Source organism: Acomys russatus, chromosome 24 (assembly GCF_903995435.1).
Source record: "Acomys russatus chromosome 24, mAcoRus1.1, whole genome shotgun sequence".
Lineage (NCBI taxonomy): Eukaryota > Metazoa > Chordata > Mammalia > Rodentia > Muridae > Acomys > Acomys russatus.
The window spans coordinates 60,021,779-60,161,805 of NC_067160.1; the positions used below are offsets into that span (position 1 = coordinate 60,021,779).

The 140,027-nt window shown below is 54.1% G+C and overlaps 1 protein-coding gene across 4 annotated transcripts; it reads left to right on the forward strand.

The window, feature by feature from the left end:
* Positions 1-6,009: 6,009 nt before the first annotated feature.
* Rxra (retinoid X receptor alpha) lies at positions 6,010-89,839 on the forward strand. Of its 4 annotated transcripts, none has more exons than XM_051166866.1 (11): positions 6,010-6,090; positions 67,331-67,596; positions 70,855-71,005; positions 71,566-71,745; positions 78,686-78,855; positions 81,857-81,922; positions 82,355-82,484; positions 84,221-84,353; positions 86,142-86,233; positions 87,602-87,707; positions 89,430-89,839. In XM_051166866.1, the coding sequence occupies exons 2-11, from the start codon at positions 67,387-67,389 to the stop codon at positions 89,575-89,577; spliced, it is 1,386 nt and encodes a 461-aa protein (XP_051022823.1). In that variant the 5' UTR covers positions 6,010-6,090; positions 67,331-67,386; the 3' UTR covers positions 89,578-89,839. The 4 variants fall into 4 exon arrangements, with proteins under 4 accessions (XP_051022823.1, XP_051022822.1, XP_051022824.1 ...); XM_051166865.1 differs by lacking the exon at positions 6,010-6,090 and adding an exon at positions 6,864-6,998; XM_051166867.1 differs by lacking the exon at positions 6,010-6,090 and adding an exon at positions 65,437-65,470.
* The last annotated feature ends 50,188 nt before the right edge of the window (positions 89,840-140,027 follow it).

Genomic DNA, 140,027 nt, shown 5'->3' on the forward strand with positions numbered 1-140,027 from the left:
TGCATGCCCAGGTGAGGAGGGCTGATTGTCAAGATGCACAGGCCAGGCAGAGCCGGGCTCTTTCCCTTCTGCTGTTGTGGAGGGGGAAGCGGGACCTTGGCCTTCCTTCTTGACTGGTCATAGCCTTCCAGCTGTTAAAGCCATAAAACAAGAAGCTGAGATGTTAGAATTCCTTCTAGATCTGTTACTACAGCCTAGGTACTAAATCAGGTGGCTCAGAGACAAGTGTGAACTACTCAAGGTCTGGGGTCCCCAGGCAGCTTCAACCAGAGCATGACCCTTCTACCTAATTCCTGCTTTCCACGCTAAGGACATTCATATAAGGTGCTGGTTGCTGAGCCCCGGCACAGCCCACAGGGCCAAGGCAGTTTCCCTCTTACATCTATCTCTTTGCCTTTTCTGGGCCTCCATCACCCTGAGGGTAGAGCTCCAACAGACTGCGGAAGAAACTGAAAAACTCCTGAAGCCTAGGGGTGTCCTTCCCAAGGGAAGCCCCAATTCAGGACAGTAGGAACCTTTAAGTCTTGAGTATTTATTGAGTGTAGGGGCCTCATGGGAGCCCACCCCCATGTGACTGCTTCAAAGTAGGAGGCTGGGAATAGAAGGGGCAGGTGTCCTGGGGGCCAGACTCAACCAGGTAGGGTGTGGTGAGGGGCAATACTTGTGGCTTAAGAGCAGTGCTGCTTCTCAGTGATGCTTTGGCCACTACAGACCTGTCTTGGGGTAATGGAGTTGTTGTGTTTTCCTTTGTTTTGGGGAGGCTTGGAGGCCTGTGGCTAAGCTCTCAAGCCCCACTGGCTGCAGGCATCTGTGTGGGCTCTTCTGGGTGACCTCATTTCCAGGACAGCCCCTTCTTGTATCTCGGTTCAGAAGAGGCTCTCTTCGGGGGAAGGGGACCCTTATTAGAGGGACAAACAAAGGCCAATTGTCACCACGAGCTAGTAATTCATCAGCTTAGGGACCGGGCTTCTCTAGGGGTTGTACTGTCTTGCCTTCTGGGACTCAAGATGGGGGGCTGAATGGGGGCCCAGGGTGAGGTAGGATGGGGTAAATCCACCCCCTCTTAGAGACTGTCTCAGCGCAGGCCACTGGCTGCTGTCCAAAGCAAACCCCCTAAAGTCTTCCTGAGTAAATGAGCCTTTGTCTCAGAGGGACCTAGATCTTGAGTGAGGGGTGGTGGTGGGGGTGGGTGGGAGCGCTGTGTACGACTGCACCGATAGATAAACTGAGGCTGCAGAGTAGAAAGCCTTTTTTGGGGGGCGGGGGTCCAAGTGGAGAAGGACTGTGATATAAATAGGGATTGGCAATGCCTGCCTCAAGCCCCTTCCAAACAATGCCCCTGTGTTCCTCCATTACTCTTCTGAGTGCTGGGATGTTGTCCTGTAGGGAACATAGAGACCTATGGACTGCACGTCTGCCCACAGTGAATTTAAAAAGATGGATTTCTCTCTCTCTCTCTCTCTCTCTCTCTCTCTCTCTCTCTCTCTCTCTCTCTCTCTCTCTGTGTGTGTGTGTGTGTGTGTACAGGTGTGGGTATATTGGCAAGTGGGTGGGGCCAGCAGACTGTTGTGGGTGCCACATGGAAGTTGGGCCTTCAGGTAAAATGTGGAGTGGCTAGTGAAGGTGAGGTGTGGGGCAGCCGTCTGAGGAGGGGTGGGAGTGGGTAGGGCTGGTGTGTGGGAGGAGGATGACTCAGGGAGGGAGGGAGAGGGCAGGCCTGGTGAGTTTTGCTAGGAGTCTGGACTTCATCCCCAGGGCAAAGGGAACTGGAAAGGGGGTTAAAGCTGGGCAAACTGGGTGGGGGTGGGAGTACTGCTTGCTCTGTGCTGGGCAGAGGTTGGCAGCAGGCTGACCAGTAGGAGGTAGAGTGTGGGTCTTCAGGGTCTTCATTCTCAAGGCCTGCAACTGGTCCTGGACCTCCAAAGGGGATGGCAGCTTCCCAGGGCTGAGCTGCAGCCTGGAGCCTGGCCAGGACTCCACTCCTGGGCCACATGATCCAAACGCTGGCTAGATGATGTGTGCTGGGGTGTGTCTTTGCCTCATTCGTTGGCTGGAGGGCTGGGCAAGGGACGGCAGCACTTTAAGTACAGTTTCTCCTGCTGCAAGCCCTGAGGAGGAGCGCCCAGCAAAGTCCAGGGTTACTTTACCCATTCTTCAATGCAAAAATGACGCCTCTTTATGGCGCTATCAATAACCGCTCGCCTCTCCTGCTGCCGCAGTGGCCACATACATAATATTTAAACCACATTGGTGGATGACAGAGATGGACGGATATTTTTAATCCCAACAGACTATTATGGTTCATATCATGTCTGTCAAATAAATATTATGAATTATTTCCCGTTATCTTTATGGGGGCAAGTTGGCGACATCAGGGGATTGGGCAAGGAGGCTTTTCTCTGAATATTTATCCAGTTCGTATGTATATGTATGTGAACAGGAAATTTATGGCGCAATTGTCGATAATATATGCCCCAATAAAACACATTATCTCCTCGCTTGATGGGCTTCATGTGGAGAGGGGAAGGGTGCAGGTGGTGGGGAGAACACGCTGCCTGGATTCAGGTGAGGTTAGGATGCCTCCCAGGCAGAGACTCTCCCTTGGCGTTCTTAGCTCCTGGGATGTGTCCATCTACTGCCCATGGTCACCATTTCATTTCAGGCCAAAGAGTCCTCTGTGGTTCATTGATCTGTCCTCCTACCTTATAGAGAAAGAGAATGAAGTTCCCAGAGGGTCTTTGTCCAAGGGCTACAGTAGAGTTGGCGGTTTGGGCTTCTTGTCCGGGTTCCTCCCCGGACACCCTGTTTTGCAAGTTCATCAGCTGTCTTTTCTCTCTGGTCTCCAGTTTTACCTGCCATCTCCTGCCCTGTCTGTCTGACCCCACACTCTGTGGGAAGGCAGGTGCCACAGTTCCCTGGATGTAGCTGTGAAGGCTGGCAGCCTTCTGGGGGGTGCTTTTTGGGAAATCTGGCCACTGGCTGGAGCCCATGGTGCTGTGTCTGCTGTGGGACCCAGAGTCTAGGACTTTGCTACCCCAGCCTCAGCAATGGCTCTACTTATGGGATAGGGAGCAGGGTCTTTCCGTGTTGAAAAGGCACTAGAGGAGATGGGCTGCAGACATGGCACCTGGAAACACAAGCATCCTCTTCTCGGTGCTCCCTCCACTCTTCCCCAGCACCCCTGGAACTGCTTAACATAGCCTTGGGTTTGGATTCTCTGGAGGCCCCTGAAGCTCACAGGTTCTTGCTCAGAGCTGCCCCTCCAATCCTGGTCGTCCCCCCCCCCCCCAGGTTCTAAGTGTAAGCATTCCTTACTTGCCGCGCCCCCACCCTCATGCTTCTGCACTGCTGGTGACAGACATAAGGGCCCTTCTAGGTCTAAAGACATTTTTTTTTTCTCGGAAGGCCCTGACCCAGAGGTACCACTGTCCTTTGTGGCCACCAATCAAGGCAGACAGGAGTCAAGGGGTGGGGGGGTGCTTTTACCTTCTGGAGAGACAGGCACAGACAGAGAGGCAGTTGAGTCTGGACCCTCTTACTAATCACAGCTCCATTCAGCCTTGCCTCTCTGACCTTCGACTACCTTCATCCAGTTTGGCCCACTGTTACTCCAAACTGAGCCACAGGGGAGGGGACCAAGGGACTCCGTAGGTTGGGGTAGTGGAGTTCAGGGGTGGGCCTGGCAGAGTGTTAACTAAGTTACAGGATACCTCGTTCAGGGCTCAGCACCCGAGCCAGCTACCCCTAGTGCAGGATCAGAACTTCCTGCTCAAGAATATTCCACTGGGAATGGAATGGGGACAGCCCACTCCCCTTCGAGTCCCAAGACCTGCTGGGCCCCAGCTGTCTGCCTGATATAGCCTCGGGGTGCCTAACAACACCGAACTTTAAAAACTGCATTCACTAGGTGATGCCTAGACTGTTTACAAGGCTGAGCCGAGGCAGGACGAGAAAAGGGCTAAGGTACCTTAAAAACCATCCTTCTGGGAGTTAAGAAAAAGAAAACCCAGTTGAATGGACAGCTCTCAGATTTTAGGCATGAGCAGAGGAATATTACCATAGAGGGTTTTGGCTGCTGAAGGACATGGCATAGGGCTAGGGTGGCTTTCCCATGGCCAGCTTGGTCCTCTTGGACTCTGGGACAACCACTGTCTCAGGCAGTTTTGTGTGGGTTCACTCACACCCAAGAGGCCATGTTGAGGCGAAATCAGAACATAGTGGCCATCAAAATAACAAACAGCCTGCTCGTGTTTGCGTCTCAGAACACTGAAACCTGCCTGCCTAGGCCTCTCTGTCTCCCAGCACTTGTTTACAGCTTTCCACAGCAAGCTGTAGGCTGGGGGAGAGCTGGGCTGGGGAGGGAGCTGGATACCAAGGAATCAGGCTGTCCACTGTCAGGAGGTGACCTCAATTGCCATGGCCAGCTTTGGGGACCTTCAGGCTAAGCTTTCCCGCTGACCGTTGTGTTGTGGTCTGATGGCCAGGCTGGCTTACAGCTTTCCCCACTTCCAGGCCACTGCCGTGCCAGCCCTTCTACCTGGGTGTGTCATCCTGACTCGACCAGACAAACATGTCCTTTCTTCATGGCATAGCTCAAGGACCAGTCATGAGGAAGTCACCAGAGCCCATGGTGGCTGGGCCCCTGTTCCTCTGTCCCTGCTGATGGTGCTTTGGTTCTGCCTGCACTGCTCTATGCTGAACTATAGCTTCTGTCGTCACAGTGTAGACACTCTTGCCTGTGAGTCTTCCCTAACTTGTGACAAAACTGCCACCTGCCAGGGCCTCCTCCTGGCTCAATAGTCTCTATATTGCTTGGTTTGTGGTTTCAGTGACCCACTACTAGGAGGGTGGGATTGCCTGCACTTTACAGGGCAAGAGCAGAGTGGCCTGGCTAGGCAATTGTACAGTTGGCAGGCAGAGCTGGGGTCTGGCCCTGTCTTGCCCATCTTGCCCATGCCTTCCCTGAGAACCCAGGATCACAGGTCTTCGGGATGGGTTCTGCCGGTGTTCGTTGATAGAACGAATGGCTCACAATATTGGAGATGGGATTCCGTTAGTTTCTCTATGCACCCGCACACACCCTTCCTCATCCTCTCTGTTCTGAGACTCAGGGTGGGCAGGCTGTCTGCAGCCCAGATCCCACTGGCCATGGCCACCTCTACCCTGTGGAGGGTAGCCCAGGAGGTCTTAGCTCTGATGTGATACCACCTCCTTAAGGTAAGGCTCGCTCTCGACACAGGGAATTAGTTCTCCCAACTCATTCCTACCAGAGAATTCTCAAAATAGCCCTGTCAAGGAAAGAGCCTGAGGCTTTTCCCCCTGGTCAAGTGGGCCCAATGGAGCTGTGCTGTCTTATGCAGGCGCTACCACAAGTTGTGTGCCACACTAAGGGAACCGCCCAGGTGATGAGGCAGGCCTGGGAAAGGGGCCTAGTTTGTAGCACAACACAGACCGTTTAGCACCCTCACTTTCTTCTTTTTCCCTCCTGCCCTGTATGGGCAGGTTTCCCAGATTCCACAGGAGGACCAGGGATGGCCTTCCTCTGGAACAGGTCTGTGGTCCTGGGAATGCTGCTAAGAAGCATCGTTAAGGGGGTCCCTCTTTACAGAGGAGAGAAAGCGCAGTCCACGAGTGCGGCCTTTTTGTGTTGAGGGGAAGTGCTCTTTGGGTAGCACCCATTCTGTGCAGCCTCTGGACTTTGGTAAGCCCCTCTGCCAGGGCCTCCACGCTGGATGTTGGTCTGGCAGGCACCAGCTGGGAGTGGAGGGAGGCGGGGACTGCCGGTTGCCTGGCTTGGCGCAGGGGCACAGTGCTCTTAGGAAGGCTGGCTTGGCTCCGCTCAGGTAGCTCACACCCAAATCCGAATTCCAGCTGCACAAGACAGCAGGCGGGTTGCGGAGGAGGCCCAGGCTCTCCCTGGGTAGGAGTGTTTCCTTTCGTTTTTAAACAAACAAATCATGAATTTAAAAGTCAGGGCAGGGAGCTGCCCAAGGTATAAAAATAGCCTGGGGCCACGGGCGATGTCCGAAGTGGGCAGCAGCGCCTTTCCAGCCCTGCGCCTCGGAGGAGGGCGGCAGCCGTCGGGTTAACGTGGGTACCCGGAACAGCACCCCTCCCTCGCCCCCAAGCCAGTCTGCCCTGCGGTCAGACACCGTGGTCCTCTTCGGGCCTCCCGCGTGTTAGGGGGTTGGGGACTGGGGCGTCCGAAGGACAGCATCCCCCTACCCAGCTGCCTGACTCTAGCTCACCACCCCTCCCGGGCCTCAGTTTCCCTATGTATCCACCGGGGTGCGCAGGGCCTTGGCTCTCCTACAGGGAGCCCTGCCGAACTAGGGTCCTCGCGCGGCCACCGCCGGCCTCTTTGTGTGTCCGCGCAGACAATGGGCCGGCCGCTGAGCTCTCCTCCCGGCCCGGCTCTCCTCCTCCTCCTCTTCCACCGCGGGCCGCGGGGTTTTTGGGCAGCCGGGGAGGGAAGGCTGCTTCAGCCCGCCGCCCCGCCCTCCTCCCACGCCGCCGCCCTACGGCTCCTGGGAACCCCTAGCAGACGCAAACTTGCAAGTTTGCAGGGCGCTCACAACTCGGGGCCTGGCGGACAGCGCGGGCGGCGGCGGCGGCGGCGGCGGCAGCGGCGGGCGGGGCGCGCACCGGTTGCGGGCGGGGCGAGTGGCGGCGGCGGCGCTGCGCCGAGTCCGCGCCCGTCGCGGGCCCCCCGCCGCTCCCCCCGCTGCAGGCCGGGCCGGAGCGGGTCGCGGGCGCGCGGCGGAGGCGCGCGCGGGGCGCGCGCAGGCACAAGTAGTTTACATTGTTGGGCGACTTTTGCAACAACTCGCCGCGCCGCGGCCTCCGCGCGCCGCCGCCGCCGCTGCCGCCGCCGGCTCCCCGCCGCCCGGGCCCGGGCCGGCCGCGCCGGGGGCCGCTGCGCTGTCGCCCTGCTGCTCCGCCGCCGGCCGGGCATGAGTTAGTCGCAGACATGGACACCAAACATTTCCTGCCGCTCGGTGAGTGCCGGCCGCGGCGGCGCGGGCGAGGGAGGGGGCCGGGGCCGGCGGGGCGGGGGCGCGTGCGCAGCGCGCGCGGGGGGTCCGGCCGGGCCCGCTGGGCCCCGCGCGGTGGTGGTACCGAGAGTTAGCGCGCAGGGGTCGTGGAGGCGAGTGGGCACGGGGCAACTTTTCCCGGGCCCCGGCGCGCGGCGGGAGAGGGCGAGGGTGCCGGGCCTCTGACTTGCTGGGGAGCCGGAGTGGGCGGCCGGGCTGGCGCGAGCGGCAGGTTCGTTCGGGACGTAGAGAGGGTCCCTCACGGTGCGCCTCGCGCGTCCTCGGACCTCCGGGGCGCCCAGCCCTAGCCGCCCAGGAACCCGGCCACGCCGGAGGAGCAACTTCTGCGCTCGCTGGAGAGCTCCGGGCCTCCCTGGCACTGGGATGGGGACGACGCGCTGGGCTCCGGGAGGCCACTGCTCTTCCCGGCTCGTCGGGCTGCCGTTTGGAGAAGGCCGCTGGCCCCTGGGTGTCTGTTCGCCCAGGACGGAGTCTGCGATCTTGCCGTTCCCCGACAGCCGACCAAACCTAGGTGGGCACGGTCACTTAGGGGCCCCTGATTAGAATCATTAAATCCAGAACTGGGGCCCCATGCTCTGGCACCCCTGGTTGTTCTTATTGGTATTTAGGGGGAGGATAACCCATAAGCAGAGGAGTCCAGTTTTCTCGTCCTGCAACCCTCCCGCCAGCAGCTCTCAGACCCAGACAGCCTGCCAACTCCAGTAGAACCAAGCAGGGTTGGAGACCCCCCCCCCCCATTGCTCGCTCTCTCTGGGGTTTTCGGAGCCAGAGGGAAGCTGTGTAGGGAGACTTTATAAATGAGCTCCGGGAAGGATATTAATTTGGTGGTGAGGACAGCAGCCAGGCTGTCAGGCTGGTGGTGAAGAATTTGTGCTGAATGGAAATCAGGACAGCTGATTATGGACGGAGCTCAGCGATGACCATTGCCGGCCTGCCCACCCCGTGAGGGTTGGGGTGCCATTTGGGTCCACTGAGGAGTGATTAGAACCCAGCTTCGTTGCTGGGACCTTTGGTGATTTGGGGAGGTGGCATCCCCCCTTTGCCCCCCTTAGCCCCAGGTCTGCTGCAAAGTGACTGCGGTAAAGTGTTCCAAGTTTGTCAAAGCTTCAGATCCAACAACCTTGTGAGTAGTGATAGACCATGGGGGGCGGTCACCTGAGCTTGGAGGTCTCACTCCCAGGCTGTAAACTCCTGTCGGTGTTGCAGTTAAGAAAGTGGCTGGGAGAGGCTCACACTTAGAGGCGGATTTGGCATTAGAACCCCCTGCTGAAGTCGGCCGGCCGACAAGAAGGCTTTGTTACTGTGGCTTGTTGCTCTGGGGCCTGGTGTGGTGTTGGTGAAGACACCTTTCTCCTCCACCCAAGCCTACATGTGCACACAGAGTTCGGCCCTTCAGGACAGGAATGCTTTCCTCAGTCTCAGGCCTGGAACATGGCTAAGGCCTGGCAATACTTTGGCTAGGTCTTGAGATGGGAACAACACCCCAGGAGAGACAGAGCCCCTTCTAGAAGTTGACACAGACAGAACTGGCCATGAGGTTGCAGTGGCTGGGCCTGAGTCTACATGAGGAGGAGTTGTGTCTTAGAGCTGCAGTCCCCCCACCTCCCCCCACCCCCAGGAGACCTAGAGTCTTGGGTTCACAGAGTGATGATAGCTCCGGGACCAACTTGCAGCCTCCCAGGCAGCCCATGCCCTAGGGCTGGGTGGTGAGTCCTGGGCTCTGATTACACTTTATTTTTTACTAAGCTTGTGACCAGCTCTGAAGTCCAGTGCAGTTGAAGGTCCATTTAAGCTGCTACTTGCCTAAGCCTTTTTGTCAACACTGCCTAATCCCTCTTGGGGGCTGAGTGTCAGAGGCTCTAGCTCATCCAGGGTCCCCACTGCCTGCTTGGGTCTGACTTGAAGTAGCTAGGAAAGTTTGGCCATATTTTCTTCACTACCCTGCCACTTTTGGGGTGTGGGATCGAGGGCTCTTCCCAGCATGCACTGTGTAGGTTTTGGTGGTCCAGGTAGCCTCCAAGCCTTGATCAGTATGGGACAGATCTGGGAAGGAAGGGAGGTTGGGGAATTTGCCCCAGGCAACCCCTGTTTCCTGGCCTTGCTGCCCAGGGCTGGCCTTCCTTTATGCTGGTTGGCCCGGGGATTGGGGTAAGGGCTGCCTTCAGCCTGGATGATGGGAAGGCTGAGCCTGCAGAGTCCAAAGGTCTCAAGTCTGCCTTGACCCTCTCAGCTGTTAGTGGCCCATTTGTTTGTGAGGGTAACAGGTTTCTAGAAGCAGGGCTCTAGGCTTCCAACCAATCCTCTTGTGTGGTACTTGGGGACCTGGTGAGCTTGAGGCCTGTGTGAGGGGGCTTTTCAGTAACATCAGAGCCCTTGTGACCCAAAATAGAGCACATTCCGGGCGTCCCGAAATAACAGGGTCACATGACTCTCAGGAGGCTGGGCTTGGAGTCCAGCTTGGGCCTGACGAGGCAGTTCATGGTTAGGCCCCTGGGCTGCCTACTGATTTGGGCATTTGTTTTTAGGAAACCCTGGAGGGGACTCTGTTATCGACTGAGGAAGTGTTAGGGTGAGAAAAGTAACCCCCCTCATGGTGGTCTGGCTGTGGTGGTGGCCTTACCTGCTTGTGTTCTTTGGGCTGGCACTGACTATTGTGCTGGGCACCAGCATTTGTCTCAGATGTGGGCTCAGAAAGCTAAGCCCACAGGAAGGACTCAGCAAGTATGAGAAGCTTTGCACACAGCTCAGGTCTGCACTGCTCAGACACACTGGGGTGTGTGGGGTGCAGAGTTGAGCCTGCAGCTTGATCACATGGGGCAGCTGCCGTGGGCTGGCTCCCAGGTCTGCCAAGGCCCAGGCGGCTCTTCCAGCTGGGCATGTCCTTCAGGGTTGGGGCTAGGTACACTTCCTCAGGGAGGCCCCTCTAGTGGCCTGCTAGTGGCCAGTACCATCCATAGTGCCCCTGCCCTGCAAGCTGACTGTAGGAGTGGGGACCCCCACCCCATTCTCACACCTTCCTCTATAAAGGATGAGGTCCAGAGGGATTGTCATTCTGTGGTCACCGTAGGGGAGCTCAGGCCTGTGTCTCTCCACCCAAGGGCTTGCTCTGCATATCAGAGAGGCTCTATTGTCCACATGTGTGGACAAAATCAAGCTGCATAGAAGGTGGTTTGAGAGAGTCTTGGGCCCACTAGTCAGTGAGGTCTAGTAGTATGGGGTCTTGCTATGTTGGAGCATGTGGGAGCATGTTTGTGCCAGGGTCTCCATGGTGAGTGAGGCCTGGCTCTGCAGAGAATTGGGCTGGTGGTCCTGGCTCAGCTAGCTGAAGACGTAGGCCTAAAACCTTGTGGGTGCCCTAGGGCCAGGACAAGCCAAGACCTGCCTTCCGTCCCTGCTCCTTAGACCTAAAGCTTATGAGCCTGGCAGGGCCTAGAGGTATCAGATTGGCTACTGGATTTTCATGGGGACTGGCCATTAGCCAGGCCCTGGATGAGGGCTGGTGTCCCGGCTCTCAAGACTGTAGGTATCTGGATTGTGGCCAAGAGTGTGTCTCCAAGAGTGTGTCCGTTTGGGTCTCACCTTCCAAACCTTTGTCTCAATGATGTTTTTAAAAGAAATTTAAAAATTACATTTGCTTCTGTGCATATGTATGCGCACATGTGGTGTGTGTGTGTACATACAGGCACATGTGCCACAGCATTTGTATGGAGGTCAGAGGACAACTTTTGGCAGTTGCTCCTCTGCTTTCACCATCATGTAGGTTTCAGCGATCGAACTCAGTCCATGGTAGCAAGCACCTTATCTGCTAAGCTTTTCAAAACAGGCTGGTTTCAGTGCTGGGGAAGGGTTGGGGTCATTGGACTGTCTGCATGCCCATGGGCTTAAGGCATGTTCTTGTTCTTTCTTCCCATTCTGACTCTTCTCCATGGCCTTGCTCTCTCTCACAGCCGCAGAGGTCCCTCATGGACAGATGCAGCTGGACAGTTGATACTAGCCACCTGCATCTGTAAAATGGACACATTCCTTGTTTTTAAAGGCTGATGGACATGTAGCCTGTTTTGTCCTAGACTGGTTGGGTGTTTACAGAGCTCTTTTTGTGGGGCGTGATTCCCTCTTTCCCAAGGCGAGGCCTGTATCTCCAGGATGTCTCTGGGCCTCTTTGCCTGGAGTCAAGATAGGGCCCGGTTACCAGTGTTGAGCCCATACTATCCTGAGAATCCCCAGTGCCACTGGGTGTGGGAGCAGAGGTGAAAAGTGGGCATCTAGGCAACACAGCTGCAACCCTTGGCTGGGTGTCCGCTGCCAAGGTTTCCCTAGACAGACCCCAGCTGCTGCGTGACTCTCCCTAAGGCTCAACGAGCCTGGTGGAGTGAAGGACTGCGCGTGAGCACACCCACCCGAGCCTGGTGCGAGATGTTCTGAGCAGTCGTGCCCCAGCGCCTCACAGACAGGGAAATTGCACCCTAGAGTTACAAAGCAATTGTCTAGCTCAGCAGATGAATGAGCGTGAAACGGAGCAGAAAGCAGCTAAATAAAATTGGCCCAGGAGGTGTGGGGAGCGGCCTGGGTGTGCACAGACACACGCACCCCCCCCCCCCACTTACCTGGTGCTGCCTTCCACCCCACCATGAGGCTGCAGGCCCAGTGCTGTGGGCCTCCCAGGGCCTCCTAAACTTCACCTGGATCTGTGGGTCTGGCCGCTTCTCACAACCTCATGTTTTTAAAATCTCTCCTGACCTGTTCAGGACCTGCCCACCTGGAGAGGGTGCTAACACGTATCCATTGGGTGCCTGCTGTGTCCTGGCACTTAATTCAGGACCTCATGGATGACCCAGGGGCAGCCTTAGTGATGGGAAACCCCGTGGTAGGGTCTGTTTGCCTTGGCACTTCAGTGTAATGGCTCTGTGTGGTTCTCTGCTCTGTAAATTGATTTCCCAGACAGGCCCAGCCCTGATCTTCAGCTGGGCCAAAACTTGTTCTTGAACTCACACAGGTCCTGTGCCGTCAGCACCTCAAGAAGCTGCCTACAAGAACGGGGTCCAAGCCCAGTCTGGCTCCCTAGGAGCTCTGCTTCCATCCCTAGGCTGAGTAGCTGTTTTGTCTTTTGTTTGTTTGTTTGTTCTTGGCTCTTTTGGGACAGGGTTTCTCTGTATAACAGCCCTTGCTGTCCTAGCCTCGAACTCACAGAGATCCACTTGCCTCTGCCTCTCAAATGCTGTGATTAAAGGTATGTGCTACTGCGCTTGGCTCAATGTTTTGCCTTTTGGCAGGCAGATCTGAGGTCTCATGGTGATGGCTCTGGACCTTTGACCCTGGGAGGCTTCTCCTCTTTCCTCAAGACTCATTGGAGAATGGAGACTCCTTGATTGCCAAGCTGAGAGCATCTTGGGATGCTGGGAGAAGTTACCAAGCTCCACTGGGCTACTGAAGGTTGGAGGTGGGAGACAGCAAGTGGTACCTTTTAGCTGAAGACCCAGTGGCTTGGCTACTCTGTCTCACTCTGCCAGATCCATGGGGGGGTGGTGGTGATCAGAAGAGTGCAGCCCCCACTTAGTCCCCAGGGCAGGGCATGGACTTGCTTTTGTCTGGAGCCCTTGTCTAGAATATGCATTCATGCAAGTATGCATGCACACATGTGCACTGTGGCCTGGGCTTTAGGAATCTAGCAGCATTGTGTTGAGTTCTTCCTAAGGAGGCCTCCATTCCATGCAGTTAGGGTGTACCTGCTGGGCACAGCCCATGCTGGCAGAGGAGGGGGTGCATGACAAGGATAGCCTGACCAGAGGCCGAAAGGCAGGCCTGGGTGCTTGCAAGAGTCACGGTGATAGGTGGAGCTGGCCTAGGCCCCCTGTGTATGCAGTGGTGGGTTGGAGTCAGTGGGGGGGGGGGGGGGTAAGGAGGACGTGTCTCCTGTCTGGCTGTAGAGCTTCTGATGGGCCCCTCCTCACAATATCCAGGCTGAGGAAGGGGCTCCTACAGACTTCCTGGAGGCTTAGGCTGACCTCTGGATTGGCCTGTAGAGTCTCCTCATTTTCTGGCTCGTGGCCTTGCTTTTGAGGATCGAGGAGAGGACTCCGCTTCTTGCCTGCTCCTTGTAGTTTACCCTCTTCTTGCACTTACACCTTTGGCCTGTCCTTGGGGGCAGTCCCTTAACACATTGGCTGATGTATCATAAGACCTGGGGCTTGTAGTGTCAGGGTCTCCCAGAAAGGTGACGGAGCAGGTCATTGGTCATAAATTTATGCCCTGGTCTGGGAGGACAGGCAGGCGCAGTGTATCTGATGGTGCTAGGGACCACGTTGGCTTTGGGAGAGCCTGCTCTGTGGGGGCCCTGAGGACCATGGAGAAGAAAAAGCTTCTGGACTTGGCACTGGGACACTGGGGCCTCATGGGGAAGAGGTCAGCACTGAGACTCTGTCTACATGTGTGTAGCTAGGGCTCTTCCTTGCCCAGACTCAAGTTTGTCCTTCATGGTGACCAGCCTGGTTCCAGAGCCAAGTTCTGTCAGATGGGCTACAGACTCAAAGAAACTAGAAGCCCAATGTCTTATCTCCCATGGAGACCAGATCCTGCTCTAGCCTCCCTGGACCTCTGCTGGCCCATTGGTCAGACCCAAGTTTTTCAGACAGCATCTTGGAGCCCAGGGCTAGTGCTGATGACTGTCAGCAGAGGGTGTAGCATCCTGAGCGAAAAGGAAGGGGAGCATGCTGGGCTGGGTCTAGGCTAGGCTCTTTCTCTCCCCCTCCTGTCTGTCGGTCTGGCGTGTGTGCATGTGTGCGTGTGCGTGTGTGTGTGTGTGTGCGTTTGTGCGTGTGCGTGCATGTGTGTGCGCGTGCGTGCATGCTTGCGTGTGTGCGTGTGTAAATCCTGCAGTGCCTGTGGATAGGCCCTGCGGAGTTCAAAGCCACTGGGTGTGCGCGGGCTGTAATGAGGTTACTGATTCAACCGGCTTCCTGGTGCTTCAGCCCAGAGTGCAGGGAGGCTGGGAAGCCCCGTGAGGGATCTAAGTATCCCATAATTGACCAATTTAGCTTAAGTGTCCATGCTGGCCCGGGGCAGAGGTCAGGCGGTGACAGTCCAGGTGGCTGGAGTGGCTGCTTGCAGCCTCAGAACGTGCCGCTGCCTGGTTTGTCCAGGCCCTCTGAAGTGGAGCCCTAGGCAGCCCTCAGGAGCTTGATGGCCACCCCTCCCCATTGTCTGTTGGCTAGCTAGCGTCCCACACAGGCTACCCACTGCCCTCTGTGCTTAGGGTGGCATCAGGCTGTCTGGGTTTCAGTGCGTCTCTGCCTGTTGTCAGTCAGCTTCCCTACAGGGGCTGTAGGGATTCCAGGGCTGCCAGGTGGAGTGCATGCTTAGGTCGTGTGGCTCCCGAGTGGCCGGCTTCGATCCTGTATTTCTTTCTGAGAGTTCCTGTAGGGGAGGGCCAAACATGTGTTGCCTAACTTGAGCTGGTGGAATTGACCTCTGGCTTTGCTTGTGCTTGGAAGATGCCCAGTGCTCTGGAAAGGGGCTGGCAGGGCCACATAACCTCATTCTTTGGAAAGCTAAGGTCTGGCGTCCAGATGCTTCACCAGACAGGTGCTCCCCAGACAGCGTTGGGTACCACGCAGCGTGTGCCATCGACAGCATAAGCCATTCCTTCAGCTCCATGTCATCATGGGTGGGCCGTGAGGTAAGACAAAGAGGTGGGGCTCTGTACTGAAGGCCTCTTTTAGGGCCCTGGGTAGAGAGTCCTCCCTTCAGACTTCTGGGGTCTGTTGCATGCCCCCTTTTCACTTAGCTGTACAGAATGGTCTTTTAGAGATGTTGCAACTGCTCTTGTTTTTGTTTGTTTGTTTGTTTTGAGGGGGAAGTCCTCTTGAGCCTCTGGTTCTGCCCTGTCCAGGTCCTCTCTGTACAGCCGTCTGTGTCCCTAAGCCGCTCATGCATGAGAACGTGGTCGTGCGCTCTCTCTCCTGGACCCTGAGGCCTCTGCCTTTCCCTCCTGGTTCCTTTGCTTTGTTCTTCTAGGTTGGTGGCCATTAAGTCATATGGCACAGCTGGGGACCATCTCTTCAGGAATGACTAGCTGAGGGAGCCAAGAATCAGATTGGGGTATCGCTGAGACCCCAGGAAGCCATGGGTTCTTAGCCAGCGATTGGTGGTGGGACAGGGCATGGCTCTGGATTTGTTTGTTTGTTTGTTTGTTTGTTTTGGTTTTTCGACACAGGGTCTCTCTATGTAGCCTTGGCTGTCCTAGACTCGCTTTGTAGACCAGGCTGGCCTCGAACTCACAGCGATTCATCTGCCTCTGCCTCCCGAGTGCTGGGATTAAAGGCATGGCTCTGGATTTGAACTGGAAACATCAGAGAAGACATTAGAGGGTAAAGAACATGCGTTGCAAATACTGTGATTCCTAAGAAAGGGTGGAGGAAGGGCAGGGGCGTGAGGCCTGCAGATGAGTGAGTCAACTCCTTGTCAGTCTAAATTTGGACCAGCTTTCTCTCCTGGATTCTGACCTCCCCTACCTAGAGCTTTTCATGCCTTTCCATTGTTCCAAGTTTACCCCAGTATGACCTACATCTGGGGTCAGGTGGCTCTGTAGTGGCTCCTGACCCACCAGCTACCTCTCACCCCCTTTTCTCCCACTTGGCTTCTTTGTAATACTTACTGGTACTAGACTGCTCTGTGTGGTGAGTGAGTGCTGCGTCTTGGTCTAGGGCTACGGGGGCCACCACAGGCAAATTCATCTTTAGTGGCGTCACCTTTAAGGTGCCTGGGGAATTGGAGTGCTTCATGGAGGTGTTGTAGTTAGGTTTTGAATCACAGTTCACAGGTTTTCTAGATAGGCTGTGGACTTAAATCAGACCTTTCCCAGGGAGACAGGGGACCCCCAGCTGAGGGTCTAGGGATGAGATGCCCAGGCCGGCATGAGCATAGGGCTTCCCCTGAAGGGTTCCAGAAAGATCCAGCTGCCTACTTCTCTGGCTTGCCTCCTGCTAGCTGGGTCACAGGTGTGTGCCGTGGGAACCATGTCAGTGTGTGTGTGGATGAGTGGGTGTGTGGCTGGCTAATGTGGGAATGATTAACTCTGTGTGGAGCTGAGGCTGAGCCCAGGCTTGGTGTGGGTGTGGTGGCTGCAAAGCCCCCCTGAGCTGTTCCCCTGGTGGCCCACTGTAGGTCATTGCTCACTGGAGGGTGCTAGCTTTGGGCTAAGTTTCCCTGTCAGGCCCATTCTGAACAATAAGGCTCCCCTCCAGTCAGTCAATCTCCACATCTCTGGTCCATTTCCATTTCTGTTCCCAGGGGCATTTTTGGTGTCATCTGCCCAGGAGACTACAAGAAGTACTAGCCCTGTCCCTCCTTGCTGGCTGGAGGACCAGATTGAGACCAGAGTCCAGGGGAGGTGGCAGAGCTGCCCCCACCCTCCCTGCTTTGGACTTTCTGCCTGGGATCAAGGTTGAGGAGAGTTGAGAGGTGGGGACCTTAGTCACTGGGTACCAGGGCCAGAGCTCTCCCCCCACCCCTCTCTGTCTCTGTCTCTCTGTCTCTCTCCATGATTTCAGGGCACCTGCCACCACTTTGATGTTAGGACCTTGGGGACCTGACCTAGAAAGGCTGGGTCTCCAGGCCCTGCAGCTTCTTCAGGGCTGCTTCTCAGTGTCCGCTGCATGTCCTTTCTGATTCTGGGTGTGTAACTCTCTTCCTCAGTTGGTTTCCTTGGTGGCAGGCAGGCAGGATGGACACCTGGTTTTGGCAGAGGCAGGAAGCACACGCTTGTGCTGCCCTTCAGGATCCTTACAATTTATGACAGAATTGGACTCAGCCCTTTTCCGAGGGCCCAGTACCTGAGTCTTTCTGCATGGGCTGGCTCTGCACACCACGTTTTTCAGGCAAGGTGGCTCCTGGGCTGTTTGCTGCAGAGTTCCCAGTGCTATGTGCCATAAACACTGTAGTATGTTTACGGAATGAATTAATGCCTCTGCAGAACCCCTACCTCAGAATTAACATGGTGTCTTCCCTGGCTTCTGGGGCAGACGACTTTGGTGTTGCCATTCCCGAATCTGACGGCAGTGTGCTGTCCCCTGTGGTGATGAGCTTTAAGACTTCTCGGTGTCCCCTGGCTCTGACCTCGAGCAGTTTTGTGTTTCTGACCACAGCTTGAGTGGGTGCAGTTTCAGAACTTCAATCCCAAAGAGAAATCAGATGGGCTGGTTTCTTGTAGCTTGGCCTACCGAGTGATGATCTTATAAGGGGTTAAGGAGCTGAGCCAGGGCTGTTAGTACCCAGCCATGGAGGACCTCCGTGGGGTGCACACACAAGGCTTTCCTGTAGCTGTCGTGCAGGCACATGGTTGCCTGGCAAAGTTTGGGGTTCTGGCAGGATGTAGAGAAATGCAGGGTAGGAGACCATGTGCTTAGGAGGAGCTTTGGAGAGGCCAGTGAGTGGCCAGCTGTGTGGTCACAGACATGTCTAAGGCATTGACCAGGAAGAGCAGGGTGTGGGGTCAGGTCTAAGTGAGTGAGGACAGAGGGCCAGAGGTAGGTCATAGGACACTGGGGTCTGAATGCTTTGCATCTCTTAGGAGGTAGAGCCTGTGGAGGTGGCATGTGGTGAAGGCTCTGCTCCTATACAAGAGGCAGGTGCCAAGGCAGGTAGTAGCAGGCGGAGTTGGTTACTAAGCAAGAAGTAGGGAAGGCCCAGGGCAGGGCTGAGGAGAGAGTAGGTCCCTTCCAGCTGTCTAGAGGATGCTGCTGGAGTCAGATTTGGATGGACTCTGTCTTGATGGCTCTGTATAGTACAGGCTAAGCCCCACTAGCAGGGTGGTCCCCAGGTCTGGCACAAGTAAGAAGGGAGGAGGTGGTCCTGGCTTTGTCTTGGGGAACTGAGGGGTGCCTGGACCCCTGTGGTTCTGGCTACTTGGCCCTGACAGCACTGCCTGTGGGTTTTGGACTGCTCGAGAAGGTTGACTGCCCTGGACGGGGCGTGTGCACGATGATATAGCCTACAGAGAGCTTGGTGCCTCAGGATGCCCTCTTTAGCTGCATGCTTTTCCAGCATCTGATGACCCCTGTGAGGAGGGCTGGCCTGCTCCATGCCTCACTGGTATCCATGATGCCTCTCTGGTCTGGGAGGCAAAGCTGCAGGCACTGGCACATTCCCTGGCTGGCCTGGCCAGTGTTATCTGCAAGGCCTTTCTGGGCAGGTGCTTGTGGGTGTAGCTAGTCAGGTATCTGGCCCAGTTGGCTCATCTGACTCTCCGTACCTGATATGTTGTGGTTTGTAAGGGAGGATTTTGTAGTAGCGGGACCTTCTTGTGCCAGATGTAATCTTGTCCACCTGGCGGCAGGACCCGAAGGCTGCTTCTGGCTTATGGGTCAGACCCCAGCCCAGCTGACACATTTGATTCCTCTGACCTAGGCTGACACCTTCCAGGTCGTAGAGTCACGGGACAGGTCATTGTGCCACCCTTGGAAACTCACTGGTGGATGATGTGTACTCTTTGGACCTCCAGCTTTCGAAGCTGTAGCCAGCAAGCTGGCTTTGGCGTGCTGATGACATGGCCACCCTGTCCTCGGTGGCTTGGGAACTTATTTCCTCATGGATGGTTATTGTGTCTCCTGTCCTGGTTGCTGGACACATGGTCACTCAGCACTCACAGGGTGGCTGCTGGGCACACGTGGCCCTGGACATGCCTGATAAGCTGTGAAGTCATTATCAGAGGGGGCTGTGCAGTCCCCATGTTTGGCCTTGCATGGTGGAGATACTGCGGGGCTCTGCACCTGTTGGGACTCATGGGTAAAGTGGTGTGGGAGCTAGTCTGGGGGGGGAGGCTCTCTCTTCCCAGAGCTCGGGTTCCACCAGGACTCCTGGAATGGCTTCTCTCCCCAGACCCCTCCTCTCCTCCTGGCTGCTGGCCTGCTGGCTATCTCCTCCCTCCCTTAGGTTTCCCTGGCTGCCTTCCTGAGAACAACACTGTGATTGTTGTCGCCATAGCCATCCGCCTCCTACTGTGGCCTCCTCACTTGGTGTAGGAACCTGGGGACTGAGGGACCTAGGTTGTCAGTTCGTGGGCATCCGAGCAGGGCTGGCAGTCAGCACATGGGGCTGAGGCCTGGGGGACTAGTGGGAGGAAGGTTCTTTTGTCCTCAGCCCCCACCTGTTACCTCATTTCTGGGGACCTGGGCCTGGCCAGCTTGGAGGGTCTACAGCCTGCAGTCCACTTGGCAGAAAGCCTGGACCTGGTTTGTAGTGTGTGGTCCTCTCTTCTAGCCTTCCTGCCTCTAACTAGGCCATGCTGGCCACCTCAGGCTTTCCCCTGGACCTTTAGAGCCCAAGCCACTATGAGCACAGGGTCCCTCCTGTTTGTTTGTGCAACTCGGTGCTAGGGAGACTGTGCGTGAGGAACTCCGTCTATGTGCCTGTGGATGGCACTTGTGTCCATGTCTGACTCTCCGTGTGTGCATCTGAGTCCTCTTGTGAGTGTCTTTTGCATCCTGTCTGTGTGTGAAGTTCCATGTATTATCCACATTGAGTATACACGGCCGTGCATGTGTGTCTGTGTGTGTACTTGTGTCTATTAGTGGGGTTCTGTGTATCACCCTATGTGAGTGTGCATGATGAGTCCATATGTGAAGTTCTGTGTAGTGTCCACATGTGAGTATGCTTGGCTATGTGGGTGTATCTGTATGTGCACTTGTATTCATGTATGAGGTTTGTGTATTAACTACATATAAGTGTACATAGCCACATGTGTATATGTCTGCATATGTGTGTCCATACCCGAGGTTCTGTGTATTGTCACTTATAACTGTGCATGGCTATGTGTGAGCTTGTGTGTGTGTGCACTCTATGTCTATGCATGAAGTTCTGTGTATTATTTACCTCTGAGTGTGCATGGCATGTGTGTATATGTCTGCACACCTGTATTTGTGCATGAACTTCTGTGTATTATGCATTTATGAATATGTACACTCCTGTTCATGTGGAAGGCTTTATATATTGTCCATATGTAAGCTTGTGTCTGTGTGCATACCTGTGTCATACATGAGGTTCAGTCTGTTGGCCATGTATGAGTTTCATGGCTATGTGTGTGTCTGTGCACACCTGTGTTCATGTGTGCGGTTCATGTAGTGCCTGTGTATGTGGCCCTATGTGAGTGTATCTTTGTGCATACCCAGGTCCACATGTGAGAATCTGTGTAGTGCCCACAAGTGAGTGTGCATGGCCCTATGTGTGTGTTTCCATGTATAACTATGTTCATGCATGAGGTCCATGTATTGTCCTTGTGTGTCTGTATGCACACCCCTGTCCATGCATGGGAACTTGTCATGTGGTATAGTCCACTGTCCCTAGGCCTAGATGATAACAGTCATCACTTGTCATTCATAGCACTCACATTTCCCTTTCGAGACACCCTAGGCACATCCCTGCCAGTCTGTATTGACTGACAAGGTACCTGGTGCTGTCTGGGAGGGGGACGTGTGCCAGCTAAGGCCTGATGGCCCTTCCCTGCTTTCTAGCTCTGTCTCCAAGGGAGGTCTGTGCCCCAGGGGAAGGAGTTAGTATGGCCTAAAGCCAGGGTCAGTTGCGCACACTTTAGTGTAAAGGAGCTGGCGTGAATGCTGGCAGGGCTCAGCAGGGACGGGTAGGAAGGAAGGCTTCCTCTCATTGTGTGATGAGGAAATCAAGTCTCAGAGCTGCAGGCAGGCTGTGCGGGTGGGGCAGCCAGGCTGCTGTGGAAGAAGACTGCTCTCTGGTGTGGTGCCTTCCTCTCAGCTGTCTACTTTAGGCAAAGTGGGCATATTTGCAGATGGGGAACAGAGCGGGGTTGGGGGGGCTGCTGTAGGGTGCTCCAGCATGGCGGGGTGTAGTGCTGTCTAATACCTCTCTCCCCATGCCTGAAGGCACAGTGAAGTACAGAGAAGTCATGTGGCTAGTTAGCTGGTGAGATAGAATTTGAACCCAGGACCCTGGGACTCCCCTTTTCAACACTTCCTGCTGGGTCCCAGGCGCCTAGTTAGCCTGGTAGTGTCAGCAGGGGTGGGGACGCCTTGTATCTAGGAGGTACTGGAGACAGTCTGCCTTGCTCGGCAAGGAGATACCCTATTTCCTTCACAAACAACTGGGGCTGGTCAGAGCAATTTTATTTTTATTTCCTATTTTTACTTCCTCGTGGGCTCTTTTCAGCAACTCTGGCTTGGATGGGCCCCACCCTCCAGTCTCCACCCGGCTTCCTGGCCCAAGCCTCAGACTCTGGACAGGAGCTCACATGCATGTTTGTGCGGCCTGGGGACGGTACACCTGGTGCTGGTGCTGGAGTTGGGGGGTGATGCCTTCCCTTCTCATACTCTGGGCGCAGCCCTGGCTGTGGGTGATGGCCTCAGTGCGCGCCCGACTCAGTTTCTCTGCTCACCCCTCTGGCTCTTGCTGGAGGTGTATGTATGCTCTTGGCAGGGTGACACATGGACTTTGGGAAATGTATCGGCAGCGTGCCCAGCTGAGACCTGGGCAGGAGGGTGGTATCCTGCTGCCCGAGGCTTGTGTGGATTTTGTTGCCCTGGCCCTGGCCCTGGCCCAGCCCACAGCGGCGTATGCTCATCCTGGCGCGGGAGTCTTACCTGTTAGCTGCCGTTCCTGCATGGCCAGGGCTTATGCTGGTGACTGGCATCCGCTAGGCAGCATGAGATCCTGAGCTGTGTTCAGACAAGGGACAGCCAGGCCACTGTGACTCCCAGGCCTGGGCAGGGCTCTGTTTTTATGGACACCTGGGTTCACTGAGTTCTCTCTGTGTCAGCCTGCTAAGCCTCTTAAGAGTCCTGGGGAGAGAGTTGCCCCATTCACAGGGAGGACCAGGCTCAGAGGTGTCACTGAGCCCTGAAGCTGCTTCGTTTGTGACTAGGGCAGTGGCCTCCACCGAGAGGTGGCTGGAGTTGACTGTCTCTCAGTGCTAGGCCACCCATCAGGTTTGTGGCGTTTGGCCAGTAGAAGTAGAGTCTGCTAGCTTCCCTCCCAGTCCTTCCTGCCCTGGCTGGATCGGTGCTGGCATAGGTGGCTATAGTGGCCTCCCTTCAATGTGAGTCTCATAGGGCATGTGGCTGTGGTAGTGCTGGCGGAGCCTGCATGTGTAGATGCTGGGGTTGTCAGGTAATCCTTTAATTAGAGGCTAGAGAACAGGACCCCCCCACCTCCGTGTGTGTGTGTGTGTGTGTGTGTGTGTGTGTGTGTGTGTGTGTGTGTGTGTAGGTCTTTCTCAGAGAGGCCCATCAACTTACAGATTTCCATGTGTTTGCCCTGGCCTGTGGCAGTGAGGGTGCTCCTGCCTCAGAGTTGTGTAAACCATCAGTGGGCTGAAGGGCTGAGCAGCATTTATCCCTAGGCAGCATGTGAATCCTAGGTGATAGGTGAGCCCCGGGAATCATGGGAGGAGCTATGAGCAGCATGTGTACCCAGCCAGCATGTCTCCTTCTCTGAGTCTTTGCTTTCTCATCTCTCTGTATGTGAGGGCCAGGGCTCTTACTTCTGCAGTGGTCATAAGAGTTCCTGAAGTCGGACTTGTCTCCTGGTTCTGGCCCTGGAGTAGGGAGTACTGGCTGAGGGCCTCTCAAAAATGCTGAGTCCTAGTTCCAGGGGCAGGGAGAGGAGTTGCTCATGGGTCGGTAGCCTAGGATGGGAGCATTCACCATGGGACTGAGGCGGCTGGTGAGGAATGCAGGTCTGCCTCTGGAGGAGAAGTAGTTCTCTGAAGGGGGCATCTGGGGTGCCTGCTTTTAAGAGTACCCAGGAGTGCAGGGTTCCCAGTGCTAGGGAGACTGGTACTGGCTGTAGCCCCAACAGGGACTTGGGAGTAAAGCCATTGTCCCAGCCTGGTCTTACTAGTGACCAGAGGAGCCACTTACTCAGCCTGGTCCCTATGCCTTGGGACCCATCCTCACTAGCACTGCACTGAGCACAGCCTTGAGCCAGGGTGTTTAATTCTGGGTTTCTTCCTCCTCTGCACAAGGTTTTTGTGAGTGTGGGAAAGAGTATTTCCTCTCTCAGACAGTAGCTAGGAGCATGTTCAGCAGATGGGATGGGTCTGGTGCCTCAAGCCCTCTGGCCTCCGTGCCCCACCAATGGATGACATGCAGGACATAGGTCTGCCTTTGTGTTGGACCTGGATGCCGTGCCCAGGTACCTAATGTACCTAATGCCTGTGCCCTGTGCATCCCCACCTCTGGGCCTTTGCTCATGTCCTCCCCCTGGTTGGTAGCCTCTCTGTCCCTTGTGCTTTTTGCTCTCATCCCAGTATCTTTGGGTGCTGCCCTGGCCTGAGCCCCATCTCCAGCCTCACGAGTTCAGCAGGTACAGGTTAGTGGAGACCTTGACAGTCTGGCGCCTGCAGCAAACAGTTGGACAAGTCCACCCTTCTTTCCCCTCTCCAGGCCTCAGTTTTCCTGTCCCTTTCTGGGTGAGGGTGTCTATCCTGGGCTTATAGAGGAAGAAGAGCTAGCTTCTACAGCCTGCATGGACTGGTACCAGCTAGGCTTCTTTGCTCTCTCTTGGGGCTCAGCTTCCTGCCTCAATACCCGCCACCCACCGGAAGGGGCTGTGATTGGGGTCCGCCCCAAGTGCCTGACTCAGCAGCCACAGGGTGGGGGAAACCGGAGGTTTCTTGTCTAACCCCAACCCAGGCACCCTCCCACAGCTGAGATTCCTCTTATGAAGGTGGGTGTGGAGTCCTCAGTTCCTAGACGAACAGGGCAGGGCTAAATCCGGGCTTTTAGACTCCTCGTGGGACCCCATGGATGCCTTCCAGACTCTGCCGCTCTCTGCAGTGTGTCTGACGGGTGTCTACTTGGACACTGCCTCCGTCAGGCAGCCCTGCTGGGTTAGGTTCCTCTCATCTTCCCTGTTCCCATGACTCCCATGCTAACTGGGGCGCAGTGCTAGGCCAAGGCCTGGTATGGGCCCTGCCTGGAGGCAGAGGAAATGACACTCCCGTTGTGGTCTTTATCACCTGGGAGTCTGCCCTGTGGCCACATCTCAGCGGGACAGAGGTACCTAGAGAGAGTTGGGGTTGGAGCCCCGAGGCCTTGCCTGCATAGCTGCTGGAGTGGTTTGTTCTTAGGCTACTTCCTGGTGAGCTCTAGACCAGTGGTAGCTGAGAAGACAGAGTCCAGTGGGTTGTACTCTGTGGCTATCACCTTAGTGTCCTCAGTGGGCTGGTGCTAGCACGGTCTGACATCTCCAGGGGACAGGTCTCCAGTGAGGTTATAGGGGCCTGGGAGGACACTTCTCTAGTGGTCCTGAGCATTGGTGGGATGAGCCCAGTAACTGCAAGCCCAGCAGTGTAGGGTTTGTTTCCCCTTGGTGTCTGGCAGTGATGTGCCTGTGCTTTGGGCCCACCAAGCTCTGCGCCTGCCTGGAGTTTGGTGGGTTGGTTCTACTGACCTGGCAGCTGCCTGGCTTCTCTCCTTGGTGTTGCCTCAGTAGTGGGCAGTGTTCATCCTCAGGCACTTGTGGAACCTGCCTGAGGAAGGTTCTCATGAGGTGCGAGGAGCCTGGGGAGGCTAAGGCAGGACAACAGAGGGCACAAGAGGGGGCTAAGATCCTTCTGCCTGACCCTTCCTGTTTGCCTGACTTGCCTAGTGGTCAGAGGGGTGGCTGGAGGAGTTATGTGATATAGGCTGTGCTCGCAGCCTCAACGGGGGCCGCTGCCCCACCACGGTGGAGCTGCCAGGTGGGTGCTGGCGATCTTTAGCCTGCACCCTTGACAGCCTGCAGCAAGAGCGTGGGGAATGGGCAGAGGAAGGGTTAAGGAGCCCAGGCAAGTAATAATGTCTCTAATTTCCCCGTGTGATTTAATAAAAATGTAAATCGCCGGGTGGACGGCCGCACCGCCACAGTGTTGACCGAGATGAATTGCGGGCGCTCAGTGGTCAGCCTGCCTTTGTCTCTGCACTCCGAGAAGACTGGTGCTTCCTGCTCTCCAGGAGGCTGGACACTGAAGGATAGACGCGTTCCTCACTCCATCTCCCTGGCTGGATGGGCAGCCGGAACACCTGGGCATCTGCTGAGGAGGGCTGCAGGGGAGTGCTGGGTGGCCGGGCTGGACAGGCCACCCTTTGTGTCACCTGTCCTGCACCTTCTGGAGGAGCGGTGACTAATCTAGGATGGCTTGGAGCCTGCACTGAGCATGGTCAAGTCCTGGTATGTAGAGGAGTTACTGGAGCCAGGGAAGGCCTTCCTCCAGGTGGCGGTTGAGCAGAGGATCTATACAGAACGAGAAGGCATAGGCCTGTAGGATGGAGAGGGGCTGTCTTCTAGGTTGAGAAGTAGTGTGTGCAGAGGCTCTGAGATGGAGGCTTACTGGTCCTAGGGGAAAGAACAGATAACAGGGGGTGGGGTGGCGGGGGCTTGGAGGTAGCAGAGCTAGGTCTGGTATTGCAAGGCGCCAAATGGCTTCTGTTTGAAGAGGCTCATGAGGAAGAGACCAATGCCAGGAGTGAATCCAGAGGCTATGGGGGTGTGGCAGCTGTGTGTTTTGGGGCTGGTGGATTGCGATGGTGTGTTGGGGCTTGGGCTCGGAGAGGCCACACAGTTGGGGCCTGCTGGGGGTGCATTTGTGGGAACATGGATGGTAGGTTGTCAAGGGTGTGAGCTGGAGCACAGCTGCTCTGGGCGGGAGAGCAGTGCACTTGGACAGGTTTTAGGGAGACTTGGAGGCCTCCCAGGAGGTGTGACTTGGGTGTCTGTGGTCAGGTGGGAAATTTGATGACCTGACGGGGAGACTCAAGTGGCCACTGGTGGCGTAGTAGGAGGAGTCTTGGGTGTGTGGCTGTGGATACCATGTACTGACTCTCAGTGAGCATGGGGCTGTTGCCTAGAAAGGTCCCTGGGGACAGACATTGGCCACTTGTGTCCACTGTGAATTTGAGGACTGTCCTTCTTAGGTCAGTCTGATCTCTGAGAACATGGGTGGCTGACACACAGGGGAGGTTTTGGCTGTGTTTAGCTGAACCTGAGTGGCCACCTCATTGTCCACTGAGGTGGCTCTCTAGCTCTTGCCTGGTTTATCTGCCTATCCTTTTGTGGGAGGCATCAGATGCCACTGGGTGCCCCTGTGCCCGTTGAGGTCAGAGCTGAAGATGCTGTATACTGAGACCAGGGCTGTTGGGCTGGTGTCCCCAGGAAGGGCTGAGTTTCAATGCACAGCTCAAACCTCCAGTCCCCAGCTCTGGACCCCTATCCGGCCTGTGGTCAGTAGGCTTCTCTGGGACCCTAGCTGCACGTTGTGTGAGTGGAGGCTGTAGTTCTCTGTGAAGCTCTGGAAGGATCAGAGGCCACTTAGTTGTGTCCCCAGGAGAGAAGGCAGCTTCTTGCTGAGGATATTGGCTGGTGGGGCATGCTTACAGTTGCCCAGGAAGGGACCAGAGTCACTGTTTGACTCAACTCGCGGGAGCCCCTCCCTGGCCGTGCAGACACCAGCTCCAGCTCCCCAGCTGACCTAGAACCTCTGCCTCCCACTGCCCTAGATGCCCTTGCCTTTGCCTCGACACTTGTACGTTGCCGATGGCCCAGCCTTGGATAGCTCTGGAAAGGGTGGAAGGCTTGGCTGGGGTTTGTAGAAGGGAAGCTAGGGTCCAAAGGGATCTGGAGGGAGTAGACAGGGAGATACCAGGTGGTGGGAAGGAAGAGGGCGCAGCTGGTGATCCTGATCAGCATCTTTGGTGAGGCCGATAGCCTCTTTCTGTGGGACAGGGTGGCCTGTAAGCTTGGTTGCGCACCTCAGTGGTTGCAATGGCGATGGGGAAGGGTGACGGCTCCAGATGCTTGCTAGTCGTGCTAGTGCAGGATTGTGTGTGCATTTGGGCCCGTCATCTGGGGATGTGTCTGTGTGGGGGGTGCAGGGCTGCCTTAGCCCTGTGACTTCTCTCTGATAGTTTCCTTGTATAGGTGACATCTAGCTTTTGCCTTTTCAGTCTTACTTATGTGCATGCTCCCTTTCCTCAGAAGTGCAGCTCTGTGCCTCAGTCCGCTAGTGCTGAGTTTGCAATGTGATGTTCCTCTGGGAGGCTTCAGAGAGGAGCAACAGAGCCTAGCTGGCTGGGGAGGTGGGCAGAGTGGATGCAGGCCACTCTGGGGTAGAAATGGTGTGGACAGTGAGTGCTGCTCCTTGTGCCTTCAATACCTCTCTCCTCTTCTGGCCTGCTGGCTCCTGACATCCACAACCCCACCCCCTACTTCCTACCCCCATCCCCCACCCCTCAAACCCTCACCCCACCCCCACCCCCTGGTCCTGTTCATCCTTCCCTGGACTCATTGCTTCTGTTCAGAGCTTGATCAGCTCCAGGGTCAGGGAAAGCCGGTCTACCAGATGGCTGGGCAGGCTCATCGGGCTGCATCATTTAGAGAGTGTTTGATTAACCGGCCTGTCTGGAGCTGGCTGGGCAGCTGGGCGACATCAGCCTCCACTTTAAACTGCGTGTGGAAACCACAAGAGGAGGGAAGATCCAGCTTCAGGGAGCCCTTGCTGCAGAATGATGTGTCCAGTACAGCATTGGCTTCACTGCCCCATCCCCCTACTTCTCAGCGGTGCCTTTCGGCAACCCCTTGACCGCCTTGAGCTTCAGTTTCCCCTTCTGTAAGGGGAGAATGAGCCCTTACTTAGAGGTGGCAGCCTAGAGTCTGACACGTCAGGCAATAGCTGATGGTGTTTTGATGGCTAGGTCCTGGGGTGACTGCCAGGGTTCTTCCTGTGGTTCTGGTACTGGTTTCCTCTGAGTGGACCCAGTGGTCCAGCCAGTGTCACATGGAGGGTGGAGTGTAGCTTGTGTGCTCCACCTGCTGAGTGGAGCTCCCTGGCTAGGTAACCACTGTCTCTGGGAGCATTCTGGCTGTGTGGCCTACAGCTGCCTCATCAGGACATTTTTATTCTTGGTTGAGAGGCAAAAGTGGGAGCAGATGGGAGTGGAGAGCAGCCATGCCCTGTAAGAAGAGATGCAGCAGGGAGGCCGAGGGGCTGAGCTGGGGCCTGCCCCTGTCCTGGCGAGTGCCTTGATCCTCTCTGCACGTTGGCTCTGGCGGCTGTCTGAGCCAGTGTCCAGCCAGGCTTGGATGGACTTGCCTTGGTTGGCACTACCAGGGGCTGCATGCTGTCTATGTATAACAGCCTAGCAAGAGAGGCAGAGCTTTGTCTTCACTACCTCAGGGCCATTGACTATGAACCAGGGCGCTCACCGTGCTGGCCTTTGTGCAGGCGTGTGTAACTCTGAGGTGTAGACAAACAGCTGTGGAGAGGTGTTGGCGGTAGTGGGGCAGGCTCTGCGCTCTCAGTGCTGTGCTTGGGAAATGGGCATGCCTTGGGTCCTGATTGTTGTGGGTAGGACTTAGGCGCGTAGCTCAGATAGGGACTAGGATGGGCCAGGAGACCTGGTGGGTGTCACTGTGGCCTTGGGGAGACACCTAGTCCGTCTGGGCTGAAGTGGTCTACTTGCACAAAGCAGGTATTGTTAGGAAACACAGAAAGACACGAGCTGACAGTGGGACAGTAGCGTGGGGTGCAGGCCAAGTGTGTCCTGGTGGCTACCCATGTGGGCTCCCCATCTTTCAGACGCCCTGACCCCATCACCCTGACTTGGTATCTTACTGACATGGGAAGCCTGGAGAGGGCAGCGATCCCATGCCTCAGGGAAATGCAATCCTTTTGTGGCCCCTGAATATTTCATCAGCAGATTAAAAATTGAAGCTATGCCGTCCCCCCTCTCCTCTGGGAGGGCGAGGGAGGGGCTTGCACTCGGTCTCAGGCGGGTTTGCGTATTTTTCTTGGTAATGGAGCCGTGTCAATTAGAAAATGACATTGCTGTTTAAAATGTCGTTCTGGGGCCCTCTTTAATTAAGGCCGAGATGGAATAACCAATCTGTTGCCGTGAATGAAATTTTAAACATCAGAATGAGAGGTGATGACGTGGAGCAGGCTTTGTCACAGAGTGGGTGCAGAGCCCTGGGTGATGGATAGAGGCCGTGGCGTGGTGCGGGCTGCCCTGGTGTGTGTGTGTGTGTGTGTGGTGTGTATGCTGAGACCATGTTAGTATGCAGCCTGGCTAGAGGCTCCCAGAGGATGAGCAGGGTGGGGCACAGCAAGGGGAAGGTGTTTGGAATCTGAGTTTGTGGACAGGACAGGATGGTTTTTGGGGCTGCCTGGGGCTGTGAGGAAGGAGTGCTGTTGAGACTGGTACTGGCAAGTCCAGCGGGGAGGGCAAGCTGACTCTGGCTCCTTGGAGCTTCAATTTGCATAGATGCCTGGAAAACCCTGGGGGAAGGTGTGTAGGAGGTGGCAGAGGGGGCCAGAGAGGTGTTGGCCTCTAGGTGGCTTTTCAGACTCTGAAGGATAAGGATGGGAAAATGCCGTGCTGGGGCCCTTGGGTACCTGTAAGGCACCGTGGGGCGGGAGGTTGTATGTTCTAACTCCTGTGACAGGGTCTCTTCTTCAGGCCCCCAAATGGCTGCACAGGACCTGGCTGCATTGCCTTGTTTTCCTTGCCTAGCCCCTGTCCAGCAGCAGGCACAGTGGCCACTTGCCAAGGCAGCAGGCCGTTCGAGGGGAAGCAGTGTCTGGGCCTCCCGGCCTCCTGCCGCTTTGTGCTCAGTGCGCTGGCCGCTGCTTGTTTTGCTTTGGTGGGGCCAGGCTCACCCTGGCTGTATCCTGCAGCTCCCAGGACTTGGGCTTGAGTCTGGAGTCAGCTTCCCTGGTGATACAGTAGGCTGTTGCCAGGACTGACTGAGAGGGAGGGTGTGTGGGCTAGGCCCCCGCAGCACACAATGTGGCTTTGGCCTTGTGGCTGCTGGCTGGCCCTGTCTGTACCCATATTCCTGTGTGGCCAGCTGGGAACTCACACGAGCCTGGCTCCCTTCAGGGACACGAAGGACTCTCACGCTCTCCGGCTGTGTCCTCTCTCTGATCCAGGTGGGCTGGATCAGACAGGAATGCTTTGCAGACCCTGGCTCTTCCTTCCAACTTGCTTGGCAAGAGGAGACCAACCCTCAGCCATACTTTCCCTTTGGGGACACTCAGCCCTTTGCCTGATGCCTGATCAGAACGCAGGGCCATCGACGCCTGTTTCGGTTCTCTGTCAGGCTGGCTCTTGGAGTACAGGTGGAGGGCAAGAACCTTAGCTCTTCCGAGTGTCTGGAGAGTTAGGGCACAGGGTACTTGTGTTACTACAATGGGTGTTTTATCTTCTTAAATAGATGTGAAGGGCTGCTGGGTTCTGCTCTGAAGTGGCCTCCCTGGGAGCAAGCATGGAAGTGTGCTAGAGATGCTGTGGACTGGGGGCTGGGGCGTATGGGAGGTGCTGCTGTGGGGAGCTGTGGACCAGGGTGCAGGAGCCTGCTCATAGAGCTCAGCAGTGACCGTGGAAAGATGCACAGGCAGGGGCATCGGCCCTTTCTGAGGATCTCCTGGGGCCTTCCACCTAAGGGATGGTAACTTTGTTTCCTCGTCACGTTTGCAGCTCTTGTTGATGCCTCTTCACAGGCCATCGTGCTGTTGAGCAGATAGATGATGAGCATGCCCCAAGGACCATGGCGTGGCTTGTCGGGCTAAGTAGCTCTTCTTGCCCTCTCTGTCTTCAGCATCATTTAAGGTGTGTTGGGCTTCTGGTACCCAGGTCACTGTCCAGCCTGTGTAGGCAGTAGTCTTGGGGTGGGGCCTGGCACCAGACCTTTCTCCCTGGGCTGAGCTCAGCCATGAGCTCACCTTGCTTCATTGCTGTTCGTGGGCCCAAATGTGGGTCAGATTTTCCCTCACACTCCTTAGGCCACAGCTGTTGCTGTTCCACGGGCCTGTGTGCATAGCTTTTTCCTGGAGCGAGAACCCATTGGCTTCCAGCTCAAGGTGGATGTGGGGGACAGAGGAGCTGAAAGGTTGCCAGAAACCTCTGTTAGAGTCAAGGGTCCTGCCTTGAAATTCTAGATTTCAAAGAGCCCTGCTGAGTTTCCAGGCTGAGAGTGTAGACAGACTTTGGGGTTCAGAGCAGAAGTGAGCCACTGTATCCCTGCAGGCAGGAACCCAACATCGCTCTGCATACCTGGGCACCATTAGGGTACACAGAGCAGCATATGGGTCCTGTGGGCCAGGGCCAGGGCCAGGTTCAAGCATCGCTGGTGTACTTGAACTTACCCACTGGCTGGCCTCCCAGAGTCCCATTTGCCTCTTGGTCACTCATAGGAGGTCAGGGAGGTATGGGGCAGATCTCTGGCCCTTCAAGCTCCCAGGGTCCTAGTCTCCTGTTCCCACTGGAGATCTGGGAGGGAAATGAGTTAGAGCCACATGGTGCTGACTCGGAGACTGCCCAGACTGGCCTTGCTGGTGTTATTTTTGTGTATTTCTTTTTCTCCTTTGGGCTCCACTTTGCAGAATTGAAGTGGGAAGGGAAAGGCTTGCCTAGGTCCAAAATATAGGGACAGCAGGGGCCAACATGGTGGTCGCTCAAAGGTTTCTTAATGCCTAGAGGGCATGGAGTGCAGGAACTGTGGGACCTTTCTGAGAGTAGGGGGAGGCTCTCTCTCAGAGTGTTCCCCAGCCTAGCAAGTCTGGAGAGGCAAGTAGCCCATGTCTTCATTGAGCAACCCGCAGCTAGGCAGGGAGCTCCTCCCAGGCTAGGCTCACCCTGCCCTGGAGTCTGCGTTTTTTGGAAACCATCCTGGCACCACCTTCCAGTGGAGCAGAGGCTTAGAGGAGGCTGGGGGCTGCTCCCAGGCAAGGGTGAGGTAGCTCTTGCTCTTGGGTTGTGTGGCAGGACCCCAACCCCTTTGGTAGAATCCAAGGCTGTGCTGTAGGGCTGTCCTTATGGGAACCTGGGTCAGTCTAGCCTCCTTGCCCTGGTGACCTGGAAAAGCAGGAAGCCTGAGCCCTGCTTCCTTCAGCCCTACCTCCTCAGCATCCTACCCCCCACGCCTGCACAGGAGGGGACAGTGTCACACTCTTAGGTGAAGGAGGGAGCTCAGGGGTCATGGACAAATGTCTTCACCACTTGAGCCATCTCTCAGTAGCGAGATGGTAAGCAGAGAGTTCCCACCCAGTTGGGTTTTGTAAGAAAGGCGACCTGCTCACATCTTAGACGTGAGACTGAGGCTATGGCTCAGGTGAGAGTCAGTCAGCTTGATAGCCAAATTTTAGAGCTAGGCTGTATTTGTGTGGGCCTCTGGGCCAATATATTCCAGAGCCACCACTGCTACTGACAATGGAGGATGAGAGAGCCCATGACTCTCCATTGAGGGGCTTGCTTAGTGGGCTCTGATGATGTGGTAGCCATGTCATTCAGAGGAGGGTGGGAATCTGTCTGGCTTGGTTGGAGGCCCTTGTGAGCCTTGAGGTTGGGAAAGGGTAGTTTTCCCAGGTAGGGGCAGCCCTGCCCAGTCTCACCCTGCCTGGGGTCCTGCTTCGCCACCACCCTTGATGGCTCTGATAGGCTACCTCCTCAGGGCCTTCTCACCCTGCCTCCCCCCCTGCCCTGAGCACAGCACCCTCAGGAAGCTTGAGGCCCCGAGTGGGCAGAGAAGTATGAAGGCTCAGCCAGAGTAGAAACAAAGCAAAGCTGAGCCAGCCACACCCGAGCACACACCCCCATCCCCGGCCCACACCAGCCCCTGCCGCACCTTATCTGCTGTCTGCAGGCCTGTGGCAATCGCCTGCTCTGTGTGGTTGAGAAATGCGATGAGCAGATAGCCGCTGGGTGTCAGGGCGGTTGGACAGGTTTGGTACCTGCCTGCGGTGAGAGCCATTCCAGAGCCGGGGAGAAACCTGGCCAGAGTTCACTGCAGTGCGCAGGCGGCTGCAGCCTCAGGCAGCCACAGCCTCTATCTACTGCCCAGGTCCTGGCTCCTGGGAAAGGGTCTAGGGCTGGGTGTATCAGGCCGGGTCAGCCAGGCCCTTTCTGGGCCTTCGTTTTCTCATCTGCCTCCTGTGGACATCAGCGGTGCTCACTGTGTTAACAGGACTTTGTGTGCACACAAGGACTGTCCCTGGTGTGGTGTGCCCAAGGAAGTGACCTGTGGGGCCATGTCAGGGTGGAGTGTCAGGTTGTAGACTGCCTGTTCCTGACCAGGAAGGTCAGTTTTCAGGTAGGTAACGCATGTCCTACCTAACCAGAAGTCAGATTCTGTAAGCTAGAATCTTCTGGAACAATAATGTACACCAGAAGTGGGCCTCTTACGGCAGAAAGGGCCCCTTAGGCCAGAGCCTGGGTTCTTGGGAAATTCTGTGCATCATGGTTTCCTCAAGGGCCGTTTATCCCTGTACCCATAGCAGCCTAACCTGTCTGGTCCTTGGAATAGACTGAGGGTACAGTTTGTGGCTGACCCTGGCCGAGGGAGAAGTCATGGTGAAGGAGATGCAGAGTCCTGCCTGAGGCCTGGCGTGCAGGGCTGAGGACACACAGCTAGCTACCTATAGTGTCTCCCAGAGCACATGGAAGTGGCAGGGATTGAGTTCTAGGTGGGTGGAGGCAGTTCTTCTGGGGTGTGGCAGCCTAGGTCACAGACAGGCCCTAATGGCTTTCCTACTTGCCACCAGTTCCTTCAGAGTGAGAGGGTTGCCAGTGGGCCGCCACCAGCTGGGGAAGGGACAGGAGCACCCGTCTGCTCAGGTCACAGCATTCTCAGCTGTACAGCGAGTGTCCCGGCTGATGGCTGTGAGCTGGGCAGTGGGCTGGTTGGGCTGTCACCAGCCCTTGAAACAGTAGGTGGCCGGGGATCTGAGGATACAGTTGTGGGTGGCTGCCCTCCAGGCCACAGGGCCTCTCAATCTGGAATGGAGTGGAGCTGGGGGAGGGCTTCTTGGAGGAAAGGGCACCATGCAGGTCCAGACCAGGGAGGAGATGGGGACAGCGTGTGGATAGGCCCAGGGGTGTAAGAGAAGCAATGGAGAGGTGTAGCCCAGAGGCTGGCAAGTTCCCAGGGGTCTTCTGTAGAGTCTGACTGTAACTTTGTGGGTATTGGGGAACTGTGGGAGTGCTGTACATAGGGGCAGCAGGGGCCAGTTCTGGGGTCTCTGGACCTTTGGGCGACCCGATTCCCAGAGTGCTATTTGGATGCCGTCCAACAGAGTAGCACTTAACCCTCCACTCAGATGTCAGCAGCCTGGGTAGGACTTTGCCCAGGACAAGCAGTGACTGATGCAGACTTGGGCCCTGCTGGGTTTCCATGGAGTAACATTGGCCTAGGAGACCACATTAGTGTGTATGCAAATGTTATGTTTGTGTATGTGTATACATGTGTGTATGCGTGTATGTGTGACACCTCAGAGTTCACTCATTCGTAATTATCTGTTAATAAGTAACTAATTGTTGCAGGTGTGAGGGCCTGAGCCTCTTCCCCTTCCTATGCTGACCCATCACCTACCCACCTACCCTCCCTCCCTCCTTCCCTCCCTCTCTCCCTCTCTTTCCTCCTCCTCCCCTCCTCCTCTCCTCTCCTCCCCTCCCCTCTCCCTTTGACTGCCCTCAGACATGTCACGCAGCACAAGATGGCTTTAAGTTTCTGATCCTTCTGCCTCCCTCTCCCAAGTGTGACACTGGGGGGACCTGTGCCTGGCTTCCCAGTCTTTACCCTGCAGCAGTCCTGTGTCGCTAAACCCCAGTGGGAAATAGATCTCACGATCTCCAGGCTCCTGGCTTCTCAAGGGATGGTGACTGTGGCATTGTCTCTCCAGGCGGGCTCCAGATGCTGGGCTCCAGAGGCCCCGAGAAGGTGGCTGTCTGCCTCCATTTGTGGGTCTGGAGTACTCTGACTCTACTCAATAAATAAAACAAGCCCTGGCATCCTGGAGGCCTTGCAGTTGAGAGCAAGGATGCATGATCCTGGAGATCAGAGTGAAACCGTGTGTGTGCACTCTGCCCAGAGCAAGTGTGAGCGTATCAGGTCTTGGGCTACCCATCTAGGAAGGACTGGTCCTGAGAGCCCAGGCCCCGTCTACCTCCCTGTGGGTTGGGCTCTCAGTCTTTACCTCCCTTGACTTGTGCAGCTGTGGTGGGAGTGGTGAGGCCTGGCCACTAGGACTTCACTAGGAGTCATTGGGAGGTTCTGGAGCTGAGTGGTAGCCCCAGCACGGGCATGTTGTCCCAGGAATCCCCAAGCCCTAATCTAGGGTAACTCAGGGTCCCAGGGAGGACCATTAGAGCTGTCAGTTTTGGTATTCTGGGAGCTGGTTGTAGGGCACCAGTGTGAGCAGGTGACAGGATGCAGAATACTGCTTATTGGAGGACTGGGGCCCCTGTCCACTCCCTAAAACTTCTGTACCCCAGCCCTCCCAATCACTGGCTTGAACTGCTAGAGCCTTAGGTAGAGTCCTAGGTTCAAATTGCGTCTCTTCAAGGCCTGCTCCATCCCTGAGTCCCAGTTAGTTCCCCTTTCTGGTGTTGGGAGAACAGTGGATGGCTCGTGCTGGCCATGTGGAGCTTTTCATCTGACACCAGTCCTGTCCCTGTTGCGGCTGTGGCCTGGCTGTACTCAGCTCAGGGTGTTTTTGTCAAGGCAGACTTTGAGGAAGCCCTTGATGTAAGCCTGCCGGGGTATGTGGGTCATGAGTACTCCCTGGCTCCGAGGTGAATCCAGGGTCTGAGGCTGCTGAGGGAGGAATCCTGCCTGGAACCTGAGGATGGTACTGCTCACTGCGGTCCTTGTGGGTGCGGCTGTCCCAAGTAGCTAAGACTCTGGAGTTCGCTATGGACTGGAGGGCAGCTGTAGGCTGTCCTCAGGCTGCAGGCACTGGGCCCTGGAACAGGCACAGCCTTCGAGGCTTGCTGTTAGGCTTGGGAGGCCTAATGAAGGTGGGAGGCCTGGTGAGCACCAATTTGTGGAAGAGCTCCCATTTGCCCTGCACCTTGGATCTGGGAGTCGCTGGGTAGTCAGGAGGCCCACAAGGGGCAGCACCTGCTAGTCTGGTTGCCTTACCAGCTCTGCCTTGCCAGCAGATGCGTCTTTCATGTGCTTTGCCATCTGACTCAACAGTTAAACTGGTGGCTCTGTTGCTAACTTATTCATCAACTAACTGGTTTTAGAACTTTCTTCAGGCCCAATGTTGGGCCTGAGACCCAGAAGGAAATTTGCAAAGTCCCTCCCCGCGTCCCCCCAGTTATGAGGGTGGAACCCAGGACTTGGTACACTCTAAGCAAATGGCCCACCTCTAGGCCACACTCCAACCCCTTGGAGATATTTTCTTGTTCTTGTTTTGTTTTCTAAGACAGGGTCTCATTTTTGCCCTTATTGGCTTTGAACTCAAATTAATTCTCCTGCCTCAGCCTCTGGAATACTGGGATTTTGTATCCTCATACCTGCATTGAAAACTTATTTAAAAAAATGTATGTATGTATGTGTAACATGCAGTGCCCATGAGGACCAGAACAGGGTGTCTGTTCTGGAGTGGAGCTGTCATGTGGATGCTGGGAACTGAACCTGGGTCATCTGGAAGAGCAGCCAGTGCTCTTAACTGCTGAGTCATCTCTCTGGAGATGTTTAATCTTCTCATGTCACAAATGGATAAACTGATCCCTCCCACATGGCTGAGCCTACCACTCTCCCTTTGCCTCCCATCCCCATCAACTCTGCAGTCTGCTGACCTGCCCCTTACCATCTACCCGTGCTGGAAACATCCTGCCTTGTGAAGTCTGCTTAGAGCACCCACCCATCTCCCACTGACCCGACACCTTCTTCCCTCCAGGAGTCCGACCTGGCCAGGGTCCTGACTAGCAGGGACAGGACAGCAAGAGCAGTGGCAGGGAGATACAGGTGACACAGAAGGCTGCGGGCAGTCGCCCAGGTGTAGTTCTGGAGACCAGATGCTTCTAGTCTTAGGGTTTTGCTGGGGCCTGTAACGTCCTCCCCTATGTGGCCGTCGCCCATCATTTGTTGGTAATGAGCTTTTTTACACTGTAATTTGTGTCTCCTAATTACCGAACAAGTGCCTAATGGTTCTGATTAAAATCAGAGCCCTTATTTGGGAGCAGGGTGTGGATTCCAAGGCTGCCTACTGCCGGCCCAAGTGACCAGGAGCAGGTGGAAGTTCCCAGAGTGATTGTTCTGGCTTTCTGATCTTACTTGGTAAGGGGTTCCTCCCACCTGTTCTCAGTGTCCTGCCTGCAGAACAAGGCAGTGTTCCCTTTAGAGTTGGGCTCTCTGCTCTCTGGCCTGCAAACTTGGCTCTCTGTTTTTCTGAAGGCATCTTCTGGCTTGGCACCGCCACCTGGCTTGGTCTGGGCCTCCTTGCTGGTGTAGCAGAGCCCCTTGCTGTATACCCACCTCTCCCTTGCCATAGCTGGCTTCTGGCTGCTGTGAGGGCAAGTTTTTGGGCAGAGGCCTCATGTCTGAGCCTGTAGCAGCCTCCCTCTCTCCCTCTAAACGTTCCTCTGGCCCAAAGGCGCCCTCTCAGAGCAGTCATCCTGGATCCATCTTACGCTCTACACTCTGTCATATGCATATCTGTCCGTTAGAGGATGTGGAGGGTCTGCAAAGCTGCCTTCCTCCTCCTCACTCTTTCTTCTGGGCAAGTGTAGGGGCAGGTCCAGAGCTGTAGGCTCAACTATAGCTGGGGTAGTTGAGGGTAGGGAGGTGAGCACTCTGTCCTCCATTGTCTGCCCTGCAGGATGGGCACCTTTCTGGGTGCCACTGTGACCCTAGAAATGGGTATAACCTAAATAATGGTTGTGGGCCAGTGGGCGACAGGAAAGACCCACTCTATTCCCTCCCAGCCTGGCACAGGGCTGCTTGGGGCTTCGGAGATGTACTGCCCTACAGAAGGAGCTAGCCATCCATCCATTCCCCTCTGAGGGGGAGGTGGCCATTTAGATAATCATCTCTCACTCCTGCCTGGTTCTTGTCTGAGTACCAGTCTTCCTTGGTCTTGTAGGACCCTGAGCTTCTTCCCGCGAGCCAGCTAGTGACTGGAGCACTTACCCAGCACTGTCCTTCAGTCGATCCCCCACTGGTGCCTATGGTGGAGGTCTGGGGTCATGGTGATTGTACGGCTGGCCATGTGCCCTCACTCGGGTGCTGTTCTAGGGATGATGAAATGCAGGTTTTGCTGTGTCTGGTCCAGTTTCAGCACCTGTCTACCCCACACACAGCCTGTGACCTAAGCATCCAGGATGTTCAGCATCCTCAGGCAGCATTGATCACAGCTGGCAAAGGGAAAAAGAGGCTGTTGAGGGAATGATGGCCAGGCGCTTACCTGTGCGTCCACTTGTCCTGTCTACTTTTTAATATTTTTTCCACAGTGGAGGTAATGCTGATCTTTCTTGTGTATGTCTAGGGCAATTAAAGTAGCTCACTGTTCAGCCAAGTAGCCGAGGCCTCACTGTTTTGACTTTTTAAGTATGGGCCATAAGGAAAAAGGCTAAGAGCATGGCTGATGTCTGCTGATGAAGGGCAGGCACATGCTCAGTGGGCTTTGTGGAACATGGATGCTGGCATCTGAAGGGAGCTCTTGCTGGATGGGCCAGGTAACCCTAGGAGACAGACGCTAGGCAGGGCCTGGCTAATGTCTTTGGTGAGGTCATTTCAGTAGCCCCTTTTGGTCCTCTGCCTTACTGCGTGTAGGAGCATTTCCTCGAAGCTTAGCATCAGAGCCTTTGCAGCTACAGAAACTGAGGCCTAGATTAGCCAGGCTGAGGCCTCCCTGGGGCTCTTGCTTTGCCTGCCTGGCCCTACTTCCCTCAGGTTCTCTGGATTGCTTCCTGTTGGAGGTGTGGATAGAGATGGAATAGCCCAAACCCCTCACACACACCTAGGGCAGGGTCAGTGCATGACAGCTACAGGTTGAAACAGGCAGCATAACCCCCTGCCCCACCCCCACCCCCAGGCTTGGTGGTGCTGGAGGTGAGCCCTGCTGGCTAGGCTGGGGCTGGCCTCTCCCCTGGCTGAGGCCTTGGCTTTGTGACCACTGTACATGAGTTGTATTCCCTTCCTCTTCCATGTGAGGACACTGAGGCTGGAGAAAAGGATACACTGCCCAAGGTGGCCTGGTGAAGAAGGAAGGAGCAGGCTGAAGTGCCAACCCAAGAGGCAGTGCAGCACACAGGGGTCAGAGGTCAGGGATCAGAGGGGTAGACCCCTGGTGTTTATCTTTCAGAGCTGTGCGGGGTGGGTGTTAATCTGCCAACCACTTCCCTTCTTAGGGGTCAGTCAGCATTGATTAGCATCTCTGAGGCCAGCCTGGTGCCTCAGGATGGATCTGGGGACAGGCTTCAGGGCCCCTCTAGGCTTGTTTGTCTGGGCATAGTATTACTAAGGGGAAGAGGGGGAGGGGGCGCCTTTTCCTCTGCTGATGCTGGCTGCCCCACCCCCACCCCTTCAGGTCTACCAGGCCTTGGCACTGGCCCGGGAATGGCATGTGATTGGCTTGTCCTAGCTTCCTCAGAAGGGTGCTTGTTGCTCCTGCCTCCCTAATCTGGAATGAGTGGTCCTGACATGACACCCTTGCTCAGCCCTGCTAGAAACCACCTCCTCTGGGCTGTGTCCCCATGTGATCAGCTAGCAGGGCCAGCATGGCAGGGCACAGAGGGGTGGGGCAGAGGAAGCTCTGGGGCTCCTCTGGGTGGGGCTGCAGAAGCCGCCCCCTTGGTTGGCTTCCTGCTTCCAGAGCTAGTCTTGCAAAGGCAGTGTGGGGTAGGAAGGGCGCCCCAGGCTACCCACCTAATCCTCTCCTTTTCTATCTCCTGAGGTGGTTGAAGGGAACCTCCAAAGTCCCACCTGGTACAGACACTGGGGGATAGGCAGCTGTGTGATTGGTAATTCAGAAGTCACCAGGCCAGCAGGCCGCACCTTTCCCTTGGAAGAGGCTGTTGGCAGTGCCTCCGGGAGGTGTGTGTGTGTGTGGGGCGGGGGCGGGCGGGTCCTCTAGAACTCAAACTTGGCTCAGCTTGCAGTGTCTCCTGCCCACCAAGCTAGCTCCCAGAGCTCTGGGACCGTGCCTGTGGTGACTGCTGGAGATAGAGCTGACACGGGCTCCTGTCTGGAGGGGGGTTCCACCTGCACAGCTGAGCCTGCTGCCTTGGGCTCCCTGCCAAGGATCCCGTCCTCCATCAGTGGGGCCCTGGGCTCTCCTTAGCTAACCCCAGGATAAATTCTGATGGGATAAGGTTTCCCAGTGGGTGACGAGGGGACCCATTAGCCACACATTCTCTTTAGTGTTGGGGGGACCATGTCCTCCCTCCTGCTCCCTGTGAGGTGGTCTCGCAGTGAGTAAAGTTAGGTCTCCTGCTCCCCTGTTAATGGTTCCTTGGTGGGTATCACCAGGTCCCCATGAGGAGTGCCAGCTATCTGGACCTGCAGTTACCTTCCTGGTGCAAATGTGGCTGCTACTCTGGCTGTCTGATTGGTCTGGTGATGCCAGATTTCTGCACTGACTAAGGTTTCCCTCTTGGACCAGCCAGCCAGGTGAAGGTGATGAGCCTGTGGGCTAAGGGGTTTCTGGAGAGTTTACTGTCTTGCTCTTGTGAGAAACCAGGCATGTGGTTTTGTGAGTGTGTGTGTGTGTGTGTGTGTGTGTGTGTGTGTGTGTGTGTGAGAGCCTGTGTGTGAGCATCTAAGAGTGAATGGATATATGTGTGCGTGTATATGCAGTATGTATGTGTTAAAAGTGAACGTGTAATTATGTGTGCATGTTGAGAAGGCCTCTTGTGCTCAGCATCCTGTTTGGTTCCCCAGGACCCTGCGCTCTCTGTCTCCTCCATCATTATAGACCTAGATTGTATGGTCTTCTGGGTTCCAGGCCAGTGCTGGGGTGGCTGCTGCTTCTCTAGCCAAGTGACCAGGAGACAGAGAGTCCCTACCCTTCTCAGGACATCTTCCTCAAAGCTCTCTGGTTCCTCTACTTTCTGTGCCATGTATTTGAGATATAAGAGGAGGAACTAGGTGGGGACATTGCTCTGCTAGTTCAAGGCCTGGTTTAGCCTAAAGCTCAAGGGGTGTCCTTTACCCGTCGTGATGTGTGGATGTGTACTCACATGTGTGAACCTGACCAGATCCCATTGCTGAACAGTGAGCTCCCAGAACTCTGTGTACCAGGCAAACATGAGGCTGTGTTTTTTCCCCATTGTGGGCAGTCCTTGGGGTGCCTAAGCAGGGCCCAGGGCACGGAGAGAGTACCCGATTGTGTGGTTCCTTAGGACACAGCAGGGCGTGGTCTCCGTGGAAAAAGGTTCTGGAGGAACCCAGAGGGGCGCATAGGGTGGGAGCCACGTCCACTGAGGGGGCCCCTGCTTTGATGGTCTCCTGAGATGTGTCCTGCTCCGCCTCCAACTGGCTATGTGACTTGGGTCAACACTGGGTAAGGGGAGCAGCATGAGGTTGGGACAGGCTCTGTACCTACAGCGGATTCTTCATGCAGCTAGGAGAAAATTGGCATTTTACTCTCCTCATCTCAGCCAAGTCTTTGCTGGCTTCAGGGTCCAGATTAAAACCTGCTTTTCTGATCCTCATGTCCCCAGTGCTCTTATCTTGTGCTGGTTCCCCCCCCCACCCCCCATCCCACCCCTCTCTTCCTGGTACCACTTCACCTCCACAGGGCAAGATCTTAGCCTTCCGAGATCCCTGCCATGCCTCCAGATCCACATGTGATGGAGGGCTGGTCATGTCCTTGTGTGAGGTTTTGTATCTCTTGGTATAGACGGGCCGTGCAGAGGTCCTCAGGGAGCTGATAGGAGGCGGTCACCTCATTACCACCCAAAAATTATCCCTGTGTCTGTTGGATGCTGGAATGGGGGACACCTGCACAGAAATGCTTGCATATGGAGCCTGTTGTGGTGCAGGGCCTGCAGGAAGCTGGGGACCATAGCATGCTGTTCCTGGGCCTCAGAGACTGGGTGGGTGGAGGTGTGGACACAGTGGCTCTGGGTACCCCATTATGGAGTGCTGCTGCCATATGGTTTGGGCTCGGGGTTCGACAGTAGGAGAGACGCCACCTCTAACTCAGGCCACCAGAATGTCCCTGGGCTGGAAGCCTGTCAGAGCTTTAGGCCAAGATGTCAGTTTTGGAGCTGAAAATGAAACATGGGTGAGGTTGTGCAGGGTGTCAGTTGCTGGTGGGGCCCTTCCCTGTCCTTGGGGCCTCAGCACTGTAGAGTTCTCCAGCAAGAGACTTGGGTCCAAAGCCAAAGTCAATCATCTGAGTCTCACCCATTAAAAGTCTTCCCTCCTGGGTGTCAGGCTCAGCTCTTCCTAGGTTTCTATCCTGGGGAAGTTCTTCCAACTCACTGGGCCTTAGTTTCCCTTGTTGTCTGACGGGGTAGTCATGTGGACTCAGGTGGTGGCCTTGTGTGGCTCCTGCTGTCCTCAGGGTGCTGTGACTAAGGCCTCCAGGCTGCCCAGAGCCTGCAGGAGCTCTGGCTGTGAGCTGGGCCAGGGTCAGGGCTACTGCGTGTACAAGGAGATGGCCTTTGGTACTGGGTGCTCCGGGTGTTCAAGCTGAGGACCACAGGGTTGTTCTTTCTAGATTGTGGTCTTTTGAAGCCTCACCCTTGGCAGATTGCAGGGTCTTTCCCCCATTTCTGGACAGGGCATCTGAGGCTTAGGTTAGGGCAAAGTACCTGGGGTCTGTGTTGCCTGGGCTTGTAGCTAGGTCCTGAGGAGTGGGCTGTGAGGGGAGCATGGCTTTTCCCCTTGGGGATGGCCCTCTCTTGTCTCTGCCTGCTCCTGTGTTGGGGGTTGCAAAGGCAGCCTCGGGGAGCACGGTCTTCACTGTGTGTCAGGCAGGCAAACAGGCCGACATGGCCACCGTCCTTCCTGGGTGCTCTGCATGTTGAAACCCATCTCTGACGTGGCCACGATGTTGAAATAAGTTCTTGTGAGTTTCCCAATATCCTGCCAGCCCGTCATAGGACTGGGTGTCAGGTGCCTGGTGCCAGGCCTGGCCTGCATCTCTCTCATGGAGTGCCCAGGCCTCATTTTCCTCCTGAGAGCAAAGACCACACTCCCCCACTGCTGCAGAGGACACCAGCTGAGGTTGAGATGTCAGGGCAGGGCAGCAATACTCGAGACTCAAGAAATTCTTCTCAATTATATGGAAGGGGGGAAACTGAGGAAAATCAGAGTGGTGGCATCTGATTCCAGGCCTTTGAGCCTGTGCCTGAGCAGAGCCTGTGTGAGTGGATGGCAGAATGAGGCGGGGTACCTAAGTAGCATGGTGCTCATGCGTCCTGACTGGAGAGGTGAGGTCAAGGGGCCGATAACTTCAGCAGTGTGAGCCTTCCTGAGAGAAGCCTGCATTGGCTGTGTGGACTCCCTGGAGTCTGGAGGTTGTAAGATGTAGGAGCCTATGGCAGCACCTAGTGGTGTCCCTCTGTCCAGGACTCTGCTGTGTAACACGCTGTGGCCAGGCAGCCTGAAAACCCCATTGCTCAGTCTTCCCACCTCACAGGAGGCCCCTGTGCTTATGTTTAGAGAGGAAATGGGCTTATGGAGGCCCTATGGCCATCCTGGTGCCCTGTGAGTAGATGACCAGGTGTTCAGGGACTGGGGCGTGAGGATCTAGTCATTAATTTGGGGGTGGCTTACACACTCTCGGGGCATATGCTGGCTCTGCCTTGGTGCGCTCAATGGCCCCAGGCCTATGGCTCTTTATCTGCTCTGGCTGCCTTCTGGCTCTCTGAGTTAAAGGGTGGGGTATAGGAAGGCTTGAGACCAACCTCCCAGCTGGCACCACGTGATGCAGGGACACCACTGGGTGTGTATGTGTGTGTAACCTTGGTTCTAGGAATCTCGGTGGTGCCTGCCTTGTGCTCATAGTAGGGAGGGCCCTACACATGAGGAAGCAGGTGGTCTGAGAAGGCAAGGGGTCTGGGCCTGGCTACACAGCATGGCAGCTGTATTACCAGGGCTACAGTAGAGGGGAGTTAGAGGCTTGCTTTCTGGAAAGTGGAATTTTTGATGCTCAGTACTGGGAAGGGGAATACATGTGGTTCTATTGGCAGACATGACAGCTGGGTAGGGCAGTGGCTACAGAGGTCTCTTCAGTTATAGGGTTATGTAGCTGTTGTATTTGGGGATCTGTGTCTTGTGCTACACCGCCTCATGTCCCAGTCTTTCCTAGACACCCTTCCAGTGAGACTGTGACAACTCAGAGAGGTGACTTTCTGGCCTTGGAACGAGGCCTTCCGTGTCCTGTTGCTGGGACCCCCAACATCTGTCTGCTGGCCCTAGGACTGTGCTGGGGTGGCTTCTCATTGTGACGTGCATGCAGGTTTGTCCTGTCCACCCCACCGGCTATGCAGATGGCCCAGGGCAGCCTTGGGAGTGTGGGAGCCTACTGTACTGTAGCTGGAGGGAGATGAGCAACACTTCTGTCAGGAAGCCCTCTCTGATGTCTGCTTCTTGCAGTAACCCTGCTATAGATAGATGGTTTGGGGCTCTTGACTTGTCTTTTTAACTGGATGGAAGTCACTGACAGTGCCAGCCTTGCCATTCTGTCTCTTCTTGGCATGGGCAATTGGGGATATCAAGTGCTCTCTGGTGTCCATCTGTGTATGGGGCCCACATTCTTGGTGGTACTGTTCCTGAGGATCAGGACCCGTGGACACAGAGTGTTGGGTCAGATGGCCACAACTCTAGTTAGCTGTGTGTGGTGCAGCCAGATCCTGAGTCCAGGCTTGCTGATGGTAAGTGCCTTGATAGAAGTGGGCCACCAGTTGGTTCTTAGCACTTGCGTGATAGACTCAGAAAGCCAGCTTGCAGCGGCCACTCGTCCACTTCCCCAGTGTGGCTCCAGGCTGTCTGTGGCAGAGCGACTCTGGCTCTCCAGCTGGCCAGAGAGCAAGTGACTCGCAGGCTGCCCTCCTGTGGGTGGGCAGGCCCTAGGGGTCCTGTCATCCTGAGGATGAGCCTCAGGGAAGTCTTGGCTGCAGTGGTGGCAGGGTATGCCTCACTCCCTTTTGCTCCACATGGTTAGCCTTAGGAGCAGGTCCAGAGGGGATGGCGCCAGAGGATCAGCTGCCTCAGCAGCTCTGCAAGCAGGGGTATAGGAGGGAGACGTTACAGTCAGGCCACTTCCTTAGCCTGCAGCTCTTTGCAGAAGAGGAAATAAGTCCCAGAGGGTTTGTTTGGTCAGCCTGTGTGGGTGGGTCCCACAGCCTTCAGTACCTTGGTTTACAGTGTGGGCCTTAGTTCGGACTTAGAATATGCTTGTCTGGTTCCTAAGCTTCTGGTGGGTCCGCAGTTGGCACTGACCAATGTGCCTGGCTCTGTTCCCCCATTCTTAGCAAACATCTATTTGGCAGCCTCTCTGGGCCAGGCCTGATGACCTGATCAGAGCTGTGGGTGAGCCGGCTGACTACTGCTGCTCCAGCAAATGCTTTTGAGTGGTGAGGAAGGGGAGAGCTTCCTGCAGGGGGCATTGTGTTGTTATGTGGGAACCATCCAGGGCCAGTTTCAGGTCCAAGGAACAGTATGTTCAAGGCTAGAGTAGGCCCAGTGGTAATCGAATGACCCTGGGCTGAGAGGTGTGTGTGTGTGTGTGTGCGCGCCTGTCCTCCTGTGTGATGGCCACTGTTGACTAGCTCCTCAGGGGAAGACCATGAGCCTTGGAGAGGGGCACTGTGTGCTGAGCCTGTGTCTTTTCTTGGGTGGACTGAGAAGGCTAGCTCTAGGCAGATCTTGGTTCAGATGTCATCTGGTTTATCCCAGGTCATCTCAGTGATGGGCTCAGCTTAGAGTTAGGGCAGAGCAGCCTGAGGGCCGATGGTAATGGGATGCCCAGGGTGGACCCTAGGGGTGGGACACCAGCCTGGGTCTGTGAGGCCATGGAGCTTCAGAGTGGTTAGGGGCAGCCAGGGTCCCTGTGGCATAAAGGAAAGATGTGTGTCATATGTCCGTGTCCAGCAAAATAAAACCAGCTCCAGCTACTCTGAGACTGTCATAGTAGACACCCACCATGTGCCCTCTTCCCTCACCTCCAGGGCAGAGCTACTTGGTGGCTTTGGCTCTGCCTGTGTACAGTGGCTCTGCTGCCTGTGTACGGTGGCTCTGCTGTCTGTGTATAGTGGCTCTTCCTGTGGATGGTAGCTCTGCTGCCTGTGGACAGTGGGTCTGCCTGTGGATGGTGGCTCTGTTGATTGTGGATGGTGGCTCTGCTGCCTGTGGATGGTGGTTGTGCTGCCTGTGGACAGTGGCTCTGTCTGGGGACAGTACTAGTATGTTCAGAGTGAGAACACTGGAGGAACTCAGTGTGGCTTTTAGTAGTGCTGGGAGCTTCAGTGGAGGCAGCCCCCACCAGTGTTAGGAGCTGAGTAAGAGAGGTCCCAGGCACTAGATGGGTGTCCTCTGATTTACGGGGCATTGCTACCTACCCAGTGACCCTGCCCTATGTGGGCTTCTAGAAGCTCTGGATCCCTAGGAGGCCAGTGTGTTTTGTATCTTATCTCCCAGCCCCATGCTCCTGCCTTCACTGTGCTGTATGTCTGCTGTCCAGAAGTGGTTATCCTTCCTCTGCCTGGTCCCTTGCCACAGCTGCCTGCCCTTCCCTTTGTTCCCTTCCACCCCCCAGTAGTACTGTCCCTCTTCTGTATACCTCTGCTCCCTCTCCCCCTCCACCTTAAAGCTCTGTTCCTTCTTCCTTCTGCCCTTCTTCTCTGCCTCTGATCCCCTTGCCCTTTGTGCTCAGGTGGCCTTGGGCTCCTGACCAGCTAGCCTCTGGGCAGGTTGCACTTTACTTCTCTACCTCTTGCTCCTTCCTGCAAAAAGAAGAGGCTCACTGGAGAGGTCGTCCCAGTTGTCAGCTGCCGTGCATGGAGCATATTGGATAATCAGGGCTTGTGGGCAACAGTCCTTCCTGGCTGCTACCTGCAGGTACAAGGTGGGTGTTGGGCCTGTGGAGGCCGGGAGTTGGGGGTCCCTTCTGGTCCCTTGTAGCTGAGTTTAGTGAGGAGTCCAGGCTCTGAAAAATTCTGATGTGGCCCAGGTGAGCAGAGGATCTGGGGGAAGGAAGCATCCAGTGAGGCAGAAGCATGGACTTTACTGGGCAGCTGGCCAAGTGGGCAGGCCAGGAGGAGGGCTGCACAGTGTGTCATCCAGCCGTCATTTGTCCTGGCCCCATGCCCTCTATGTAGGCATGCTCTCAGTTGCTATGACCGACTCCTACCCAGGCTGGCCTAGGGCTGCCACAGGGGCATGCAGACTCCAGAGGGTTGCTTGGGTCTTAGGACCTTCAGGGGGACAGAGTTGTAGCTTCCCTGCTTCAGAGATAGGCAACCAGAGTGAACCTTGACTTCCTTGAGTCCTTGCCCTCAGCTTCGCTTCAGGGAACTCTGGGCAGTACCGAGGGTGACTGTTGAACTGGCTGAGCTGGGTGCCTTACCCACCTCCCATTGCACTACCCCCATGTGATGAAAGTCTCCATGTCCCTCCTAATAAGGGGTGCTTATCAGAGTAGGTGTTCCAAGGCAGCAGGTGCATAGTTGACTTGTGGCAAGAGGTGGAACCTGAGGGTGGTCCTCATGGAAGTCTGGGTGCTTGATGTGTTCTGTGTTCTGCATCGTAAATGAGTGTGAAGGGGCTGCCGAGGTGTTGAGCGAGCCTGGGGTTGATGTGTGCTCAGAAGGAGCCTGATGGGAGGAACCACTGGGTTACTGGGAGATGCTCTTTTCCCTCACAGCTTGAAGTTTTCCCCAGTGAGGCTGACAGAAGCTACTCTAAGTTCTCCATGGACCCCCACCCCCACCCCCACAGTAACCCCTTCCTCATACTGCTGTCAGAATCCTTCCCGCAGTGTGGTTTCAGTCCCATTGTGACTGCACTGGAAGTTGCTGTTTTCCTTCACGGTGCATCTGTTTGGACTTAATTCTTTTTATTTTTTTATTTTTGAGACAGGGTCTCTCTGTGTATCCTTGGCTGTCCTAGACTCACTTTGTAGACCAGGCTAGCCTTGAACTCACAGTGATCTGCCTTCCTCTGCCTCCCAAGTACTGGGATTAAAGGTGTGCGCCACCAATGCCCGGCTGGACTTCATCCTTACTTTATGTTTCTTGTATGAATGTACTCTGTTAATTGTCCTTCCAGCTGCTGTTGGCAGTGGGCTGTCAGGACCAGTGCCATGATGGCCGCTTTCTGAATACACAGTTCTGGGTTATGGTTGCTGGAATGTGTTTGGTGCTGACAGTTTTCCCTGGAGGTGACAGGTCACACCCCTTGAGCAGGATGTTCCCGTGTCCATTGACGAAGCCCTGTACAGTGGGTTCCACCAATTCTAGTACTAGGACCCAGATCTTAGATGTTGAAAGCTGAACACCAAGGCTTTGTGACCTGGACAACTCACTGTTAGATTTTAGAGAGTGAGGGAAACCCAGAAGCTCTATCCATAGCTGGTTCTCCACCTTTGCCCTCTGTGTTGTCGTTGGTCAGACCTTTCTTCTACCCAGGAGCCTGCCCTGCCCTCCCAGGTGGAGCCAGGTGAAGGCTACTCAGTCAAGCGTCAGGGTGTTTCACAGATGGGCCTCACTTTGTCAGTCTCCAGCTGAGAGCCTTTCTGTGTGAGAGAAGGATCTGCTTCTGGGTCGAGTTGAGCCAGAAGTGGCACTTGCCACCCAGGTAGGCTAAAGCCCTGGTGTGCAGCTTGGCCTTGGTGCAGGCTAGGCCTGTGTAAGCTGCTATCCCTCCTGAGTGGTGGCTGCACGGGCCAGGGTGGGGCTGAGGGCGGGGCTGAGGGCGGTGAGCAGGCTTTCAGTGACTTCGATGGGGTTAGAAGCAAGCCCAGCAGGAAGCTGACAACCTGGTTCTGGGCCAGGCTAGGGAGGAGAGCTTTCGAGGCCCTGAGCTTGTGGGGTGCCTGGCCTCCTCAGGGATCATTAGGACTTGTTTGGGTATCAGCGCTAACATCTCAGGGAGAGTGGCAAATCCTTTTCCACGAGACCAGTGTGTGGAAGCCCAGACAGCTGTGGTGTTCTGGTGTGATATGTGCAGGGCGCTGCTCCAGGTTCCTCCACCCACACTTCCTGTGTTCAGAAGTGGAACAGGGAGAAGTGGCTGGGCCCTGTGGCTCCGTGGCTTTTAGGGGACATGAATGCTTGCTAGCTTATTAAGAGCTAAACTCCAATGGGCACAGAGCACAGGCCTTGCCCCCTCAAGGAGCAGGGTCTCAGTCCCTATAGGGCAGTCTTGGAACAAGAGCCAAGGGAGCAGCCCTTAACATTCTAGCTGGTCTTCAGATAGTAGGCCATCAAGCCCCATAGATGGGTCAGAAAGGGGGTGTTGACTCCATGTGGCATTTGATAAGTTGGCTTCCACAAGCCACAGGCTGCCTTCTTACACCCTGCCTCCTGAGTCCTCCCAGCCTGGCTGTGGTCGTCTGGCTGGAAGGATCCTGGCTGTGTCCTTGCTTCGTTTCTGTCAGATTATCCTGCTCTGTTCATGTCCTGACCAGAGAGATGTCCTGCTTTGTCTCTGGGTGAGGACAGAGTCCCTCATTTGTCTCTCTGTCCACTGGTGAGCAGATGTAACTCAGCCAGGTCACCTGCCTTCTGGCTTAGTTCTGTGGCTCCCATCCAGATTCCTCAGGCCAGCCTGAGGGCCCTTCCACCCTGGCCACACCCCTGGACAGCAGGACTGACGTCATGTTGTCCCCTGTAGGGCCTGCTTGTCGTTTACTGGTTGTGTCCCATCTGACTCCTTCAAATCCTACCCCACCCTCATCCTAGGCACTGGATGGGAGTTGCTCCCACACCTCAGGAGTCTGTCCCATGCCCTGGGGACTCCCGGAGAGCAGAACCCTGAGTCCAGCCTCTTACCTGTACCTGGCTATAGCTCTGGGCCAAAGTACAGTCGCCTTGTACATGGTATTGGAGGGTGAAGTGGGGCTGTGAGCAGTGACCACTGTGAGAGGAAGCAGGCTGCTCAGTGGGTGCTCAGGCCAGGGCTGAGGCACTTTGGGGTACTGTGAGAGGAAGCAGGAGGCTCAGTAGGTGCTCAGGCTGGGGCTGAGGTACTTTGGGGGTACTGTGGGGTCCTGTTTCACTCTGCATCTATGGGGCCTGTGTCTGGTCCCTGGCTTGGGGGCAGCCTCCACAAGGGAGTGAGCTGGTCTGAGCCAGTATCTGTGTTTCTAAGTTACAGATGCTACTTGCATAGCTCCTGGCAGCTCTGCGGCCTTACCTTGTCCCTAGACTCCTTCATTCCTGGGAGATGTACAGAACACCCCCAGTTTCCCCATGGAAAGACACGAAGCCCTGGCTGGTGAGAAGTGGAACTGTTGCTGGGCCCTTCCTGCTGTGGCCTATGCTAGGCTGCAGGCCAGCCTTGCCCCAGTGTGGCAATCAATGTGAGCTTCCTCAGGCTCAAAACTTGCAGGACTCTCACAGGGGGAGGGTCAGCATCCCCCTTGATCTAGGTTGGAGGTTTTCCTAGGCCCACAGGCATGCGGAGCAGACGCCATCTGATCTCAGAGCTGTGTCTGCTGGGAACAAGGAGGCCTGGGGCTCTCTTGGGCCGTTCAGCTTCCAGACCAGGGCTACAGCTCTGTGTGTTGGTCTGTCCGTGGGTGTGCTGTGTTGTGTTGTGTTGCGTTGTGTGTAGTTGTCAGTGTTGTGCTGTACCCTGCCTTCCCCCTCCCCCACAACCTGAGCATGCCCTTCAGGAACCCCTTTCTGAAACCCCTCCCTGACTATATGACTGGCTGGCCTGGTGGAGTTCAGGACACCCTGGTTCCCATTGCGTATCTTGCTTCCCAGTGGACCAAGCTTGGCTTTGGCACTGCTGCTGCCTGCCGGCAGCAAGCCTGGGCAGGTAAGTGTTCCATGGACGCCTGCAGTGTGGGCCGGAGGTGGCGTGCTGGCCCTGTGAGTCACTTGGATCCCAGAGAGGAGGTAGCAGGGCTGGATGCAGCTGACAGGCTAAGGCTTGCCTATAGCTACTTGATGGAGCCGGGTGGGGGCCTGCTTGGGACTAGGTCAGGGCTGTGTGGTTGGGCAGCGCTGGAGTGGTCTAAGGAAGTAAGGGGCTTTGGGGCAGTGTCCATATGGCCAGACCTTTGTAGCCACTGATGGCTGGGCCCAGTTTGCCAAATGATCTTCAATTTGGAGGCCAGCTTGGTCTTCTGAGAACAGCAAAAGGGCTTCTTGGAGGAGATACCTGTTGTGGGAAGACCCAGGGAGAATGACCATGCAGGATCAGTGAGACAGGACCAGACTGGGCCCTGACAGCTGATAGTCACAGGGTCTTCTGTATGTGGGGCCCATGGGGATATTCCCTTAGGTAGGCACTACTCAGAGTAGAGGTAACTGTACCCAGGGAGCCAAGAAAAGTGTCTGATATCAGTTGTGTTACTTAGTGGGTGTTCCCAAGGTCCTCTCCCTTTCTTCCCCAAGACTTAGGCTAGTTGGCTAGCTAGGCCGTATGATAGCCTTAGGTCTCTGTGCTGAGGACTCGTCAGTATGTCGGGTGGAGGAAGAAGGACAGTCTTAGTGACCACTCACCGGGTCTAAATTTAGCCTACAGGAGCTAGGTCTGTCTTCTATCCCTCCTGCCACCCTGCCCACTTGTGCTCAGCCTGGCTGCCTTTCGTAGGAAGGAAGTTGAGGTCTGGGTGGGGGTGTTTGCCCTGACTGGGCACAGAGGCTCCTGTCTAGACCTAGGCTCTGGCTCCTGGTGTCCAGGCTAAGAGGAGTGAAGCCTAGGGAGGCCAGTGGGGTGAACCTTAGGCTATCATCTTGCATTTGTTGGCCTGAAAGGAGGATGAGAGGCAGGAATAGGGTCAGGTGGACCCCCGTGTGAGGGGTGTTGTGCTAATTAATGTGTAGCGGCCTACTTGGGTGGTGATGGGTGCTGCTGACCCCAGCCTTTTTTAGCTCTCCTGGTGTGAACACCACCATGGCTGACGCCAAGCCACCTATGTGATGTTTATGTCACTGTGTTAGAAAGAACTGCCCATAGAAAAAAAATGGTCCTGCTCTTCTTCCTGGTCGGAGTGGTCAGTAGGGGTCACAGGTCTGCCCCAGTGCTACACTGCCAAGTGTCAGAGGACCTATGGCTAGGCTTGGCCTAGGCAGCACCTGATAGCTAAGACTCCAGCTGAGAGGCCTGGTAGGGCTGGGCTCCCCTGGCTGTGTACTGGGTGTAGGCACTGGTTAGATCTCAGTCCGTGTATGGTCTACACAGACTTGGCTCTGTGCATCACAGAGATGGGAACACATCTGGTTTCCGTTAGAGACTTCTCTCAGCAGCTGGCACACTCAGGTGGGCCGTGGACAGGCCTGGGCCTCACATGAGGACCTTCAGTGAGTAAGCAGTCATCTGGACTCACTCTCTGTGTTCATGGCATGGGTCTCTGCATTGTCAATGACTTCCGTCAGCACAGGAGACAGTGGGGTGGGGTTGTTGTGTGGAGTGTGCATGAGATGTCTTCAGAGCACAGCAAGGAACCATACTGAGGCTGAGGCAAGTCTGTTAGCTTTGCGAGGTGGCCCTGCAGTTCTGGACCCCACCTGCTGTGGGGCCCTAACCCTAACCCTGAGCCCTGGACAGGTGGAAAGGATGACAGTGAGCATTGTGCAATCATCCATGGCTGCTAAGATGGCAAGCTTTCTGAGGCTTGGTGGGCACAGATGGCCAGGATGATCCTGTGAGGGGCCTACCTACCTCACCCATACCCTGTCCCGGGGGTACAGGCCAGACCTAAGGTAAGAGGATCGGGGGGTCATAGCTGTCCACCTGGCCCAGCCAAGGTGGCATGGCTCATCTCTTGTGATAAAGCCTTGGTCAGGGTAGGATAAGAGTCACACAGGCTGGCTATGGTAGTCTCTCTAGTCAGGACTGCCTTGGACAAAATCTGGGTCTGGGGCACCCAAAACAGATAAAAGAAGGGGTCCTGCCTAGCATACTGAAGGGCAGTAGCCTGGGATCTATCTGTCTGGGTGCATTGTGTCATTATGAAAGTAATACAAAACCTAAGCCAAATAAAAGATGATGTGTTTTCTCTGACTTAGAGAAAAGATCCTGGGAACCCTCTATTGCAAAGTACAACATCCCTGGGGATGTCTCCTAGTCCCCACCTCATCCTGGGTTGATGTGCAAGGGTGCCTGATGTAGGCAGCTGCGTCTGGGGACAGAGGTAAGGGCCCTGTGATGGGAGTCACTTGCAGTGCAGGATGGGGCAGGGCTGTGGGGCAAGCAGTCCAGTGCGTTCCAGAGTGTGTGCTTTTGTGTGGTGAGGCCAGGAGGGGACAGTGCTGTGATTGGAGCAGGTGAGGTCTCACATAGTAGTTAGCTTAGTGGTCAGTTGGGGGAGATCCGACCAGGAAGAAGTGAGCCCCCTTGCATTCCAGTATCCCAGGTGGCCAGTGGGGTTTCCACATGCTTGGGCCAGGCCAGTTCTCACCTTCTGTCCATGGCTAGCCCCTCCTCCAGCCCCAGATCCCAGCAGGAGAATTTTCAGATGGGTGTGTGCCTGTGAGTGTGCCCCTCCAGGCTTGATGACATCTTGGTAGTCTGTTCCCAGTGCTGCTGTGGTGGGCATACTGTATGTGCCAGCAGCAGGTGCTCTTCACTCTACTGAAGACCCCATCTCTTGAGCAGGGCAAGCCCAGTATGACAGGGCCTACTGAGTCTTAGACATCTTTGAGGGGTTGGGTAGAAGACTTTGTGCTGTGTCTCTGTGCTCAGCTTTCATCACTGGGCCTGAGTTTGGCCCTGGACTGGAAGGCTACTGAAGGTACCTTGAACCTTGACGATGAACCCTTGTGTAGATAGAAGGTAGCTGGGAGTGCAAAAGCCTCTTTCCTGCTGTGTTTCTTGAAGCACCCCTATCCCCAGCAGAGACAGCACCCATGTGGCACTTCATAGACTTGTCTGTTCAGGTCTCCTTAGCTGGCGGTCCTGCTGCTTTCTCACACCAGTTTCCAGCACTGGAATTTCCCTGCCTCTGGGCCTAGCCTTGCGCCTCCTCTGTAGGACTTTCCTAGGACTTGAATGCCTGGCTTGCTGTTGAGTGTGCTGTTTGCTGGGGAGTGGAGGCATAGCGCAGTGTTCGGGTGTAGGCAAGGAGCAGGTCTCACCCAGGGCCTAGGCCAGGGTGAGGAAAGGCACGCTGTCAGATCACGGAGCACACCTGAGTGCCAGCTGGCACTGGGCTCTGTTGTCCCACCAGTGTGCAGATGGGGAGCAGGCCCAGCCAGGTAACCGGATCTTCCTCTAGTCAGGCATCTGGCTGGAGATGGAGGTGAATTTGAACTCGGGTCTGCACATCTGGGCCCTGGTCAGGTGGTGGTCTGTTTGCACCAAGCACCGTCTGTTTTAGATTGAGGAAATGAAGCTGGTTCCCAGTATGCTTCCAAGAAGCCCTTGGTTTCGGCCATTGGGAGCTGCCTGTGGTCACAGGTGTCTGACTGAGGGTGGAGGGCCGGGCGGGCCTTAGGAAAGGGGAACTGGGCTGCAGAGCCAGTGCCAGCACCACTTGTTTCCTGTGAGCCCAGCTGCCTCCAGAGGTTCACCCGGCTTGCTGCATTTCCCTGCTCCCCAGGCTCCTCACACTGACCAAGCTGCATCGCCTGAGGCTGTGGGACCCTGAGCCAGGGGGCCAGGGACTGATGGGGCCACCGCCATGGTGGGACCTGTCACCTGCCTTCACCATGAGGCTGCGCCTTCTTGCCTCTCTCTCAGGAGGGGGCCTGGCTTGGCGGGCAGGGGACCACAGGTGGCTGGCAGGTGAGGGTAGGGTTTGGTGTGTTGGATATTGCGGCAAGGTGTAGGAGTTGTGTCAAGGGAGAAGGCCTGGGGAGCACAGGGGAAGGGAGTCTTGTCTGGGTTCAGGGGTTTGGGTACAGACCTTTTAATGGCCTATACCTGCAGCCTATCATGGCTGGGCCGATCCAGACTGCTCATCTCAGCCCGTGATGAACAAACAGGCCTGCCCCAAGAGTGCTGTGCCCCACATATCCGGGCCTCACCTGGGTATCGGGACCAGGAAGGTTTTAGGAGAAGGACCCAGGCTTTAGGCTCTCGCCATCAGAGGCCTTGCTTTCCTTATCTTGAGTCTCTAGGCAGGGCCTTTCTCTCCTGGGTAAGACTTATTCCATTTTACAGGTAAGGAAATGGAGGGCATGTGAATGGTGGGTGCCTTGTCTGGATAGAGGGATGTGGAGGGCTGGTCTTCTCCTCCTGGGCCTGGCATTGAGGTTCCCTTTGTGGAGCACTGGCCTGCCTCATGCTATGGGACGTGATTGGCCTCCACCTGTGAAGTGCCGGGAGTCAGGGCCTCATGGAACTCTGAGGGGCAGAGGGGCTGCCATAGCTCTCCACAGCTACTGTCTTGGTGGCGGACTTGACTAGCTGTGGCTCTTTCAAGTAGCAGTGGCATCCTTTGTGCAGTGTGCCCTGGGCCGTATGTTGTGTTCACATGTCTTCAGAGATATCCAGAGGGCACACCCTAGAGGGGAAACTGAGGCTCGGAGACGTTAAGCCACCTTTCCAGTGCCACTGGGAGGCTCAGATGTGGGCAGCCGTGTTCACAGTGGACAATGCCGTCTTTCCAGGCCTTTGCAGTGCCTCCTCTGCGATGTGTAATGTGTCCTTGAGACATTTCAGGAACATGGTGTGGGTTACATGCAGGGATGAGCCCAGAGCCCTTGGGTTTCTGTGTTGACTGCCCTGGCCTGCTGGACATGAGTTTTAGTCTTTGCCCCACTTCCTGCTGCCTTTCTTTTAAAAAGATTTCTTTTTAAGTTTATGTGTTTGAGTGTTTTGCCTGAATGTATGTAAGTATACCGTGTGCTGCATGCCAGTTCCTGCAGAGGCCAGAAGAGGGGTACCACATGCATCAGGTGCTCACAGAGGCGAGAAGACGTGGGGTCCCCCAGAGCTAGAGTTACAGACAGTTGTGAGCCACCTGATGTGGAGGCTGGGAACCGAACCCTGATCTTCCGTAGAGCAGAAGTGCTTTACCTGCTGAGCTGCCTCCAGCCCTGTGCATATTTCTTCCCAGTTGTTTGTTCCTAGGAGGTGACCAGTGTGGCATGTTAACAGTGTATATGCAGGGAAGTCAATGGGTTCTGAGTCAGGGTCTCTAATTAGGCCTAGTGTGTGCAGTCACTCAGAGCCTGGCATTCCTGACTTGTTTGTGTTGTCCTCCTGCTTCTGTGTAGGTGAGAGGGCCTGGCTTGTCACCTCTGACCTAGTGAGGTTATACCTCACGGTCCTTAGGTCACATTCACCAGGTGATGCTGTGGGCTTCCTAGGGGTGGGTGGGCTGTGATCCTCCCAGAGTGGAATGCATGGAGCCTCGAAAGGCGGTTTCCAGGACCCCTTCCTTCCTGCCAGGTGCCAAAGTGGTATCCCTTATTCTGTCCAAGGTATGGCCTGGTGGTGCCTCCTGCCCAGTCTTGTGGCTCCTGGGCTGTGGCTGTGGTTTCCCTCCTCATCTTACAAACTGGGTTTTCCTCATTGAGCTCAGCCCCCAGAGACTCCTGGTCCCCTGGGTGTCTTAGCATGGCTCCATTGAGAATGCTGTGCCAGAACCCTGGCCAGTCTTCTTGTGGATGGTCCAGCTGTCCCCCTGCCCCTTCCCTCTGGTGCTCTTATTGCTTGGTATTCACGCTTCATGGTGGAAATGCCATTTCTTCTGGTGCCCCTCCCCTTACACAGACTCTGGCCTCTGTCGCCCTGAGGTTAGGCAGGGCCAGCAGGGAGGGTGCAGCAGACTCAGGCCCCCTTTCTTAGAGGCTTTGGTGCTGGGGGCTTGTAGAGCATCATGGATGGCTCTGGTGCAGGCAGCAGAGGAGACCATCACCTCATGCCTAGTAACCAGTAGAAGGGATGGCGTGGAGAAGGTGTGCTGAACTGGGCCTAGCCTAGCTAGGGCTGGATCTGTGTGGCCCTGTTGGCTATTCTAGGTACTATGTGGATGGAGGTGTTGGTCCCCAGCATCTGCTGAGAGGCTGTCCTGCAGCCTGCCATTTATTCTGTCTCCAAGGCCCTTCTATGCTGGTGACTGACTGCACACCTTCTCAGGTTCTGGGGCACAGGCTGTGGCTCATATTGCTGCCTGTCGTGTCCATTGTTGTGCCACTGCAGCCCTGATAGGTGCCAATTGGCAAGGGTGGGATGGGAGGCTAGTGTGGGTCTCTTTTCTCAGCTTTAGGGAGGTAGTGAGTGATGACTAGGTGGGAGGGAGATCCTGTCCCCACATTTGCTGTTGTCACCTAGACAGCAAGCTCTTCAACTACCCGAGGGATGTGGAGGGAGTATAGGCAGCCTGACCTTACAGCTTGTGTGCGGAGATCCACTGGGGTGACATTCTTGATGGAGGTTCAGTCTTATGGGCATTATAGGCTCCAGCCAAGCCAGACATGGGGATCTCAGAGGCAAAGGAAGTTCCTTGGGCTTATCCTGGGACCCCAGGCTGTGGGTAGCATGTGGTGTTTACACACCCGGCGCGGTACCGGGAAGCGGAAGGATATGAGGTCGAGTCCCCTGGAGACAGCCCTGTCATCCTATGGGGTCTCTGTTGGTTTCCATGATCTGTCCATGTGGCATTAGGGATGATGGATGTGGATGGTAATTGGGAAGTTCAGTTCCCACTGGCAGAGGCTCTGGCAGCCAGGCCCCTGTATTTGTTGGGTACTTGCGTTGTATGCTCTGGCTAGTCAAGAGGACCTGGGCAAGCCCCTGCCAAGGGGAAGATGAATGTGCTGGTGTGGTTTGCTGAGGAGTCACAAGGGCACGGTGAGCTCCGGTGAGCAGCGCGCTGAGAGGAGGGTACATATGCCGGGGGCCGAGGCTTCTGGTTTGAGGGAGCTTGACTTCTGACCCTGGTGCCCAACAGATGCTCCACCCTCCAGGCTCTGCCCTACTGCTGTCAGCCATGTGGCCCTGGACAGCTACTCCACTACACTGTATCATTCGTATGTCTGGAAAACAGTGATGCTCAGCGGGCGTGGGAGGGTTTGGGGATGTCCCCAAAGGGGCGCTCCCTGCCTGAGAGTATCTTCTCTGCCCTGACTACCCCCAGAGTCCCCACTGTTCATGTCCCATGGAGCCACTTCAGTTTGTGGTAGGTGGACGGGACCTGGGTAGGTATGGCCCAGGGCTCCTCTGAGTGTGATTTGAAACTGGTTAGGACTGCAGATGAAGATGGGGACTATGTGGGAGGGCAGGAAGCCCGGCTGGGTTCCGTGGGTTCCACGACAGAGCTGCGGGCAGGTGGGTGATGGGGACCTGTGAGCCACCAGGAGCGACGACGTGGCTCAAATTGAAACAATCATTTCTCTTCCTGTTAAATAGAAACTGCCTTCGAGAGTCTGTAGCCTCGGGGCCCCTTTGCCCCGCCACGGTTGGGGTTTTTCTCGAAGTCCCCCCATCTCCCCTCCTGCCTACACTCCTCCAAAGTCTGGGCAGGCACCACTGAGTGTTGGGGACAGACATTTCGAGGGGACAGCCTGGAGGGGAGGCTTCTGGGTCCAGAAGAGGCCCCTGCCTGGCCTTAGGTAAGCACCCTTCCAGGTCCTAGGCTAGAATGTTGTTCCCTCGGCTCCTGCACCCCCCGCCCCCCCCCCCCCCCCCCCAGCCGAGCCTGGCACATCGTGAATGGGATTTTCAGGGCCTGGGCTGAGGGTGGTTTCTGTAGGCCTGAGTTGTCAGAAAGCTGAGCACAGGCTTGCTGCTGGCTCCTTCTCTGGTCTTGGGAAGGCCCTGTCCTTCCAGAGCTGAGGCCTGGCCGCAAGACAGGGCAGCAGGTCCTTCCTTCCTAGTGTGATGTTTTTACTAGTCCCCATGCGGCCATGCCAGTTTAGAGAGGACACAGGATGGGGACCCAAGCTGCTGTGACTGTCACCAGATGTGTCTCTGTTACTCTGCCGTCTGTTTCTGAGGTGTTGACTGGCACCTGCCCCGTGTAAGTGTGAAATGTACAGGGTAGGGAGGGCATCACACAGCTCCTCAGTGGCCCTGTCCCTCTGGTCATACCCTCTATGGCTTTTCTCCCATTCACGCAGCCTGGGGATGAATGGATGTGATTCCTATCCTTTGCCTGCTCCTGGCCCTGGCAGCCCCTGGCAGCCTACAGGGCAGGAAGGAGGCTTGGCCTGGCTGTTTGGCAGCAGGCTGGGTTAGACTGCCTGCTATCCCAGGCAGTGCTATAGAGCTGTGCTCAGGAATGGGCTGGCCACGCGTGGGTCCCTTGCTTGGGCTTGGAAGGCGATGCTCAGGACATTCTAGGGTCCTGGAGCTGTTTCTCTCTCTCCTGACTTTTAGCACTGGGCAGGGTAGTGAAGCCACCTGACTGTTGCTGCGCAGCCATCTCTGTGGCAGAGAAGGAAGGGTGCTTTTCACTACAGTTAGGCACCTCAGAGCTATCCAGTTGGGAGTCCCGGTCCTAAAGATACCCTGTGGGACAGCTATGTGGTCTGCACACTGGGGACAAGCATCCATCAAGGTTTCTTCTCCCCTGGGTAGGTGAGAGGACAGTACCCAGGTCAGGAGCCAGGTGCCAGGCAGCACTCTGGGACGGTACTCTTCGCCCATAGCTAGTGCCAGGGCCCTGTAGCAGCCCTCCCAGGCCTCCAAGGACAAGCCTGCCAGCAAAGGAGCCAGCAATTGGGCCTGTCTGGAATGCTCAGGTTAGAGCTGGACTAGGTGTCTGCTGCTGGCCTGAGGCTGTGAGCAGCTGGGAGTCTTCTCTTTGCTGCCCCCTAGTTGTACTCAGACAAAGGAAACATGCCATGCAGCCAGGGCTTGGAGGGAGTCCAGCTCTACCTGGCCAGAGTGTGCCCTCTGTCCACCAACATTATATATATAATGTGTGTATGTATGTGTGTATGTATGTGTGTATGTGTGTGTGTATGTGTGTGTGTATGTGTGTGTGTATGTGTGTGTGTATGTGTGTGTGTATGTGTGTGTATGTGTGTGTATGTATGTGTGTATGTGTGTGTGTATGTGTGTGTGTATGTGTGTGTGTATGTGTGTGTGTATGTGTGTGTGTGTGTGTGTGTGTATGTGTGTGTGTATGTGTGTGTGTATGTGTGTGTATGTATGTGTGTCTGTATGTGTGTCTGTATGTGTTATGTGTGTGTGTATGTGGTGTGTATGTTGTGTGTATGTGTGTGTGTATGTCTGTGTGTTGTGTGTGTGTTTGTGTGTGTAGTGTGTCTGTATGTGTGTATGTATGTGTGTGTTGTGTGTATGTGTGTATGTGTGTATGTATGTGTGTATGTATGTGTGTATGTGTGTATGTGTGTGTGTATGTATGTGTGTATGTGTGTGTGTATGTGTGTATGTGTGTATGTATGTGTGTATGTATGTGTGTATGTATATGTGATATATGAGCACATCTCTAAGCCATGAAGAGTTTAGGAATGAAGACAGCGCTCATGGTTTGGTGCTGAGTCATGAGCACATCAGCAACTAGACATCCCAGACAGTGACCACCGTGGTTGGCCCAGAGGGTGATGATACTGACTGACAGGAATGGGGGGTGATGTGGGAGACCTTGGGCAACAGCCTCTGTGGACTATGGGCTTTGGGAAGAGTTGATATGGAGGGGAGCTTCCTCTCAACACGGTGGCCCTCACACCTGAGTGTACTAGTATCTTCACTTCTCAGCTCTTAACTGAATGCTGCCTGGAATAGTCACAGCCTGGGCATGGGGGCCTCCTCCTTACCTCCTTGGTCTTGGCTATGCTTCTCACTTCTCTTACTGTGGCCTGGCTCTAGCCACACCTGCAGAACCAGGTCTAACCATAGTACCACCCAGGGCTGTATGGGAGGTAGCTGCTAGACTAGGCACTATTTCCTGTTCCTCCTTGTGCCGCTCCCTGACCAGGCCAAAACTCACTGAATATGCTCAGGAGAACCCAAAGTGCCATCTCTTTGCCACTTGCAGAACGTATCAGCAGCCTCTTTGGGCTCCAGCCTCCATCTGTACAGTGGGTTAGAGCAAGGTGTTCTTCAGGGCATGGTGATGAGGATACTGATAGTGTACTGATGGCGATGGTGATGGAGAGAGGTGGCGGTGGGAATGGTGACGATGATGGTGGCGGTGGTGGCGGTGGTGGTGGTGGTCGTGCTGATATTGTGATGTTGATGATGGGGTGATATTGTTAAAGGCTGTGATAGATGTTGGTGATATTAAAAGTTGATAGCTGTGTTGATTGTGATGATGGTGGTGATGGTAGTGATGCTGTTAATGAGGGTGATGATGGTGGTGACTGGGATGGTTGATGGTGTTGATTGTGATTGGGTGGTGATGGCAATTGTGATGAGGGTGATGACAGTGATGATGTTGAAGATTGATTATGATGATTGCAATAATGGTGGTGGTGGTGGTGATGACGTTGATTATATTAATGGCGATGAAATGATAGCGTTGATGGTGGTGATGGTAATTTTGATGACAGTGATGATACTGAGGTAGCAGTCATTGGTACTTCTTGAGGCTCTCCCAGCCATGCTCTTGTCTTGGGCCTTATAGTGGATATTGCTTTCCATGCATACAGCACGAAGGCCTTGGTGATCCAGTCTCTGTGAAAACCATTGCAGTGGTACACTGTACACTAGGAGTTAAGAATTTGGTCAGGACAGTGGGGCTTAGGGTTTATACCCCGATTGAGGTTCAGAGAAAGTCAAAGGATGGGACAGCCCTTCCTTGAAGTTCTTGTAGAGGCTCTTGTTGGGTCCCCTGCAGATCTGGCTTGTAGACCCTGTCTGCCTTTGTGTCTGTCCCTGATGATAGGCTACACAACCAATGCTCTCACATACTGTAATCCTCCCTTAGAGAGGCCTTGAATAATGCCCCCAAGCCCCTCACCGTCCCTTCATACCGCCTCACTAGTCCGTTTTCCCCAGTTTCACACTGTGAGCTAAGCCTGCATACTTCAGCCACTCAGAGCTCAGCCTCCTGTGTGCCTCCTGCTCGCTCTCTGCGCATGGCCTGGTGCTTAGCTGCAGGGACAATTGTTGATCTCTTGGGATGATCATTGCTGGCCCTGCCACTGGGCCTCTGGGACATCTCTGCTGTGCTGAGGAAGGTTGGATGGGCCAGGGCCAGGGCTAGGGAGTTAGTTAGCTTTGGACTAGTTAACCCTTCTCTGTGGGGCATGCGGGTGGGTACCTGGGATTGCAGCCTTCCATTCATTTCCTGTTGGTACCCATGGTTGCCTGGGGCGAAGGAGTTTGCTTACTGTGCCTTTGTTTTCCTCTGCCTGCTACTTCTCTCAGGGCTTTGTGGGCTCAGAACAGGGGGCTGCTGCATTCTGGCCCCTGTGGGCTGACAGACTTTCTGGGACTGGATCAGGCTCACTCCTGACTGGTTGAGTTCTCTGCTTGAGGGGCCCCTGTGGGGGCCTGCCTGTACTAGTTGGGTTGGAGTCAGTCTCACTTTTTTTCTGATTACCCAGGAGAGTCTGGTTGGCCTGGGGCTTCCTGATTGGCTGGGGCTTTTGAGGGAAGGGGTGGGTGACCCCAGAGCAGGCTTCTAGAGTGGTGAGCTGAAGCTTGGGAGTGGAGACAGTGAATGAGCCAAGCTTACAGCTGAGGTGACCACTGAGGGGTCCCTTCTCAGGGAGTAGAAGTCAGGCTTGTTGTAGGAGGGCTGGGCACACAGGACTACCAGGAGCTGTTGTCTGGGCTGCCACAGAAGCCTCAGCCCATTTTACAGAGGAGAGAACTAAGACTCAGGGGTCGCTGTGGCGTCACGTGTGGGCAGCGGCCCTTTCTTAGCATGGTTAGCACTGGTGGTGTGATGTTTATCTGTCTGCCTACCAGTACCTGAAGCTGTCCCCTCCCACCCGTTGGGGCCCATGGCCTGCCTTCTTCCTCCCTCCTCTTCTGACCACCCTTGGCCTCCTCAAGTCCTGGTGGCATGGACCCTGTCACATTCCTATCACTCTCCTCCACGGCCACCTCTTCTCCCTCCCAGGGCTTCAGGGGAAGCAGTACTTCCGGAAGGTGGAGGCTGGAGGTGGGCAGCCCAGGAAGCTCTGAGGACCCATGAGCTACCCACTGCAAAGTTTCAGTTCCGGGGGTGGGGGTACCCCCAGGTGGGGATAAAGGCACTGTGCCTAGAACATGACAGCTATCCTGGTGCTGGCTCACTGTGTGGGCTTTGGCTGCATGCTGAGCACCTTCCTCAGGCCGCTCCTTGGTGGCCCTGGATTATCCACTTTAGACCCATCTGCCCTCCCTGCCAGGCTCTAGGTTGAGCAGTCACATGGTCCACTTCTGTTCACCCAGACACACAGCCTGCTTAGGTCCTGCTGTGCCATAAGGGCTGTGGATGACTGAGTTCCCCTCTCTAGAAGCTGGGGTTCCCTGGCTACCGTGAAGGGGCTGTGGGGCTCACCCACTCCAGCTGCAGTGGGCTGGCACTTCCTGCACCCTGCCTGCCTAGCAGAGGCTGGAAAGGAGTTGGTGGGGCTTCTCTGGGCCTCCTGCTGTGGGTCCTGCTGCAGGCCGGCATCTGCAGACACAGGCATCGGGACTGCTGGGGGTGGCGCTCTTCACTTGCATATAACCTCAGTAGTGCCTGGCTTTTATTAGTGTCCCTCAGCCTCCTGCACCCTCTGGAACTGCCCTGAGTGCTGGGCTGGGGGCAGTCCATCTCTGCTCTGTTTAAATCTCTAAGCAGTCATACTGTGGTCAGTTTTGTACCAAGGGAGTGCTCTCTGCCCCTCGTGATGTGTGTGGGATGATGGGCATCTTCCCTGCAAAGATAGGCTCTCTGCTCTTTGTCTGTCCTTGTGGCACATGTAAGCCCCCTGGCTACACTCCTTTCCCAGGGTCCCTGGCTACATTGGTTAAAGACTTGCAGAGGTATCTTGCTATACAGGATTGTGTATGTGTTCCTTGTGCCTCATAATCTGAGGTTTGGAGTTCCCCTCAGTCAGTTTCCTGAGGCTTTTCTGCCATTTCTTGGGCAGGAAGTATGTGTGTCCTGTGGTTCCCGGGTCTGAAGCTGGCATGTTGCAGCCCTAGACCCCATCCTACAAGCCCGATGGCAGAGGGGTGTGGAGGTTGGAGGTTTTCCTTAAGCAGTGGAGATGGCTGCTGTCAACAGCCCTGCAACTGCAAAGTGAGGCTGCCCGAACTGTGCCTTATGGGACCCCATGGCTTATCAGGGTGGTGACAGCTAAGTGCCAGACAAGGCAGAGCATGCACTCAGCACACATGCACATGTGCACATAGACATGGCATGCATGCACAGGCATGCATGCACAGATGAGCCAGGAGGCTTCCTTTGCAAGGATGTAAAGGCATTTCTTGCTCAGTCCCTTCCTGGTTAGTTTCTCCCTGCAGAAGGATCCAGAAAACACACCCAGCCCATTGTCACCCAGGCTCTGGGAAGGTGTCTGCAGTGGACATTCTTTGTAAACAGGAAAGCCTGGGGTGGAGGCCTGGGGCAGTGGGGACCTGCCAAGGTAGGCCTTGCTCTGGCGGCAGCCCCCTTCACACTGGAGCTCCAGGGGCTTACAGTCTGCTTGGAACAACTGCAGGGCAGGGCGCTTGGCTCTGTACCACCAGGCTTCGGGCAGGGTGGAGGGCTGGGGGAGGGGTACCTAAGGGAACCTCCACACAGAGACAGCCACATTCCCAGACTGGAGGCTTGGCTCTTGCTCCTGCTGTCTCCCTTTCTTCCTGAAGTCTTTCCCTGAGCCACCTTGGCCTGCTTTCTCCTCCATTGCTTTGGCTCAGTTCCTTAGCACTTTCCAACTTGAGCCAGGTATGGGTGGTGCCTTGAAGGGCCAGGGGAGCTTTGGGGTACAGCTGGTAGCTGGCAGCTTTGCAGTCTGCCTCCCTCCCTCCTCCCTTCATCCTCGCTTGCTGCTCCTATAGCAAATCTCAGGCTTGAGGAGTTTTACACAGACCCTGTTGCAGGTCCCCCCTCCCCCCTCCCCAGGTGTTCCTCCTTGAATTCCTGAGCAGAAACACTTATCATGGCTAATGAGAGCCACCCTTAGTGTGACCAGTTGCCCTAGACCTCTTGTCACTCCTGTTGTCCAAGCCCTCCCATGAACAGGCTGGTGCCAAGAGTCTGAGGAATCAGGGATTTCTCTTCTGGTCATGCCCTCATCGTGTTCTCAAAGACCAGGATAAGTGGGCCTTTTCAGGGCTCAAAGTCAGCAAAATGTGTTCCTCAAATGGGCTAAAGGGGTTACAAATGAGGGCTTAGCCTGATGGTGTGCAGGGTCTCAGAGTAGCACATATCTCAAACGATGAAACAGGCACAGGGAGGGGAAAGCTGGCTTAGGTCTCCTCATCTGTGGGAAGAGGCTGCGATGGGTCAGCCCTGTGGCCTCCAGGTATCCCTGTGGTGTGGAAATGGTTGTGGTTGCCTGGCTTAGGGGCAGATGCAGATTGTGGTAAGTTTGCCTTTGGGTGGTTCTTATTCACGAACCTTCTTGGATCCCGCTTCTGTCATAGGTAGGAGATGGTTGCTTTTCTGACAGGGTTACAAGAGCTCAGTTGACGTCAAAACAAAGACATTCCAGGCTTGTGTAAGCAATTGGATTTTGTATTTGTTCCTTTAAGACACATTCTTCTGCCTGGCTGCCTGACATCCCTTCCTTGAGGCTCTTACCCCATCTTGGAATGGAGTTTAATGGCTTATTGAGCTGGTCTGTAGCTCCTGTCTTGCCCAGTAGGTGCTACTACCGCTTGGTTCTGGGATTAAGATTTTTTTTTCCTTAAGTATTGTGTGTAAGTGTACTGTACTGTGGGTATGCAGTCCCCATGGAGGCCGGAAGAGGGCATCAAACCCCCTGGAACTGCTGTTATAGACAATTGTGAGCCACCACGTGGGTGCTGGGAACCAAACCCTGGTCCTCAGTAAGAGCAGGCAGTGCTCTGAACCATTGAGCCATCTCTCCAGCCCTTTGTGTTTTGAGGTAGGGTCTCACTTTGTAGATCAGGCTGGTCTTGAATTCACAGAGATCCTTCTGCTTCTGCCTCCTTAGTTCTGGGATTAAAGGTGTGTGCTAGCCCGCTCAGCTAATTCTGGATTTCTTAAATTGGCTTGTTTTTGTTTGTTTGTTTTGGTTGTTGTTTTGTTTTGTTTGTTTTGTTTAACAAGCTGGTTTGTTCCCAGTTTTATAAGTGGCAAAGGTTCCTGGCAGGCCAAATGAGCCTCATTTGCTCATGGAATTGGTCCCTTCTGTCAGTCAGGGCAGCAGTGGAACTTCCTTACTGCATCCTTCTCTTGAAGGGAAGCAGGGAAGAAGTCCTGCTTTGGGATGGAAATATGTTAGGCTGCTCTCTGAGGGGCTGGCCCTGGTGGCAGGGCCTCTGTAGCGTTCCTGGCTTGGAATTGGCATTGGTCCAGCTGCTGGGATCACCCACCACTGTGCTGGGCCCCAGGTTCAGGATGGACCAGAGTCAAGTTTGGTCTGAGGGTCCCATCCACACTGCCAGTGTTGTCTCAGGACTGATGTAGTGCCCTCCAGTGTCTCCTCTGGGCTTTGCCTGCTTGGGTCACATGACAGGACACAGCCAGGATGCACTGGGTGTCTAGTAGTACAACCAGCCTGTGTCCCTTAGCTGGGTTTAGCCACTCACTGCATATGCCTGCCGGCCCTCGCCATTCAGCAGAAGCAAGTGCCATGGCAGTGAGGTGACAGAAAAGGCCAAGCCTATAAGAGATAGGAGAGAGGAGAGGGAGGGAAATGGGGAGGGCGACTCCCACAGAGCACCTGCTGCTCCCAGGATGCCATGTGCATCCTTCTCAGGGTCTTTTCCATGGCCTGCCAGGCCTGTGGGCAGTAGACAGGACACCTAAGAACCTCCCCAGGCTCTGGAGTTGGGAAAGCCTGACTAAAAATTTTCACATTTGAAACCCTGCGTGGAAGGTTGGCATGTGGGAGGTCCTAGGCCCAACCCTGTTCCGTGGGTTGCCAGTCTCATGCTTGGCACACTCCCAGCCCCTTCACAAAGCCACCTGAAGCTCCCCTCCCACATGGGAAGGGCCAGTGCCACCTTTTTGGTTGGTCCCTTCCTTCTTTTAGGCCCCACAAGGGTCAAATGGGCCCCAGTGCATGGAGTGAGGGGAGCTCGAGGCCTTGGACTCTGGGCTGCTCTGCTGCTGTGGTACCCAAAAGTCCATGTCATGGGGGTCAGGGTGACAGATTTTAGAGCCTTCGGCTTGCAATGCTCGCCCTGGCTGTGCCCTTAGAATCCCAGAGAGTGTAAGAGGGATAGCAATCGGACCTGCAGGGGCCCTCCAACTATGCTTTAGCTCTTGGAGTGTGGCAGAGGCATCCTGGCACTCTGGGCTTGCCTGTGGCTCGAACAAGTGGGAGTAGACAGTGGCCAGGGCCTAGAGGCCGTCCTGACCCTCCTTCCTGCCATTTCTTGTCTTGCAGACTTCTCCACCCAGGTCAACTCTTCATCCCTCAGCTCTCCAGCGGGTCGAGGTTCCATGGCTGCCCCCTCGCTTCACCCCTCCCTGGGCCCGGGAATCGGCTCTCCACTGGGCTCCCCTGGGCAGCTGCACTCACCCATCAGCACCCTGAGCTCTCCCATCAATGGCATGGGTCCACCCTTCTCTGTCATCAGCTCCCCTATGGGCCCGCACTCCATGTCGGTACCCACCACACCCACACTGGGCTTCGGGACTGGTAGCCCTCAGGTGAGTGCTGGGCTGGGGAGTGGGATGGAAAGTGGGAGCTTCACCTGCAGGCCGTGAACCTGTGGCGGGGGGGGGGGGGGCGTCGGGTGGATGGTCAAAGCAGTCACCTCTACTTTTTCTTCATGAGAGTGGGCTACAGAACAAAAGCTAGCCTCAGAGAGTCGTGCTGGTAGTGAAAGGGCTGGGCCTCACTCTGGCTGACCCAGACTGGCCTCTATAGCTCTGTCAGTTGACGTTTCTTGCAGCTGGTCTTCCGCTCAGCCTGTCCCCATGACTGTGGCACACTCTGGAGTATCTGCTTCCTCAAGCTTGGGCCCATCTTCCAGGATCCCTCAGGCCTCATAGGTCCCTCTTCCTAGGTCACTGGGCTCAGCCCCTTCAGGGAAAGCACACCCTGGCTCAGCAATGTCTGTCCCTAGGTTCTCCCGAGGCCCCTGGTGGCAGCCTGTGCCTGGACTCTGGCTCTGTGGATGCTGGCTCTCTGTAGGGCTTGGCTTCCTTCTCTGTGGGCCTAGCAGGGCCCTCATCCTGCTGTGGGCACTCCAGGGAGTTGGGGTCTTTCTCAGCTTCCTGAAACAGGTCTGGGATCCCCTGTCTGCTCTGAGTGTCTCAGTGTGGGTTCTGTCCATTTCTCCCATCCCCAGTAGCTATGCTGTGGCACTTCACACTGGCACACCTGGAACCACAGGGCTGGCAGTGCCTACATGTCCCTTAGATTACCAAGGCCTCATGCTGCGGACCACACCATCTGCTATGTCCCCGTTCTTGTGAGCACTTGTGTGTGCATGTATAGACCACTCACTGCCTCACCAGGTAGCCTGTTGGGACTGGCCTGAGCCTCTTAAGCCTTTCCTCCAGACAATCTGGCAGGTTTTTCTATGCTGATCCCATCTAAGCCCTTTTACCCCGTGTGTGTGTGTGTGTGTGTGTGTGTGTGTGTGTGTGTGTGTGTGTGTGTTCATGTATATGCATGCTAGCACAAGCACCTGTGTGCATAGAAGAGCTGGGGTTCCTGCTCATGAACAGTCCATTATTTACCCTGTCCCCCACTCCTCACCTTGCCCACCAGAAGTGGGCAGAAGGCCTGAGGTGCTGCTAGCACGAAGTAGGCCTGACCACCTGGCCACCTCCCCGTGTTATTTTTATCATAGGTGATCTATGTCCTTGCTAACTGTGGGTGCCATAGGTAGAGAGATGAAGACCTGATCTTCACAGCTCCTTGGCTTCCGTGTTGACATCTCTTGACTCTCTGTTCCATGAGGTTCCTTCCTGGGTCTGGATATAGCTATATCCGGCCACGGTCACCTGGTGCCCGAGTCTCATTTTGTATCTCATTTGTGGTGTCTCCTTTGGTCTTGAGGTTTTACTAGGACAGGGCCAAGGGGATGTTCCCTCCTGCTCTCCAGACCTGCCTGTCTGGCCATGCTGGCGTCCCTGTCACTTTCCGAGTGCCCAGATGTGGGGCTTGGGAGGCACTGAGGTCTCTGATCCTCCTGATCTCCCACTGTGGGTGTTTGGCGATGCCTGTAGCCAGCCAGATGGGGAAGAAAGCTGTGAGGAGCATGCCTGAGAGCAGAGGGAGGTCCAAGAGCTGCTCTGGATATCCCATCAAGTGGGTCGTGTGGACGACTGGCCTGGCCTGGGAGGGCAGGATGGGGTAGGGGTGGAAGAGGGAATGCCTGGTGGGACACCGATGAGGCGGAACCGAAATAAATGCCAAGGATATGAAAGGGAAAAGGTATTGCCCTCACCAGGGATGCTTTGGCCTCCAGCAGAGGGCTGTCCAGCCCTGGGTCTCTTGAGAGATGGGTAGGGAGCACAGAAGTCCCAGGAGATGAGGCCTGTGGTCCATGGGGATGTTGAGGAAGGAGAGGATAGAGCGCACATCTGGGAAGGATAAAAAAGCATCCTTCAAGCCATGGGATTCTGGGATTGTCCACTAGTGGAGCCCTGAGGAACCTTGCGGGTGTCTCTGGGCTGGTAGTGAGGTTGGGTGCCACAGCCCAGCCTTTGCTCTGTCCTGACATCAGGGTTTCACTGGGCCCAGAGCTAAGACCTCTAGGAACCTCCAGGGTTAGGCTTCCCATACAGTAAGTGGGGTGGCGGGTGTGTGTAGTCTTGCCTCCCTGCTGCCCCGGGAGTCCCACATAGGACCGTCAGCCAGTTAGCATATGGACTGCTCTCTTTTCCAGTGAGCTGCCCTGCCCTGCCACCAGGGCCTACTGTATCCCTACAACTCCTTCTGACACAGCCAGGGGTCTCTGTGGGCCTCCAGGCTTCCCAGCAGTCCACCTAAAGCTAGCCAGAGTGAGGTATTCTTGCAGAGCTTCACTGCCTAGCTCACAACACTGGCCAGCTCTGGCTGCTGAAACATTTTGAATGCTAGCACACCCCCCCCCCCCCCAGCTTTTCCTGTCCTGTGAGAAAGGTGGGGGGTGGGGCAGGAGGCCCGAGGAAGGAGGTGAGGTTCCCCTTGCAGGGGGCAGCAGGGGCTATGCTAGGGCAGTGCCCCTGTACAGCTGGCTTTTCTGCCTCTGTCAGGGGTTTTCAGAAGTGGGGGGACTACCCAGCTGGGCTCTGCAGCCCTGGCAGATAGGCAGGCAGAGGGAAGCACTGCAGAGCTGGGCTGTAGGCTGCGGAACCAAAACTGCTGTGTCATTGCGACGCTGCAGCTGTTGCCTGGGTGACAGGGTGAGTTTCCCACGCTTGCCCCCCCCCCACCCCCCCCGTGGCCAGCGGGCTGGGAGAGGCAAAGGTTGTGCTAAGATGGCCGTATTGGCCCTACAGCTTGATGTCCACCGGCTCTCCTTTCTTGTGTCCTGCTCCAGATACCAGTGTTGTGCGGGGTGGGGGTGGGGAGGGGTGGGGGTGATATGAATGAAACAGGAGGAGCCCAGCCCTCTGCCTCCCTGAGCCTGGGCCTCTTATCCTCACGTGGATGGTGGGGGAGCCCAGAGTACCTGCGCTCTCATGTGTCCAGGGCCCATGGCATGTGCTAGGTGGAAGTGGGAGTCCCTAGGTGGGTGGTGGAGTGTGTAAGTGGGCCTTCTGTACGAGACTGAGAGGCATGAGATCCCCGGCTCTGTGAGCTCTTTGGTTCCGTGCAGTGGCCTCGGTCTGTTGGGAGGGGTCCTCTTAGCCATGTGGCCCGAGTGAGGCTCTGCAGAGTGGAGTGCTTTCTTGTAGGAAGCCAAGCAGCAGTCCTCAGTGCCTGACAGGGCTAACCCTCCCCCCTCCCCCCGACTCGTGCCCTTGCAGCTCAGCTCACCCATGAACCCTGTGAGCAGCAGTGAGGACATCAAGCCCCCGCTGGGCCTCAATGGCGTCCTCAAGGTTCCTGCCCACCCCTCAGGAAACATGGCCTCCTTCACCAAGCACATCTGTGCTATCTGTGGGGACCGCTCCTCAGGTAGGACTGCCTGGTGGGCAGGGGCATGATACCTGCCTAGAGCTCACAGGGTCTCCCTAGGGGTTTCCACTGGGCTGGGTCCAGGGAGACAGGAACCCAGGGTTGCCTCCTGTGCCCTGTAGAAAGGGGTGGGTCGGGAGCTCCAGGGGCCTCGCTTTGCTCTCAGGTAAGGTGGACACTAGGAAGGAAGGGTGGTCGAGAGACATGCCAGGAGAAGATGGCTGGCCTCCTCTCAAGACCATGCCCGTTAAAGGGTGCCTTATGTTGTGCAGCTGAACCCCAGTAGCCTGAGAGCTGAGAACCACGCCCACACTCCTCCAGGGCACAATAGCCCAGGCACTGTTGGTGATGCTGGTCCTCAGGGGTGGTGATCCATAGCCCCAGAAGATAAGAGAGAAGTGGACCTGCTCTCTGATGGGCAGGGAGGCCAGGCAGCTTCCAGCCTGAACTCAGACAGGGGTTCTGAAGCCTGCAGGCAGATCTCCTGGCTGCAGCACGCTAGGCACATGGGTGAGGGGCTTATCAATGCAGTTCACCCATGCCTCTACCCCACCCTACAGGCAAGCACTATGGGGTATACAGTTGTGAGGGCTGCAAGGGCTTCTTCAAGAGGACAGTACGCAAAGATCTGACCTACACCTGCCGTGACAACAAGGACTGCCTGATCGACAAGAGGCAGCGGAACCGGTGTCAGTACTGCCGCTACCAGAAGTGCCTGGCCATGGGCATGAAGCGGGAAGGTAGGCTTTGAACACCCTACTGCCCAGCACACTCTACTCACTAGACCTGGGAGTCCTCCTTTGTCTTCTTCATCGGCATTGTTGCGGGGGGCGGGGGGCGCGGAGGGGCGAGTGGTGTGTGTGTGTGTATTTGAGTACAGAGCCCAGGCCTGAATTTTGCAGTTTGTCAGACTCTGGTATAGCCTGGCAGGTTCCTTTGTATGCATCCAGTGACAAGGCTCTCTCCTTTCAGTGCTCACCTGAGCCCTGGCCTGTGTTGTTAAGACTACAGTCTGTAGAGTTTGCCTGAATCATGCTAGCCCTTCCCCAACCAGATTTTCACTGAGTGCCTGCTGTGTGGCTAGGTCTTGGGACTGTAGCATAGATAAGGCAGGCCAGGCCTGTCCCACTGGCAGCTTGAGCCCAAGGACAGGAGCTGAGCAAATGGTCCCCCTTTGAGGTTCTGGCAGGGGTGAGCCAGCACATGGCCAGGAGAGGTCATTCTTGGAGAGCACGCACCGGGGAGGAAGCACAGTAGAGAAGGCTGGAAGTAGAAGTGGGAGTGAGGAAGGTGGCAAGAGAGGCGGTGGTGCCCACGTGTTCGCTAGCTGCCCAGCTTTCTGACTGCCCGGTGAGGAGATGGTAAGGGAGGCTCGTGATATGAGGCACATTTGGGGCAGTGGGGGAGGGGGCTCTAGAGACCCCCACAGTATCCCCCAGCGCCTGTTGAACCTGCACAGGGTCATCTTGGGCTCCCCCTCTTCTCAAGGCCACTTCCAGTTTCACCCCTGGCAGGGTCATCTGTTAACCCACAGGTCCCCTGAGCCTTTATTATCAGCAAGATGTGTAGGAAAGCTAGGTGACAGTCTAGGCAACTCCCCAGAGGTCCCACATGTCAAGCTGTGTAGCCAGACCCTTACATTCTCGCGCGTGCGTGCACGCGTCTGTGTGTGTGTGTGTGTGTGTGTGTGTGTAGGTGTGTGTAGGTGCCTGGTTGAGGTTCTTCCATCAGTCCTAGGCCCAGGCCTCACAGGAATGGGCACTCTGGGAGGCAGGGTCTGCCACTGGGTCTCCAGTCCTGCCCCTCCAGCTTCTCAGCTCCCTCTGTCTGAGTTGTGCGTGGGACCAATGACTATTGTGTGTCCTTCCACATTCCCACCAGCGCTTCAATTGCCCCAACTAGGACTAGCCTGAATAGGGCCAGTGCTGGGCCTTCACATTGACCCCATTTTGGGTACAATCTGGTCCTTTGCTCGTGAGAAGCCCTGCGCTCCTGTGGAACTTGTCCATGCTGTGTGGTCAGTAGGGGTGTAGGGGGTTCCAGTAGCCTGGTCCTCATTCCGAGTGCTGCTGGTGGGGCAGCAGATACAGAACATATGCTGTGGGGCTGCAATGTGTGTGTATGTGTGTTCCCAGCCAGGGAGGGCATCTTGCTGGGACTGCCCTGCCTAGGGAGGGCTACACTGACCCATCTTTGTGGTACCACATGCCCTCAGGGAGCACTTATTGGTAATAGTCAACACAGCACATCCTCTAGAGGATAGGTTCTTGAGTGGGTAGACCTGGGATGGGCCATGGCCAGAGGTGGAAATGGGGCTGTGTGAGCCTCCCAGGAGCTGAGCTCAGCCCTGAGCCTGCTCTTTGTCAGTGCTGTTGTTTCTGGTGATGGGCACAGTTAATGGGCTCTGGGTATGAGCTCCTGTCCCTTGAAAGTGACCATTGGATAAGTGGGTAGGTCCCTGGCTTTGGTCAGCAAGAGCTCGGGAGCTGGTCCCTGACCCAGACTTGGGTGGTGAGCATGGCTCTGTGTAGGGATATGGCCAGGCTGACCCCTAAGCGTGGACAGATCAAGTACTGTGTGCCAGCTGAAGGCAGCAGTGTCTGTGAAAGCCAAGGCTACTAGCTGACCTGGCATGTGGTGGACACTACAGTTCTGACCCCACGAGGGAACCTCTAGCTCACACGACCATTTCTTCCAATGCTTCCACGTTTGCTCTTGGGGGCTGATGTTCAGACTCCAGCTGCCTGGGCTGTCAGAGATACAGGCGCTGTAGAAGATGTCTCCTAGTCCCAGTGGAATGCACAGTCATGAGGTGGGGAGGCTGGACTTATCATGGTACTTCCTGTGGGCGGGGCACTGAGCACCCCCTGTCCAGTCCTTGCACGTAAAATGCTCACCTCCCCCATGCCTGTGCACTGCCCATCCTGCACAGAAGAAGTGGGGTACAAGGAAGAGGACTCCAGGCTGCCCATTTGCCTGTGCTCTGGTCCTTGGGCCGTGCTGTGATAGTGTTTTGAGCTCTGAGAAGTATTTTACCCATTCCTGTACAGAGATGCACCCCAAGCCCACCCCATGCCATTGTCCCAGCTGGACAGTGTTTAGTATAAGCCCTGTGAAGCATTCTCTTGTCCCAGTTGTAGCAGCTGTGGCTGCACAGGGTATCTGTGTGGCAGCTATAAGATGGCTGGAGGGCCCTCCGGCCTGGTGGGCACTGCCACCCAATGGCTGGTCCTTGGTGAGGGGAAGAGACCTATTGCATTTTCCAGTGCCTGTGGCCCTAGTCCACAGCCTGCTCTTGAGATGGCTGGCACTAGAGCAGCCTAGGAGCTGACCCTGCAGGGGTCTCTGGAAGGATTCTAAAGGGCTGCTTCCCACTTCTACCTGTATTTAGGTAGTGGACGCTGCTCCCAGCCCACCCTGGGGGTCTGGACCAGTCCTCAGAGTAAATTCATATTTGATTCCTGCTGCTCTCCCGGGCTAACCACTAGAAAGAGAGTTCTGTGAGTAGTGGGTGGGGCTGTTGGCTGCATCCTGACAGCCTTTGGAGAAGCTGTGAGGCCAGGTTCCAACCCAGGGCCTTTGGCACTAATTTAGCCCCCGATGTACCCAGCTCTGGTAGGTGGCAGTCAATAAGCTTGGAGCCCAAATCTTGTGATCTCTGTCTTCCGGGCTTGATCACACATAGTGCTGAGAACTGAGGCTGGTGTAGAGGTGCTGTGAGGAGGGAGCTGACCACAAGAAGGCTGTGTCTCCCCGTGGCGTAGCCCTGCCCTGGGAGAGGCGCCCTGGCTTCAGGCTGATGAAGGATACTGCAGGCTGATAGCATCTGTGTTGGGCAATAGCAGGGGCCTGCATGTGCAAGCAGCCACGGGGACTTGTTTGGCAGCATTCCCCAGCTGGGGGTGGGCAGTGCCCTTCACAGGCAGAACCTGGGCCTGTTGGCTGGGGCAGGTGATGGTAGGGCTGGGGGCCCTGCAGGTGCGATGGTCTGCAGGCTAGAGAGGCCGCGCACTGCACACCCCATCCTCAGCTCCCTTCCCCTGAGGCCTCTTTGCATTTCCTTCCTGACTCTCTTAGCTTCCTGCACCCTGTCTTCTGGCTCTGGAGTATTTGGGTGCGGAAATGGCAGTGCGCGCGCGCGCGCGCGCGTGTGTGTGTGTGTGTGTGTGTGTGTGTGTGTGTGTGTGTGTGCGCGCGCGCGCATGCAAGCACACAGACAAGGATGATTCCACTGTTTCCACTGTAGGGAACTAGCCCTGGCTTGATTGCTTCTCTAGGTTTATGACTTGCCTCTCTGGTCCGAGTGTCCCCATCTGAACTGTGGGCCTTGTTGGTGGAACAGCGCAGAAGACAGCCCAAGCCTAGCTGGTAGTGGGGTCGGAGCATGGCGGCCACGGTGTATTTTGTGCTGTATCTGTGTTTGTGCATGTATGCATGTCTGTCTGTGGCTTCACTCTTCTTGAGACTTGTGTCAGACTTGTCCTTGAGAGGGAGGGAAGGCCATCTCCTGAGGTGCAAGGACCTTGATGCACTGGGCGGCCTCTAGGAAGAAGCCACCCACTCTGGACAGCCACTGCCTGGGTGTAAGAAGGGCCGGTTGGGCTAGTGCATGTTGGTGCAACCTGGTCCTGCCTATCTCAGGGTTTAGATCTGGGCTTTTAAAGGGGAAAGGATGGCCACAGTTTCTGGCAGAGCCTCAAACAGGGAGGCATTACTCTTGTCCCTTGTACCCTGACACCCTACCCCCTTAAAGGCTCCATCCGTTCTGCTTGGGCCTAGTGGCTGAGCAGTCCCCAAACCCTCTACTTTGACTGTGTGTCCTAAGTGGGATCCAGGTGTGCTGGAAGAGGGTCACCTCCTGCTCAGCTGCAGCTGGATCTCAGGAGTTCTGAACCTTAGGCTGCAGGCACCACCGCCAGGCGGAGGGAACCTCAGTCTCTGAGGCAGCCACCTCCCCCGCAAGACCTGCGCGGGCTTGGAAGGATAAGGAGGCTCTGTATTTACAGACGCCTCCCGCCCGAGGCTTCCCGGCGCCAGTGGAGCATAAGTCAAACATGAGTGCGTCTAAAAGGTGATTGAGCTGGCAAAACATAAATCCCCCGCTCCCTCTGCCCCCTCCGCCGTCTATAAATAAAACGATAATATTTATAACGATGCCGCCCTGAGCTGCTAGGGCCCTTGGAGGCTTCAAAGTGCTTCACAAAACATTTGCTAATTAATTCTCAGCTGCCCCCGCATGGGAGGCAGGTGTGAGGAGCCCCTCACCCACCCAGGGCCAAGCTCTCAGGGATAGCTGGCTGCTCTCAGGGCCTGTGCTCTGGGTTGCCTTCCTCAGGGCTTCCCACATCCCAGGGCAGTCTCTGAGAGCAAGGAAGTCCCTTTCTGGGGAGTGAAACTGGGCCAGCAGGGTGGAGCCAGCCTGCTCAGGTGCTTCCTTCAGGGCCCTCTGGAAGGCAGGCTCTGCGCTGACATTTTACAGGAAGTGGGGGCGCAGAGATGCTAAAGGAGCTGCCTGAAGCACCGCAGCTGCTCGGAGTGGACAGTCTAGTTCCAGAGCTCGTAGTTTGTGTGGCACTTGCTCTCTTAAGTTTGCTTTTCCCACCTGGGACCCTGAGCCTGTTGAGTTGTCATTGTCGTAGCCTGAGGCTGAAGAGTCTGTCATCTGGCTCTGGGATGCTGATGCCTGCCACTGGTCTGTTCAGATGCCCGTCAGTGGGGCTGCTTGGTATTGGTGGGCTGATTTCCCCAGGCCCTGTGCCAGAGTCCTCTGTGACTTGTGGAGTGACCCTAACCCAGATGCGTTGGCAGCCACATTGGAGGGGGCCCGTAGGAGCCCAGCTGGGGAGGGATGGAGCCTGGCAGCCTTCTGCAGCCCCTGTAGGCTGGGCACCATCTGCCCATAGCATTCAACCCTAACCAGCCCCGACCTGCTGTCAGATTTTCCAAAAGAGCCAGGCTTGCAAAACACCAGCCTCTGCCCAGCTCCTCAGCCCAGCTGGTATGTTCTGCAGGCATCAGAGCAGCCTCTCATCCTTGGCTCATTCACAGGTAGAAAGTCCCTGCTACAGCCAGGCCATCGAGTCTTGTGGAACACAGCCTCAACATGGGAGAGCTCTGTATTGGTTCACTCTGAATGCCAATTGTATGGTGTAGGTGGGCCCATCAGGGAGCAGTAGCCAGGGATTTTTTTTTAAGTCACTCAGAACTGTCACAGAGCTGTAGCAAGAAAGGGAGCCACTGGGCAGAGCATTGCAGTGGGAGCCGTGGAGGAGCGAGGGGAGGTGGGCACGAGAGAAGGCTGCTTCCTCGGAGGCGGCTGCTGGCAGCTCTGCTTGGGCAAAGGGCCTATTGGCCCTTGTTTTTGTTGTTGGTTTTGTTTTTGTTTTTGTTTTTTTAGACAGCGTTTCTCTGTGTAGCTGTGGCTGTCCTAGGCTCACTTTGTAGACCAGGCTGGCCTCAAACACACAGCTATCTGCCGGCCTCTGCCTCCCGAGTGCTGGGATTAAAGGCGTGCGCCACTATGCCCAGCATGACCCTTGTGTTTTATATTCTAAGCCATTTGAGGAGGTTGTGGGCCAGAGAGCCTGGGGTGAGAAGGTAGGTCTGGCTGTAGAGGAGGAGGCTAGCGCTGAGCTTCTTATGAGAGCCTGATGCTGCCTAGCTGTGCTCTGCCACCCAGGCAACCTGGCCGGAGAAAAGGGGTGAATCAGCTCTGACCAAGGTCCTGAGAGGGCAGCACCAGAAAGATCTCACTGGCCACACCCTTGAGCCTTCACAAAGGGAGTATCTGAGGGCACTGGAGAGGAGACTGTCCAGGTTTTCACCTAGCCTGCTGCAGGAACACAGAGTGGAGGGAGAGCTTAGAACTCTATTGGTGTCTGAACAGTGGCAGGAGCAGAGTAGAAGAGGTTCTCGGGAGCTATCAAGGTGGGCGGGTGGAGAAAGTGTGCTGCTTTGCTCCGGTTGGAGGCTCGTCACTGGACCTGCTCGCCAGAGGTGTTGCAGGCCGGGCAGCTGTAGTTTTTCCTCCTGTGCTGCCTCCCGCCATCCCTGAGCCGGGCTGCCCACAGCTGTCTGCGAGCTGCTGTCTGGTGTGTGGTCAGTGTGAAGCAGAGTGGAGCGGAGCGTGCGAGCACGGGACCGGTGAATGCAGGCCTCCACACTTCCCAGCATGTCTGCGATTGGCCCTTGCTCTGCCTCATCACTTCAGGAGTCACCTGCTTATCGCTGTCATCACTCCCTGTCACTCCTGGGCATTCTTATAAATTGTTTCTTTTGGTGAATTAGTTCCCTCATTTTGCTTCTTCCTTCAGGCCCATTTCTATTCTTCCAGGAAGCCTTCCTGTGTTTCTGCACATCCTCAGAGCCCCAAAGCTCTGAAAGCCTGCATCAGTATTCCTGTGACCCATCAGCTTCAGGAAAGGCTCTCTGCCTTAACCTCAGATGGGCTCTGGTGTGAATACTAGCTGAGTGTGCTCAGGGTGTAGAGCCACCTAGTGGCCAGGTACAGGCAGGTGTGAGGCTGGGCTCTGAATGTGCCTCCCTCAGCGGGCCCTGGAGGGGGCGCCAGGGTCCTGGATGCACTGGGTAGGTGCTAGTCCTGCCTGGGCCTGACCATGTGGGGGCAAGTTCTAGGAACTGTGGGCCTGGCTGGCCCAGGTGACTGTCTCCTGTTTATAGCTGTGCAGGAGGAGCGGCAGCGAGGCAAAGACCGGAATGAGAATGAGGTGGAGTCCACCAGCAGTGCCAATGAGGACATGCCTGTAGAGAAGATTCTGGAAGCCGAGCTTGCTGTTGAGCCCAAGACTGAGACATATGTGGAGGCAAACATGGGGCTGAACCCCAGCTCAGTGAGTCTTGAGACGTTCACCTGCCGTAGTCTCCTCCTGGTTACTAACTCACTTAACCCTCCTGCTGGGGCAGCCAACGAACCAGAGTCCTTAGGCTGCTGTGGTCTCTTGTCCCCAGCAGTGGGACCTCTGTCCAGCTGGGTGACCCTATGAATGACTTACTCTGCTTGGGACATACTGACTCTCCCGCTGGTCTTGCTTAGTCTGCATCTTACAGATACTCAGCAGGGTCAGGGTCAGGGCCAGGCCCAGCTGTCACCGTTGGATGTTGGCTCACGTGAGTGGTGGGGCTATGAGGAGCTGAGCCTGGGCAGAACGCTCTGCAGCAGCTGCTAGGCTCTGGGCTGGCTCTCTCACCAGTGTGTGGCCACAGAGTGACTTTCCGGAGCCTTCCTGTCCCACCCGCTGCTATGAGAAGCTGGAGGAGCCAATGGGGAGGTACTCATGAGTGACAGCTGTTGTGGCTACTCTTGAAGCAAAAGTGTCTCTGGGCCTTCCAGCTGGTCACCCTCAAACTGGCCACCTATAGGAATGGCCTAGATAGTCACCTTCCCCACTCTCCTATGCCACCTGCCACCTGCAGCTGCTGCAGCCTCTAGACAAAGCCAGAAGGGCCGCAGTTCCCACTGCTGCCTCTCTTCCTGGTTGCCTGCAGGGTCTTGGTTTCAGATTTTTTTCTGGCTTCCTTGCCTGTTCCTGAACTCTTTCCTCTGGCCCTCCCTGCCCCACCCCCGCCATCACTTCAGGGGCCAATGGCCAAGGAGGGCTTAGTTTTCCACTGGCCCAAGGCCCCATTGAGGAGGTGGCTGTAGCCATGTCCCAGATTGGGACATTTCTTGTGTAAATCCAAGAAAGGGACCTTGCACAAACCCAGAGGCCTCATGTCTCATGTTTGTGGCCCAGCTATGACTATCCTGTGTGTGCTTTTTCATGATGTCCAGGCTCCATCTGGACCCCTGTGTGCACTTCAGGGCTGGGACCAGAGCCCTGTCGCTAACTGTCGGACACCCAGTCCAGGTAGACCTCAAGGAAGGCCCTGTCAGCTTCTCTCTCTGAATGAGGCTTATGCTAGTCTTTTCCTGTTTCTCAGTGCCCTAGTCACAGTCCATGGCTGGGATGGACCCAGAGGACTAGTTCTTTTCCTTCAGCCCCAGGCAGTGGGCAGTGGCTAGTGAGCTATCCCAGGGGTCAGTGGGGGTGATATCTGAGCTATGTGTTGTCAACAGTCTTGCCCTGTCCCGGGGCTCAGGCGTCTCTGAAGCCCTCTGTAGTCTGTGGGTGAGGATCCCCTCCTGCGTACTTGTGAGGACCCGTGACACAGTCACTGTCCTACCCCCACCCCCGTTACCCAGCTCGCCTGTGTCTAAGGACCAGAGCTGCCGTACTGTGGACAAGGCGTTGGGCCTTGTGGGTAGTCTTCTTGTGGAGACCCAGTCCTGGCTGTCTTCCCGTGGAGACCACAGAAACCTTTGCCCACTAGAACCTGCCCAGTGCTCCTGTCCCTCAAGTTCTCTTGCTAGTCCTAAAAGGGAGGGGAGGGCAGCATCAGCACTCTGCTTTGAGGATTAGGATCTGAGAAGTGGTTGGCTGGGCTTTGAAGCGTGGCTAAGATTTTCTTTGGTAAAGTAAGGCCTTTGTTGGGAATGTCCTCTGACATTGCCTTTCCCGTCCTTCCATGAGGGCTCAGGCCCTCCCAGCCTCTTGTGACTGGCCTTGATCTCATACACACGGGCCTGCTGGTCTTTCCCTCACAATACAAGCTAAGGAGGCAAGATCGGAAGCACCTAGCCTCACAGATGGGCTGCTGGCTCCTCTGGGCCCTGCCTGGGTGGTCTTGTGACCACACCTCCTTGGCAGGCAGTCTCTCATTAAATGTCTGCTGTGGAGCAGCTCAGAGGAGTGAATCTATACAGTGTAGGGCAGAACAGGGCAGAGCCTGCCCAGCTCTCCCTTCTAGGCAGCCCTCCAGTCAGTGTCTGCTAGGCTGGGGCCCTCACACCTGTGTGGGCCCTGCCTCCTTCCTTCTCTGGTCTCATGCTCTAGCTTTGTGCCCAGTCCTGACAGATGGCACATGTGCATGTGGGTGCAGAGGCCACAGTCAGCCCAGGAATAACTTTGTGACCATAGTGGCATTGTGGCAGTCTAGGGTTCAAGAAGGTGGCCAGAGAGAAAGCTGTCTCCTGGGGCGAGGCATAGGTCACAGAGCTTGTTGTCAACCGGTCCAAGCATTCTCACAGCTGGCTTAGGGCCTGACACTCACAGTCTCCTACTTGGGGCTGCTCCCTGGCGGATGGCAGGCAAGGATGACACAAGGGTGTCATCCTTGTGTCTGAGAGGCTGAGCCGGGCTGTGGGCAGCCTGAGTGCTATACAATCTCTGGTACCTGTTGTGCTGGGGCTCCAGTGGCCCCTGAGGTTTGCTGAGGGTCATGCGACTGGGAGCTGTCACCCATCCCTTTTGACTCTGTCCTGGGGATCTCGTGCCTGCAGCCAGTCCTGCCAGGCCAGCGGTGTGAAGCCGATTTGTCACTGCCTTTCACTGAGCCCTTTACAGGCCCTCCACATGGGGCTGGGTGTTTAGACTGGACGTCACTGCTGAGCAGATGGTTTCTGTCAGCCAAAGCCCTTCAAAGCTGGCAGTTCTCTCCTTATCCGATGCTCGGTCTCTTGTTTTCAAAGCTGAGAGTCCTGTATCCTGTTTTTGGGCACTGTTACCCACCACACTCTGAGAGCAGAGGGCCATCACCCTGGCCCATCTGCCAAGCTCTGGGATGTGCTCCCAGTCTACTGTAAGGTGTAAGAACTTTCTGGAAGGCTTCTAATGACACATCTCCTCTACCTGGAGCTTGGAATCTGGACCAAGCATGGAGCGGCCCCAAGCTTCCACTCAAACATTCGATAGGGCTTCTCTCCTGGGTGGGGGGCTACTGTTGGCCCTACCTCAGCTCCCTCACCTGCCTCTTCCATGGCCCCCTTTCCCATATCTGTTCCTCTTTCTCCAGCACGTGTCTCTCAGCGGTGGGGAAGACCTGATGAGCTGCTCCAACAAATGGCCAGTGCCTTCCACGGTAGATTCTGTTTTCTTTGGCCGTTGGGCCTATACTGTCTTGGTGGGCCTAGTCAGGTCATTGGCAGTGCTGACTCTTGTCTTCCTGACTTTCCTGTATCTGGAGGTCCCTAGGCCCCCGGCTTGAGGTGCCTGCCAGCTTCAGGTGGCCCACATCCCCACATCATCTGCTGTTCTTGATACAGTCCTTCTGACTCTGAGGTTCCTGCTTCCTCTGGTGGCCCCTGGCATTAGGCTAGTCCATCTCCAGAAAGCTGGGGGTCATCCCCATCCCTGGCCCTGTGATGGATCTGAGTCCTTTCACTGTGCCAGGTCTCAGACGCCAGGGCTTGGGATGTCCATCTCTGCCCCTCGGGTGTTTTGTGTGGGGCGAGGTGGGTCTGTCGGGATGTCAGAGCTGTGAGGCTTCATCAGTGTCCTTCCTCCACTCTAGCCCAACGACCCCGTCACCAACATCTGCCAAGCGGCAGACAAGCAGCTCTTCACCCTTGTGGAGTGGGCCAAGAGGATCCCGCACTTCTCTGAGCTGCCCCTGGACGACCAGGTCATCCTGCTTCGAGCAGGTGAGTAGCCAGGGTCAGGGTGGGAGGCTGTGAGTGGTGGGTGGACATCACTCCTGCCGTCTAGAGCGGCTTTTCCTTTCCAGCTAAGGAAGCGTCAGTAAAGGGTCCCATCAGGCTGTCCACCAGGTCTGTGCGACCTCTGCGGCCTTGTCCCCTTGGAAACTTTAGGTCTTTTCCTATCAGAGGTCTTGCTACAAGTGTCTGAAGTCTAAGAGGTGTCTCTGTTGGGTTGAGTGTAGCCTTGGAACTTGGGGTGGGGCTAGCTCTGCAGGGTGCCCTGATCCTTACTTGCTAACTGGGCATTGCGACATGCTGACCTGTTGCTCTTGTTCCACCAAGTCACCAGTGGGGATGCTAAGATTGGGAGCCTTAGCGCGGGTTCCTACCTGTGGAGAGATGGGGACGCGTTGGGAATGGTGTCTGCGGCTCTTGCTCACTGTAGAGCTATGCTGACAGTTGACGCTGCCTCACTCCTGTGATGGGCCCTGGAGACCACGCCGTCTTGAGGTGCCTGAGCACCCTGACAGCTTCGGTTTCCTGCTTGCACCAGGGCTCTCTTCAGCCTTGGGGCACCCCATTAGATAAAATGAGCAGAGGAATGCTTTGGAAGCTACTTAGTTGAGGTGAGGCTCCCCCTCCCCCCAAGCCTTCCTGACTTGCCCTTGAAAAAGACCTCTTGGTGGGCATGGGTTTCTGAGGTGAGCGAGATGGATCCTGCCATGTTGCCTCTGCCTGGGTGGGCTTGTGCCCTGTTGGGATGATGTCTGTGGCCCACTTTGTGAGCACAGAGTTCTCTAAGGCTCTGGGAAGCACTCTGTCCAGCAGGGACAACTGTCTAGGTGTTCACTGCAATGGCTATGGGAACAGCAAAGCCACCTGGCCTTCTGGCCTGAACCACCTGTTCAGTGCAGGTTTCAATGAGCCCTTGCTACTGAGGCATACCAACCATGCAGAAGGGATAGCCCTAGGCTGGGGCCTCAGGTGACCTGGCCAGTGTGGGGCTCAGGCGCCTAGATACGAAGTGAGGCAGAGTTGGCCCCACGTACATTTCTAGGAGTGATCTCCAGAAGCACATTAGGCCCCACCTCTCAAGTGCTGACTGCATCCATTCCCTCTTGTAAAACAGGGCAGTGGAGTTTGCAGTTATGATATGGGAGCTGCAGGGCCTGGCGTCTCAGGACATGGGCAGTTTCTGGAGTGGCTGGGAGGCTCATGTGTTGCCCCGTCAAGGAGTCCCTGTCTGTGCAGAGTCCTCTGTTACCTTCCTCTCCCAGGCCCCTTTTTAGTGCTTGCACAGCAGCTCTGGTTGTTTGGTCCTGGGACCTGGGATACATGGCTTTGGGCCTGTGGCTGGCTCCAGGTGGCTTTCCTTGTTAGTACTCAACTCCCATGGCATTCCACATGGCCCAGACGGCAGCAGTCATCTCACAGCCACCCCAGGGGAAAGTTCCAAGGGAGTTCTCCCAACTGCTCCAGGGCGGAGCCCTCCTCATGTACAGAAAGCAGCTTTTGTGCCTTGCATTTGTTATAGGGACCTCTCAGGGCCGGCACATTGCTCACACACAGGTGCTCGGGGGCCTCTCTCTAGGTAGCACTTACTGAGGTCCCACTTTGGGAACCCTGACTTGAATGTGGAACATGTTGCTTCCGGGGGCCTGGGTGTGGGTGAGGGGAAGGGACAGTGATGGAGCTATAGAAACAGCAGAGCGACCGACCATGTGCCTTCCTCCCCACAGGCTGGAATGAGCTGCTTATTGCCTCCTTCTCTCACCGCTCCATAGCTGTGAAGGACGGGATCCTCCTTGCCACTGGCCTGCATGTACACCGGAACAGTGCTCACAGCGCTGGGGTGGGCGCCATCTTTGACAGGTGGGCTGGGTGGCACCGGCTTTGGTAGGTGGGCAGGGTAGGTACCAGCTTTGTCACATGAGTGGTACGGCATCATCTGATGGGTAGGGTAGGTAGGTTGGAGACCGTCTTTGACTGGTAGGCTAACTATGGATTGTGTTCCACAGACAGGTGGGGTGGACACCCTCTTCAGTAGTTGGGCCATCTTCAACAAGTACCTAGGGTGGGGGCTATCTTTGACGGATGTAGGACAGGCTCTTAGTCTCCTCCTGCCCTGATGGACCCAGCCTCCACTTAGGAAAGACACTAATGTGGAAAATGCAGGCCAGACATGTGGAGACTGCTGTGTGTGGAGTCTGGTGTCAGGGGAGTTGAGGCCTCTTTCTTTGTGAGTGCCACCAAGTATAACAAAAATAGATTTTGCCACTGGTACGGTTTTATAAGTGTCAACATTTGGCACATCTCAGCCGTAAGCAGTGTTGTAGCACCAGGGTAACCTGTGCCCTGACCTGTCACTGAATGACCGTAGTTTCTGATCTGCCGCTCCTCACACCCCCAGTGGACCTGGATGCATGCCTCTGCACAAGCCTTGGCTGCTTCTTAGCCACGTGCTTGAAGGAGCAGGCTAGCTGGAATGCAGCCATGTCCAAGGGCCACCCATCCTCACCTACTTACGCTCCTGCAGTACCTGTGTCGCTCACACCCACCGGGCGAGGGGCTGTGGCTGCCTACCCTGTTGTGTGGATGGCTAGCCTTTGTGTACACGCTGAGAGCCCATGTCAGACCTCAGGGTTCTAGGGGCTTATGTCAGTTGCTGGCAGCTCAAGCTCAGAGGTCATGCTAGTGCAGTGGGTATAGGACAGTGAGTGGGGCTGAGCAGGCCCATAGGAGGAAGCAGGGTCGGGGTGGGGCAGGCGGGTCCCTGAGTTCCTGAAGTTGGAGCTGATCAGGGCTACCCGCCAGTACTCTAGGACAGTGAGGACAGCACACAGACTGAGCTCTTCCCAGGGAAAGGGCAGCTGGAACGCACAGGCAGGTTGTATAAGTGTGGAAAGTTTTGTGATGGCGTAAGGGGCCACTTCACAGAGGAAAGTATTGGGGCTTAGCCCTCTGGGGTATGGTTTGGGGGAAATACAGTCCTAACCACACATGCCACGCTAGTAATGAAGTGGCAGTCTGGCAGTACTGGGGGCTTTATACTTATATTTTCTGGGGACCCCCAGAAATCATAGCTTATCCTCACTGTCATTGTCAGAGTGAGTGGACCATGAAGTCTGACCCTTGGTGGTGGGACTCCTCCTTGCTGCTGATCTCAGAGACACGGGAGTTTAAGTAGGGCCTAGGATTCTTCCAGACTCTGTATATATTAAGTGGGCTAAGGACACTTGAAGGCCCTTGCGAGGGGTCCCTATCTTTCTGAGGAGGCTATGCGATATCTAGTGATGAAAAATGACTTCAACCAAGAGGCTTTGTCCCAGGGAGAAGTCCAGCCTGGAGCTAAAGGAACACCTCTGAACTCAGGGCAGCCGCACAGCAGGAGATCTTGTCTCAGTTCTCCTTGACTCATCTATCTTGGGGTCCCTCCCCTGGACCCAGATTCCCAGACAGCCCTGGGGGAGTGGAGGACCCCATCTTCCACAGAACAGGGGGCTTATGGTGATGCTTCCTTTCTATGAGCCTGGCCAGGCCCAGCGCGTCCAGCTGCCCTCGGTCTACCCTGGGTGTCACAAGAGTCCCACGGATCTGCCTTGGTGGGGCCCTGGAAAAGACGTGTCTAATGCGGCCCTTGGCACCTGCTTTTTCCTTTAGGGTGCTGACAGAGCTGGTGTCTAAGATGCGGGACATGCAGATGGACAAGACGGAGCTGGGCTGCCTGCGAGCCATTGTCCTCTTCAACCCCGGTACGGCCCTCCTGTGTCCGTGTGGTCTCCCCAGCCGCTCCGCCTCATGCTTTGCCTCAGGGCTGGTGCCCTCATCACAGCAGACATCAATCTTGGGCTTCCACTTGTCTAGAGACTTGATGGAGAGGCTCAAGTGGCACTCTGTGTGGCCAGAGTATGCACTCGGCATTAGTGGTCTCCAGCTGAGCTTCGTGGGCTCCGCCGTCCAGAGTGGCCTTCTGTCACAGTGAGCTTCACAGTGAGCTCCCAGGGTGGGCTTGGTGCTCAGTGCATCCTATTAGGTGTCCTGACAGTAGCTAACATCATCTCAAGCCTTGGCTTTAAGGCTGTTTGGGGTTGGGGCAGAGCAGACTCTTCCCCAGGGAGGCAGTGTTCGGGGCCTCTGAGCTATTGGCTGTCACAAAGGCTGAGACAGTGTCTTCTGTGCAGCGCCATACATGGGAGGCTGTATTGTGAGGAGTAGGCCAGGCCTGTGCTCACCGCTCTGGGTTGGTGGCAGATGCCACTGGTGGCCATTCCACACAGTGATGGACGCATGGTGCCACTGAGGGTATGGGATCCTTGCTGAGAAGAGAGTCAGGGAGTCAGGGAATGGCCCACGGGTACCCTCGGAAGCTACTGAGCCTGGGGCTCTTGGTACAGCAGCGGGGTGTGGGCTTTTGTGTTTGCTGAGCATTGGAGGCTTGGCCGGTGGGCTCACCAGCCCTGTCCAGTGTGTATAGAAGATATGGAGGGAGAGGGACATAGGTTCCCACCCCTGATGTGGGTGGTAATTCCTGAACCAACCTGACAGATCCTCAAGTTAGGTCTGAATGGCCTGGCTGCTGGCATGGGGATCCAGCGAGGCCTAATCTTGGTGCTTCGTGGGAGATGGGGGGGAATTGTCAGGAACTAGGTCAGTTGAAGGAGCCTGATGCATTCTAAGGTACCCCCAGACCCAAGCCACCCTCAGTCTTTACACTGGGACACTGTGCCCTGATGGTGTTGATGACTGTGGTTGTGGCATTTCTCCAGACCTACGTCTAGGCTCTGAGGAGGGGCTTGGGGGCCTCTGCTTGTGGTGTGGGGAGATCCTCAGGGAGGGGCTTGCAGCTGCCATTGAGGCTGGGGCCCAAGAGCAGTGAAAGCAGTGGTTATCTCTCATGGCCACCTGGAGAAAAGTGGAGAGACTGAGTCCCTGAAAGTCGAGGAACTGGTTTAAGGTTAGTTGACTTTCAAGTGGCAGGGCAGAGACATGACTCTGGAGCACCCATCCCCTTGGTCTGGGTCTGTAGGGCAGCCATATCTAGCTGTGTAGCATTTACACTCTTTGCTGTGCTTGCACGTGACAGGCTGGGGGCTCTGACCTGAGGCTGCTTCTCTCTACAGACTCCAAGGGGCTCTCAAACCCTGCTGAGGTGGAGGCGCTGAGGGAGAAGGTGTACGCGTCACTAGAGGCGTACTGCAAACACAAGTATCCGGAGCAGCCGGGCAGGTGAGCGGCACCACCATCTCCAGAAAGCCCCCTGCCTCCACCACTGGACACAGGCATGCGTCTCTGACACCACAGGATGATGGTGTCCTCCACAAGACCAGCTTGGGATGCTTTGTAGGCTCTGAGCAAGGAGCTAGGCAGCCTTCGGGCTCGTGGGCTCTGAGGACAACTCGTCTTCTGCTTTACCCTGTTGAGAGAGTTGATCTAGTTCCTGGTGCACAGTAGGTGCTTGCCATTGTGTGAAGCCTTCTGTTCTTCCTGTTAAGTGGCCTGGGAATAGCAGCACAGTGGAGGTGCTTTACAGCTGTGCAGAGTAGGATGGCCAAGGCTGGAGAGAGCACATTTTGTCTGCAGGCCTAAGGAAGACTGCATGTAGAGTCTTGTTCAGGTCCGCAGTGCTGGGCATACAGTCTGTAGTGTTAGGCATATAGTAGGTGTCCAGGAGAAATGGCACATTCTTGGGATTCAGTCCGAGGTTTCTATTCTGCTTCTTCACCTTGCAGTCTCCCCGTCTGCAGCCTGGGTGTGAGGGGGTGGCAGGAGGGTGGGCAGACGGGCACATTAACATGTGTTGCCTGGCACACACATAGTTAACTGTCCACACTGCTGTTTAGCCCTCATCTGGTTTGGTTTAAAGTGAAACTTCCCGGAGGAGGACAGGAGGGTGGCAGAGGCTTGTTTTTCCTGGCTTCCTGCCTTAGCCCATCTCGCCAGCTCAGCAGAAAACAGCCTGTTCTCTGGCGCCTCTCCAGCCTCCAAGCTACGCTTGTGCCTTTAAACTGAGGACTGCGGGGCAGCCAGCCACACGGCTTCCTCCCTGGAAGTGAAGGGCATTGTTAATAATTAATGAGGCCCAGAGCCCCCTCCAGTGTGTAGGGAGGCCCCCCAGAAGATGTAGAGGTCACATGTGGGACCCCAGGTCCTGTCCCCACGCCACACTGTCCTCTCTTGTCTGCTGTAGCTAATTGGCCTGGATGTCCACCCTCTATAAGCCCTTAGACTCCTTTCCCATGCCTGTCGGTCTCTTGCCTAGGAAGCTAAGGGCCTCCTCAGAGCCTAGTAGCTCAGCAGAGCCCTCTCTGGGGAGGGATCTGCCCAGGGGCAGGCTGGCATTCCTGCTGCAGCACAGAATTCCCCAAATCACTACTGGCTCCACCTCCAGTAGGAGTCTCCACCCTGTGGCTTTTCAGTCACCCACTGAGTACTGTGCATATTGCATGCATATTGCCACCCGTGAGGCTGCCCACAGACCTTTCTGTCGCCTCTTCCCAGGACATGCCCCACTGCCTCTAGAGGGACAACTGCTCTGGCAGAGGCCTCTCTGCTGCTCTTAACTGCTCACATTTTTTTTTTTTTTTTTTTTGTGGCTCCTCATGGCCCATGGAGCAAGCCCACACTTGTAACTTCTCTCCCAAGCCCTGTTGGGCCTGTCCTGGCCAACTGTAGTCTTACCACCGGCTCTTCCTTTCATTCTAGGGCCTGATGGATCTTGACGCACCTCTCCCTACCCCATGCCTGCCCCTTGTGCTCTCCTTTTGTCTCTTTTAGTTCCCTTCTCCTCCTTTCCGAAGGATTAATCAACTTAGGTAGCTTCCTCAGCAGACCAGATTCAGGTCCCAGGCCACTGGACTTAGCTGGCCTCTAGGGAAGCTACAGGCCACCAAGTTCAGAAGAGAACACTGCCAGCCCCCTTGCCAGCCCTGATTCTCTACTGTCCTACAGGTTTGCCAAGCTGCTGCTTCGCCTGCCTGCACTGCGTTCCATCGGCCTCAAGTGCCTGGAGCACCTGTTCTTCTTCAAGCTCATCGGGGACACGCCCATTGACACTTTCCTCATGGAGATGCTGGAGGCCCCACATCAAACCACCTAGGTCCCTGCCACCCACGCGCCAGTCCCGCGCCCCGCCTGGACACAGCTGCTCAGCTCCAGCCCTGTCCCTGCCCTTTCTGATGGCCCATGTGGATCTTTGGGGTGCAGTGTCCCTTGGTCCCAAAAGATGCGTCACCATCCTCGTCATCTTTATTACTGCTTGCCTTTGGCCCAGGGCCATGGCAAGAGCTGGTGTGAGACCCAGCCAGCCTCCATCCCCACATCGGACTGTTAGGCTACACTGTTGTCACCCTGAGGGGCTTGGGGTACTTCATGCAGTTTCAGCGCCTGGAGCTACAAGAGCTGGCAAAAGGGTTTGTTTTGGTTGCCGTTTGCTGTCACTGGCTCCCGACATGCCCACGTGGCGTCTCTGTTCAGAGAGTCTCATCTTTGCCTGTTGAGAGTCCTGGTACCCAGCTGGGGTGGGAATCCACCCGGGGGGGGGGCATCAAGAGGGAACAGGTGGGGGGCAGGTCATGTCATCCTGGGTCATAGCTAACCTGTAAAGCCAGTTTCCAAAGATATCCTGAGATATAACCCCAGCCACTGTGCAGGGTTCTAGGACCACCTCAAGGCTGCGTGGACTTGAGGTCCTCTGTGATGTCCCCCAGTTGTCTTTTGTATTATGGTCCCCCACATGTCCCATCAACCCACAGTTAGCCGACCGTAGTGGCCTGGCTTTTCCCTGTCCCAAATCTTCCTTTGAGGTCTGCAAGATGGCATCAAGGATCATCACGGAGGGCTGCCCCTGGCTCACGTAGAATGGGGTTTCCACCTCACTGGTCCTGTGGGAAGCACATGGGTTGTCCTTTGGCTGGCCTCTTGTAGGACACTGGACATCCTGAGGCTCAGGGAAGGGAGGAGGGCTGTCATCTGGTTTCTAGAAAGGAGGCCTGAGGGACTTGGGGATGAACTATGTAGACATGACAGGTGACTGTATCCCAGTGTGGCTAACTCGCCAGGGTATGTGTGGGACTCTAGTATGGGCCCCTCAGACTGGCCACTTCTGTTAGGAATGCTGTGTGGGCCTTTCTGGGATGCCCCTTGGTATGGTGTTGTCCGTGGACAGTGTGTGTCCAGCATCTTATCCAAGGGCTCTGTCACATGCGCTCAGGTGGCAGGCTGCAGACTCAGGCTTTAGCACTGTCCCGTGTGGCTCTGAGTGTGCCTCTTCAGTTGAACAGTCTTACTTGTTTGCACTGTAGGGCCTCCCTGGGTCCTGTGATCTAGTCTCAGACCCAGAGGCCCAGGTTTGTCAGGAGCTGGTGCCTTATTGGGCATGGCCATACTGCCTCCCCAATAGCTGGTCTCCTTTTGGTGCAAAGGGGTGGGAGGGGAAGGCCCTCATAGACCAGACCATCTAGTGGGTTGGGCCTGGAGGTGGCAGATGGGAGGAGCCAGTTTCCTAGGCTCTATTGGGGAGGGCACATTCATTTTCCACCTTTTCAAAGTCCCAAGCCATAGCCAGCTGAGGCATCTATAGACGATTGCAGAAAAATCTTCCCTGTACCACTCCTCTCCATGTGTTGGCATGGGAGGTGTGCATGGGTAGCTGCACGGTTCCCGGGACCGCCGGCTGCCCCTTCTCCCAGGCTTTCCAAGAAAATCTGTGCAGCCTTTGGGGCTGTTAGGGCCAGGTGGAGAAGCAGATTCCCCAGTCCATAGCCAGCACTGTGCCTTCTGCAGACCTCTGCTCCCGCTGTTGATGCTGGCCCCGTTCTACACTGTGCTCTGTGTTCCTCTGAGCCACTGAGGACTGTCGGTGGCTCCAGCAGAGAAAGTCCTGGGGCTGACCCTCTGGAATGCTGCCATGCCTGGGCTTGGCTGGCTGTCAGGCGCTGGGGCCTTGGCCCCTTGCCCCACTAGCCCCACATAGCCTTACCTGCCATGCTTGTCTTTGTAGATTCCCTGGTGAGTTTCCTGTTCTTTAGCCTCGTTGTCACCATCATGGTGTGCAGTGAGTGCTATTTGCTTGCAGCTGCGGTGTGGGCGTGGTGCCACTAAGGAGAGAATTGGGGGTTCATTTAACCAGACCTTCAGTTGTGTCACGGATCTGGCTCAATTAAGGTGATTGTAATTATTATTGTTATTATCAGTTTGGTGGGACAATCTTTAATTTTCTAAAGATAGCACTAGCACCAGCTCATTAACCACCCTGTGCACACACCCGCCTCAGCCTGGTTGGAAAACAGCTGCCACCAATGGTTGTATGACTTCCACGACTGCTGCTTCTGGGCCATTTTCTTCATCTGTGTCACCTCCCTGCTTGGAGATTCGTTTGGGGCTCCTGTGGCTGCGAGTGAAGATGACCACAGTCACTGGGGAAATTTGGCCCAATTCCTTCAGTTTTCCAAATTATAGCATCCCTAAGGATATTGGGCAGCTTGGTGACAGTGCCAAGGACACCCAAGCTCCCTCCCTTGGGATCCCAGGAGACCTGGCCAGAGCAGGCAACCAGTGGTTAATCCTCCGCTGTCCCCATGACAGAACTGAGGCGTTCGACCTGGTCCCCATGCACAGGTGTGTGGTGTAAACATTTAAGTGCTGTACAGAGACTGTGTGCACAGGCCACACACCAGCAACCGGAGATGCGGCACAGTTACAGATGTTGTGTGTTCTTTTTAATCAAGACTTTTCCATTTTTCCTGTACATTTGCTTCATGTGAGCAAGGACCTGAGATCCCCTTCTGTGGGGAAGTCGGGCTCTGGTGACTCTGGAGGCAGGGGATGCATCTATTTTCAGATGCTGCAGGGCTGGAGTGCCCTGGTCTCTAGCCATGCCTTAGCTGGGTTGCGCGGCCACTGTGGAGAGGATGCCGCGTCCGCAGGGAGTAAAGATAGAGGAATGTTTAACGCATTGGGAAGGGTAAATGAATCTATTTTTGTACAAATGTAATTTTATCCCTCATGTAAACTGGATGGCATGGCGGGGGACCTGTTTTGTTTCTGCTTTGAGTGTCAAGAAGTGTTGGGACACCCTGACGCCGAGACAGCTGAGGAGGGCCTTACCAGACGGCCGAAGGCTCCTGAGAACAGCACAGACAGACACTTCCTTTTGGTGGGAGGGAGGGCCTCAACCGGCAGGGTTTCCTTCCCCTTCTTGGTGATTTGAACAACCTTGCTCTGTCCTCGGTGCCTGCCTGCCGGCCTCCTCGCTGCAACTCGTCTGACTGTGAAATGACCTCCCTGTGTAACTGCTCTCTGGGACGTTGTGGCGCAGCCGCTGGGGGTTGATGAACAGCAGTCTCAGGATTGTAGAAAAGAAACAAAAACGTGAGCGGAGAGACAAATATGAGCGTTTCAAAATATATCTCCATTCGGTTCTCATCTGTCCTGTCTTGGGAGTTGCAGACGTATGGGACAGTGGGAGTGGGAGGCCCTGTGGTCAGCTCCAGCCCCCAGCTTCCTGCCTATACCCACTGGACGGGGCCTTCTCCTCTATATCCATTCTGCCGTGAAGCTCTCCGCTGGGACCTTGGGCCTGTACAAAGCCACCCCCAATCTGTGTGTTGCTACCTGCCTGGTCCTGGCCTTCCTATACCCAGCTTCTACTTCTGAGCTGGCTAGAGTGGGCAGGAGGTTCACACGGAGGGGCCCAGATATGTGATACCATCTAACCGCCTGATTAATTACAGGCTAACAGTGCCCCAGCTGGGCCATCTCGTATGATAAATGCCTTTTGTCTCTGTGCTGTCTGCAGCTTGGGCTGCATCTGACCCCCAAGTTTGGTGACACTGCCCTGCCATCTCATGTCATTCCTGGGAGACACTGTACAGGCTGAGAGCAGGACCCAAGGGGCCTTGTGATGTTGGGCACTTGTTTCCAGTCGCTGATCAGCAGCCCGTAGAGCTAAGCCCCTGCATCAGAGCACACTGTCACACATGCCCTTTGATGTGTATGTGGCTGTAGTGCCCTGTGTATTTCCCCCTTGGCTGCAGAGGGCAATGGCAAGCTGGGCATATTGTGTTGGGACTCAAGATCTTAACTGCCATTTGCATTTCCTCAGGCGCGTGCGCACGCGCGCGCGCACACACATACACACACACACACACACACACACACACACACACACACACACACACAAACACACACAAACCAAAAACCCTCTCAGAAATTGCCCAGGTCCCTAGTTAGTGAGACCTTGCACGATGCATTTCCCCCTCTTTACTAAGAAAGACTTTGTCCTAAGACAGGTCTTCTCCTGGTCAGAGCCAATGTCACCCCCTAGGAGTAATGTGAACCTTTGACAGCCCAGAGGTAGGGGCCCTGGAGGTACCTGAATCCACGAGCTGCTTACCTCATGCCTCTGGGTGAATGCTGCCCTTCTTCGGGCCCACTCTGGTCCTCTGTGACAAATTTTTTGTACCCAGGGGTCATACTGGCCGGTTCCTTGGTCTGGAAGGAGGGCCACCTCTGAGAGGAGTGGGAACTTGTCTCAGCTTCCGTGTGCTCTGTGTGCTGACCTCACGACGCATTAGAAGCTATACCAGTCCTCTATTGGCCCTCACCCTTCCACAGATTCTATCCTCAGAAAGGACAAGGGCCTCTGTAAGAGGCTCTGGGTCAGGGGCAGAAGGAAGGTGACAGTTGGTGAGGGAAAGGACAGTTCTCAGAGGCGACTGTGGCAGGTGGGGCAGGGCTAGCCCTATCTCAGGTCTCCTTGGTGTGGTACACCACCTCCGGGGACACAGTACTACAGAATGCTCTAACTGAGCAGACCCAGGCTGCCTGCCGGCATCACTTGGCAACCTGGTCTAAGGCCTCCTTGCTGCCTCTGGTTGCCATGGCAATCCCTGCTCAGGGCAGTCCCTCTGGATCAGAGATGCGGGCCTTGGTAAGTTTATCAGCAGTAGAATCAGGCAGTAGCAGGCTGAGCCAGCCTCAGCCTGTGTAACCTGAGAGGCTGGGGTGGGGGCAGGGCCTCAGGTCTGGGGACGCATGATGTTTGCTTGGCACATCACCCGGCCCCCATTTTCTTTCTCTGGTCCTATGCCTGGTGCCAGGAGAAAGAACAGACCCTCCCATCAACAATCAATAGTGGTAAAAAGGGTGTGCATGGTGGTGGTGGCAGTGGTAGTGGTGGGCACATCTTGGAGCAAATGGGGCTAGCCTTATCTGCAGGCCTGAGGACAGCAGTGCCATACAGTGCTAAGGTGTGCTGGGAAAGTTGGGCAGGTAGGGGTCAGAGTAGCGAGGGAGTCAGGGCGTACTTCTAGGTGGCCATCTTTTGCAGAGGCCCTGAAAAATGCCATGAGAAGTTCAGAGGAGAAGCTTCACAACTGAAGGCCCAGTTTGCCAGTCATTGCAGAGCCCCTGGGTCAAAGAGGCTACCTGGAGGGCTGAGGGAGTGTGGATTAGAAGCCTGAGGCTGTGGAGGATTTGCTGGGTGGCCCAGGATTGGCCTCTTCATGTCCAGGTCCCAAATGTGTGGTGACACTGCCCCCTGCTGGAGATGTTTGGACAAGGCTGATTGCCTCCAGGGCCTCTGGTCCCTCCTTGAGCTCTGCAAAGCACGCTGCTCCAGCAGTGTTAGACACTTCACCATGCTGACAAGAGCAGGGCCTGGTGGGGTTGCAGCATCTGGAATGTTCCCCCAGGACTCTGGGGAGTGGACTGTGCAAGGCTAGGCTCATCATATCACTAGTGCTTGATTGGCAGCAGGGCCAAGCTTGGGTCTGTTTCCCCATCTCTGATAAGGACAGGGTCCCCATGCTAAGGACCCTGGTAACAAGGGTTATCACTTGGGAAATGGTCTTCAGGTGCCACCTGCTCTCCCGTTGGTGTGAAGAGGCTCTGGAGTAGGCACTGGCACCGAAGCAGGGCGGTTTGGATTCAGGTACCAGTCTTGAGACCCACCTTGGGGAATATTGGTGCTGTGGACTAAGGCCCCAGGAAGAGGCACCATTTTATCTTGCCTGTTGGAAGAAGGGTCAGGAAGATGAGGCACTGTGGCACCCTCAAAGGTCAGCAGTGAGTCTTAGAGATCCAGGGACAAGTCAGAGCTGCCTGAGGAGGCCCAAGTAGGGGAACGCTTGGGAATGAGAGAAACTTGAAAGTTCCCTTCCCTGCCCATCTCCCTCCCCCCCTCTATCCATCCATCCTCCCTCTCTTTCTCTCTTTCTCCCACTTCTTCCTCTCCCTTTTTTATATCCCCCTCTCTCTTCCCCCTTTTATCTCTCCCTCTATCACTTCCCTTTCCCTCCCCACTTCTCTCCCTACCTCCATCTCCTTCCCTCGCTTCCTTCTTTCATCCATTTTTATACATCCTTCCTGCCACCTTCCCATACATGTTAATCCAATCACCCACCCACCATCTGCCCACCTGGTCTACTCTTCCGTGTGTTCACTCAACCTTCCCTCCACCCACCCACCTTCCCATCTACCCATCTATTGATTCCACCAGTCATTGCTTAGGCCTAGGTCCTGCCCTGAGGACCTGGCCTGAGTCCCTGAGACTCTAGGTTCATTTCCTCCTGGCCCTGTCACCCTCCAGTGGTGTGACTGATGCTGTGAACCAGCTCTGACGTCCCAGGTGCTGGAAGATGAGGGAGCTGTGTTCTCTGGGGCAGCTGGCTGGAGCACTCCCTTCTGTCTATCTTCCTGCTATCAGCAGCTGTCACTGTGTAGTCTTGCTTGTCTTCGGGCAGTGGTACCCTCTGCCTGGTGTAAGGGGCAGGAAGCTAGGCCTGGGGCTCAAATCCAGCTCCTGGAAAGCAGATGATGTTATTTCCCTAGCCTTGGCTTCCCATCGGTGGGTGGTGTCAGGACTGCCGTGGTTTTTGTGTCCTGAAGACTCGGGAGGGCCACACCGGTGAGCCTTTGCTGAAGAATAAGGTAGCAACCTCTCAAGGACGGCTAGCCCAGAGCTCAGACTGGGAATCGTCCAGGAGCAAAGGACTACTCTGGGCCAGATGAGCAGGCCTCTGCTTCCAGGCCAATGCTCTGGATGAGAGCAGGTCCAGGCCTGCCATGGAGGACCTCACAGCTGTGGGGAAGGAGCTACACAGTCAGGACGTGCAGCCCAAGGCTGGCTGTGCTTAGACAACCAAACACAGAGATGAAGGAAAGAGGGTAGGGAGCCTCAGGGTGGCTGAGGAGCCAGCTGAGAGGCTCTTGGGCAGGGCCTTCTGTGAACTTGTGCGTGTGCATGTGTACGTGCATGTGTGCACATGTGTGTGTGCGCTATACACTCTAGATTCCCAAGATTCACTTGAGGGTTCAGAAAGAAGAGAGGCTGCTGCAGCCAGAGGGGCTTCTCGTAGTCCCATTGGCTGCACGCCTGAGAGCAGCCATTGGCAAGCAGGTTTTGAAAGGCTGAAGATAGCCCAGCAGTCACCATCCAAAACATGCCCCCTGCAGGTCTGAAAGCTTATACCTGCCAAAACCTCACAAGGGAACATTGATAACATCTCTCCCTTAAGTACTCCAAGCTTGAAATGGCCAAGATGTCCTTTGATGACACCCCCATACCATGGCATGCCGCTCAGCAATAAATGGGTTGGGGTAGGGATACTAGCCCAGGACACACATAGAAATGTCCTAAATGCATCACATGATGGAAAGATCAAGGAGGAAACTCCAGTGAGTAACTTCATTCATGTGCTTGGGGCTCTTTGGGGAGGAAGGCAGAGTTGGTGAGACCTAGTTGCTTTTTGTAGGGTAGTAAATTTATTCAGGGTGTCAGGTGACACTTGTCAGCACCTCAGAGCTTCCTAACACATGAGACAAGACAACTTCATTGCACACAAGGAGTCAGGGACCCCAGTGTGGAGGGTGGTGCAACGACATGGTTAGCCTGTGTCTCTGAAGGGCAAGACAGAGCTGCCTGGTGGCATGGCAGCCTGGTGGCGCGGCAGCCCGGTGGCGTGGCAGCCCAGTGGCGTGGCAGCCCGGTGGCGTGGCAGTAGGGGAGGTTGAACTGGTGGACACCAACAGGGCTATGCTGGAATAGTGCAGAAATTGGGTTGTAGCTCAAAGTTTGAAATCCACAAGGCTGTGCTCATGTAAATAAATGATTGAATAAATAAACAGAGATTGGGGAAGAGGAAGGGAAATTCCAAGCAAACTATGCTGCCCTCAGCAGATACAGAGTGGAAGCTTCCGTTCAAGCCTGAGTGTGGGCCCAGCACAGTGACTCCCCTGAAGGAGCCTGGTATGCAAGGGAGAGAAAGGGACATTGCCACCAAGGGCCACACTGTCTGTGATATGATATCTACCATTACCTGGATATTAGCCTTTCTCACTTGACTAATACTGGAGGGAAACAAGGAGAAAAGATTAATTTTCACTCACTTGGCATTTGCGATCATGGCCCGTTGATTGTGCGGTTTCTGGGCCCATCACAGGGGCAGAGGTGGGTGGGTAGAACATGCTGTGTGGCAGAGCTGCGTAGCAGCTGGGAAGCAGGGAGAGAGAAGGGGTCCAGGGCAAGCCATGCCCTTCAACTCACGCCCCTGTGAACTGCCTGCTCCAGCCAGCCACCAGCTCCTGACTGCCCAATAATGGGTCAGTCCATTCGCAGAGTTAGTGGCCTCAGTATCCAGTCACCCTCGGTAGTGTCGCTAGCTGAGGACCACACCTTTAGCAGTGATCCTTTGGGGGCATATACTATATATAAGCCCAAACGATCCTCTCCGGCTCCTGTAAGTCTATCTCTAAGAGTCCTGGAAGTCTGAAGATGTCCAGTGTTGCTCAAAAGGCCAAGTGCAAGCTGGACAAGGTGGGACACTGCTGTAATTGCAGCACTTAGGAAGCCGAAGCAGCAGCATCACAAATTTGAGGCCAGGCTGAGCTATATATATATATATATATATATATATATATATATATCAAGACCCTTTCTTTTTTTTTAAAATATATTTTATTAATTTATTCATATTACATCTTAATTGTTATCCCATCCCTTGTATCCTCCCATTCCTCCCTCCCTCCCATTTTCCCCTTACTCCCTCCCCTATGACTGTGACTAAGGGGGACCTCCTCCCCCTGTATATGCTCATAGGGTATTAAGTCTCTTCTTGGTAGCCTGCTATCCTTCCTCTGAGTGCCACCAGGCCTCCCCATCCAGGGGACATGGCCAAGACCCTTTCTAAAAACAAAAAAATCAACCCAAGGCTCCCCCAGCATCCGCCCCTGTAGAAGCAGAAAGGAAACCTGCTTCTGGCATACAGAGGCATACAGGAACTGACCGAGAGGAACATGCCAGAAGACTCCCACATGGGACATTCTGGACATTGTAAAGCCATCAAAAGAGAGGTCTTGAGAAGACGAAGGAGACATGGTGACTAAATGTAACACAGTGACATGATCATGAGCTATCAATATCACCTCAATTAAGGGATGTGATAAAACTGGAGAGAAGGGAGAGACCGAGGAAGGGAGGGAAGAGAAGGGGGCACTGTGAAGGCGCAGAACTCAGCAAGCTTGAAGCCACTCTAAAGTGTAAAGATGTATTGTGGGATGTGGCCACTATACAACACCTACTGCGTGTCCTGTTGGAGCCAACAGGAACTAAGGCACCTGCCAGGCCAGGTGCTTTTTATTTAATGTTTTTGTCAGCCCATTTTAATTCTATATAATAGTAGGTTACAGCCAGGTGTGCCTGTAATCCCAGAACTCAGGAGACAGAGGCAGGCAGATCTCTGGGGGTCTGAGGCCAGCCTTCTCTCCATGGTGAGTTGTAAAGAGAGTGCCACTTGCATGTTTCCTTATGAAGAAACAACCCTCTGACAGAAGACCTTCCATGAGATGCCCTAGCCATTATAAATAAAGACACAAACTGGGTGTGGTGGCAAATGCCTTTAATCCTTGCACTTGGGAGGCAGAGGCAGGCGGATCTCTATGAGTCTGAGGCCAGCCTGGTCTACAAAGTGAGTCCAATTCAGCCAAGGCTACACAGAGAAACCTTGTCTCAAAAAGCCAAATAAATAAATAAATAAAAATAGTAATAAAAAAAATAAAGACATGACTTTTCTAAAAACACGAGTGGCTTTGTTTCTACCCAAGAAGGAAACAGAGGAGGAAAAGAATAGAGCATGCATTCTGTGGTGTGCTGAGAGGAGAGTAAGTTTCCAGGGACAGCCACGTCTTCTCTCCTTTCTCTTCTGCCCTGTTACACCCTTCTCAAGCTAGAGTCTAAATGACTCCCTTGCTCAGGATTGCTGGGACACCGGCTGCTTTATAAAGTGGCTGCTGCCTTGCAGGTGGCCGTGAAGCCTACCCATCACCTGATGGCTCAGTCCTTTCTGTGTATGTAGTTGGCACACACAGAGCCCATGACAAGCCCAAGGGTGTTGAGAGTCAAAGTGCTGTGGCAAGGGTGGTAAGGGTCCAGAGGTGCCCGTGGCGTGGGACATACTGGGCTGCAGAGAACAGCACAGAATCGAGTGCAAGTTGGGCTAACCGGACCTGGGGCGAACAGGAGGAGACTTCTCTGAGGCTTGGGTGTCATGCTGTCATGGAGGACTGTGACCTGCCCAGGGGCCCTGGGTGGGGCCATGTCAGTGGGAAAGGGCCAAGGGTCTGACAGTAAATGCCAATCAGGTGAACTTTGACTTCATACTCATGACATTCTGATCAGCAAAAGAAGACCTTGTATAATAAGCAAGTGATGGGCAAACGCATGCACTGTGGGGCCAGGGCTACTGTGAGACGTCCATTTCTTCAGCCAGCAGCAGTGGGAAGGAAGACCAGAGACCCTACCTGGCCACAAGCTGACTGCCACAGCCCCAGGACTGTGGAGGGCGTGTGTTTGGCAAATGCTAGTGAAGGGCTAAGAGCGGACATGAGCGTAGCCCTCAGAAGCACCTCTGCCACCACCCTGGCTCCTGTGGCTGATTCCTGTAGGTCACATCGGTCCCCAGGTGTGTCTAGAAACTCCACCACTCCTTTCTGCCCTTTCCCTGGCAGAGACTGGCTCTTTGGTCTGCAGAGTTCGAACAGCCTGTCATGCTGAAGTGCAAGTCCTGGAGTCAACAGCAGGCGGCGCTGTCTTTCATTTCTAGCTGGCTAAGGACTGCTTTTACGGTGCATTATAGCGTTGAATGAAATCATTTTGAATGGAAGAGGGACGTCAGAGGCTCTTTATATCCTGCAACTAGCTTTTTTCCCTTGGTATCACCAGGGCCAGAATGCCCTCTCTATTCACCACAACCCTGTTTTGTTCAGTGTCTGTCTCAGAGTCCCTTGTGACCTGGGTCTTTTCAGTACCCCTGGGAACCAGGGAGGTACTTGACGCACCGGTCTACCACTTGTCAGCACCCTTATCGACCACCAGAGGGCAGCATTAACTCACTCAGTGCGGGTCAACCACAGCCCCGTCGTGTCTTCCCAGCAATGGTTCCCCAGCCCCTCCTGTTTTCAAGGCTCAGCAGAGTTCACCTGCCCCAGGCTCAGGAGGCCAAAGTCCTGCCTGAAAATGGCCTTGGAGGACAGCAGACCCCCTGCTTGCTCCTTGGTGCTGTGCAGGGGGCTGAAGTGTGTGAGAGGTAGGGAGGCAGAGCAGGATGCCAACAGCAGACCTTCTATCCCCTGTCCTACAGCACCAGTCCTTCAGCAAGAATGACAGCCCCTTGCTGTCCCAGCCCCCACCCCCCCCCCCCCCCCCAGGACCCCAGTAGGGATGATCAGAAGACTGGCTTGAGTGTAGACCCAGAGAAGAGAGCTTCCATGCTTGGCCAGGGCATAGTTGTGCAGCAGTTAGCCAGGACCTCAGGCAACGGGAAACATTTGGCTCCAGGCACTGCTTGCCCACATAGTCATCTATTTTTCCACCCATGCATCCATGCATCCCCCACTTACCCACTTGTGCATCCACCTGCCCATCCACTCTGTCCATCTGCCCATCATACACTCACCCTTCACGCCCACCCACCCATTCACAGGTGCACCTATCCTTCATCCATCTTCCTGTCCACCCATCCTCCACCTGCTCATCCATCCATCTATTCAATCACTCAGCAAATGCTGTTGGAGCCATGTGGCTAGGGCATGTGTGTGATTCCAGGAGAGTGCAGAGGGTTTTTTTGTTTTTTGTTTTGGTTTGTTTTTATTTTTTTCAGCAGCAATCTTAAACAAACCAAATATGCAAGTAAAAATTGAAAACTTCCTGCTAGATACATTAAAACCAGGTAAAATGAATTTCATATTTTTTTTAAAGCCAATATGTGAAAGTTTCCATTTCCACATGCACTCAATATGGGTCATTAATAAGTCGTTTTGTTTTGTTTTTTTGAGACAGGGTTTCTCTATGTAGTCAGCTGTCCTGGATTTGCTCTGTAGGCCAGGTTGGCCTCAAACTCACAGAGATCCTCCTGCCTCTGCCTCCCCGAGTGCTGGCATTACAGGTGTGTGCCACCATGCCCAGTAAATAAGGTATTTTTAGCTCACATTTTAGTATCAAGTCCTCAAGACCTGGCGTATACTTTACTATGCCAGCACATCTCCATTTGGCCTTGCCACAGTTCCATTTTTCAAGACCCGCTCTGTTGTGTTATGAGGGTCTGGAATGTTCTCACAGGCTGCCCACTGGCAGGTAGGTACAGGCTGAGTGGGCCGTCAGAGTGACATGAGCCTACGAGTGGCCAGGGAGACTTCCCAATTGAGGTGGCATCTGAACTTGGCACTGAAGGGTGAACAGGAAAGCAGGGCCAACCTTCCAGTGACATGGCTAGGTCTCAAGAAGATTGCCAGCAGCCTGAAGGAGTTGGGTGTGTCCAGTGACCTTCCCACAGGTGCTTGCAAAAGAATCAGGAAGCAAGGTCCTCTGCCATAGCTAAGCTCCACCCCCACACTGTGGGGCACAGAGCTGGGAAACCCTGTTTACGCACCTGTCCTGGCTGCCGTGGGAAGACAGATGGCAGGGCCCCTGGCTGGGTCTGCCTGTGCCCCTGCCCTCTGGGTGGCACAGAAACTCACTCTTCTGAAGTGGTGCCCTAGAGACCATGCAGAGCCAGTTGCCCAATGTGGCAGGATGCAGATCCAGCTTTTCCTTTCTGGGTGCTGGAAGGGGCTGTGGGCTCTTCTGATTGGGTCACTGGTTATGTCACCTGGTCCAACTACTGTTTCCTAAGGATTTTCTGAGGTCGTCAAGGCTGTTCACAACCACTGGGTTATGCTTGGGAAGCTTCCAGGCCCTTCTCCATGTGGTTCAGACAGAGAGAATTCCTGGAACTTGGCTATAAGCAGGCATGACCACGAGCTTCTGCTCAGGCAGCTCAGGCAGTCTTCCTCAGGTCTAACTGAAATCTCTCTTGCTACTGAGTCAACACACTCTTCCTGTGGGGCTGACTAACTAGCAGGAAGCAGGGGTGTATCTGTCCCTCACACAGCCCCCTTCTAAAATAAGGCTCCCTCAGCTTGGAGGATACTGTCTGCTCCCTTCTAGGGCTTGGATGGCCCATCTTCATCTGCCTGGGGGTACTGGGAGAGAACAAGTGGGACCTCATGGATGTTATAACTCTAATATTTAAGTCCAAAGTCTACCTTAAGTGAAGGAAAGAAATTGGGGTCCTCCTGGGGTGCATACCTGCCTTGGATCTAGGTGGCTGCTCCATGCTCCAGAGGCTTCTGGGCATGGGAGGAAGGTACAGTTGGAGATCAGTTGGATCTAGGTTCTGTCATGGGTGGTCTTGGGCCCTGGACTTGTCGCGGCCTCTGTCATGGCAACCCCACTGTCCCCCTACAGCACTGCTAGTTTCCTCCAAGTGTTAACATTTTCCTCTCCTGCTGCCCTCACAGGGCTCATTGGAGCTGAGCTGATGGCCTCCCTGTCCACTTTGCCCTGAGGTTACGGATGCTATCTAGTCAAGAGTTAACTTGGCAGGCTTGGTTTAGCCACACCCTACCCAGTCCGCACAGGCATGGCTCTGACCCAACTCCTGGTAGGTGACCTCTGACCTCAACCCACTTGGAGAGGCTGGCTTGACGGAGTGTCTATGTTTGCCTGGCGGTCTCGGGTCATCTCAGTGGTCCTTGCTGACAGTGTGATTTATGGTGGGGCCTTGAGCCATGCTATGTCACTTGATCTCAGAAAGGCTGAGACTGCAATTCTTTGCACAGTGGTCAGACTTGTTAGTGCAGCCCACTCCCAGTTAACCCCCCCCCCCCCAGCATGGGGGTTACAGAGGCTGACCTGGCTTGCTTACACACATTCAGGAGACAGTGTGATCAGCAGCCCCCCCCCCCCCCCGGAAGGGAACCTGTGAGAGTGCAGGCCTGGTCTCTCCTGGGCTCTGAGTTGTCCTCTCTGCCAGTGTTTGCATGCGTCCGGTCTCTAAGCAAGCCCTAAGAATTATGGGAACTTCTGGGTAGATCAAGGCCCTCAGCATATGCCTGGGTCTGAGGTGGTCTTGGAGACCCCGAGATCCAGGGCTAGTATTTCAGTGACTGGCTGGGAAGGCAGGAGACAGAGAGGTGTCACAGGGTCATTCTGTCACAGTGTGGCTTTCACAGGCTCTGCATGACACTTTATAATCCCTTGGAGAGTTTGCTGACCCCTCGTCTGGCCTCAGCTATCTCCCTCCACACTGTCTACTTGGGACAGCACTCCAGGCTTTACTGAATAGGGCTGGGTTCTGTTTTGGGGGCCAGTAGAGACTGGCCAGTGCTCCCAGAGAGGTTTTGTCGGCATCCAGGGATGGTGGGATATAGCATGGGGCCCTGAACAGCTCTCCCAAAGTGCCTGTGGTCTAGCACTTCCCCAGTCCTGAGCCTTGGGGTTAACCTGCTCTTCTGTATGGAATGCCAGCCTGTGTGGCCCTCACCTGCCTCAGTGGCTCAGGCAACAGTCCCCCAGAGCCGCAGAGTTCACCCTCTCAGTTCTGCTCTTGCACTTGGACAAGGTTTGCATCTGCCTCCAGGTGCCCAAGAGGTGATCCCAGCTGCCAGCTCAGGATGAAGACCGATCTTACTTAAAGCTCTAGCCACACCCCCAGTACACGGAGACCCCATCTGCATGTGCAGCTGGCATGGTGCCAGGTCAGTTTGAACCTGGGGCCGGGTCTTGACCACAGTGTCCTGGTATCTACTGAGCCGCGGCTTAGCCAGGGCCTCCCCATCTGCCGCCAGAGGCTGTCTGTAAATCCTGAGGCCCCTTGGCCGTGTCCCCTGAACCCAAGGCACCAAGGGTGGAGAAGACATGGACTTTAAAGGGTGTCTGATGTGCCTGATTCTTTGAACGTGGCCGCTCCCCCCCACCAGGCCTGCAGACGTGGCTGCCCCCACCCTGCCACGTCGCCACTTCCACCCTAGCCGGCAGGAAGCTGCGCGCTCTCGCTCCCTTTTTGTAAATTTTTGGAGGGTTGTTGTTGCAGGGAACATCTGGATGGGGCCCAAGGAACATAATAAAAAGGAGAGGAGGCCTGGGGGAGGAGCGGGGGCTGGAGGTCGGAAAAACCATCTGACTTCGCTTTGCGGAGACAGCTGCAATTATGCTGCCGAGGCCTTTGCAGGCGCTTCAGACCACGCCGCTGACGTCAGTGGGAAAAAATGAAGCTCGCCATGGTTTGGTGACACACAGCATGAAATACACCCCGAGCTCTCTCCTAGCCTTGCTTGGGGTGGGATGGCTGATGGGTTTCCCCAGAAGTAGAGAGTCCAGGGTCTCTCTCTCTCTCTCTAGGGACCCACTGGCTTCTTTCATCCACGTCTTCTATGTGACAGGAGGCTGAGTGCATGGGTTCACCCTCACGCTCACACTCCAGCTTTCTCTCCACCGAGCTCTGCCATCCTTCCATCATCCCCAGGGCCTGCCATGGGATATGGCCTGCAGGGTGTCTTCTTTTGGTGTTTTCCAGTTCCAGCACCGTTTCAGTGTTGTCCTGTGGTTTTATAGGGCTGAGTGTCAGTGGCTCTCATGGTGCCCTCAGATCTCAGCCACTGTGTGCTTTGGGGAGCAACGGGGTTATCCCCATCTGTCTGTCCTTCCTGACTCAGAACACAGGTGCTGCCATCTTGGTACAGACATAGGTCTGGCAAACAGCCTCATCCTGTGTCTTCCCCACATTGGTCTTGAAAACATGGCCTAAAATTAAATCAGGCGGAGATGCCCACTGCTCAGAGCAACAGAGTGAGTGTCTGTGGAGGGCCATGACAGGGGACCTGGCTCTGCAGGGTTTAGGTCCCATAGCCCCACTGGGTTGAGCAAACCTGTGGAGTTTTAGGGTCCTGTGAGCCACCCCACAGCTTGATGGTGCAATTTACAAGGGGGGAAGTTGGAGGCTATATGGTCTGGGTCCCACTGACTCTTGCTTCTGTCAGGATGAGTGGCCTGGGTGCTAGGGGCTTATGGAACTGACCTGAGGGCCCTGCTTGGTGCAGTTCTAGTTGTGACAGGAGCCAGGGCCCAAGCAGTCTGACAAGAAGCCATCTGGCAGCAGGAGTCCCTGAGTCATAGCTGGGATGTGAGCCCCCGGGAGGCCTGAAGGCATTTTTTCCTGTGGAAGTAGCTGTGGGCTCCTGCGCTCTTGACCCCTCCCGTTGACTGTGAGGGCCCTGGTGTTGAGCTCGGCCTCTGTGCACCGTTAGTGGGATTGGTCACCTCTGTTGGGCTTTCAGTCAGCCTGAATTGGAGCTAGAACACCAGGTGGGTGGCAGACAGCCAGGCTTGGGCCTAGTCGTGCCTCAGCAAGGGCTTCTTCTTGGAGCCTCTGTTCTGGTCCCTGTTTGATGGAGCCTCCTGGGCAGGCAGCACAGTGGCCATCTTAGACAGGCCCACACAAGGATTAGCCTAGAGATGTCTCCTGTGGCCTGCCCAAGGAGAGGGAGGCCGGGTGGGCCTTAGGCAGTATTTGCTCTCCTGAGGCTGGGAAGTGATGTCTGCCGCACTCCTGTGACTCCCAAGCCTTGCAGGGGATAAAATCTGATGGAGGCTAAGAAACTGCTCCAGGCTTTAGTTAACCATGGAAGCCATGACCACAGGAGAGGAAAACTTTAAGAAGACTTGGCCTCTGTGGCTATCACCAAGGCTCACCATCCTCCAAAAAGCCCACCCAGGCTGTCCTTGTCAGGCCCAACTTCCTCCTTTGCAGGATTCTGCTGAATTCAGCACATGGACCACAGGGGCTGACATGTGTCCTGTTAACACAGGCTCACTTTTTTCCAGAGCTGTGCCTGGCACCGCACACAGCCCCTCTGTGCACTGTGAGCCTCACAGCTATGACCATCGCTTTGCGTCTTCGGCAGTGGTTTGAAGCTCACTGCTCACCTCACCTTTGAGGACATCCTCAAGAAAATGGGACACGGATCACAATCAACTCCGAACCCAATGCTGGACCCTAATCTTGGGCCTTAGGAGCAAGGACTCTAGATGTCCCATGTTTGGGTGCTTGAGTGTGTGTGTGTGTGTGTGTGTGTGTGTGTGTGTGTGTGTGTATGAGAGAGAGAGTTGTGTGTGTGTTAGTGTGAGTATGTGTTAGTGAGTGTGTATGAGAACGTATGTCTGTGTGTGTGAGTGTGTGATTGCGTGTGTGTGGGTGTGAGTGTGTGATTGCGTGTGTGTGGGTGTGAGTGTGTGATTGCATGTGTGTGGGTGTGAGTGTGTGATTGCGTGTGTGTGGGTGTGAGTGTGTGATTGCGTGTGTGTGTGGGTGTGAGTGTGTGATTGCGTGTGTGTGGATGTGAGTGTGTGAATGAGTGGTGTGTGTGAGTTGGGAGTATATGTGAGTGTGTATTGGTGTGAGTTTGTGAGTGGGTATGAGTGTGTGTGTGTGTCTCTGTGTGTGTAAAGGCCTTCTGGATCTGTGTCCTTAAAAGCCAGCCTTTCTGTAGCTTTGCGGTCAATCCTTCCAGAATGTCCCAGCACTCATCCGATACACGATATCCACTCAGTCAGAATCCCAAAGGCTCTGTTGCTTCATCCTATTCTTTTACAGTGGTCTCTTCCCCACCCTGGGTTTCAGGAGCAGTGTGGTTGCAGGTAGGTCTGGCTTCTGACTTTTCAGAAGGCTGCAAAGTCTGCATCATCTGAAGGTTAACCTTGAGAAGAATACCCCCAAAGTGGTCACCGTGTGCCCGGGCCTCCCCACAAAGCTACATGGAGCAGTTTATGTGCACCCACAATATGGTACTTCCTAGATCAAAACCTCTGTCTGGCCTAGGCAGATCTGCCTGACAATGAGGAGTCAGCTTTGAAAGCCAAATATTGTCACCCCAAAGGGTTCTTCTGGTCACCTGACCTCTCAGATTTACTTCTCAAGCTCAGCCAGGCCACAGCAGTGGCATTCTCCAATGTGGCCCTTGCAATGAGTGCTGGGATCCCCTCTTTGGCAGGAACAGCCAGGTATGTTTAAGTTGGCTCGAAGCCCAGGCTCCCCCGAGTGCCTTCCATGCAGGGCAATAGAGCTAGGTGGGGCTGAAGAGCCTTTGTAGGACGTGTCACGGCATGGGAGGAATACCCAATAAAAGGCATGTGTCCCAAAATGTGGCTGAGTGGCCTCAGACTCTTCATATGTAAGCTAAGCAGGGTGACAGAAATTGCCACGGATGCCAGAAGCTATGTGGTATCAGGAAGACATCTGGCTAAGCAATGGGCAGCATTGTCCTTATAATTCGTGCAGCCAGGCTGTGGCACATCTGTGCTCTGACCTCAGACTTTAGAGACCAGTGTTCTTGTATTGGAGAGTCCTGTGGGGGAGGGAACAGGGCACAGCTCCTCCCTGACAGCCTACCAGCAGAGCCTATGGGCTCTGAGGAGTTGATGGGTCCCACTGACACTCTGTCTCGTTACTCCTGCCCACTTATACAGTTAAGATGACTCTATGTTGCATTCTTTTTTTTTTTTTTTTTTTTTTTTCTGCCTGAAGACAGATGATGACTTGAAAGAGCTGGGACATCAATTTTATTGGAACAAGGTAAAAAATAAACCTTTATAGCAACTTAACCCTAGATACACAAATCAACAGGGAGCCCAGTGGCAGGAGGCCACAGAGATGGGACTGGAAGACAAGGCAGCCTCTGGTCATCCAGACACACCTGGTAGCAGACCACACCCTCCTGTTAGTGCAGGCTACAGGTTCCTGCTGCTGGCCCCTCCACACACCCCACCACTCAAGGCTTCTTTTCATTGAAAAAAAAAAAAAAAAAAAAAAGAAAAAACAACAACAACTAAAAAATTTAAAGGAAAGCAAGAATGCTCATCTTGGACTTCAAGAGAGAAACCCTGTGATCTCTGTCAGGAGCCTCCTCCGCCAATGAGAAGGAGGGATGTGCAGGGCTGCCTGAGACCTCTCACTTCTGCCTGTCTGATCACCTCCTTGGAAGCCACTAGGAAGCTGCAAGTAGTAACGGTGGCAGCAGTGTCCCTGTTTGCCTTCTGGCCACTACACTCTCCTTCCTAGGCAAGGCTGCAGGAACAGGCCACTGCTTAGAGCCCTGAGTGAAGATGAGAGTGGCTATAGCCTGACCTCAGGCTGTGTCATTTTCTGCTCAGCTGGGCCCTCCCTCCCTCCCTGTATACTGGTCTCTGGCTGGTCAGCCCAACATACTCCCGTTTGCCCATTTCAGAACACACTACTGTTTGTGGCTGCTCTGTATTTTGGATCCTGGACCAGAAAGTGAAGATAATGTTTGCTATTCCCATTTATGGATGGGACAGGTAAGGCTCCAAGGAATAAAACAAGTTACCCATCAGGATTTGAGGCCAGGCTGCCCACGTTCATCGCAGGCCCCAAGTCCCGCAGGCTGAGGCTGTGCCTGCCTGCATTGGCCTGCCTATTTGATGCTGAGATTGCCTATCCTGTCTGATTGGCCCCGATACTTACACCATGGAATCTTAGCTCTGATTAACACCCCTCCCACAGCTTCTAATCTGTGAAATGATATAACATTGCCTTCTCAGCACAGGATTAACACAAAGGGACAAGAGCAAAGGTGACATGGGTTCTGGGTCCCAGGTTGGTGCCACCCCAACCAAATGTGACCTGCCTGCTCGGGGTGTGGTCAGGCTGCTTCCAGCTGGCCACTCCTTGACCCTGGTAAGTTGTCTCTGGGCTTAATTCTCCACAGCACCACAGATAATTCTCTACCAACTGGACCGGCCCTCTCCTGACTCACGACATCACTGGAGAGTGAACTCATCAACCTGGGCATCTTGTCACATTCGGGATGATGTGATGGTGCTGAGCAGCTGTGGAAGCTTCCCAAAGCCACGGGCAGGAGTGACACACTCGCCTGTCTGTCCCTGTGTCCTGCATGTGGGGGAGAGTGAGTCTGGGAGGTGGTGAGTGGGCAGCAGCTGGGGGAACTGGCTGGCTAGTAGGTGGGGTGAGGCCCTGGCTAGTGGCCAGCCTGCAGGCTGGGGACCAAGACTCCAGGTCAGGCTTTCCTTATGTCAGGACGGCTTGGGCCATGGAACAAAGGCAGCGATGCCAAAAGAAGGTTTATAAATCTCAGAAAATGTGTAGGGCTATTTTCCATGGGATTTAGGCCCAGTGCTGGCTTTTTGGGGGGGAACAAGAGGGTCTAGGAGAATGGGGATGGGGAGGAAAAAGAAGAAGAGGTCCCAGGGAGGTCTGGAGGTCCATTGAAAGCCTGTCCTATCTTCTGCTCCTTTTTATTGGGGTTCTGCCATTTCCCCAGGACTTGAGAGCACTGGTTTTGTCTCTTCCTGACCCCACCACATCCCCAGTATCCTGGGAACAGGACTTTACTCTACTAATCAGATAGGCAGCTAAGGGTCGAAGCAGAGGAGTGGCTGGTTCTGGACACACAGAAGAGTTTGAGAAACCCATCAAAATGTTCTCTGTTGGTCCTGAATCCAGGGAAATATCAAGAATGTGGGGAGTGGACAGTGCCTCTTCTGCTTGGGCCTCTTGACATAGACTTTCTAAAGAGCACTTAGGGGCCAGTGACACTCACAGGGTGGCCTTTCAGCCCCCTTGTACTTACGTGCTACTCTGTGCCCAGTCTACTGTGCATGGCCTCGGATGCTGTGGGTCTGGCACTGAGCCCCAAGGATATGCTTGTGTGTGTGTGTGTGTGTGTGTGTGTGTGTGTGTGTGTGTGTGTGTGTGTGTGTGTTGCCCTGGGTTCTCTTCCGCTTGGCTGTCCCTGGCGGGATGAGCTAGGCTAGTTCTGAGCCATGGTGAGTCTCCTGAGTGCTGTGCGGTCCAGCATGGAACTTGTTTGAAATGAGTGACATATTTCTGGGGCAAGCCTATTCCACACAGCTTCCAGTGTTCCTGGGGGCACCCCATCTACTAACTGCTGCTGCCGGAACAGTCACCCACAGCCTAGGGAGGTCATGTACCTGTAGCTCAGGGACTCCTCAACATATCCAGCATCTGAAGCTGGGGTCTCAGTTGTGGGGACCTGGCCCTTCCCTCTGTGCCCCACCTCCTTTTTGGCCTTTCTTATAAACGGAGTGGCCTGAGGTCCAGACTTCCCTGGTTAAGTGTGTGAACTGTGTCAGGGTCAGGGCTGGTCGTTTTCAGGCCTGCTTCAACAGGGATTGGTGCCCAACATGTACACATAGGCCCCGAGCCTCATGTTTAACCCTGTGCTCTTTGTTTTCCCCCTTGGCTGAGGTTTGCCTAACTCTCTGGGCATGGCCTCTGACGGCAAGTCCTACCCCCAGTGGCACAGGAAGGGGGCACTTGGCTATGGACTCTGGCTTTCATGTTCCAATCCAGCCAGGTGGGAACCTGGCCATGGAGGTTCTAAATGGGCATGGAGGAGGCAGCACAAGCCCCTCATGACCTAGGGTTGTGGCTTTCCATGTGCCCCTGCCTCCCCCATCATATGGGCTCCTATTGGCTGATGCAGTCTCATGGGCAGTGGCTGCTGATCTATATCCCTGGTTAGGAGGTCCAACTTCACTTCAGTTAAATCTAGAATTGAGTGATATTTTTTACCCGGGAGTGCTGTGTGCTCCGAGTCCTGAGAGCTCTGGTTGCACAATTGTCTCACCTTGGTACCGCTTGGTGAGGTCTGTGGGTCCACAGGCTGCTCTCTCCATTGTCCTAGCCAGGGAAGCCACTGAGTGGACAGCACAAATATGCTGGCAGGGCATCGGGAGCTGAGTGGGCTGGACAATACGCCATAGACACAGGGCAACGGATGTTCCTCCTCGTATCCGTTCTCCTTTCTCAGCCAGAGGTGCACGTGCACCTGTTGCATTAAGCCTGTCCCCACAGTGGCCATGCTGATGACCTGGCCTTGGCCTGCACACTCTGGCCTGTGGGAGCTGAGGGATGTAGAGCTGGTGGCTGTGGAGTGGAGCGCTGGGATAGGCCCACCGTGCTCTTCCTCTTGGAGTCACAGGGGCCCACGTGTCTCACACTCTGAGTGCAGGGCATAATGGAGGCATGAGACAGGGTCCTGGAGGTGTGAGTTCACACCTGTAAGATGCTGGGCGCTTAAGCTGCCCCTGTGCATGCAGCCATTTGATTTGTCTGGGCAATGAGCAAGCAGGTCAGTGTGACAGTTGAGTCTGTGGGAGAACCAGGGGCTGAGTGGACCTGCTGCTTTGTTTGAGATGGCCTGTCCTGAGGTGGCCATTGTGGCTCCTCACTATCCTCAGGGTTTCAGAGGACACCTCCGTGGACTGCCATTGGTCATGTGTCCTAGTTACTTTCCTCATCGCTATAACAAAACACATGACCAAAGCCATTTTCAGGAAGATCTATTCTGGCTCATGGGTTGAGAAGACACAAGCCATCACAGCAGGGAAGACATGATGGAAGGAGCACACGGCAGCTGGCTACATCTGCAGTCAGAAAGCAGACAGCAGACAAGAAGTTCGGCTGGGTTAGAAATCCTGAAAACCCACCCACAGTGATCCACTTCCTCCAGGGAGGCTCCACCTCCTAGAAATTCCACAGCCCTCCAAACGGAGCCCACAGCTGAGTGCAGAGTATTCAAACACATGAACCTATAGGGAGCATTTTACAGTCAAAACGCAACATTTTGCATCCCTCAGTGTCTAGCTGAGCCTAACTGCCTGCCTGCATAGAGGTGTCTGCAGATGCCATGGGATGGGAGATCCCAAGCAGGTGTCCCCATGTCCCTTGAGGGTTGCCTCCGGGTCTCTGTCATTTGGCTTCCCAGGGTGCACCACACTCCAAGGTGCAAGAAAGCCAACTGCTACAGGGAAGCCAGAAGGGGCAGAGACACGTTCTGTGACATGCGGAGCTGTTTATTGAAGGCCACATTGTCTCATTGATGAGACAAAATACTCTGCGAAAGCAATTCAAGGGAGGGAGGGCTTATTTTAATCAACAAATTGAAAGTACGTGATCCATCATGACAGAGAAGTCTTTATGGCATCAGCAGTCAGGAAGCAGAAGGAGGTGGGTGCTGGTGGACGCTGCTGGACACTGCTGGATGCTGGTGGATGCTGGTGGACACTGGAGGGTTCCAGTGGATGCTTGTGGATGCTGGTGGGTGGGGGTTGATGCTGGTGGGTGCTGGTTGATGCTGGTGGGTGGTGGTTGACGCTGGTGGGTGCTGGTGGGTGGTAGGTGCTGGTGGGCGCTGGTGGATGCTGATGGACACTGGTGGAAGGTGGTGGGTGCTAGTAGATGCTGGTGGACGCTAGTGGACACTGGTAGATGCTGGTGGGTAGTGGTGGGTGCTGATGGGTACTGATTGACGCTGGTGGGCATTGGAGGGTTCTGGTGGATGCTGGTGGGTGCTGGTGGGTGCCAGTAGATGCGGGTGGGTGCTGGTGGGTGGCGGTGGATGCTGGTGAGTACTGGTGGGTACTGGTAGGTGCTGGTGGATGCTGATGAATGCTGTGGGTGGTGGTGGGTGCTGGTGGATGCTGGTGGACACTGGTGGATGCAGTTGGCCGCTGGTGGGTGATGGTGGGTGCTGATGGCTGCCAGTAGGTGCTGATGGCTGCTGGTGGGTATTGGTGGCTGCTGGTGGGTGCTCACACTCTCCTTTTTATTCAGTCCAGGACCCCAGCCCATGGGATGGTGCTGGCCATACCCAGCTGAACTAGGAACACTTCTTAGACACATCCGGAGATTTTTTTTTTTTGCAGGGTAACTCTCAGTCCAGTGGAGCTGACAGTGAAGATAAGCCAGCACATTTAGTATCACTCACACTGGCAGTGAGACTGGGAGGCTGAAGATGTGGCCTAGCCTGGGAGGGCCCCTGAGTCTGCCCTTGAGATTCTGTAGAAGTGACTCTGGAGGTCTCTCCCTCCCTCCCTGCTAGGATCCCCTGGAGGTGTTTGGCAGGTTCATTTGTCCCCACTGAGACCTTTAGCCTGTTGAATCAGTCCTTCTGACTGTGTAACGAGAGGACACACAGCCAGAAGAATGTTCTACCTGACACTTGGCAGCCATGCAGGAGGCAGGAGACGATCCGAAGGGTCAGGGCCCTGGATGGAGCCTATGGTACTTTGGCCTGGCCGCTCGTCCTGGCTTCAGGGATCAGACCCTCCTTTGGCAGTGTGCTCCCCACCTCTATCTTTAGCCTTCAGGTTCACTTTGGGTGGGCTCTTCTCTGATGGTACCTCACAAATACCCTTTGTTCTCATGCCACCAGGTCCCCACCTTCCCCCTCAAGAATGCTATATGGAACTCATCCCGATTATAGAGATAAAAAACTGTGGGCTCTCAGACAGAAGCCTAGAACCCACTCTGTATTCCAGGCTGGCTTCGAATTTATGACCCTCCTCCCTTACTTAGCCTTTTGAATGAGCTATGAAGCCAACCTTGGGAAGTTTTCACTGTGGAGAAGGAGGGGTGCTTGGGAAAAGGGAAGCTGACTCAGGAGAGGCAGGCCACCACTGACAGGGAGGAGAAAGCATTTATTGAGTCTCGAAGGGCTGTTACCAGGAGGATGGCTATTTTTAGATATGGACGAAGGCTAGTGCCACTTTCTGCGGTGCATTGGTTTGTTCCAGGAGGCTTCCTGGCCTTATCCAGTGCCTGTTCAGCTTGTCCCTTGGGGGCAGGTGAGGGGATAGGGCCAGGCCCAACTATCATTGTTAGCATGGAGAGAAACTCATCTCTTTGAGAACTGCAGGTTTTTGTGAATCGGGGGCCCGAGGGACTATTCTCATTGTCCCCACAAGCACGTCCATCTTCCATTTCAGGAGGAGGGCCAGTGGTCTGGAACCACAGGAAGGACAGTTGAATGACAGGTGAGACAAGGAGGGTCTTGCCCATCCATTCAGGACCTCCAGTGGGCAGTAGGCAAACGGCTGTCTGGGAACTGCCACAAGTTTGGAAGAAGCCTTCCCCCCTTCTCCTGGGCGAGTATCCCTCTTTCTGGGCAGTTATGGGGATTGGGGGGCACAGTGGCTGCATGAATAGCCAACACTGGTGGGAAGTTGCTCTGTACAGGGTCTACCCTGGCCCGTCTTTTCCCCTGATCCTCCACTGGACTCCAGCCTTGCCAGGCAATTGACCTACTCTGCTATCCCCTAAACTAGCCCATGTGTGGGTTTGTTATGGGTTGTTCTGGGGTGACTGGAGAGAGCATCCTGTCAGAGTACTTGGCCCACCCTGAGCAAGGGCAGGACTGGGCGGGTGGGTGCTCTGAAGGCCTGAATGTCTGTCTGTCTGTGCTGAGCAAGATGGTCCGGAGATGACCGACTAGGGATGAAGACAGGGCACAGACTTTCATGGATGACACATAAGGGCCTGGCTCCCAGCCTTAGGCGAATGAGTCCTCTTCCCTTGGTGCTTTAATTATCCTGCACTCACAGAGGGAACCCTCATGCTTTTCCTGTGTTAGATGCTCAAGCGGTTGTGGCTACTGCCCTGTCCACCCTGGTCCTATTTAGAAGGTTCTAGACCTCACCCTACTCACATAGTACGGTGCCACACAGACGACCTATGCTCATGGGCTTCTTGAAGGGAGTGAGGATGGATAAGGATGGCTCCCCACATCCCACTGCTATCTAGGCTCCCTTCTTGGGTGTTGCCCTGAGATAGGCTGTGCTTGCCAGCCTGGCCACCAACGAGCTAGCTGTGGCCTGGATGTCTCTGACTCAGCTGGGGGAAGGTGGCTGGGCAGCTTTCTCTGCTAGGGCCCGAAGAACCACCGCACCCACTCCTGGCGTGGTCTGGGTGTCCCAGAGCCCAGAATCTGGGGCAGGAGCAGCTGATGAAATAGCTCGAGCTTCAGGCTGGTCCCTCCTCTTGGAGGCAGACACATGTTCTTGTTCTGTGTCTCTCTTGTCCCCTCCACCCTCTGGCACTGTTTGACTCACTCCGCCCTGGTAAATGTGCTCTGGAGCTTACTTAGGAATGGGGAAAAAAATTCTAGGTCTCTGTGAAGATTTATTTAGGAAATATATAAACCAGGCAGACAAAATTAGCTGTGTGTCGGTTTTATGCTGGTTGCTACGTGCACTTAAGAAATGCTTTGAATGCAGGCTGCAGGCTCCTTTCCAGGGAGACGGAACATAGTCCCTGGAGACAGAGTTTAAGGAAAGTTGAAGGCAGGGTCCCAGGACAAGTTCAGGGCTCTTCTCTGAGTTTCCCTGAAAGAAGTTGGGGAAGCATATAGCACCCAGATCCTCCTCCTCCTCTAGGGCTCAGGGTACAGGAGTTAGAGATCCATTTTCTGTCGTGTCCATCAAGGCCTAGCCAAGGTGTACCCGGAGAACACCTGCTGCCTGCTTTCAAATCTTCCTGCAGACAAGCCCAGCCACACAGTACCTCAACTGGGCGGGGGGTCCTTGTACACCAGAAAGTGGGCCCCTACCTAACCCAGGAATGGACTTCAATAGCATGGAACAGTGAGCATGTGCTCACACAGCTGCTTTTTCCTGTATCCTGTTCACCCCACCTCTATGCAGGAACTAAGGGAAAGTACATACTGTGAGGGATTGTGGCAAAGTGTCTGACCCTGGTGCCTGGAGTCCCCTAGCCAAGCCCTCATTCTGCAGAGCTGCTCTGCTCAGCCATTCAACTACTGCTGCAGGTGATGCTTCTGTAAGGCCAGGAGGCCTCAGGCGGTCTGCTAAGGGACTCGGATGCTCCTCTGGACAGGCACAAATCCTGTGGCTTAGGAAAGTAGACCTATGTCATACTCAGCCTGTACAGTGCTGAGACCAGCCCCCTGGTCCCAGCACACTGCAGCTCCAACCCAAGTGGGCTCCCCGTTGCCCACCATCCATCCCTGTGGTGTAGGTCACTTCACTGTTTGGGGGTTCACCTACTTCTTTTTCACCAGCCATGGTATGACTTTGCCTTAGTCCTAGGCAGGAGGTGGCAGCAGGTGCTTCTTAGCAAAGGTACTCTCCAGGGTCCTGGGAGCTGGCGATCTATATATGCCTTAAGACTGGGCAGTCACAGCACTCTGAGGGCCTTGAGGAGCAGCCCCTTCCGTATGAGGGTTCAGGGGCTCCTGAGCAGATCTGGCTCTGGATCCTAGACCATTCCTGGATCTAGCTAATGTGATCTCTAAGTGTTGGGTTTGGTCCTGGGAGCCTCTACCAGCAAGCTTTCTGGTGTCCACACCTCAAATAGATGCACCGAGGACCAAATGGGATGTTTTGAGATTTCAGAGATGAATTTTTTGCTCTTATGGAGGAAATACCGAGGTCCAGAGAGAGGATGGGGCCAGCAAAAGTCACTTGGCTTGCAGACCTCAGGCTGGACATTGCTGGCAGAGGGGTGTGAAGAGCCTGTGATTGACCCGGGGGCGGGGAGTGACAAGGACCATACCCCTGTAACCTCTGCCAGCAATTGAGGGAGAACTGCTGCTCCCGCTTGTTTGTTGCCCTGGGGGTTGCTCCTTGTGTGAGGCTGAGTGGAGAGTGAGACCCCTGGCCTTGAGAGGCGTAGGGAAATCTTACAAGGTCCTGGCACTGTGCTGGCCCCGCTTCGTCTGACCCAGGCACAACTGCTGACAGGTCGGACAGGGCTGCCTAGGTCTTCAGTTCCAAGTGGTGTGAGGAGTCATGTTGACTGTTAACGTGACTAGACCTAGAATCTCCCAGAAGGCAAGTCTCCGGGCATGACTGTGAGGGATCATCTGGGTCTGGTGAGGTGATATGGGAAGCCTTGTCCTACTGTGGCCGGCACCGCTCAGTGCTGGGGGTCTGGACCTCATGAAAGGGAGATGTGAGCTGAGCAGCAGCACCCATTTCCTTCTGCCTCTTGGTTGTGAGAAACAAAGACTCCCTTTCTCCCACAGGAGCCCTGGAGACTGAGAGCGGTAAAGCGAAGCAGCTCGCTTTATGACTCTGCAAAGCCTGGTGCCCCTCCAGAATGGAAGGCCTGAAGGAGCACAGAAGAGTTTTGGAACCTCAATGCGGTTCCTCCCTCCTCCTCTTCACTACCTGAGTAATCGGGGGAGCACAGTCTCAGTGGGTTTTGTCTTTCCCTGTGCTTCTCATGTTTGTCTGCTTCTTAACAAAGACCGTGCACAAGGCCTGCGGAGTTGGCTCCGCAATTAAGAGGTTTGGCTGCTCTTCCAGAGGACCAGGGTTCAATTCCCAGCACCCACATGGCGGCTCACAAGCACATGCAGCTTCAGCTCCAGGGGATCCAGCAATTTCTTCCGGCCTTTTGAACACGAGGCATGTAAGTGGGGCAAGAGCATACATGTGTGCAAATCCCATAAACATAAAATCAAAACATGAAACCAAACCAAACCCACAGACAATACATGGCTTTCCTCTACATGTACATTTTATGTCTTTATTTTAAGCTTGTCATGTGTGTGGGCTTGTCATGTCTACAGGTCTTTAGGCAAGCTTGGTGTCAGTAATTTCATGTCTGAACTTTTAGTTTGGGTGTGTGTGGTGTGTAACCACACACGTGAGAGTTTGAGTGGGGTTGTGGTTAATCTAGCAGGCATTAGCAGTGGTCTAGTGTTTTCTGTTCATGTGTAGCTGGATTTCAATGCACTTTTGAAAGTCACCACCGCTTTATTTATTTATTTATTTATTTGTGTGTGTGTATGCGTGCGTGCAAATGTGTGTGACATGTGTTCAGATGCCGATAGAGGGCAGAAGAGGATGTCAAGTTCTCTGGAACTGAACTCACAGACAGTTGCAAGCCGCCCTTTGTAGATGCTGGGAACCCAACGGGTCCTCTGGAAGAAGAGCAGGTGGTCTTAACCACTGAGCCATCTTTCCAGCCTCTATTTTTTAAATTCCTTACACCGCGATGTGATGTGATTGGCTGTTTCAGGACCCTACCATCATGTCTTTCCCATCATGACAGACTGTGTACCTTCCAACTGTGAGCCAACAGCACTTTCCTTCCCTTAAGCTCTGTTTTAGGTATTGTGCTGCTGTGCTGTTGTCCCCTGCCACCACCCTAACTTGATACAAGTTAGAATCATCTGGAAAGAGGGAACTTCAGTGGAAAAAATCCCCCCATTAGTTTGGCATATGGGCAAGCCCATGATGCATATTCTTGATTAATGATACTGGTTAACTATGTGGGAGATCCCAGCTCACTGTGAGTGGTGCCAAGCCTGGGCAAGTGGTCCTGGGTAGTATAGGAAAGCAGACTGCGGACACCATTGGGAGCAAGCCAGAAAGCAGCTTTCCTCCACGGTTTCTGCTTTGGTTCCTGCTTTGGCTTTTCTTCCTCCCCACACTGGTTTTGGTTGCTACAACAGAAAGCAAATTAAGACAGGTATTTCATCCCAGTACCTAGAAAAGTAGCTAATTCAAGTGGGATCCAGGGGTGATGTTCATCAGGTGAGACGGACCTGGGAAGTGGGGAACATGCAAACTGCAGTATGAGCCAGCTTTGTATGTTGCACACTCTGTGTGGTCAATGTTGGCTGTTGGGACTGAATGTGCTGCCTGTTGCTGCCACACAGTCTTCTCCCAGGGAAAGCCACTCATTCCCATGGGGTAAAGAAGTCTGCAGGATGATATTCTAGACAGCCCACACCTAGAACCCAGCTGTGTATCCACAGGAAGGCAGATGTGTTCATAGACACCAAACTGCATTAAGAGGAGATAATTTTTTTTAAAATTAATGTATTAGTTTCACATCCTGATTATAGTCTACTCCCTTGTCTCCTCCTCCCACCCTCTGTTCCACTTCCCTGCATTTTACTCCCCTAGTCCTCAGAAAGGGGGAGCCCTCCTCCCTACCAACTGACCCCAGGCTATTAAGTCTCACCAGGACTGCCTGCATCCTTTTCCTCTGTGCCCTGGCAAGGCCGTCCTGCCAGGAAAAAGTGGTCAAAGAGCAGGCAACAGTTTTCATGGCAGAGACGGCCCCTACTCCCCTTACTAAGGGACCAACATGGAGACTGAGCTGCCTATCAGCAACATCTGAGCAGGGGCCTTAGCTCCTCTCTATGCACGGTCCTTGGTTGGTGCATCAGTCTCTGCAGGCCTCTATGGGCCCAGATTAGTTGGCTCTGTTGGTCTTGGAGCTCCTGCCTCTCTAGTCCACTCCTTCTCTCCCGCAACTCTTCCATAAGACTCCCTGTGCTCTGCCCAATGTTTGGCTGTGAGTCTCAGTATCTGCTTCGATCCCCTGCTGGGTGGAGTCTCTCAGAGGACCTCTGTGGTAGGCTCCAGTCCGGTCCCTTCTCTTCAGCTGCCTCCAGTGTGTCAATTCTGTTTGCCTTTCTGAACGAGAATTAAGCATCCTCCCTTGGATTGATCCTCCTTATTACTTAGCTTCTTTAGGTCTGTGGATTGTCATAGAGTTATCTTGTATTATATTGGTAATATCTGTTTATAAGTGAGTATATACCATGAGTGTCCCTCTGGGTCTGGGCTACTTCACTCAGGATGATCTTTTCCAGCTCCATCCATTTACCTGAAACCTTCATGATTTCTTTTTTTTTTTTTAAATAGCTGAATAGTATTCCATAGTGTACCACAGTTTCTTTATCCATTCTTTGGTTGAGGAACATCTGTGTTGTTTCCAGTTTCTGGTTACTATGAATAATACTGCTATGAACATAGTTGAGCAAATGTCCTTGTTGTACGGTGGAGAATCTTTGGGTATATGCCTAGGAATGGTGTAACAGGGTCTGAAGGTAGAGATGTTTCCAACTTTCTGAGAAAGTGCCAGACTGATTTCCAAAGTGGCTGTACAAGTTTTCACTCTCACCAGCAATGGAGGAGTGTTCCCCTTTCTCTGTGCTGTCACTTGAGTTTTTTTTTATCTTAGCCATTCGGATGGTGTAAGATGGAATCTCAGAGTTGGTTTGATTTTCATTTTCCTGATGGCTAAGGATGTTGAGCATTTCTTTAAGTGCTTCTCAGCCATTTGATATTCTTATTGAGAAACCTGTTTAGTTCTGTACCCCAGTTTTAAATTGGATTATTTGGTTTGTTGGTGTTTAATTGCTTGAGTTTCTTTATATATATTGGATATTATCCCTCTGTCAGATGTAGGGTTGATGAAGATCTTTTCCCAGTCTGTGGGTTGTTGTTTTGTTCTATTGACAGTGTCCTTTGCTTTGCAGAATATTTTTGGTTTCATAACATTTATTAATTATTGATCTTAGAGCCTGAGGTGTTGGTGTTCTGTTCAGGAAGTCGTCTCCTGTCCCAATGAGTTCAAGCTTTCCCCTTACTTTTTCTTCTAATAGATTTTGTGTGTCTGGTTTTATGCTGAGGTCTTTGATCCACTTGGACTTCAGTTTTGTGCAAGGTGATAAATATGGACTTATTTGCATTTTCCCCCTCCTTCCTCCCCACTACTCTACTTTCTCCTCTCCTTTCCTCCCACCTTTGTCATAAGGGTCAAACCCAGGGTCTTGCACATGCTAGACAACCCATCAGCAACAAGCAACATCATTAGCCCTCTTTTTTTTTTTTAAAAAGATTTATTTATTTATTATTATGTATACAGTACTCTGCCTGCATGTACATCTGCAGGCCAGAGAAGGGCATCATATCACATTATAGATGGTTGTGAGCCACCATGTGGTTGCTGGGAATTGAACTCAGGACCTCTGGAAGAGCAGTCAGTGCTCTTAACCTCTGAGCCATCTTTCTAGCCCCCATTAACTCTCTTTTTACTCTTCAATGTCTCATCAACTTGCCCAGGCTGGCCTTGAACTCACTCTGTAGCCCAGACAGTTCTTGAACTTGAGATCATCCTGCTTCAGTCTCTCCAGTAGCTAGGTCACAGGTCTGTGGCACCAGACAGAGCTGGTTTTTGTGGTTTCCAAGGAATGTATTTCCAGATGCTCTGGCCATGAAGTTTGCTATGTTTCTCTGGCTGAGTAGGAAGAAGCCAGCGGCAGTGGTATGATTAATTTAGACTAAGTTCCCACCCAGAAGGTTCTGAGGGAATGAAGGTAAGCATGTATAGTTTGGGGAGGTATACAAGGGGGATGGGAGGTGATTCAAATTCTCCCAGGGGGTCCTGTCCTAGGACAGAGGAAGCTGAGATGTTTACTCTCCACAATTTTTCCTTGGTGGACTAAGGATGCTTCTGCAGCACTGGCTGCCTGGTTTTTTGGGCCTTCCCTGTGACTGAGGGAAGTCCAGGAAAAAAATCCATTCTAGGCTTCAGGGATAGTGAGCAATAGGGAAAAGACAGCTATGAGCTGAGCTACTTCTTCTGGGCTGCTGTGGTGAGAGGCAGACACTGACTCCAGCCCTGTTTAGCTGCAGGTCCATGGTGCTCAGCCCTCACACTTTGCTGCCTTCGAGAAGTCCTGCTGGTCCTGGGGTGGGGCAGCCACAGGAGTGTCTAGTCTCTCAGTGATAGAGATCTCCCATGCCTGGCCAGGGCTTTGCTCCTCATGCCCGGAGACTTATCATTACTTCAGGAATAAACTCCCTGTCTTTGCAATTCATTGTATCCTGTCCAGACCCAGGGCCAGAGCCTAATGCATCCCAGATGACCAGAGGAGGCTTTCAGACGTGGATTTTCCATGTAAGGCCAGGCAGTCACAGCATTGTGCCAGGCCTGGCTGGCTGGCGCTGTGGGTGTGTGCATCATGTCTCCACGGGGCTTCTTGGTTTTGGAACTCACTCCTTGGTCCAGTTTTGGGAGCCATAGGGTTTATCCAGGGATAATGACCATAGCTCATGAAATCATAAGATTTCTGTGGCTAGCGAGACCTCAGAGAGCTCTCTGTCCTCTTATTGGATGGCTAGGGAGAGAGCACCAGGCACGGAACGGCACACTGACACCTGAGTCTTCCAGCCCCTTTCAGGTGGAACTGAGACTCATTCACCACAGTCAGATGCCCTGCCTGGCCTTTTCTGTGAGGCGGATGGCTAGGAAAGGCCTGGGGGCATCTTTGAACTTCGAGGAGGGCCTGGGACAAGTGTGGAGGGAGGTGCTGGCTCTGAGTGAGTGTTGTGTGAAGTGTAAAAATCACTTTGGAGGGCTCATCTCTGGAGTAAGGCCAGGTTGCTGGCGCCTATGCCAAGTTGCCTCTAGCATCTCGTAGGAGACTCCTTCCATGGTCCCCTCCCCCAGCCAGCTCATTACAATAGCAGGCTGCCTACAGAAGCAGTTGCGCTCATTGTATACTGTCCATACAGCTGGAACAGGTTTACAAGGGATGAACTGTGGCTCCAAATCACTGCCTATTGGTGTGCATGAGCTCTTGGAGTTCAGTGGCCATATCTGCTATCAAAGATGGGGAGATTTCTATTCCATTCTTAGGTTCCTTTTCCAACTGGTTGGAGTGGTAGTGGGTGCTTTTTGGTGTCATGAGCAGTAGTAGGTGAGGTCTCTGGCCCCCTCTCCTACTCCATAGAGGGAGTGTTGGCAGCTAAACGTGACATCCTTTCTGAATTTGGCAATCTCCCTGCCCTTCCTGCCCTCTGCCTTATGTTTAAGCACGCTGGGAAGGGCTCTGCTTTATATCTGCGGAGTCCCTGCATGGTGCAGCACCTCCGTTGTGCTGTGCTGCCACTTCCTCCATTGGGTGGATAAAACTGTTTCTAGTCAGCCATCTGGGGTCCTCTTGCTCTGTTCTGGTAGGTGTCATGGGTAGGCAAGGAGAAGCTCTTCAAGTGTTAGTCTTCAGGTGCTTTCCTCTTCTCTGTTTGTCAGCAGTAAAGGGTGGTAGGTGGCAGGTGGGAACAGTGGCAGGTAGAGCCCTCTACTGTTAGGGTAGCTCTCATGCAGGCACCCAAATTCTTAGCTTTCTTTTTTCAAAAAAGGGTGTGCCAGAACCCAAAGTGGACTAGCAAACAGCTCTTACATAGGTCTAAGAAACAGAGATTCCTTAGCCCCAATACCACACAGTGCTGTAGTTCTAGGTCTGGGTGTCCGAGATACTCAGCCCTAAAGACTTGACAGGCCTCAGAGGGATCTTTGCAAAACTGGACAGTTTTCGAGTGACCAGGGTGTGAAATTTCTATTCTCTGGCTCTTCAACCTTTCTCTCCTCTGCTTACAACCAGTATCTCAGCTTTTGCTTCTTTTTTTTTTTTCCTGCCCCAATCTCTCTCAAGCTGTTCAGGCATTTGTTGGGCTGTCCAGTACCTGGCTGCCTTGCTGCTTTTGTGGCTAGGTCTATTGACTGCTCAGCTTCATTACTATGGCTGATGTGCTCTCTGCTGCTTTCTTCATATTACCAGCTCAGCCCAAACTACTGAGGGTGGTCAAGAAAAGGCCACCTGGGAGAAGCCTTTTACAGCACCCACTGCTGAAGCCACAGAGCGCTAGCACTAGTGTCTTCCACCTGTTGGAAAAGAATAATCTCAGTGTCCTACAAAGAAATACACACAAAGGGAGAGTAACCTGGCAAGGCAACTTTATTTTTTAAAAAGGGTGTTACCAAAACCCAAACTGGGCTAGCAAACGGCACACATGGCCAAAGTGGGCTCTGCCTTTTATCCCTGATGCAGGTGGAGACTGGGTCTCATCCTATTGGTGGCAGTGTCCTCACACTGATACAATTGGCTAATGATTGCTCAAGAGAAGGGTGTGACAGGTGTCGGGAATGTCTAGGGATTGGGTGAACAGGCACATCACAAGGTGGGGAGCTTTAGGGAAATTTGGCCCTTCTCCTGTTAGCCACCTTTGGTATATAAAAAAACCCTTCACACACCAGACTCATTAATTGAGCCCAAACAACCTGCTTATATAACTAGAGAGGAATGTTTAGATCAGTCACAGCCTACTCCTGCAGCAAAACTTAAGTCAGTGTTTGAACCAATCATAGCAGTTATTGGGTTAGCGATCAGGAAGTGCTGCCTCTCTGGTTCAAGTGAAAGGGTTGCAGGGCATGGTGGTTTGAAAGAGAATTGTGAACGCTTGCTTCCCAGTTTAGGGATATGGCGGGGCTCACGTCGTTGAGTGAGCTTTGAGAGGTCATGGCCCCGCCTTACCTTCAGCTCACTCTCTCAACTTTGTGTTCATTGAGGATCTGAGTTCTCAGCCTCCTATTCCCGCCACTCCGTGAACTGCTTTTTGCCATGCCTCTGCACCATCGTGGGCTCATCCCTCTAAAACCTGATCATAAATAAAGCTGTAATAAATGCTCTCTTCCCCAAATTGCCTTTGGTCAAGGTGTTTTGCCACAGAAACAGAAAAGTAACTAATACATAGGTCCTGTAGAGTTTGCTGAGCTTTTGTTAGCAAGAACGTCTTGGAAGAACTGCTTGAGGAAGCCTTGGCTGAGGCTGCACCTTCAGGAACCAGGGGCTGCAACTGTTTATTTTCTCAGGACATCTGGTAATTTTTGTTCAAGTCATCCAGGGAAGCAAAGGTGGCAAAAAGTTACCAACTATGGCATCCAATGGCTGTATCCTCAATGCTGCTGCTTATGTCAGGAAAAGAGGGTGTTTACAACAAGGATATAAAGAACACATTAAAATAAACAGTGCTATTAAATAGTGTTTAGCATCTTCTCAGTGTTCCAGGGAGATGTGGGTCGGTCTCATCTGCCTCAGAATTAAAGCCAGATCAGAAGCAGGCACATGGGTCCTCACAGGCCCTCTTTCTCTTGGGGACCTCTTCCTCTGTGAGGCGGGGAGAAGCAGGAGCAATCTTAGATGTAGAGATTTTTCCATTAGTTTGCTCTGATAAATACCACGGCCACAAACAACTTGGTGAGGAAATGGTTTATTCTCCTTACACTTTCACACCATGAAGGTAGAGGCCACAGAAGATGCTGTCCAAAGGCTTGTTCCCCATGGTTTGCTTGCTTTGCTTTTCATAAAGCCAAGATTACTTGTCCGAGAGCAGTGCTACCCACAGTGGGCTGGGCTGGCCCACAGACTTGCCTACAGGACAAAGTAGTGGAGGCTTTCTCTCAACTTTCTCAGTGACCCTAGCCTCACATAGAGCCTGGCCTATGCCCTCCACAGGCAGGTCCCCTTCCACTTGGCTTGCTCTGTCTTTAGGCCCCACCCCCAGGGCTTCTGACCATCCTACCAGGGTCTGGAAAATCTCCCTGTGAGTTAGCTGTGTCCTGCAATTGCTGCACCGTTGACTGAGGACCACCGCCTCAAGCTGGGCTGTTAGAATCCCAGGCTGGCAGCATGCTTCCTCCAGGAGGTGTGAGCTGCCTCCCTCATTCACCTTGTGTTGGCTTCATGGTCAGATGATCTGTATCACAAGACTCCACATCTTTTCTCTTGTCCCAGTGCAGGATGAGAGGGGTGTGTGAAACCCTGGAGAGCTGACTGGTCTTCTTGCTTTGATGCTGCCAGGGAGAGAACGTCTCCCCTCCCCTCTTTAGGTGCTGTACAGGACTATCCTCCAAGCCAAGCAACCACCATCTTTGAGTGTTCTGGGCAGATTGACTCTATATCCCCCACCCCCCTCAGAGGGGGCTGAAGGGCCACAGGATCCTCACCTGAGCACCCAGCCACTCCACACCATCCATTGTATGCAATCCTACCCCGATTGTGCACGGCCTTGGGGAGGGGCTGGAGTATATAGGCTGGAGAGACTAGTGGAAGGAGTCTCCATCCATATATGGCTGGAGGAAAGCCCACATTCCTGCTGGGTAAAGGCTTTTCAATACAGCTTTTGTGAGAGGTGCATCCTTACGCAGTAGATAACCCTTTGCCTGTGTTCTGTGACTCAGTTTGGAAAGCTCACTAGTTCGCTGGAGTAAACTTTGGTGGAAGCTATCTAAGGTGGTTGTTTCTGCCTTAAGGGGATGGGTAGGTGTTGCTTACATGCCTTCAGGGAAGGGACGTTAGCAACAGTAGGTCACTGAAGGGTGTATTTTGGGGCTATATTTTAAATTGTGTGTGTGTGTGTGTGTGTGTGTGTGTGTGTGTGTGTGTGTGTGTGTGTGTGTACACCCCAGTGTGTCTGAGTGCTTGTCTGTCTGTCTGTCTATGTGGAGAACTGAGTTTGATATCAGGTACACCTCCCCCCACCCCCTCTCCCCCATTGCTCTTTATTTATCTAGGCAGGCTCTCTCAACAAACTTGGAGCTCAGCTGTTTGGCTAGCCTGGCTAGCCTACTTGCCTTAGGAATCCTGGCTGCTGCTTCCCAAGCCCTGGGACCCCAGGTGGTCTGCCATGCCCGCATGGCCTTTTCACAGGTTCTGGGGATCTCGTTTGATTGAATATGTGCAGGGTGGCATGCTCGCAGATGTTTCAAGGGGCCTGAATTCAGGTCTTCAAGTTTATGCAACCCATTCTGAGCCCCTTTCTCTTCCTGTATGCTTCCTGTATGTCTTTTGTTTTCCTATCTTCCAAGAAGTGAACATCTCTGACCTCATGACCCACAGCCAAGATGTTCTGCCCAAGCCCATGGGCCAAGCAGTCATGGACCAAACTCTTTAAAACAGGAAGCTGACAAAAATATTTCCTCCTTTAGTTTTTTCTTTTTTGTTATGGACTTTGGTCGCAGTGACACACACACACACACACACACACACACACACACACACAGGAACACCTCCTCTGTGATGCTCAGGCTCTCCAACTGTGGTAAAATAAGCACAGAAAGCCTGTGGAAGGTTCCAATTAAGAACAACTCAGGATCAACTTGTATAAACTTCTGTGAGTTCTGAGCTGGGAAAAAGGGCCAAGGCTAAGGGTGTCATAGAAGAGTCTGGCTCACATCCGAAGCACTTCCTGCTATCCTTACTGTGAGGGCTCATTGATAAGGGGGAACCCCTGGCTCAGTGAGAGGAGAAGGCCCCCAGCTGAAGCCTGAACAGCCAGTGTGCCCAGAGCTGCCTCTGCAGAATTCCCTGTGGCTTTCACTTGCAGTTGGCTTACACCCTACCAGGCATTTGCTATTGGAGCAGAGTCAACTACAGCTGCCCAGCACCCCAAGGTGCAAGAGCTCTGAGTCATGAAGAAGGCACTTTCCAGGGGGTCTGTACAGTCTCCTCTGATAAGCAGGGCACCTGGGATCTAAGTAGAATTCCTGTGTTGATGTGGTATTCCAGAGGCGCATGCTCACAGCAGAGACGCGCTTCCCACGCCTGCTTGCTGCTCACCATACTTGGGCAGCAAGCTCTCAGAGGGAGCAGATCAGTAAAGGCTGGGTTCTATTCCTGACTTGATTTGTGTCTCAGGCCTTCAGGATCAACTCTCACTCCCAGTGGCCAAATGTGCCCTACAAGCAAACAGTGGTGAGGGGAAAAAAAAATCAAACAAAACCCAAGTGAAAGGGGAGACTCCCAGAAGTCGCAGGGACCCAGGACTCAGCACACACACGTCCATTATGAGAAATGCTCACTGTGGGTGTTCCAGAAGGTGTGACAAGGTCATGGGGCCAGAACCTACTTGGGTACAAGAAGGGCTTCCCAGAGGAGGAGGACACGCACGCACACACGCACGCACACACACACACACGCACGCACGCACGCATGCAGGCACGCAGTCATAAACGCACGTGCTCACTACCCTATACCAGTGGGTGTCAGAACTGCACTATCATCCTGGTTTACCAATATTCCATTGCTTAGATGAAACCGTACCCTGTATAATCAGTTTCAAACGCTGGGTGTTCGATCTCTTCTCACTGTGAGGCTTTGGCTAAGGTCTTAAGGAGAATTTTAATCATCTCCCTGGCTTGCAGGCTCTGGGTGATGAGGTGTGAGCCAGGCCCCTAGGTCATGGCAGCATTGTGCAGGACCCTTTGTTTGTCAGTGGGGTACTCTGTGAGGCCTCATGAATCAAGGGGGACAGGTGTGTGACAATAATGACAAAGACAGACATGGAGTACTGACCAAACCCAGAAGGCCTAGTTGTCTGCCCAATGCAAGGAAGAAATAGCTTCAATTTGCTAAGGATGCACTCTCTCTCAATGTGTGGAGGCTCCCTGGGAGGCTGCAGGTGGCTCTACAGGCTGGGTGGGAAGAGCCCTAGGAGCCCCCCCTCTGTTGTGGGCAGCACCCACTGTTCAGGCTCAGGAAGGTGGGAGGGAGTAGCTGCCCTTTGCCTGCTGAGCACTGTCAGCACCCAGCCAGAGTCCCTGGGACAAAGGGCAGCACCCTGGATAAGCTCTCTCAGTTCACTAGTATCTCTCCCCAAACCTCCCATCTCCAGCCTTCCAATCTTGCTCTCCAGACCCCTGGCCTTCCTTCTTAGCCACTTGCTGAAGGTGTTCAGGGTCCCTGTGGATACAAATCTCTGACTGCTCTGGGTCCCTCCAGAAGCTCTGTTCCCAAGGCCACCTCTGTGCAGAGGAAGTGCTGTGGCCTTTGGTGCACAAGCCATCAGTGGGATGCTGATGGGCAGGGCCTGTGGGACTTAGGTAATACAGGAAAACACAGCATGCATATGGAATTAGGATGGAGGGTATATAGGACAGTCTATTTACACTCTGGGCTTTCCACTTGTTGACTTGTAGAAACACACAAGTATGCTTCCTAAGATGCCTTTCATTTTGTGATAAGCCCATTTAGCAGCAAGCAGCAGGAAATGTCATGCTTAATAGAGATGGGGAGCTCTTGTTTCTCTCTGTATGTGTTGTATGTATGTGGGTACACTGTGTGTGTACATGTTTGTACCTGTGCACATGCGTGCGTGTGCATGTTTATGCGTGCATGTGCATGCTGATGCTTATAGAAGCCAGAAGAGGGTGTCAGGGCCCCAGGTCTGGAGTTACAGCAGTCATGTAGACACCTGATGTGGTTTCTGAGAATTAAACTCTGGTCCTCCTCAAGGAAAGCGTGTGCCCTTAGCTGCTGGGCCATCTCTCCAGACTACCACCTTATTTTTTTTGAGACTGGCTCTCTCTCACTGAATGTGGACTTTGCTGTTCTGGCTAGGCTGGCTAGTCGTCGAATCCCAGGGGTCCACCTGTCCCTGCTTCCCCAGTGCTGGGGTTATGGAAGCACACCTCTGTGCCTTTGCTTTGAAGTGGGCACTCTCACTCCACTCACCCCACCTCCCTGCTCCTGAGGGACAACTTGGTCTATCGATTCTGAGGACTCTTAGGGGGCATTAGACAAGGTTTGATAACAGCATGTAAGAGTCTGATCTAATAGAAAACAAACATTCTGCCTCCTGCTGCCATCTTTATCCTCACTGTCTCTACTGTTGGGTCTCAAAGAAACCCGGGACAAATGGCTGAGGTGTTTATTAGCACATCAAAGTAGCTCTAGCTCCTTTCAGCACTGCTCTCTCCTGCGCTTAAGCGTTCCTTCCCTTCCCGCACCATTTCTTCTCCATATAACGTGGTCATTTTGTCCACCCCCTTCTCTTCCTCTCTTGCTCCCCAGCCCCCTCCCTGGCCCGGTCAATTCCCTGGCCATGTTCAGTCTGGGCTCTTCCAGATGCCTCTGGCTGCACTCTCCCTCATGTCTACAATAAAACCCTTCTTGGGCTGGAGAGATGGTTCAGAGGTTAAGAGCACTGTCTGCTCTTCCAGAGGTCCTAAGTTCAATTCCCAGCAACCACATGGTGGCTCACAACCATCTATAATGTGATCTGGTGTCCTCTTCTGGCCTGCAGGTGTATGTGCAGCCAGAGCACTGTATACATAATAATATAAATAAATCTTTAAAAAAAAATAAAACCCTTCTCCTCAACCATACCTTGGAGAGACCATTCATTTAGAAGGGCTGATAGGGTAGGGCAAGAATTTGGTGTTAGAGACTCCCAAGTGAGTCAAAGGAAGGTTGTCTCTGTACTCCCACCTTCCTCCTCTGGTTCCCCCCAAGCGTGCAGGATGGAATCTGGGGGGGGAGAGCCCCAGGGCTCCTTGGGTGGGAGGCACGTCTGCTTCTCACCTCACTGGGTCGTGCTCTGGGCTGGGGGCAGTATGTAGGTTAAGACTGTCCCACACCCTGAGTTCTCCTAGCGTATCCGAACCTGTGTCTCCCCATAGATGGTCCTGTAGACACTATCCAGGCTGACTGTAGGAACTCAAGGCTCTGCCAAGGCCTCAGGCTAAGCAAAGATTTTACATTTCTATGGGTGTTGGAGAGACTGGCCTGGGTAAAGGCTCTCACTGTCAAGCCTGACAACTTGAGTTCGAAACCCACACGATGGAAAGAGAACAGACTCCAGCTAGGTGCTGTTAGCATTCTGCTTCAGTCGGCCTACCTGTGATGTCAGTGCTTACCTGCCACAGGCCTTGGCCCTGCCCAGGGCCATATAAAAAGACAAACCCTCCACGTGGTGTCTCTCTCTCTCCTTCTACCCCTTTACTCTCTCTCTCCCTCTTCTCACTCTACCTGTCTCCGTCTCTGTCTCTGTCTCTGTCTGTCTGTCTGTCTGTCTGTCTGTCTGTCTGTCTCTCTCTCTCTCTCTCTCTCTCTCTCTCTCTCTCTCTCTCGGGCACTCCTCTTTCCCCCTTTCCTTCTCTCCCCATGCTCATTTAATAAACTCTTCTACAACATAATATCTGCTGCCTGGTGCCTTACTTGTTATCTTTACTACCTCATATATTAATTATAAAAGTTGCTATCTGGCTTCTACATGTGTGCTGTGACACATCCTCTCTTCTGCCAACTAAGTAAAGTAAATAAAAATGTAAAAAAAAAAAAAAAATCAATTACCGGTTTACAACCAACCAAACACATACATACATACATAAAAGCTACCATGGAGCTAGTACACACCAACGGCCCTCAGCATAGTGTGGGCCTCCACCTGGGCCAACTGGTATGGCATGCTCACCAGAAGAAGCCATGGTCCTTCCCTGTCCCAGACTCTGGAGGGACTGTGGAGGACTGAGCCTCGGGTTGGGGTAGACAAATGGTCTGGTGGATCCAGTCCCTTCGGGCCAGCTGCGTGTCCCACCGTGAGCATGCGTGTACTCGCTTTAGGGCAGACTGCTCTGAGTGGGTTTGAATTGCAGCCCAGGGGTTATTCATGGGCTGCCACAGAGTATGGCTGGCTCACCTACATAGTCAACTGCTGGCTGTTCCATGTGGATGTTTCTCTGGACAAGCCTTTAGAGGGGATGGACAAAGTGCCAAGGATCCAGTCTGCTTCTTTCTAGCCTCCAAGGCTCTGGCTTGTCCTCTCTGGAGCTTTTTGTCTCCTGTTATTGCTGAGTACTGGGCCCTGTTGTGGAGGCCATCTTTGGATGATAGGGTGGTCCTCAGGCAGCCTCAGGCTGGAGATGAGGACGTGGCATGTGTACTCTCACTGGCCAGCCTCGCCTGTGGGAGGCCCAGCTGTCTGACTCATCGCTAGGGCTCAAAGCAGAAGGGCGCAGCTGTCTGCAGAGCTCCGGGGAGGTGCTGTGCTACCACTGCAGTGGGAAGGTGGGAGGGGAAGGCCCCCAGCCTGGCAGCCTCTGTCCAGCTGCACCATCTATCCTGGGGTGACCACTGCCCTCACTAGCCCAGGACTGAGGGACTTCCCAGGATGGGGGCTTTAAATACAAAGAGTCATGGGCAAACCATAACAGCTGTCCCCCAGTGGAGGGCAGTCACTGGCTCGCCGGCTGGGGAAACTGAGGCTCACAGGAGCACTAGAGGCATCCCATAAATGCTTCTTCTCACCAGCAGGATGGACGTGCCTCTGGAACATTCTGGTCATGTCCTGGCAGTCATTTCTGTGTGACAGGGACCAGAGGACACTGTGAGGGCGCACAGGGTACTTCCACTTCAGGGCCTCGAGACCCTACTGCTCTCTTTGGAGGGCAGCCCCTCAGTTGCCTGTTCTACAAGTCTGTTTCTAAGTCCAAATCTGGCTACCCACTCTACTGCCTCAGATGTCTCTCCTCCTTCCAACAGGCAGTCGTCTGCCTGGCCAATGCATGCCAAGGCGCCTTCCATGTCTTTCCTGCCTCAGTTTCCTCGTCCCCATGACTAGCAGAGAGAAACCATCACCCAGATAGTTCCTCACTTCAGAGGTGGGAGGTAGGTGGGCTCCCTCCCATACCTATTCCATCATTGTGGGACCTTCAGCCACGGCCCGCCCCACCTTGGCTGGTCTCATCCTCTGTCCAAGGCAGTCAGTATTTTCTCTGCTTTTCCTCAAGATGAGGCTGATCTTTTCTGTTTCTCCTATCAGGAGCAAGGGCTACGAAATCAGATCGCACCAGATTTAAAGTCTTGACCTGCCAATTCCACATCCAACAGCAAGGATGCGGGTTGGGCCCTAGTGAGATGTGCCAGGGATATCTTGTCCTTCCTGAATCACCATCAGACGACCTGCAGAAGCAGATTATCAGTCTTTGCATTTCTAAGCCAGGAAACTGAGGACCAGAAGGGGAGGAGATTGCCTGACATCCCCAGCTAGTGCCTCTCAGGGCAAGCTCTCCAGCAGTGATCTATGGGCACCCATCTGCCCACTAGCGCCCCCTATCTGTCTCCTGGGTAGTGCTTCGGAACACCTGTGGGGCTGGCCTTTGGGAGTCTTGAGTGTCCTCTGGATCATGTGGGAGTCCATGCTGCTGACCCAGCATTTACCCCACATCTGCTTCAGGCCAGCTTCTGCAGGGAGGGGCTTGCTAGCTGGGGGCTGGAGACAGTGGCAACCATTGTGGTCTCTAGTGCTCCAACTCTCATGTTTCTCCGTTTCCCTAACCCTTATTACTTTTCTCCGTTAAGCAGTCTCGTAGTGATTAGAACCTCAGGGGTGAGTGCTGTACCCTGCCAGGCCCTGGGCGAGCCACTGAATTTCTGACCTGTGAATCCAGGTGACCTCTCCATGCCTGTGTCCAGCAGATCCCCCAAAGGCACGTCCCTCCCAAATGTGTCTGTCCCATTCTCAATGGCCGAAGTTACCAAGCAGCTAATTAGCAGCCAAAGATCTGAGTCACTTTTTACCCTTCCTGGGCTTGTGGGCAGCCAAATGTTATTTGATTTCTTACTCATTTCCTGCATCAGTGGGTAGAGATGGATTCTGTTCTGTGCTGTCTCAAATGGCTGGTGGGACAGAAGAATCTGGAGTGTGCGTGTATGCATGTATGTGTGCGTGCGTGCGTGTGTGTGTGAAGTGTGTATGCATGCATGTGTGCGTGTGTGTGAGGTGTGTACGCATGCATGTGTGTGCATGTGTGTGAGGTGTGTATGCATGCATGTGTGTGTGTGAGGTGTGTATGCATGCATGTGTGCGTGTGTGTGAGGTGTGTATGCATGCATGTGTGCGTGTGAGGTGTATATGCATGCATGTGTGTGCACACATGTATGAGGTGTGTATGCATGCATGTGTGCATGTGTGTGAGGTGTGTATGCATGCATGTGTGTGTGTGTGAGGTGTGCATGCCTGCACGGTGTGTGTGGTGTATGTGTGTGAGTGTGTGTATGTGTGTGTGTGTGTGTGTGTGTGTGTACAGAGCCTCTCCACATAGTCCTGGCTGTCTTGTAGATCAGGCTGGCCTCAAACACACAGAGATCCTCCTGCCTCTGCCCCATGAGTGCTGGGACTAAAAGTGTGAGCTACCACTCCCAGCTTGGATAGAGGAATCTGGAACCTAGAAGGTTTTCTCTCTGTACCATCAAGGGCCTGTGCCTGCGTGCGTGTGTGCATGTGTGTGTGTGTGTGTGTGTGTGTGTGTTTGTGTGTATGCACACACATGTATATACATCTGTGTTTGGGGTTGCTTGCCCATGTGTGAGCATGTGTATAGAAAGAACAAGCTGAAGCTGGGTGTTTCTTCATTGCTCTTCATCTTTGCTTTTCTATATTTTCTTACTATCATTTATATGTGTGTGTGTCTTTGTGTGAGTGTGTGTATCACATGTGTGTATGTGCCCATGTGATCCCCTGGAATCACAGGCTGCTGTGTGTGCTCTGCCTGATGAGGATTCTGGGAGCCACACCTGGGTTCTTTGGGAGAGCAGTGGGCATGCTTTCCTGACGAGCACTCTGCTCTCCGCCCGTCCCACCTTATTTTTTGAGACAGGGTCTCTCACGGAATCTGGAGTTCATCAGTTCTTTTAGCTCAGTTACAGATAAGTGCCACCACCTCTCGCTTTTTATGCTGGTTTTGGGGATCTAAACTCAGGTTATCATGCTTGTATTGCTAGCAATTTACCCACTGAGGCTTCACCCCTGCCCCAGCGCTCATCTTTTAGGAAAGGAATTGAACAGTGACAAATGCATCCTGATTTCAACGCCTGCCACATGTAGGATAGATTGTACAATTCCAAGTACAGATGACCTCCAACTCATGGGGGCTTGACTTGTAGCCTTTCAGCTACACTATGGCTCAAACGCACCCCTCATTCCACAAGAACTCTCCTGTGAAGTGGTTTGCTGTCCAACCCTCTCTGGGTGCAAAATGCAGGCTGCATCTGTCGGCAGCTATAGGACACCCGACCATTGCTCTGGGGAATGGCCTATCATATGCAGTAGACTGCTTCTAAGCTACAGCGTGGGACAGATGAGGAGTAACAAACACATTTTTACTTACAATACTGTGAACTCATCCCTGGATCACAAGAAACTCTCTAGTAAACTGACGGCCATCTGGACTTGCAAAGTGAATAAAAGAAAATCCCAGCATCCAATAGATCGAGAAAGATACTGTGAGAATACTCTGCTTGCCCCAGAAGCCTGCCCACCTCTCCCAGCACCTAGTCCTGCCATTGCCCAGAGGAGCTGGAGTCTTGTCTTGGGTGATGACTATATTTTGTTTTCCTTTGGGTTTTTATTCATAAAAATTTTTATCTGTCCATTGTTCAGAAATATATATGTATACATATACACATATGTATTTATATGTGTGTACACACACAACATACATACATACACACAAATCTATGTATATATGTTATATGTATGTATGTGTGCATACTCTAAAAGCTCTTGGTGTATTGTTGATTCTTTTTCAAAACATGTGCAGCATGAGCATGCATATATGCATGAGCATGTGCACATGTGTGTGCAGGTGTAGTCATCTGTGCATGCGCAGGTGGAGCCAGAGTTTGGCAGTAGATGTCCTCCTTAATCACTGTCCACCTTATATTTGAGACAGGGTCTCTCTCTGAGCATGGAGCTCACTGTTTGGCTAGGCTGGCTGGCCAGCAAAGGCCTGGGGTCTACCTGTCTCCTTATCACAGTGCTAGAATTAGAGACACCATTGGGCCTGGCTTATGCGTGGGGTCTGGGGATCTGAATGCAGGTTTTCATGGTTGTGTGACATGAACGCTACCCAGTGAGCTATCTTCCCAGGCCCTGTTACTTCCTTTGCAAGACCTTTTATTTTCATTCACTTATGTATGTATGTATGTATGTAGTGTGTGCATGCGCATGCTCACACTCACGTATGTGCACATGCACACCACAAAATGTGTGCAAGGAGGTCAGAAGACAACTCTGAGGATCTGGGTCTCTCTCTGGGATCAAACTCCAGTCATCATGATTGGCAGCAAGCTCCTTCCTCCACAGAGGCATCTCGCCTGGGTGTTCTGGCTAGGATTGTGTAGTGTGAATCAGCCATGCAGCCTCACGCTCCCTGGCACATGGCTTTCCTTTGCTGCGTAGTGTTTCGTTCTGTGACTGTCCTTGGCTCCATCTGGCTTATTTTCATTGTAGGAGGCTATGAAAAGGCAGCTGCCCGTGAAGGAGGGTATGTCTGGGGTTAGAGACCATAAGACAGCCATGCTCAACGTGAGAAATCACCTCTGATTGTTCCGTGGTGGGTTTCAATATTTATGCTCATATCACATATATGGCCACATATATACATTCAACCTAGTGGTGGATATCAGATTCCTGGAGTTTGAATTTAAAGTTCCTTACCTCAGTGTGATAGTCCTACCTCAAGTGGTTTCTCTTTAGTTATGGAGAGTTCGGTTTGACAAGGTCACTGTTCAGTTATTGCTCGTTTTCATATGGCTACAGTTTCCTTTTAAAAGCACTGGCTTGGGATGGAGATGCAGGTCAGCTGGTAGAGCCCTTGCCTAGCTGCACAAAGCCCTGGGTTTGGTCCCATGCACCACATAAGCCATGCATGATGTTACATGTCTGTTACTCCAGTGACTTGGGAGGCAGAGGTAGGAGGAACAGGCCAGCTTCAAGGTCAAGGCCAGTTTCAGCTCTACAGAGGGAGGTTGAAGGTAGTCTGGGAGACATGAGAGGCCCTGTCTCAAAAATATATATAAATACGAGGGCTAGAGAGATGGCTCAGTGGTAAAGAGCACTTGCTGCTTTTTTTGGGCCCGAGTTTGGTTCCTTAAGTTTGGTTCCCCCACATTGGGCAGCTCACAGTTGCCTGTAACTCTGGCTCCTGGGATGCAATCCCCCCTCTTTGGGCCTTTGTGGGCAACCCCATGTTCCCTCATATGCATGAATAGGGACAAAACAAATCTTTAAAAACGCATAATAAACGGATGCAGTAAACAAAATAAAGTAAACCACTGGCTCTTTGCAGAGCCCAGAGTTGTGCCCTGAGCTAGCTATATCCGCAGCTGCTTCTCGGGCCCTGGCCCACGCCTTCACTTTCCTCGTAGTTCTTTTGGTTCATAGAGACATCGCTGTCCCATGGTTTCTTCCTTGAGACCGGCAGGTCATTTTCTAAGTCATCTTTGTAGCACCCCGGGGCCACCTGGAACTGATTTTCAGATCCTGCACCAGATAGGGTACCAGTCTCAATTTTCCTCCTGGCATGCGTGATGGGCGGTCAGTTATCGACAGGGACTTTCATGATGTGTCTCTTTCCTGCTGAGCCCAAATAGGTGCCTGGGGAACAATGTTTTTCTTCTTGACCTCTCTATTTTGTGCCTTCAGAGTTCCATCTGTTCCTGCTCTGGTTTCACACCTCCATGGTTATTAGACTTAATCCTCATCTTGGTGCCTAGAAGGAAGCATAGTCTTTTAACTTTCATGTCTTCCAGAGAAGTTAGCTTGATGCCTGACCTTCGTTACGTGTTGACAAAGCCTGAAATCAGCCGGGAAGAAAGGCTTGATGAAGGGATTGCTTACATCAGGTCAGCCTTCAGGCGTGTCTGTGAGGGAAAGTTGCCTTTGCCTTAATTGACGTGGGAAGGACCCGTCTGTCCACTGCGGGTGGCACCATTTTCTAGGTAGAGTTTCCTGAACTATGTACATGTGGCAGAATGAAGCTGAGCATAAGCAAGCAAGACGGTGATCACGTACACCCTCGTTCATCTCTGCTTCTCAACGTGGGTGTAATGTCACAAGGCTGCTGAAGTTCCTGCCCTGACTTCCCCACTGTCATGGACTGTAGTCTGAAGCTGAAACCAGCCCTTTCTCCTCTAAGTTGCTTTCTGTCAGATTGTTTTATCACAGCAATAGAAATGACACTAGAGCATCTGCCAGTTCCACAGGTGACCATTTTCTCAACCTATGCAACCTCTTTGGGGACAATTTACACACTCGGAATATGAAGTCTTCCAAGACATTAACGTGTTGTATAATATATTTGCATGTCCTGCACTACAGGTCAAAGGCTTTTCGTATTTTCCAAATGTCTCCCTAAAGAGTTTTTTTGTCCTAAACATGTCTTTGGTCAATGCTTTCCTCTGCACTTCGGTTTTCGATGTTCCCGCGAGCAGCACCTTTTTTTCTTATTTCATTCATAAACATGCCTTGCTGTTGTCAGCAGTGTAGTCAAACTGTGTGCGTTAAATACGGCACAGTGTCTAACTTCCCTACTAAGCTTACTTCCTGTGTTCCTTAAACACCCGTAAGACCTATGGGTGTTGCGGCGTCTGCAGGTAGTGACAATTTGTTCCTTTAGGTGACTTGTTTCAAAGTCTCTTTAGTAAGCAAGTTCTTACAGAAGAAGCTTGATAAATACTGTGTTGGGTTAAAGGGCTTTCCTTCTGTTCTTTTGCGTGTGTGTGAGACCTTTCATTTAAACATATTTCATATCTGTTTCAAGTGTGGGGGATACTGTGTACCAAGGCATGCATGTGGCAGTCAGAAGACAACTCGGTGAAAGTTCTTTCTTTCTACCTTCTCACGGGCTCACTGGCACCTAAGAAAAGAAAAGAAATCACATTAAATATATGTTAAATCCAAATGGTTCTCTTCACACATGGAGAAGAGCCTTCCCGTGTGTGTGTGTGTGTGTGTGTGTGTGTGTGTGTGTGTGTGTGTGTGTGTTTGTACATGCACACTAGGGAGCACAGAGGTCAGCATCAGATCTCTGTCACGCTCCGTATTTATTTATTTAATGTGTCTCACTAAACCTGGTGCTCACCTGTTCAGCTGGGCAGAAGGTTTCTGTGGAGCTAGGGTAACAAGTGCTGTCATTCCTGGAATTTACACGGAGCTGGCCTCTGAACTCAGGATCTCCTGTTTGCCCAGCAAACCCTTTCCCCACTGAGCCACCTCCCCAGGACCAGGCCTGCGGTTTTATCTCTAGCTGTCAACATGGCAGATAGCAGCCTGTCTTTTGCAAAGTAAAAACAGCTAGCTTTGCATTCCTCAGTTAATCCCACCATGGTCCTGGTGTGCTAACCTCTGTATGTGGTCGGTCATGGATGGTTAAATTCCATGTGCTCTTCCACTCCTTGGTAAACGTGGCGTGTCATGGCCACGGCCATTCTTGTGGCATGGTGGGTAGCATTCCCCCTTTTCTCATCATTTGTGAAAGATGAGTGTTGACCATGGATTTTTCTCATCCTTGAGATTTCAAGTGTGGGAGGATTTTTGGCTGATGATTCACTTTCCTGAGTGAATATAGAACCATCTAGATCTTTTCTTCTTGAGTCAGTCTAGGAACGAGTCCATTTTCTTGAAAATTTAAATTTATTAGCACACATTCCATGATGTCACCTCATTTATAATATTTCCCTATCATAATATGCACAGTTATTTTCTCTTCCTTTATTCATGGTTAACTGATTTATAGCAACTATCATTTTTTTCTCATTAGTCTTGTCAGAGGTGTATAATTTTATTACTTATATCTTCTAACTTTGGTTTTTATTCTCTCTAAAAATATACTTATTTAATTAGTGTGTGTGAGAGAGAGAGAGAGAGAGAGAGAGAGAGAGAGAGAGAGAGAGAGAGAGAGAAAGAGTGTGTATGAATGTGTGAGTATGTTGGTATATGTGCATGTGTATAAATGTATGTGTTTGTGTATGTGTGTGTGAGTGTGTGTGCGCGTGTGTATGTGTGTGCGAGTGAGTGTGTATGTGTGTGTGTGAGTGTGTGCGTGTGTATGTGTGTGTGAGTGTGTGTGTGTGCGATCACATACAGGTATCCTTGGAGGCCAGAGGTGTTGGATGACCTTGGATTGTAGGTGATTGTGAACCACCTGATGTGGGTGCTGGAAATGA

Bases quoted from the DNA above. Each gene is read 5' to 3' on its own strand.
- Rxra (XM_051166865.1), top strand. From the start codon at position 6,971: ATGGACACCAAACATTTCCTGCCGCTCG. The intron at 78,856-81,856 runs GTGAGTCTTGAG...CTCTTTCTCCAG, and splicing joins TGGGGCTGAACCCCAGCTCA to CACGTGTCTCTCAGCGGTGG. The intron at 84,354-86,141 runs GTGGGCTGGGTG...TTTTTCCTTTAG, and splicing joins GTGGGCGCCATCTTTGACAG to GGTGCTGACAGAGCTGGTGT.